Source organism: Telopea speciosissima, chromosome 3 (assembly GCF_018873765.1).
Source record: "Telopea speciosissima isolate NSW1024214 ecotype Mountain lineage chromosome 3, Tspe_v1, whole genome shotgun sequence".
Classification (NCBI taxonomy): domain Eukaryota; kingdom Viridiplantae; phylum Streptophyta; class Magnoliopsida; order Proteales; family Proteaceae; genus Telopea; species Telopea speciosissima.
Genome location: NC_057918.1, coordinates 48,769,961 through 48,914,139, shown reverse-complemented (window position 1 = coordinate 48,914,139; position 144,179 = coordinate 48,769,961). Strand labels below are relative to the sequence as shown.

General features: G+C 40.9%; 3 non-coding genes and 1 pseudogene across 3 annotated transcripts; 1 reads left to right on the top strand and 3 right to left on the bottom strand.

Annotated features, from left to right (window-relative positions):
• The first annotated feature begins 21,068 nt into the window (after positions 1-21,068).
• On the top strand, positions 21,069-21,175 carry LOC122657183. Its single transcript, XR_006332253.1, has one exon. It is a non-coding gene; the product is annotated as a small nucleolar RNA R71 (small nucleolar RNA).
• A 10,858-nt stretch (positions 21,176-32,033) lies between these two features.
• Positions 32,034-32,140, bottom strand: LOC122657202. The gene has a single exon (XR_006332270.1). It is a non-coding gene; the product is annotated as a small nucleolar RNA R71 (small nucleolar RNA).
• Positions 32,141-46,564: 14,424 nt separating this feature from the next.
• On the bottom strand, positions 46,565-46,671 carry LOC122657182. Its single transcript, XR_006332252.1, has one exon. It is a non-coding gene; the product is annotated as a small nucleolar RNA R71 (small nucleolar RNA).
• A 32,725-nt stretch (positions 46,672-79,396) lies between these two features.
• LOC122655238 lies at positions 79,397-112,023 on the bottom strand (annotated as a pseudogene).
• Positions 112,024-144,179: the final 32,156 nt, after the last annotated feature.

Here is a 144,179-nt window from a genome sequence, read left to right as displayed (position 1 = left end):
TCTATCGCTCTTGTTATCTCTCTCCATCATTGTATCTGTATCTCTCTCTCTCTCTCTCTCTCTCTCTCTCTCTCTCTCTTCTCACCTTCTCTATCTTTGGTTTTGTATACCTAGAGTTTAACCCTAGTAGGTTCTGAGTTATGAATGTGGAAATTGCAGGTTGTGAATTCACCTAGAGGAGGGGTGAATAGGTGAAAGTAGTGGAATATAAAAACTTATGCGGAAATAAAAAAGTTATCAATAAGAGAGAATTAAAATTACAAAGATAACACAATAATTTATAGTGGTTTGGTCAAAACTTACCTACGTCCACTCCTCTCACCTTAGAGAGAATTCCACTAAAACAAATCTTGATTTCGAGCAAGAGGACTCAACCAATCTTGATTCCGAGCAAGATGACTCAAACTACTCTTGATTCCGAGCAAGAGGACTCAAACAAATATATAAAATAAAAAATACTAAAGATTAGGATTACCTCAACCTTAGTAGAGTTTGCTATCTTTCAACTTTGAAGCTTAATGCTAAGTGAAGGAGCTTGTGAGAGAGTGTCCTTTGAATGAATGCTTGAATTCTCACATGAAAGTCACTTGTATTGGAAACTCTTAATTATGATTAGCAATGGTGTTTAGAGCTTTAAACAAGTGGGTATTTATAGGCTAGATAGCTTAATTTACATAGGAATCTAAATTAAGATCGGATTCTAAAAGCCATATATAATCCGGTATGTCGGATCACCTAATTTTCTTATTCAATAAAGGAATAACGGTCAAATTATAATAGCCTTTTATTGATCCGGTATGCCGGTTCATGATTTGGTATGCTGGATTACAATCCGGCGTGGGCTGGAAGGCTACTGCAGGTAATTTTTTGAGATTGCAACATTGATCCGGTATGCCGTTTCATGATCCGGTATACCGGTTCACCTGATCCGGTATGCCTTTTCCTGATCCGGTATACCTTTTCACCCAATTTATGCTGAAATTTGTTAAGTCCTTTATTGGACTTACTTGGATGATTCTAAATGGGTTTGGTCACATGGATTGGGTTTAATTTAAACCTCCTAAAGTCCTTCTAAATGAATGCATGCATGTGTGTGCATTACATCAATTGTGACTTTAATTATTATACAACATGATATAAGAATAAACAAGTTCTTTGAGGTCTTGTATCTCAATGAGTTGCTTGAATAGAAGTCTTGAAAGTAGTCCTTCACTTCACAACATTCTTTGAAATCTTTGTCTTGGTGCATCAAGCTTTTACATGCTCCCCCTTACTTGATGCTCATCTCTTATGAAGTCTTTCTATACAATATAACACAGGTTAGTACAACTAACTTATTTGTTATCATCAAAACCATAATGGGTGATGTGTAGAATTTACCCCAACAATCTCCCCCTTTTTGATGATGACAAATAAATAGTATCAAATGATATAAAGAGATAATATCAAGACAATTTATGTTCAAAAGATAAACTACAACTTTCTCTCCCCCTTTGGCATTATCAAAAAAGCGGGGATAAAAAGGAAAATAATAAACGTAATTATTTAAATGGGTTACACATGCCCAATTCTCTTCTGAACATAAACCAAGTTGCTCTTTTGCAAAAACAAAAATACTTAATAAGATTTTGGTCCCCATTGTGTGTTGGGTCCGTCAATGTCAGTATCATATATTTCTCTTGGTCTCCAAACCATTTGGTTTTCATTTACCCTTTAGTTACCATACCAATTTAGGTATGATTGGGGGTTCCAAGGTCTTGGTTTTGAGGTACCTAATATGATCTTTGCATTTTGGGAGGGTCTTTCCGATATTAACCATAATAAGGTCTTCTAGGTTTATAATACGCTTGATTTTTTATTCTTTGATCTCATGTATTGATTTCTCCATCGAGTATCATGGCAATCCCAAATTGAGTGTCCATTTTTGTTACAATTATTGTATACAATAATTTGAGGGGTATTTGGACTTTGAGTCTTCCCTTTGGGATTGGGATTCTTGACTTGAGGACTTTTCTTCTTGGAATAGCATTCTTCAAGAGAATGTCACTTCTTTCTGCAGTAGTTACAATATTTATTTTTCTTAGCTCCCTTGCTTGCTATCTTACTTGAACTTGACTTTTGGGTTTGTTTTGAACTCATGTTCACATTCCTTGTTGAAAGGTGCTTTAGATGAAAATCCAAGTAAAATATCAAGATTTCTTTTACCATTAGTAAAAGATTCTAAGTCTTTACACAATTTCTCTTTTTCTTCTTCTAAGTTGTTAACTTGAGAAGTTAGAGTTGTGTTTTGGTCTTTGAGGGTATTTATCTCTTTTAAGAGATTCTTTTTAGTAGTAGCTAACTCCATGCTATTTTTGTAGAGGTCTTCAAAAGCTTCTTCTAATTCTAGAAAGTCTTTATGAGATGGAGAAGTGGGGGTTACCTCATTTTCACTTTCTTCATCTTCAATAGCCACAAAGGTAAGGTTGGTTTGCTCTTCTCTTTGAGATTCTTCGTCGTCCTCTTCTTCATCTCTTGAATCAAATGAGTGTTCGACTTTATTTACTTTTTTGTATTTCTTTATCTTCGGACAATCTTCTCTATAGTGTCCTGGTTTCCTACACTCATAGCAAACAATGTCTTTTAACGTGGAGTCAGTATTTTCTTTAGAAGTACCCTTACCTTTTTGGTCTCTTGAGAGTCTCCTCTTGTTGAATGAGGTTTTAACTTTGTTCTTCAGGAACTTTGAGAACTTCTTTGAGAGATATTCGATCTCATCATCGGATAGTTCTTCTTCATCATCACTAATTTCATATGATTTGAATGCTACAGCCTTCTTCTTCGGTTCTTTTGGTTCAACCTCCTTGGTGTCCAATTTTAGTTCCATCTCGTGGGTTTGGAGTGATCCCAACAGCTTGTTTAGACTTAGCTTGTCAATGTCTTTAGATTCTTTGATTGCAGTAGTCTTGGGTCTCCATTCTTTTGAGAGAGACCTCAAAATCTTTTGCATATTTTCACCATTGGAATAAACTTTTCCTAAACCTTTCAGCTTGTTCACAATGTTAGTAAATCGAGTAAACATAGCATATATGTCTTCATCATTTTTCATTTTAAATAGCTCATACTCATTTACTAGCATATCAATCTTAGATTGCTTGACTTCAGAAGTATCTTCATAGGTAACAATAAGTTTATCAAACATCTCCTTAGCGGAGTCACACATGCAAGTTCTATAGTACTCCTTTTCTCCTAGAGCACACTGAATGTAACTTATAGCTACATAATTAAGTTGGATTTTTGCTTTGTCAGCTGGAATCCACTCTTCTTTGGGTTTGTCTATAGTGTTTGACCCATTTTTAATAACTTTCCATGCGTCAATGTTATTGGCACAAACATAATTCTTGAAGCGATTCTTTCAATAGGAGAATCCATCACCTTCAAAGAAATGTGGTCTAGTGATAGTGTATCCCTCAATCTTACGATTGGCACAGGATACCATGGTCATATACTCTTAATCTCTTAATTGGATTATAAAAATCATGGTCTTGAGCTCCCACTCTGATACCAAATGTGAATTCACCTAGAGGGGGGGTGAATAGGTGAAAGTAGTGGAATATAAAAACTTATGCGAAAATAAAAAAGTTATCAATAAGAGACAATTAAAATTGTAAAGATAACACAATAATTTATAGTGGTTCGGCCAAAAATGGCCTATGTCCACTCCTCTCACCTTAGAGAGAATTCCACTAAAACAAATCTTGAGTATGAGCAAGAAAACTCGTATAAATCTTGATTAAGAGCAAGAGGACTCAACACTACTCTTGATTCCGAGCAAGAGGACTCAACCAATCTTGATTCCGAGCAAGAGGACTCAAACTACTCTTGATTCCAAGCAAGAGGACTCAAATAAATATATAAAATAAAAAATACTAAAGATTAGGATTACCTTAACCTTAGTAGAGTTTACTACCTTTCAACTTTGAAGCTTAATGCTAAGTGAAGGAGATTGTGAGAGAGTGTCCTTTGAATGAATGCTTGAATTCTCACATGAAAGTCACTTGTATTGGAAGCTCCTAATTATGATTAGCAATGGTGTTTAGAGCTTTAAACAAGTGGGTATTTATAGGCTAGATAGCTTAATTTAATTAGGAATCTAAATTAAGATCGGATTCCAAAAGCCATATATAATCCGATATACTGGATACCAATCCGATATGCCGGATCACCTAATTTCCTTATTCAATAAAGGAATAATGGTCAAATTATAATAGCCTTTTATTGATCCGGTATGCTGGATTATGATCCGGTATGCTGGATTACAATCCGGCGTGGGCTGGAAGGCTACTACAGGCAATTTCCTGAGATTGCAACACTGATCCAGTATGCCGTTTCATGATCCGGTATGCTGGTTCACCTGATCCGGTATACCTTTTCCTGATCCAGTATACCTTTTCACCCAATTTCTGCTGAAATTTGTTAAGTCCTTTATTGGACTTACTTGGATGATTCCAAATGGGTTTGGTCACATGGATTGGGTTTAATTTAAACCTCCTAAAGTCCATCTAAATGAATTCATGCATGTGTGTGCATTACATCAATTGTGACTTTAATTATGATACAACATGATATAAGAATAAACAAGTTCTTTGAGGTCTTGTATCTCAATGAGTTGCTTGAATAGAAGTCTTGAAAGTAGTCCTTCACTTCACAACATTTTTTGAAATCTTTGTCTTGGTGCATCAAGCTTTTACATGCTCCCCCTTGATGCTCATCTCTTATGAAGTCTCTCTATACAATATAACACAGGTTAGTACAACTAACTTATTTGTTATCATCAAAATCATAATGGGTGATGTGTGAAATTTACCCCAACACAGGTTAGGGTTTTTTTGAAAAAAAATAAAAATTGGATTGTACGCTTTTGGTTCTGATTGCTAACCAAATTTTTTTTCCATTTCAGGTTTTAGGAAATTCAATTAGGCTCGATTCTTCTCTTATTGAACATCTCCACTAGAAGATTCATCTTGGATTAACGCAGGTATGGCATATCGTCTTATTATTTTTTGTATTATGTATTATTTGCTTCTTAATCTGTCTTATTATTTTTGTATTATTTGCTTTGTGGAATTATTTACATCTGATATTTTAACCTTCTTCTAATGGTACATCTGATATGTGCAACCTTCTTCTATTTCTTAATTTTTCCTTTTTGGGTTGCTTTTTTTGTGGTTGTGACTCGGAGAATCTAAAACTGAGAAATTCTGTTTAAGTGGTTCCAATAAGTTGGGTTTCTGTCCATTGCTTTTATCTACCACGGCAACTTTCAAATTCCTTATGAGGAATTTTGAAAAGGGCAGTTTTGATTCTTCTGTAGAGTTGCATTTTATTGCTTTCGATCCTCATTCTTCTATTATAATGTAGGTTTTGGCACTTAGAACTTTTACTATTCTTAGTTTTAAAGTTTGGTACAATTCTTTTTGGTTATGATTAGGCTCCTGTACTGTGAGAGGTCTTACTTTATTTGAGCTAGTTATTCATTCACTCATCTTTTCTTGTTCCAGAGTAACTACTGTTATTACCAAAAAAAAAGAGTAACTACTGTCTGCCGGCCTATGAATCACTGTGTCTCCAATTGGAATATGGAAGGTGATCTCCTCCCTGTGGGACAGCAAAGGAAATCCATGGGGTGAGTGGCAACGCACTTTGTGTGTATTGTGTGTGTGTTTTTCTTGTTTATATTAAATCAAAAACCATATCTCATTACTGATGAGTTCAAATAAGTTCAAAAGACTGATCAATCAATGCTCAAGGGACCAGTAGGGTGGCCGTATAATAGGTCAAGCATGGTGTAGAAGATACGAACCTAGGCTGTTACTATGATAAAGCCAAGATGGGAAGAATGGAGAATGCATTCCATTGGATGATATATACAAGTATACTTTCTATTCTAATATCCTACAACTATGGTATGTTCATGTATGAGAATAATTACATTCTGATAAACCCAAAATCACACCAACCAATCAGAGGCCGCCACGTGTCTCGGCCCAAGTAGAAAGACCATCCCAAAGCCAGCCACCTTACATTTCACTTGATTGGCCCGTACGGGCTACTACCATCAAGGACCAAGTCTGGGTACTACGGTCTACTACCATCAACAAGGAAGTCCAGGTACTATGGGCTACTACTGCCAACAACAAGATATACATCATCTCATGGGTATAGGGCACTACCTACCAGCAACATAGTCCCAGATGGACTCAAGCACCAGGGATCTTATCCAACACACTAAGACGTTTAAATGTCTGTCCACCAGGAACATCTACCTTACCAGGACTCTATCTCTCGTAGGGGAACAACCAACCAAGAGAAGAATCTGTTGGGAGTGACCCAAAATGCCCTGCCCAGATCCCGGCTCGGGCTAGGGAGTGATGCGCGCTGGCTGGTGTGCAATAAGAAATTAAAGTTGCACCTTCCCTCACAAGGCGTCTTTTGGGGGATTGGCAAGCGCTTGGTTCTACAATTGGTATCAGAGCAGGTGGTCGCGAGTTCGAGTCTCCTCGGTGCCATGGGTGCTCTGTTATTGGGCGTGCATTTGGGGGGGATTGTTGGGAGTGACCCAAAATGCCCTGCCCAGATCCCGGCTCGGGCGAGGGAGCGATGCGCGCTGGCTGGTATGCAATAAGGAATTAAAGTTGCACCTTCCCTCACAAGGCGTCTTTTCGGGGATTGGCAAGCGCTTGGTTCTACAGAATCCTACTACCTAGGAACTCTATCTACGACGAGGGTTACTCGTCATCAACTAGGACTCTCCACATTACCACACTCCACTATAAAAGGGAAGGTACTCTACCCCATCAACCCATCTTGAATTCTAACTATTCATCTATTTGTTCAGAGAGATCTAACTTAGGCATCGGATAGTCCTAGGCCGAAACCACACCGGTTCTCCTTTGTCACTTTGGTCCTTTTGCAGGTTACGACACTCGAAGGGACCACCGGACGATTTCTTAACGCAACAGATTGGCGTCATCTGTGGGATGACGCTAGCCATCGTACCTACTAGCTCGATTCCCTAACTACTCAATGGCATCACGGGGTAAGAAGACTGCTCCCTCCACCAACAATGCTACGAGGGAGGGGAACGGGTTACCTCCTCTAGAGAGCTCGTGTCGCAGAGCCAATGACCATGTCTCTCAGGGGAAGGAGGTCCCAGAGATTGAACAGGTTGAGGTAGCTGACCTCAACCCCGAAGCAGCCATGGAGCCAGTACCTGACCCTAATGCACCAGCGACTTTGGGTCATATCAATGACTTGCAGCGGCGGATCCTCAATGACCAATGACTTTTTTGAGACTACCTGAGGCAGTGTGCGACGTCCCACCGCCATAGAGCGTTGCCGCCACTAAGGACGAAACCTGTCCCCCGACAAGAGCAGAACCCTAGGAGGTCAACTCCCAGGGGTGAATGGTCAGAGAGCTTCACTAGGCGTGCAAGTCCCACTCACCAGCAAGGGGATCCTTCACAGCATCCTAGGAGAACGGCGGACCTCCCAGTACATTCAGGACGTGGGAGGACACCAACACACATGTCCGTGGTACCTAGCCTAGAAGGCTCAATCAGGAGGTCGGTGTTCCAAGGTCAACTAGGAGGAAGTCACACACCAAGGCAGAGCCGGACCTACAGAGAAGAGAGTCCCTCATGTTCAGGCCAAGGTTCGTCGCGCCGTGACCACACACCATCCCATCAAAACTCACGACGGGAGGGAACTTCAAGGAGAGGTCGAGAGCGAGGTCCCAGCGAACACCCTACCAGGCGTGAAGGGCAATCACGGGAAGAGAAGCTAGACAAAAGACTTCGAGAAGCTGGAAGGACTGAAGAAGCAGACCAAGAGCGAGACACACTCGATCCCCGGACAGCATCCATTCTCAGAAGAGATCATGTCCGCCTCACTCCCATCCAGGTTCAGGTTACCCACCTTTGAACTCTACAATGGAACCATGGACCCTAATGATCACATCAACTACTTCAATGGGATGATGACCTTATATGGGGGATAAGACGTGGTCTCCTATCGAGCGTTCCCTTCATCCCTCAAGGGTGTAGCTACATCATGGTTCTCCAGACTATGATCGAGGTCGATAGGTTCGTTCACAGAATTATGCAAGCAGTTCGTCACCCGCTTCCAGAGCAGTGTCAAGCAGAAGAAGACCACGGTCAATCTACTGAACATGATACAGAACCCTGGGGAGTCCCTTAGGGAGTATGTCAGCAGGTTCACTAAGGAGTCCCTGGAGGTCCAAGACTTAGACGACCAGACCCAGCATGCAGCCTTGGCTGGGGGTATCAGGGACCTTGACTTAATCAAAGACCTGGCACGTCATGAGACCAGGATCATGAAAGAGCTTTTGGAGCGGTGTAACGAGTTCTCCAACATAGCCGAGGTACTACAAGCTCGAAAGAAGTTGATCGAAGCCAAGCCACAGGATAATAAGAGGTCAGCGCCGGATGACCGCAAAGAAAGCAAGAGGTCGAGGACCGAGCGTCGATAGGAGAAGGGTGACCGCCCATCGGGGAGGACCGACCGTCACCCAGAATGGAGTGAGAGAGCGAGCAGCCCAGAGTTCACACCCCTGAATACCACAAGGCCCAAAGATCAACCAAATCCGAGAATCATTAAAGCTCTAGGTCACCGAGATCAAATAACTACTAAGGTCGATAAACCATACACATCCACCACAAGGAACAGTGCGCGAAGAAGATAAGAATTTAAATGCACACGATAAGAGAAGAAGGTCGCAAGAATCCACAATTTTGACATGCCATATATACAAAAAGTCAAGAAACCTCCGCTAAGGGAGTGACATCCTAAAACAAAAAAAAAAAGAAAGAGAAGAAAGAGAAGAGAATGAGCCCATACCAGCCGCGGATCGCGTCGAATGGGAGCTGATCGAATGGGCGCAGATCGAAGGGGCGCTGATTGAAAGGGAGCTGATCAAAGGGGCGCAGATCGAAAGGGCACTGATCAAAGTTGCGCTGAATGAAGGGGTGCTGATCGAATGGGTGCAGATTGAAGGGGCGCTGATCGAATGGGGGCTGATCGAAGGGAAGGGGAGCTGATCAAAGGGAAGGGGCGCTGATCGAATGGGTGCAGATTGAAGGGGCGCTGATCGAATGGGGGCAGATCGAAGGGGCGCTGATCGAAGGGGCGCTGAACGAATGGGCGCAGATCGAAGGGGCGCTGATCTAAGGGGCACTAATCGAATGGGCGCAAATCGACTCGAACGAGTGTCATCGATCCAACGAACGTCTTCGGGTGCGGATCGATCAAACGAGCGTCAAGGGCGTGAATCGAATGGGTGCCACTAGGCCGTACGAACGACGGTCGATGAATTGAATGGGCATCACCAGCCATGGATCGAACGATGGGCACAAATCAAACGACGGGCACAAATCGAGTGCACGGGAGGCAACCCTCTATGGGGCGTGGATCGAGGACCACAGGAGCTGATTGCTTGCGGTCCGGATAAAACAGGAGCCAAGAAGTGTGGAAGTAAGCACAAAGCTAGGCCACCAAACCCAATACTAATGGCTAAGCTAGATCAAGAAAGCAAACAAAACACTACTGTTCATCGCAACCCAGGAACAAACACTTGGGGGGCACCAAAAAAGCAACTGCCAATGCAAAGAAGGGAGAAGATTCCAAGAAAGAAAAGTGAAAAAGCAAGAGAGAGAGGAGCAAAAAAAAAAAGGAAGGCCACAGCTAAGGCTCGTAGGCGACAGGCCATGGGCATGGATGAGGTTTGAGGTTCAAGGTCGAGGTCCAAGGATGAGGTTCGAGGTCCGAGGTCTGAGGTAGAAGTTCGCGAGGGTCCGAGGTCAAGGTTCGAGCAAGGATGTGTCTGTGGCCAATGATCAAATCGAGTCACCAAAAAAAAAAAAAAGGAAAAAAGAAAAAAGGGGCCACGGCCAAGGACCGTAGGCGACAGGCCATGGACTAGGTTTAAGGTTCGAGGTTGAGGATCGAGGTCCGAGGTTGGAGTTTGCGAAGGTTCGAGGTTGAGGTTCGAGCAAAGATGTGTCTGTGGCCAAAGACCAATTCGAGTCAATAAAAAAAAAAGGGAAGTACGAGATGTCAAATTTGTCGCGAGTTTGAGGTTTAGAGGCAAAGTCTAAAAAGTTCATGGAGTTCGAGATGGTTCGAATACCAAGGATCAAGTACTAAGGGTCGGGATTGAGGAGGGGCCAAGCTGGATGGACCCTATACTCAACTACCTACAGAACGACGTCCTATCAGAGGACAAGGTTGAGGCAAGAAAGGTAAGGATGAGAACTGCAAAGTACACGATCGTGGATGGGGTACTATACAAGAGAGGAGTCATTGCACCACTACTCAGATTCCTAGGACTCAAGGGAGCCAAGTATGCCCTGGCAGAGATCTATGAGGGGACATGGGGAAGCCATATGGGAAGGCGAGTGCTAGCCTACAAAGTCCTCTGCCAAGGTTCTACTAGCCACGGATGCAAGAAGAAGCCATACAGTATGCCAAGACTTGCGAGCAATGTCAATTGTTCGCCCCAGTACCCCATCTACCCATCACCAAATTGACATCCAAAGTTCAAGTCTTTTTGCTAACTCTACAACATTGACTATCGACTTGTATCAGTAACCTACCCATAGGCCAATGGTCAGGTGGAGGTGACAAACAGAACACTGCTAGAAAAAGTTAAGGAAAGCTAGAGCCTCACAGCCAAGGAAGGAGGGCAAGCTGACAACAAACTGGGAAGGACCCTACATAATTTCGAAGCAAATATGCCCAGGGACTTACCGCTTGAAAATTTCGGGGGGCAAGAAGGTAGACCGTGCCTGAAACTCAGAGCACCTGAAGAAGTACTACCAGTAAGGGTAGCAGCACTAAGGAAGCACCGCTAGTAAGAGTAGTAGTAGCAATAGTAATAGCAGTAGCATTGTTGGCAGACAGCCATGGCACACAGTAGAATTCCAGTTTTCAAGGATAATTTGAAATTTTATTTGAAATGATTTGAAGTAAATAGTTTGTTCGGGGCTACATCTGTTTGCTTTTTTCGTCTACTTCAGCACTTTCAAGTACCAAAGTTCGTAGACCACCAAGCCACAATGCCACCAAGGTTCGTAAACCACCAAGGCTTAATGCCACCAAGGTCCGTAGACCACCAAGGCTCAATGCCACCAAGGTCCGTAGACCACAAAGGCGTAATGCCACCAAGGTCCGTAGACCACCAAGGTGCAATGCCACCAAGGTCCGTAGACCACCAAGGCTCAATGCCACCAAGGTCCGTAGACCACCAAGGCGCAATGCCACCAAGGTTCGACGACCACCAAGGCGCAATGCCACCAAGGTCCGCAGACCACCAAGGCGTAATGCCACCAAGGTCCGACGACCACCAAGGCGCAATGCCACCAAGGTCCGCAGACCACCAAGGCGCAATGCCACCAAGGTCCGTAGACCACCAAGGCGCAATGCCACCAAGGTCCGTAGACCACCAAGGCACAATGCCACCAAGTTCCGTAGACCACCAAGGCGCAATGCCACCAAGGTTTGTAAACCACCAAGGTGCAATGCCACCAAGGTCCGTAGACCACCAAGGCGCAATGCCACCAAGGTCAGTAGACCACCGAGGCGTAAGGCCACCAAGGTCCATAGACCACTAAGGCGCAATGCCACTAAGGTCCATAGACCACCAAGGCGCAATGCCACCAAGGTCCGTAGACCACCAAGGAGCGATGACACCAAGGTCCGTAGACCACCAAGGTCCACAGACCACCAAGGCACAAGGCCCCCAAGGTCCACGGACCACAGAAGCGTAAGGCCACCAAGGTCCACAGACCACCAAGGTTCAGGAACCGTCAAGGCATAAACCCCCCAAAGTCCACGGATCACCGAGGCGTAAGGCCACCAAGGTGCAAAGCCACCAAGGTCCACAGACCACCAAGGTCCAGGAACCGTCAAGGCACAAGGCCCCCAAGGTCCACAGACCACCGAGGCATAAGGCCACCAAAGTCCACAGACCACCAAGGCGCAATGCTACCAAGGTCCGTAGACCACCAAGGTACAGAGCCACCAAGGTCCATAGACCACCAAGGTCCAGGAACCATCAAGGCACAAGGCCCCCAAGGTCCACGGACCACCGAGGCGTAAAGCCACCGAGGTCCATAGACCCACAAGGCTTAAGGCCACTAAGGTTGATGACTACCAAGGCCTATCTGCCACATACGAAGGACGAGGAACAACAACACCCAGAAGGGAGGCAAGAATTCAACCATAAACATCAAAAGTAGGAAGCGACACTAAGTAGGCCAAGGCTAGACAAGCCATCAGGAAGGCCAAGGGCCAATAGCCAAGAAAGGAAGAGACTAGAGGAGAGCAAGGGAGACAATGCTTCAAAGCAAAAATGTAAAGTCTACTCTCTTGGACATTCTGATCCAAGAGAGTGGGGGGCAAATGATAAACCCAAAATCACACCAATCAATCAAATGCGGCCAAGTGTCCTGGCTCAAGTAGGAAGACCATCCCAAAGCCGGCCACCATATATTTCACTCGATTGGCCCGTACGGGCTACTACCATCAAGGACCAAGTCCAGGTACTACGGGCTACTACCATCAACAAGGAAGTCTAGGTACTAGGGCTACTACCGCCAACAACAAGATATACATCATCTCATGGGTACAGGGCACTGCCTACCAGCAACATAGTCCCAGATGGACTCAAGCACCAAGGATCTTATCCAACACACTAAGACGTTTAAATGTCTGTCCACCAGGAACATCTACCCTACCGGGACTCTATCTCCCGTAGGGGAACAACCAACCAAGAGAAGAATCCTACTACCTAGGAACTCTATCTACTACGAGGGTTACTCGTCATCAACTGGGACTCTCCACACCGCCACACTCCACTATAAAAGGGATGGTACTCTACCCCATCAACCCATCTTGAATTCTAACTATTCATCTATTTACTCAGAGAGATCTAACTTAGGCATTGGAGAGTCCTAGGCCGGAACCACACCGGTTCTCCTTTGTCACTCTGGTCCTTTTGCAGGTTATGACACTCGAAGGGACCACCAGACGATTTCTTGACGCAACACATTCTAAAACTACAAATGGAGATAAGATTGACACCATCGCATGATGTGTCATGCTAAGACACTACCTAAATGCACAAAAAGAAAAAAATGAATTTCTATGGTGGTATCTCTTGAGAGAGAGAGAGAGAGAGAGAGAGAGAGAGAGAGAGAGAGAGAGAGAGAGAGAGAGAGATTTCACAATAATCCTCTCCATACCCCATTCCTAGCATAAGAAAATAAAAATAAAATCCAGTGATATATAGATTGAGCTGAAACACAGACAATGAATAAATAAGAGAAATTACAGGTTCCTCACTAATGTGATTCCATCAAAAAAATTTCACACGAACACCTCAATGCACCACATAATATATGGAAATCTCTCCTCTACTATGTCCTAGCCTAGTCCCTAACCCCTAAGGCAATAAGGCAACCCCAAGTAGGCCAAGGAAAAGAATAAACACTATAACAACCCTACGTATAGAAGACCGAACATTCTAGCTTTGAGCATGAGAAAGAAGCAGCCATGTCCTTTACTCAAAAGTCCAAATGCAGATCGCCAGGCTCTTAAACCATTAGAAAAACCATTAGCATTTGATAATATGGAGGTGTTGCATCAAGAAACTCGCTGGAGCGCGCTCTGCCTACAAAACAAGATTAGCAGAGTACCGGGCGTCGTTGGTGATCTCACTCTGATGCTTAAGTTAGATTTCTGAGCAACAGGTAATCAAAGTTGAATTCAGATGATGTGATGAGTGTTACCTCCCTTAATTAAGGTGGGCGATGGGCAGAATCGTGCCCTAATAGGAAATCTAGATTCTCGGAGTGGAGTGAGAACGTTTTTGAGTGATACGTGGGATTGTGTTTATCCATAACTTCCCACGCGCCTGGTTAGGTGTAATGTGGGCTAGAATCTCAGGCCATATTAGCTCATGGCAAGTTGTGTGTTATTTCCGTGAAGTATGGAGGTCGCTCCTCCTACAGGCTGGGTGATGAGCACATTTATGTGTGAAATCTTAGGGCATAAAACATACATTTTACCACATTGGACAGAGTTACTTGGTGCTTTCTTGTGCTTTTCAGGGTTTAGGTGAATTATTGTGAAAATGGAGGAGATGATGCTAAGGAGATGTTTTTAAGCTTTTTAGAGGTGTTAATAGTATGGATGCTTAGCCCATCGAGTCAGCTTCTCAACGGTTCAAACGGCACTTGATTCTGAGTTGAAACGAAGAAGTTATGGCCGTTTTCGTAACGACGCGCGAAAGTGGTCTGTAGGGGTTTATTTATAATTATTAACAGTCAGATGGGGATAAAGTGAAGTGGAAGTTCGGATTTCAGGGGCCTTAATGCAATTATCAGAAGTTACTTTACTGTAGCCGAAAGATTCCATTTGGAAGGCTCTGGACAGTCCAACTTCAACTTGAGATATCTTGGGCTCCCCAACTCCGAATTGTATGAAATTTGGGTCTATTTTGGGTGATTTTTTGCAAGGAACACAATGGTGAGGCCTATATAAGCACCCCATGCTCCACGTTTTCTGAAGGACAGAATGAGTATTTCATTTATTCTTAAAGGAATCCTAGTCATCACCCTTACTCTCTCTCTCTCCTCCAACTTCTCAAGGGCAGTTCTGGAATTCTACTTGGGATAGATTTATATTTTCTCATCTATGGAAGGTTGAAAAATCAAAGATGCTTTGATTTTATTGCTTGGAGAAGATATCTACAAAGAAAAGGAAGCACTTGTTAGAATTGGAAGTTTATTTTTCTAGAAATAAAAGGTCTATGTAAACAATCTTCTCTTCTTCTTCTTTCTTTTTTTTTCTTTTTTTCTTAGGATTCAAGGCATTGTAAAAGAGGAAAGAGAAGAGAATATTTTCTTTTCTTAGGGAATATTTCTCCTACACTTCTATCTTCTCTCTTCTCCTCTCTTCCACCTATAAATACTCCCTACCTCTCTTGTAGAAATTGCTCATTCACTTAGTGAAATTTCTTCTCTTCTTCTCCTTCTAATTTGTGATTTTTGGCTTTTCTAAGTTCTAGTTTGCTTTTATGATTTTTAGTTAATGGTTATAATAGGTTTAGTTTATGCTTTAATTTCAATTTAAGTCTTCAATTGGGTTGTAATTTCTTAATTCTAGTTTAGGTTTTAAGCCTTCTAGTCTAAGTTCTTAAGTTGATGACAAGACTTGAAGATTTAGAAGAGGAGGCCATGGTAAGTTTATGCAAGTATTCAAGCTTTTCATTTACATATCAATTCAAGTAACAAGCATGCATCAAGGTCAAGGGATCTCCTCATATTTTCTGAACACTACTCACCTTCAAGTAAACCACTCATAGCATCGATGGAACCAAAGACTTAGGCTTTGAGTATTTTTTACCATACTTTTTTTTCAGGCATTAAGGCAAAAGCTTTTTTTTTCTTTCTCAACCACAAACTCTATTTCTACTCCACTATTGTTCTCTGAATGACATGGTGGAGCATACACCAGATACCCAAATACTTGGTAGCTTCGCTTTTTGCATATATCCATAAGACATTGAGACATTGATGCAAGAGTTTTTTTGAGTTTCCTTCCAAGGCATTTTGATCAAGTCACCTTGCTTCATGAGGCACAGTGCCTTGTCTAGTCCCAAGGAATTCCACTTTTCTTTCTGTTTCTCTCTTTTTTTCTTTTTTTTTTTTCCTTTCTCTCATTCACTTTCATGCCTTGCCTTGCCATAAACAAATTGGTCTCAACTACTAGCTAAAAGATCAAAGGGTCCATAAAACACATAGAGGAATCTAGCTATCAAATAAAATAACGCTCATATTTTCCAACTCAATCCCTCTCACCGGATACAAACCAACTACCGTCCTTGAAAAGGGATTTTTTTTATTATTTCGCATGCTAGGGCACCTAATTCCCTCTTTCTCTCGTTTTGCAATCAAAGAAACTTATGCACACAACCAATACTACCGTCATAATCAAAATTCACAAAATTCACCATTCAAGTCCAACACACCCCCCCACACTTAATGCATGCAATGTCCCCAATGCATGCAGAAAAGAAGGAATAAGAACAAGAGAGGGGATACATACCAGGAGATTAGTGGTCAAGGTAAAGAGGCTCATGGAGATCCATGACCTCTTCTACAAGTGGAGTGGGCATCTCTATGTATGGCTTCAATCTTTGGCCATTTACCTTGAAAGTAGCACCTATACTAGGATTGGCAACCTCAACTGCCCCATAAGGATAAACAGATTGAACAATATAGGGGCCATCCCATCTAGAGTGCAGCTTACCTAGAAAGATGTGCAAACAAAAATTATACAACAAAACTTTCTGACCTACCTCAAAAGATTTTCTCAAAATGTGCCTATCATGGAAAGCCTTGGTTTTTGTCTTGTAAATCCGGGCATTCTCATATGCCTCATTCCTAAGCTCTTCCAACTCAGATAGTTGGAGTTTCCTATGGACACCTGCAGTGGGTAGGTCAAGGTTAAGCTTCTTAATAGCCCAAAAGGCCTTGTGCTCAAGCTCAACAAGTAAGTGACATGCCTTTCCATACACCAGACGGTACGGAGATTGACCAAGATCGGTCTTAAAGGAGGTCCTATGGGCCCACAAAGCATCTACCAACCGGTTAGACCAATCCTTGCGGTGCGGGTTGATGGTTTTCTCAAGAATTTGCTTTATCTACCTATTTGAAACCTCAACCTGGCCACTAGTCTGGGGATGGTAAGGTGTGGCCAACTTGTGGATGACACCATATTTCCTCATGAGGGCCTCAAAAGGCCGGTTGCAAAAGTGCTTGCCCCGATCACTAATGATAGCACGGGGAGTACCAATACGGGAGAAGATGTTCTCCTTTAGAAATTCCACAACTACCTTATGGTCATTGGTCTTACAAGCAACTGCCTCAATCCATTTGGATACATAGTCCACAACAAGTAATATGTACATGTTACCAAAAGAATTAGGGAAAGGCCCTATAAAATCTATGCCCCATACATGAAACACCTCAACCATCAGAATTGGGTTGAGGGGCATCATATTCCTCCTTGTGAGAAGCCCTAAAGATTGGCATGAGGGACATGCCTTGCAATAAGTAAAAGCGTCTCTAAAAAGAGTAGGCCAATAAAATCCACACTGTAAAACCTTGGCCATGTCTTATTGGGCCCAAAGTGGCCTCCACAAGCTTGATCATGGCAAAAAGATAAGACAGATTGTTGCTCATGATTAGGAACACACCTCTGGATTACTTGATTCGGACAAGTCTTAAAAAGATAAGGATCATCCCAAAAGAAATATTTCACCTGTGAAAAGAAATGATTCTTATCTTGGGTGGACCAATGTGCAGGTGTCACACTCGTAACCAGATAATTAACAATGTCAGCAAACTAAGGTTCACTAGACACTGCCATCAGATACTCATCAGGAAAGTTCTCATTGACTGGAGAATCAACAGTCAAAGAATTAGGCAGCCGGGATAGATGGTCTGCAATCAAATTTTCACACCCTTTCTTATCCCTAATTTCAAGGTCAAATTCCTACAACAAAAGGACCCACCTAATGAGGCGAGCCTTAGCATCTTTTTTCTGCACAAGATATTTGATAGCTGCATGGTCAGTATAAACAAACACATGTGATCCAACCAAGTAGGGCCTAAACTTCTCTAAAGCAAATACAACAACTAAAAATTCTTTCTCAGTGGTAGTATAATTAAGTTGTGCATCATCAAGAGTCCTACTTACATAATAAATCACATGGGGTAATTTGTTGATTCTTTGCCCAAGAATAGCCCCTATAGCAAAATCAGAGGCATCACACATAAGCTCAAATGGAACTGTCCAATTTGGAGCTTGAATAATGGGGGCTGAGGTCAATGCTCTTTTCAATTGCTCAAAACTCTTATGACACTCAGGAGAGATATCAAATGGGCAGTCCTTTGCCAAAAGAGAGGTGAGAGGTCTAGCTATCTGGCTAAAATCCTTGATGAACCTTCTATAAAAGCCTGCATGGCCAAGAAAAGATCTAATGTCCTTCACACTCTTGGGTGGTGATAAATTGATAATGAGGTCCACCTTAGATCTATCAACCTTGATCCCTTCTTTGGACACAATGTGACCAAGAACTATGCCTTGCCTCACCATGAAGTGGCACTTCTCCCAATTCAAGACTAAGTTTTTTTCTATGCATCTTTTAAGAACCAAAGAAAGGTGATGCAAGCAATTAGAAAAGGTAGACCCGTGAATAGAAAAATCATCTATAAACACCTCTAGGAAGTGCTCTATCATATCAGAAAAGATACTCATCATGCACCTTTGGAACGTAGCAGGGGCATTGCAAAGTCCAAAAGGCATACGTCGGTAAGCAAAGGTTCCATAAGGGCATGTGAATGTGGCCTTGTATTGGTCCTCTAAAGCAATAGGGATTTAGTTATAGCCTGCATAACCATCAAGAAGGCAATAATATTCATGGCATGCTAGTCTCTCTAACATTTGATCAATAAAAGGCAAGGAAAAGTGGTCCTTCCACGTTGCCGCATTCAATTTCCTGTAATCAATGCACACTCTCCATCCCGTTTGGATATGGGTTGGAATCAATTTATTATTGGCATTCTCAGTTACAATGACTCCTCCTTTCTTAGGCATAACCTGCACAGGACTCACCCATTGGCTATCAAAAATAAGATAAATAATGCCATGATCTAAGCACTTTAGGATCTCTTTCTTGATTGCCTCTTTCATCATAAGGTTAGCCCTTCTTTGGGGTTCCCTAGAAGGATTGAAACTCTCCATCAGATGAATACGATGTTGAACAATGGATGGGCTAATACCTTTGATGTCAGACATGGTCCAACCTATGACTTCCTTATGGTCCTTTAGAAGATTAATCAACTCTTCTTCCTGAATAGAAGTCAAATCAAAAGCAATAATAACAGGGAGAGTATGATCATGTCTTAGGAAGGCATACTTGAGATTGGAGAGCAATGCCTTCAACTCTAATGTGGGGGGCTCAATAGTGGAGGGTTTGGGAATGGAGGTGGATAGGGGTCCAAGGGGCTCTAAAGGTGGTTGGATGCTCCAGATCTCAGATAAGGGGGTATCATCAACACCCTCCAATTCCTGCATACATTCCTGAAATCCCGAATCAAAATCAATCTCAAAGAAAGTGTCAACATCATCGGAAAATCCCTGAAGCATATGCACCTCTTCATCCATATCAGGCTACTTGCCCAACCTAAACACATTGAAGTCAACAGAAGTATTGCCAAAAGATAATTTCATGAGACTATTCCTGCAATTGATTAAAGCATTACTGGTAGTTAGGAATGGCCTACCCGAGATGATAGGGATTTGGTCCTTGAAGTTGGCAGTAGGTTGGGTATCTAAAACAATAAAATCCACCGAAAAAATAAATTCTCCAACCTTCAACAGGACATCCTCAATCATTCCCTTAGGAACTTTAACCGACCGATCTGTAAGCTGAAGAGTGATTTTGGTGGGTTTCAGTTCTCCTAATCCCAGTTGTTGGTAGATATGAAAGGGTAAGAGGTTCACACTTGCACCAAGGTCCAACAAAGCATAATCGATAGAAGTATTGCCTATAGTGCAAGAGATGGTGGGGCTTTCAGGATCCTTATGCTTGGCTGCTACTGGCTGTGAGATGAGAGAACTAATGTTAGTAGCCAAGAATGCCTTTTTGGGCACATTGGTGGTCCGCTTTTGGGTGCATAAGTCTTTGAGGACTTTAGCATAAGCGGGGATCTGGGTAATGGCATCCAACAAGGGAATATTCACCTGAACCTGTTTGAACACATCCAATATCTTCTCCACAGACGGAGACTTCTTGCTAACCAACCTATTTGGGAAAGGGGCAGGTGGGGTAGAAATTCTTTCAAGGTTGGTCTTTTTAACTTCCTCAATAGAATCATCTTTGGTTTCCTCAATAAAATCATCTAGAATTTCTTCAGGTTCATCAGACGAACCTAGAACAGTAGGCACTACAATGGCCTCTTCAGAATGGGGAGAGTCAACAGGAGTATGAGATGGTAAAGACAGAGTGTACTAAGCAGTTGATACTCACGGCCACTCCTTAAAACATATACAACGTTAACTTGGCTGGAGGGCCCTTGAAGTTGTTGGCCTTGTACTGGGTTGAGTGGAGGAGCTTGGGTACCTTGCTGAATATGAACCTGATGCCTAGGATTTGGCTCAAGTTGGCTAGGTAACTTCCCTGTTTCCGTCTCATGCAAGATTGTGATAATTTGGGTGAGTTGCTTCTCTATAAGGGAAATCCTTTTCTCTATCTCACCATTTCTTGGTGCTTCTCCTGTATTGGTAAACCCTGGGGGTTGCTGATAAGGTGCAAGGAGAGGAGGCCTAGCAGAATTTATAGAAGGTCCTAGAGGAGGATGAGGGGGAAAAGGGTTAGGAGACATCCCTTGGTTTTGTGATGCAAAGTTGGGCCTTTGGACACCAAGCTGGCCTTGATGGTTAAAGTTGGATGGGCCTACTTGGTTCCCTTGATTCTAGGAGAAATTGGGGTGATTTCTCCATCCTAGATTGTAAGTATTGTTATATGGGTTATTTTGGTAGAGATCACTTGCATTCTCAGCGTTAGAATTACCCACAAAGGTGTTGGGACATTCCTCCAAAAGATGTCCAGGGGTTTGGCACCAACTGCATATTGACACATGGTTAACCTGGTTAACCGGTATAGACTCTGTAAGAACTATGGACTCCAACATTTTTATGAGGCTGTCAAGTTTGGCCTCTTTCACTATCGTACCCTCAATGAGGTACCCCTTAGTGGTCCTTTCAGCCTCTTGGGAAGATTCTCACTCCCTAGTTTTTTCAGCCAAGTTGGTTAAGAATGTCCAGGCATCATTCTCCTCTAAAAAGTGGTAAAGCCTGCAGGACACATAGACTCTATAAGTTGCTTAGTTTGAAAGTCAATGCTCTCATAAATAATTTGGCATAGTTGTCACAAGTCAAAACCATGGTGAGGGCATTCTAAGAGGAGGTCCTTGAATCTTTCCATGAATTTAAAGAAGGACTCTTGTGGTTTCTGCCTAAACTGGAGTATGTCACTCTTGAGTTTATTGGTCTTGTAAAGAGGGAAAAATTTTCTCAAGAAGGCAATGGTGAACTCATCCCATGTATTAGTGGAATTTGTTGGCAGTCCATAGAGCCACTTCTTGGCCTGGTCTTTCAGGGCAAAGGGTATAAACCTAAGCCTAACTGCATTATTAGTCAAATTCTGGACCTTAATTAGAACACAGACCTCCACAAATTCCCTAAAGAAGAGATATGCATCTTCATTAGCCATCCCATAGAAATGGGGTAGCATGCTGATGAAGTTGGTCTTGAGTTCATAATTGTTTCCTGTAATAGGTGGTAAGTTGATGCAAGAACGCTGTACAACCCTAGTAGGGTAGAACCTATCCTTAAGAGTCTTGGGTTGTTGGTCACCCATGATCAAAGGTGGATTCAGAGGTAGTGGAGAAGGTGGTATTCTAATAAGATGGTTACTTGAATCACAAGTCTACACCGAAACCACCTAAATAGATATGAGGTCTCCTTTAGAAATTTTAAAGAAAAAATAAAAGACTTAGAAAAAAAAATCACCAAAAACAAGAGGGAGTCCAAGGTAGATAGTGCATCTATCCCTCAAGAATCGAAACAATGGTTCCAAAGCTATAAGGATGCCATATAGGTTGACAGCAAGGGAACCCCTATAGTCTTCTATAGCCACCTACGTGCGACTCCAAGTGGATTCTAATGTAGGGTGGAGGACTACTATACATTTTTGTCTCCAAAATCTCTCACTATGTCGCTTTCCTGTTATCAAGAGTGGTCACCTCCAAAGATAAATCACATGCCAATCCACCCAACTAAGTCAAGATGTAGCGTCATAGGTAACTTAATCCTATGAGAGACACCAGAAGATGGAGGGTTGGAGCATATGAAGGACTTTAGATTGGGCGCACACTATTTGAAATAGAAGAGAAACAAGATGAGGTTTTCAAAAACTGATTTTTTTTTTTTTAGAAGAAAAGGAAAAGAGAATAAAAACTAAGCACTCCGAATTACTTAAAAATCAAAAAAAATAAAGTGGACAAGAGTCTCCCCGGCAACGGCGCCAAAAACTTATTTGAGTTAAAATAATACCGCAAGCGTACGGGTCAATCGTAGCTACGGGTCGAACACGAGGAGATATACGCCACCCTATTTTACTCACTTTAAAGTAATGCAAAGTGAACCACATTAAAGTGTTAAATTAAACTAATTAAACTAATAAACTAACGTATCCTAACCATAGTTAGCAAAAGCGGGAATGGTAATAAAATGGAGTTTTACGGTACGGGTTTTAAACGGTAAAAAATTGCAAACGAACTGTCAAATAAAACGGTTAAAAAAATAGAGAACGGTAAAAAATGGAAAACGGACTGTACGGGTTTTAAACATTTATATTTCAAAAAAAGGGAACCAAAAAAATGCCACTATTCTCATATAAATTGAGGAATTTTTATTTAAAATACATGCTTCTATTTCCGGTATCCATGCATTGACTTTGAGTTGAAGGTGATATCATGAAAAATGTAGCCCTTCGAGTAATCTTTACGTCGGTGAAAGAATCAAGCCGATCAGATTTCGGGAGAGAGAGATATGGTCACTTAAGTCCAAGGTCTTAAAAAATGCCAAAAAAAAGGGGAACGTGTTTTAAATGTGTTTTAAACGCTTTTAAAATAGGAATGCTTTCCGTTTGCCATTTTTTACCGTATGTTTGGGAAGCATACTGCCAAACGTGTTTAAAACGGTAAAAAACGGAAACGTGTTTAAAACGGAGTTTTAAACGCGTTTTTGCTAACAGTGATCCTAACTCACAAGCATCTAATGAATTGAATTGGCATGAATTAAATTGGCGTCCTAACACATCCATCTAACCTATCAAACTAACTCGGATTGGAAGGGATAAATTACAGCCACACACCACAACCACATAAAAAAAATAAAAGAAGAAGAAGGAGAATGAGATAGAAGAAAGGGATAATGAGATTAAGGGTTTAGAGAATAAAAACCTGGATGTGCTTGAACCGGATTGAACTTGCTTGCATGAATTAATTAAGCCTTGCATGGACACTTGAATAGACTTACCATGGCTTTCTCGTCTAAATCTCCAAGTCTTGTCATCAATATAGGAACTTAGACTAGAAAGCTTTAAACCTAAACTAGAATTAAATTATTACAACCAAATTGAAGACATGAATTGAAAGCATGAATCAAAAGCATTACAACCATGAAATAAAAATCATAAAAGCAAACTAGAACTTAGAAAACCAAAAATCACAAATTAGAAGGAGAAGAAGAGAAGAAATTTCACTAAGTGAATGAACAATATTACAAAGGAGAGGGTAGGGGTATTTATAGGGGGAAGAGAGGAAAAGAGAGAAGAGGAAAGTGGTAGGAGAAATATTTCCTAAGAAAAGAGAATATTCTCTTCTCCTTCCTCCTTTACAATGCCTTGAATCCTAAGAAAAATGAAAAAAATAGAAACTAAGAGAGATAAAAATCCTAGCTACATAAACCTTCTATTTATTAAAAAGTAACTTTCTAGTTCTAACTTGTGCTTCCTTTTCCTTGTAGATGTCTTCTCCAAGCAATGAGATCAAGGCATCTTTGACTTTTCAACCTTCCATGGATAAAAAAATATTTTTCAAAAGAAATTTATCCATAGTACAATTCCAAAAGTGCCCTTGAAAAGTTGGAGGAGAGAGAATGATGACTAGGACTCCACTCAAAGAATAAACAAAATACCCATTCTGTCCTTCAAAAAAAGTGGAGCATGGGGTGCTTATATAGGCCTCACTATTGCATTCCTTGTGAAAAATCATCCAAAATAGACCCAAATCTCGTCCAATTTGGAATTCGGGAGCCCAAGATAGTATGGATCGTACATGGACGGTAGTTGGAGTCGGCGGCTCTCCTAGGGTTCCCTCATCTGGGATCCCTGGGGAAGAGGATCAAGTTGGCCCTTGCGAACTCTCAAGTTGAATTTGGATTGCTCCAGAACCTTCCAAATGGAATCTTTCGGCTGACAGAAAGATAACTTCTAATAATTGCGCTAAGGCCCCTAGAATCCGAACTTCTGCTTTACTTTGTCCCCGGCCAACTATCAATAATTACAAAAAAACCCCTATCCACGAAAACGACCTTAACTTCTTCGTTTCAACTCGGAATCAAGTGTCGTTTGAACCGTTGCGAAGTTGACTCGACGGGCTACGCATCCATATTATTAACACCTCAAAATTAGGCTAAGGGGCCCACTATACTCACATTTGAATTTGACTGATTGGCTTGATTCTTTTAGTGCTCAATCCAAACTTTATTTTCTCGACTCCTGGGTGCTTCCGGCTATTCTTAGCATCTTTTGCTCCATTTTCACAAGAATTCACCTAAAACCTGAAAAGCACAAGAAAGTTCCGAAGTAACTCGGTCCAATGTGGTAAAATGTATGCTTTATGCCCTAAGATTTCACACATAAATGTGCTCATCAGCCGGCACGAAAGACCAACCTTGGGGGTTGGCACGAAGGACTAAACCTCAAAGGTTAGCACAAAAGCCCAACTCCAAAGGTTGGCATGAAAGACCAACCTCAAGGGTTGACACGAAAGACTAACCTCAAAGGTTAGCGCAAAAGAGCAACCTCGAAGAGTTGGCACAAGAGACCACACCCTAAGAGAATGACCTCGGGAGATGGCACAAACTAGTATTGTATGCAGAAGTATCAAGTTCGCGACCTAAGAGAATTCAAAAGAAAAGAGCATGCTCAAGCTAACACAGAAGAAACGAACTCCAACACTTGCAAAAAAGAAAATATATGTTCCATTGATGGCGACAGTATTTACATTTAAAAAAAAAAAAAAAAAGAAAAGAAGAAAGAAAAATATAACATATTCATTCCTTCACGGGAGGAGGATCTGAGGCAAAGACCATGTCGGTCGAGGACGATTCGAGGGCAGGAGGGTCAGAGGTCGAGGGCAAGAGGGTCAGAGGTAGCAGTCGTGTCAGTAGCAAGAGGATCAGCTGGAGCGGGAAGCTTGCCCTCGATAGCACGGTCTTCGGGTGCAGGAGGGGGCACGTCAGAAGTCGCGAGCGTGGGAGGAACATAGTACTTGAAACCTAAGAAGTCATAGCTTGGGGTCCCCTCAAGAACGAAGTGAACAGTGTCGTTCACTCCGCCCCTGTAGCCCGCGGTCACCTGCTTTTTCACGAAGGTGCGTAGCTCCTTCGAGACTTTGAACTCCTCGGTGGCCTTTTTGACAGCCTCTTCGATGAGCTTGGGCTGTCGTGCCTCCAGAGCGAGCAGGTCCTGCTGGATGGTCCCAGTCTTCCTCCTCTCCAGGTTAAGCTCCTGCTCCAGCTGCCCTACACGATCCGTCAGAGACTTGACTGTCTCACCATGATCCTTGGCCGCGGTCTCCAACTTTGAGATTTTGGTCGCGGTGCTGAAAACTTGCTCTTCCACGACCTCCCTCTTCTTCTTCTCATCCTCGTAAGTCGAGGCCAGGCTCTCCATTCAACGGCGGATCTCACTCACCCCACGGGTGGCCTGGAAAGACAATGTGATGTCAGAAAATGCCCCAGAATACAAAGAAAAGAACATAAAGAAGCAAGGATCAAAGCTTACCCTGGCAAAATCCAACACGAACGAGTCCACCAACTCGTCGTCAGAGAGGGCGTGGACGGCGGCCACGTCCTGAGGGGGGGCCATGGTCCATTAACTCCTTGGCCACCCCAGGAAGCGCGAAGCCCGAGTCGCCCTCATAGACTTCCCATTGGTAGCTAAGGAGCTTCTTCCCCTTTGGAGGGGCTTGACCTTTGCCTCCATCAGCACCCCCCTGTGTAGCGCCCAGGGGGGCTTTCTCTAAAGTCCCCTTCCCCAGCGCTGCCTTCTTTGGGAGCGCCTTGAGGTCCACCACCTCGTCCTGAGCCCCTTCATCTCGGGCCCTCTTCTCCTTGGGAGGGACCTTCGGTGGCAAAGACTTGGAGGTTTTCTCCTTACCCTTCGAGGAGGGCGCCGGCTTCTCCTTCGTGGAGGCCGCACATGAGCCCCAAATGGAAATACCCATGGAAGAACGGGTCTGCCTCTAAGATTGCTTCTCCAGGGCCTTCTTCTGGTCCCCTGTCGCATCTTCCTGGAGCTCATCGAGGTCCAGCTAGTAGTCCACTGAAAAGAAAACAAGCCCAAGTCAGGAACTCAGCTCGCGAATGCACGATAAAAAGGAAAATAAAACTACAAGGGAAGGAACTCACCCCGCGCTGAGCTCAGCCTGTGCTGGACCAACAAAGCCTCATTCTTCAGCTTGCGCACATCAAAGGCCACGCCCTACATGCACAAGTTGAGAGATCGCTGGTCATACTGGCTCAGCATGGGGACCGAATTCATGATCTTCAGCCGTACCCTCTCCCATTCTGCCTTGAAGGGGTTGTTAGGGATGCTCGAGTAGAAGAAATGATCCTTCCACTTCTTTGCGAACTGGGGCATGTGGCTTATAAAATCCACAGACGTCAACGACCCCCTCATGCCATGCTGGGCCACGTAAAACTACTCATCTGTGGTCTTCTTCAATTGGAAAAAATAAACAAAGAGTGCCCACGAGGGCCTACGATCGAGCTGGGCGAAGAACAGATAGAAGCTGAAGAGCTGCTTCTAGAAATTTGCCACCAACTAGCCGGGGAGATGGTATAGTGGCAAAGCACATCCACAACAAACTGGTGGACGGGGAATTGGAGGCCGCATTAGAACGCGACCTCATACAAACACACAGTGTTAGGTCGGGGAGTATTTGCTCTCTCCTCCTTAGTGGGCACCCAGGTCTGCACCTCCGGAGGGAACCTGTATCGGACCCTCAGGGTAGCCAGAGAGCACTAGGTCATAGTGCTCTCCCAGGCAGCCACGCTAGTGGCCCTCACTGGGGGCTCTCCCTCCTCCTCCTCATCGAGAGCTACACCGCCTTTGGCGATTCGCTCCTCTAGGCCCTCGGCCGGGGCTTATATGTCCCCACTAGGGTGGGCAGAAGAAGTCTGGGCCAGATGGCCATAACGGGATGCAAATTTTTTGGACCCGAAGAGTGCAGATCACTCCTCTTGGGTCCGTTCTGAACTCACCTCGGGGTCAGAACCCCCACTCATTCCAGCAACACCACCAGAAGCCCTATCAGGCTTTGCCTGAGACGAAGAAGAAGACATGATCAAAGGGAACTTATTGATTAGGAAATAAGCTAAGGCAGAGGATGAAGCCCGTAGGGAAAAGGAGAACAAGGCTCGAGCGAAAGAGCACTATGCAAGCTCGCGGCACTAGAGATTGATGGAAACGCCGGAGAGAATGTCAGGGCACCGGAGCAAGAAATGGCAGCAAGAAGAAAGGAGAAGGCAAGGGAATTTGAAATAGCAAAGTTTCAGTAAAGGGCGCAGTGGGACAAGAAGCCCAAATTTATAGGCTGAAAAGGGAAGAAGAAGCGCCCAGATCCAACGGTCAGGGTTAAAACCCATCGTAGAGCCAAGAACGGTAGACGTTGGGCATGCCTGGGCTGTAATAAAGGCTCGAGACACATGTCCAAGACGCAGTGGCAAAAAGCCTATGTCCACGTGGCCGTAGGATCAACCTAGGCTTCATAATGCCTACGTCCACGTGGCAGAAAGCGGATGGGACGTCAAACGTCGTCTAAGCGAAGCGGCGGCTATTGGGATCGAGGTGCCATTATGGTGAAGCCACGCGTCAACTGATGATTGGGGTGTCAGGTCAGCCCCAGCTGCCAAAATGTCACCTCTGTACGCACGAAGATAGACACTGGAGGGTTTGAATCTATTCAACTCCCATGAGCAAAAATGCTCAAAGGAGTGGGGGGCTCGTGATAGGTCAAAAGACCACCCCCGCGAGCACGAGCTCATTGGTGCACGCATTAGCGAGATGGTCACCCAGTGAGAAGGAATGACCACTTGTGCACGAGACTAAAGGTGCAAGACATGCACTAACTGCGATCCGAGGGTGCAGCTCGTCCCCATATCGGGCTTAGCCACAGCGCACCCAGGTCGTAATGGCTTAACCCCAGTGTTGGACTTTAATTGTGAATTTAGTGAATTTTGATTGTGGTGATAGTTTTTGGTTATGTGTATAAGTCTCTTCGATTTGAAAAGTGAGAGTGAGAGGGAATTAGGTGCCCTCCTAGCATGCAAAATAATAAAAAAATCCCTTTTCAAGGATGGTAGTTGGTTTGTATCCGATGATGGGGATTGAGTTTGAAAATATGAGTGCTACTTCATGTGATGGTTAGATTCCTCTATGTGTTTATGGACCCCTTTGATCTTTTGGCTAGTAGTTGAGACCAATTTGTTTGTGGCAAGGCATGAAAGTGAAAGTGAATGAAAAAGAAAAAAAGAAAAAAGAGAGAGAAACAGAAAGAAAAGTGGAATTCCTTGGGACTAGACAGGGCACTGTGCCTCATGAAGCAGGGTGACTTGATCGAAATTCCTTGGAAGGAAACTCAAAAAAAAAAAAAAAAAACTCTTGCATCAATGTCTCAATGTCTTATGGATACATGCAAAAAGCAAAGCTACCAAGTATTTGGGTGTCTGGTGTATGCTCCACCATGTCATTCAGAGAACAGTAGTAGAGTAGAAAAAGAGTTTGTTGTTGAGAAAGAAAAAAAAAAAAGCTTTTGCCTTAATGCCTGGAAAAGAAAGTAAGGTAAAAAATACTCAATGCCTAAGTCTTTGGTTCCATCAGTGCTATGAGTGGTTTACTTGAAGGTGAGTAGTGTTTAGAAAATATGAGGAGATCCCTTGACCTTGATGCATGCTTGTTACTTGAATTGCTGTGGGGTGATAAAATTCAAGTGTGGGGGAACCTTTGGCTCCTTAATCTTTAGTTGAGTATTTCTTTGAGATTGTGTGCCCTATCTTACTTATGCTATGAGAAAAATTTACATCATTCTTTTTTATTTATTGAATTTTTGGTGTATATTCACTGCAAACACCCACGAGACACAACTCGTCCACTAGGGGTAACCTAGGGGTCGAAAGGCTTGTTGCACATGCTAAGTGCGACCGTGATTCCTACGAAAGTGAGTTAGGATTTTTTTTGCATTCTACGTTAGTTTATCTTTTTCTTTACTTGAGGCCAAGTAACGTTCAAGTGTGGAGGAATCTGATGAGTACATTTATGTGTGAAATCTTAGGGCATAAAGCATACATTTTACCACATTGGACAGAGTTACTCGGTGCTTTCTTGTGCTTTTCAGGGTTTAGGTGAATTATTGTGAAAATGGAGGAGATGATGCTAAGGAGATGTTTTTAAGCTTTTTATAGGTGTTAATAGTATGGATGCTTAGCCCATCGAGTCAGCTTCGCAACGGTTCAAACGGCACTTGATTCCGAGTTGAAACGAAGAAGTTATGGTCGTTTTCGTAACGACGCGCGAAAGTGGTCTGTAGGGGTTTATTTATAATTATTAACAGTCAGATGGGGATAAAGTGCAGTGGAAGTTTAGATTTCAGGGGCCTTAATGAAATTATCAGAAGTTACTTTACTGTATCCGAAAGATTCCATTTGGAAGGGTCTGGACAGTCCAACTTCAGCTTGAGATATCTTGGGCTCCCCAACTCCGAATTGGACAAAATTTGGGTCTATTTTGGGTGATTTTTTGCAAGGAACACAATGGTGAGGCCTATATAAGCACCCCATGCTCCACGTTTTCTGAAGGACATAATGGGTATTTTATTTATTCTTAAAGGAATCCTAGTCATCACCCTTACTCTCTCTCTCTCCTCCAACTTCTCAAGGGCAGTTCTGGAATTCTACTTGGGATAGATTTATATTTTCTCATCTATGGAAGGTTGAAAAATCAAAGATGCTTTGATTTTATTGCTTGGAGAAGATATCTACAAAGAAAATGAAGCACTTGTTAGAATTGGAATTTATTTTTCTAGAAATAGAAGGTCTATGTAAACAATCTTCTCTTCTTCTTCTTTCTTTTTTTTTTCTTTTTTTCTTAGGATTCAAGGCATTGTAAAAGAGCAAAGAGAAGAGAATATTCTCTTTTCTTAGGGAATATTTCTCCTACACTTTTATCTTCTCTCTTCTCCTCTCTTCCACCTATAAATACCCCCCACCTCTCTTGTAGAAATTGCTCATTCACTTAGTGAAATTTCTTCTCTTCTTCTCCTTCTAATTTGTGATTTTTGGCTTTTCTAAGTTCTAGTTTGCTTTTATGATTTTTAGTTAATGGTTATAATAGGTTTAGTTTATGCTTTAATTTCAATTTAAGTCTTCAATTGGGTTGCAATTTCTTAATTCTAGTTTAGGTTTTAAGCCTTCTAGTCTAAGTTCTTAAGTTGATGACAAGACTTGAAGATTTAGAAGAGGAGGCCATGGTAAGTTTATGCAAGTATTCAAGCTTTTCATTTACATTCATGCAAGCACATCCAGGTTTTACTATCTAAACTCTTAATCTCATTCTCCATCTCCTCTATCTCTCTCTATCTTCTTCTTCTTCCCCTTCTATTTCTTTTCTTTTAATTTTATATGGTTGTGGTTTATGGATGCATTTTTATTCCCTTATTTCTTTTTATGTGGTTAGTATGTGTGGCTGCATTTTTATTCCTTTCAATTCGCTTTAGTTTGATAGGTTAGATGCTCATGTGTTAGGACGCCGATTTAATCCCTTAATTTTGTTAGATGCTTATGAGTTAGGATGCATTGATTTTCGTTAGTTTAATTAGTTTAATTTAACACTTTAATTTGATTCATTTTGCATTACTTTTAAGTTAGTTAAATAGAGTGGCGTATATCTCCTCGTGTTCGACCCGTAGCTACGATTGACCTGTACGCTTGCGGTTTTATTTTAACTCAAATAAGTTTTTGGCGCCGTTGCCGGGGAGATTATTGTCCATTTTATTTATCTGATTTTTAAGTAGTTCGAAGTGTTTTAGTTTATTATTTTCTCTTCTTTTTTTTTTTGAAAAAAAAAAAAAAACCAGTTTTTGAAAACCTCTTCTTATTTCTCTTCTGTTTCAAATAGTGTGCGCCCAATCTAAAGTCCTTCATATGCTTCAACCCTCCATCTTTTGGTGTCCCTCATAGGATTAAGTTATCTATGACGCTACATCTTGACTTGGTTGGGTGGATTGACATGTGACTTATCTTTGGAGGTGACCACTCTTGATAACAGGAAAGCGACATAGTGAGAGTGTTGGAAACATAAACGTATAGTAGACCTCCATTCTACATCAGAATCCATATTGGAGTCGCACGTAGGTGGCTATAGAAGACTATACGGGTTCCCTTGCTGTCAACCTATTTGCCATCCTTACAGCTTTTGAACCATTGTTTCGATTTTTGAGGGATAAAGATGCACTATCTACCCTGGGGTCCCTCTTGTTTCTAGTTTTTTTTTTTTAAGTGTTTCATTTTTCTTTAATTTTTCTAAAGGAGACCTCATATCTATTTAGGTGGCTAAGGTGTGGACTCGTGATTCAAGTAATCGTCTTATTAGAAGATCACCTTCTCTACCACCTTTGACTATGGGTGACCAACAACCCAAGACTCTTAAGGATAGGTTTTACCCCACCAGGGCTGCACAGCCCTCATGCATTAGTCTGCCTATTGTTACAGGGAATAACTATGAACTCAAGACCAACTTCATCAGCATGCTACCCCATTTCCATGGGATGGCTAATGAGGATGCATATCTCTTCCTTAGGGAATTTGAGGAGGTCTGTGTTCTAATTAAGGTCCAGAATTTGACTGATGATGCAGTTAGGCTTAGGTTTATACCCTTTGCCCTGAAAGACCAGGCCAAGAAGTGGCTCTATGGACTGCCAATAAACTCCATTAATTCATGGGATGAGTTCACCATTGTCTTTTTGAGAAAATTCTTCCCTCTTCACAAGACCAATAAGCTTAAAAGTGACATCCTCCAGTTCAAGCAGAAACCACATGAGTCCTTTTCTAAATTCATGGAAAGATTCAAGGACCTCCTCTTAGAATGCCCTCACCATGGTTTTGACTTGTGGCAGCTATGCCAAATTATTTATGAGGGTATTGATTATCAGACCAAGCAACTTGTAGAGTCTATGTGTCCAACAGGCTTTACTTCTTTTTCTGAGGAGAATGATGCATGGACATTCTTAACCAACTTGGCTGATAAGACTAGGGAATGTGAATCTTCCCAAGAGGCTGAAAGGACCACTAAGGGGTATCTCATTGAGGGTATGCCAGCCAAGGAGGCCAAACTTGATAGCTTCATAAAATGGTTGGAGTCCATAGTTCTTAAAGAGTCTATACCAGTTAATCCGATCAACCAGGTCAACCATGTGTCGGTATGCAGTTGGTGCCAAACCCCTGGACACCTTTCTGAGGAATGCCCCAACACCTTGGTGGGCAATTCCAGCACTGAGAATGTAAGTGCTCTCTACCAAAATAACTCATATAGCAATACTTACAATCCAGGATGGAGAAATCAGCCCAATTTCTCATGGAATCAAAGGAACCAAGCAGGCCCATCCAACTTTAACCATCAAGGCCAGGTTGGTGCCCAAAGGCCCAACTATGCACCACAAAGCCAAGGAATGTCTCCTAACCCCTTTCCCCCTCGTCCTCATCCAGGACCTTCTATTAATTCTGCTAGGCCTCCTCTCCTTGCACCTTATCAGTAACCCCCAGGGTTTACCAATACAGGAGAGGCAACAAGACTGAATGAGATGGACAACAAGATAGCTCTTCTCATGACAAGCCACAATAACATGAAAAAACAACTCACCCAGCTTGTCACAATCCTGCATGAGAGGGAAACAGGGAAGTTACCTAGCCAGCCTGAGCCAAATCCTAGGCATCAGGTTCATATTCAGCAAGGTACCAAGCTCCTCTAACCAATGTTGCACAAGGCCAACAACACCAAGGGCCCTCCAGACAGGTAAATGTTGTTTATGCTTTAAGGAGTGGCCGTGAGTATCAACAGGCTAGTGCACCTCAGTCTTTACCATCTCATACTACTGTTGACTCTCCCCTTTCTGAAGAGGCCATTAAAGTGCCTACTGTTCCAGGTTCGTCTGATGAACCTAAAGATATACCAGATGATTTGGTTGAGAAAACCAAAGAGGATTCTGTTGAGAAAGTTAAAAAGACCAACCTTGAAAGAATTTATACCCCACCTGCCCCTTTCCCAAATAGGTTGGTTAGCAAGAAGTCTCCTTCTGTGGAGAAGATATTGGATGTGTTCAAACAGGTTCAGGTGAATATCCCCTTGTTGGATGCTATTGCCCAGATCCCTGCTTATGCTAAAGTCCTCAAAGACTTATGCACCCAAAAGCGGACCACCAATGTGCCCAAAAAGGCATTCTTGGCTGCTAACATTAGTTCTCTAATCTCACAGCCAGTAGCAGCCAAGCATAAGGATCCTGGAAGCCCCACCATCTCTTGCACTATAGGTCATACCACTATTGATCATGCCTTATTGGACCTTGGTGCAAGTGTGAACCTCTTACCCTTTCATGTCTACCAACAACTGGGATTGGGAGAATTGAAACCGACCAAAATTACTCTTCCACTTGTAGATCGGTCGGTTAAAGCTCCTAAGGGAATGATTGAGGATGTCCTATTGAAGGTTGGGGAATTTATTTTTCCTGTGGATTTTATTATTTTAGATACCCAACCCACTGCCAACTTCAAGGACCAAATCCCAATCATATTGGGTAGACCATTCCTAGCTACCAGTAATGCTTTAATCAATTGCAGGAATGGTCTCATGAAATTATCTTTTGGCAATACTTCTATTGACTTCAATGTGTTTAGGTTGGGCAAGCAGCCTGACATGGATGAAGAGGTGCATATGCTTCAAGGATTTTTCGATGATATTGATACGTTCTTTGAGATTGATTTTGATTCGGGATTTCAAGAATGTATGCAGGAATTGGAGGGTGTTGATGATACTCCCTTATCTAAGGTCTGGAGCATCCAACCACCTTTGGAGCCCCTTGGACCCCTATCCACTTCCATTCCCAAATCCTCTATTATTGAGCCCCCCACATTAGAGTTGAAGGCATTGCCCTCCAACCTCAAGTATGCCTTCTTAGGACATGATCATACTCTTCCTGTTATTATTGCTTCTGATTTGACTTCTATTCAGGAAGAAGAGTTGATTAAGCTTCTAAAGGATCATAAGGAAGCCATAGGTTGGACCATGTCTGACACCAAAGGTATTAGCCCCTCCATTGTTCAACATCATATACATTTGATGGAGAGTTCCAAACCTTCTAGGGACCCCCAAATGAGGGCTAATCCTGTGATAAAAGTGGCAATCAAGAAAGAGATACTAAAATGCTTGGATCATGGCATCATTTATCCTATTTTTGATAGCCAATAGGTGAGTCCTGTGCAGGTTGTGCCTAAGAAAGGAGGAGTCACTATAGTTGAGAATGCCAATAATGAGTTGATTCCAACCCGTATCCAAACGGGATGGAGAGTATGCATTGACTATAGAAAATTGAATGCGGCAACTTGGAAGGACCACTTCCCCTTGCCTTTTATTGATCAGATGTTAGAGAGACTAGCTGGCCATGAATATTATTGTTTTCTTGATGGTTATGCAGGCTATAACCAAATTCCTATTGCTCTAGAGGACCAACACAAGATCACTTTCACATGCCCTTATGGAACCTTTGCTTACCGACGTATGCCTTTTGGGCTTTGCAATGCCCCTGCTACATTCCAAAGGTGCATGATGAGTATCTTTTCTGATATGGTAGAGCACTTCCTGGAGGTGTTTATGGATGATTTTTCTATTCACGGCTCTACTTTTTCTAATTGCTTGCATCATCTCTCTTTGGTTCTTAAAAGATGCATAGAAAAGAACTTGGTCCTAAATTGGGAGAAGTGCCACTTCATGATAAAGCAAGGTATAGTTCTTGATCACATTGTGTCCAAAGAAGGGATCAAGGTTGATAGATCTAAGGTGGACCTTATTGCCAATTTAGAACCACCCAAGAGTGTGAAGGACATTAGATCTTTTCTTGGCCATGCAGGTTTTTACAGGAGATTCATCAAGGACTTTAGCCAGATAGCTAGACCTCTCACTTCTCTTTTGGCAAAGGACTGACCATTTGATTTCTCTTCTGAGTGTCATGATAGTTTTGAGCAATTGAAAAGAGCTTTGACCTCAGCCCCCATTATTCAAGCTCCAACTTGGACAGTTTCATTTGAGCTTATGTGTGATGCCTCTGATTTTGCTATAGGGGTTGTTCTTGGGCAAAGAATCAACAAATTGCCCCATATGATTTATTATGCAAGTAGGACTCTTAATGATGCACATCTTAATTATACCACCACTGAGAAAGAATTTTTAGCTGTTGTGTTTGCTTTAGAGAAATTTAGGCCTTACCTGGTTGGATCACATGTGATTGTTTATACTGACCATGCAGCTATCAAATATCTTGTGCAGAAGAAGGATGCCAAGGCTCGCCTCATTAGGTGGGTTCTTTTGTTACAAGAATTTGATCTTGAAATTAGGGATAAGAAAGGGTGTGAAAATTTGGTTGCAGACCATCTATCCCGGCTGCCTAATTCCTTGACTGTTGATTCTCCAGTCAACGAGAATTTTCCTGATGAGTATCTGATGGCAGTGTCTAGTGAACCTTGGTTTGCTGACATTGTTAATTATCTGGTTACGGGTGTGACACTTGCACATTGGTCCACCCAAGATAAGAATCATTTCTTTTCACAAGTTAAGTATTTCTTTTGGGATGATCCTTATCTTTTTAAGACCTGCCCGGATCAAGTAATCCGGAGATGTGTCCCTGATCATGAGCAACAATCTGTCTTATCTTTTTGCCATGATCAGGCTTGTGGAGGCCATTTTGGGCCTAATAAGACTGCGGCCAAAGTTTTATAGTGTGGATTTTATTGGCCTAGTCTGTTTAAAGACGCTTTTACTTATTGCAGGGCATGTTCTTCATGCCAATCCTTAGGGCGTCTTACTAAGAGAAATATGATGCCCCTCAACCCAATTCTGGTGGTTGAGGTGTTTGATGTATGGGGTATTGATTTCTTGAGGCCTTTCCCTAACTCTTTTGGTAACCTGTACATATTACTTGCTGTGGACTATGTGTCCAAATGGATTGAGGCAGTTGCTTGTAAGACCAATGACCACAAGGTGGTTGTGAAATTTCTGAAGGAGAACATCTTCTCCCGTTTTGGTACTCCCCGGACTATCATTAGTGATAGGGGCAAGCATTTTTGTAATCGACCTTTTGAGGCCCTCATGAAAAAGTATGGTGTCGTCCATAAGTTGGCCACACCCTACCATCCCCAGACCAGTGGCCAGGTTGAGGTTTCAAATAGGTAGATCAAGCAAATTCTTGAGAAAACCATCAACCCAAACCGCAAGGATTGGTCTAACCGGTTGGTAGATGCGTTGTGGGCCCATAGGACAGCCTTCAAGACCGATCTTGGTCAATCTCCGTACCGTCTGGTGTATGGAAAGGCATGTCACTTACCTGTAGAGATTGAGCATAAGGCCTTTTGGCTATCAAGAAGCTTAACTTTGACCTACGCACTGCAGGTGCCCATAGAAAACTCCAACTATCTGAGTTGGAAGAGCTTAGGAGTGAGGCATATGAGAATGCCCGGATTTACAAGACAAAAACTGCATGTCACTTACCATTGTGATGAGCACATTTATGTGTGAAATCTTAGGGCAACGGCGCCAAAAACTTGTTTGAGTTAAAATAAAACCGCAAGCGTACAGGTCAATCGTAGCTACGGGTCGAACACGAGGAGATATACGCCACTCTATTTAACTAACTTAAAAGTAATGCAAAATGAATCAAATTAAAGTGTTAAATTAAACTAATTAAACTAACGAAAATCAATGCATCCTAACTCATAAGCATCTAACAAAATTAAGGGATTAAATCGACGTCCTAACACATAAGCATCTAACCTATCAAACTAAAGCGAATTGAAAGGAATAAAAATGCAGCCACACATACTAACCACATAAAAAGAAATAAGGGAATAAAAATGCATCCATAAACCACAACCATATAAAATTAAAAGAAAAGAAATAGAGGGAGAAGAAGAAGAAGATAGAGAGAGATAGAGGAGATGGAGAATGAGATTAAGAGTTTAGATAGTAAAACCTGGATGTGCTTGCATGAATGTAAATGAAAAGCTTGAATACTTGCATAAACTTACCATGGCCTCCTCTTCTAAATCTTCAAGTCTTGTCATCAACTTAAGAACTTAGACTAGAAGGCTTAAAACCTAAACTAGAATTAAGAAATTGCAACCCAATTGAAGACTTAAATTGAAATTAAAGCATAAACTAAACCTATTATAACCATTAACTAAAAATCATAAAAGCAAACTAGAACTTAGAAAAGCCAAAAATCACAAATTAGAAGGAGAAGAAGAGAAGAAATTTCACTAAGTGAATGAGCAATTTCTACAAGAGAGGTGGGGGGTATTTATAGGTGGAAGAGAGGAGAAGAGAGAAGATAAAAGTGTAGGAGAAATATTCCCTAAGAAAAGAGAATATTCTCTTCTCTTTCCTCTTTTACAATGCCTTGAATCCTAAGAAAAAAAAAAAAAAAAAAAGAAAGAAGAAGAAGAGAAGATTGTTTACATAGACCTTCTATTTCTAGAAAAATAAATTCCAATTCTAACAAGTGCTTCCTTTTCTTTGTAGATATCTTCTCCAAGCAATAAAATCAAAGCATCTTTGATTTTTCAACCTTCCATAGATGAGAAAATATAAATCTATCCCAAGTAGAATTCCAGAACTGCCCTTGAGAAGTTGGAGGAGAGAGAGAGAGTAAGGGTGATGACTAGGATTCCTTTAAGAATAAATAAAATACCCATTATGTCCTTCAGAAAACGTGGAGCATGGGGTGCTTATATAGGCCTCACCATTGTGTTCCTTGCAAAAAATCACCCAAAATAGACCCAAATTTTGTCCAATTCGGAGTTGGGGAGCCCAAGATATCTCAAGTTGAAGTTGGACTGTCCAGAGCCTTCCAAATGGAATCTTTCGGATACAGTAAAGTAACTTCTGATAATTTCATTAAGGCCCCTGAAATCTAAACTTCCACTGCACTTTATCCCCATCTGACTGTTAATAATTATAAATAAACCCCTACAGACCACTTTCGCGCGTCGTTACGAAAACGACCATAACTTCTTCGTTTCAACTCGGAATCAAGTGTCGTTTGAACCGTTGCGAAGCTGACTCAATGGGCTAAGCATCCATACTATTAACATCTCTAAAAAGCTTAAAAACATCTCCTTAGCATCATCTCCTCCATTTTCACAATAATTCACCTAAACCCTGAAAAGCACAAGAAAGCACCGAGTAACTCTGTCCAATGTAGTAAAATGTATGCTTTATGCCCTAAGATTTCACACATAAATGTGCTCATCAGATTCTCCCACACTTGAACGTTACTTAGCCTCAAGTAAAGAAAAATATAAACTAACGTTGAATGCAAAAAAATCCTAACTCACTTTCGTAGGAATCACGGTTGCACTTAGCATGTGCAACAAGCCTTTCGACCCCTAGGTTACCCCTAGTGGACGAGTTGTGTCTCGTGGGTGTTTGCAGTGAATATACACCAAAAATTCAATAAATAAAAAAGAATGATGTAAATTTTTCTCATAGCATAAGTAAGATAGGGCACACAATCTCAAAGAAATACTCAACTAAAGATTAAGGAGCCAAAGGTTCCCCCACACTTGAATTTTATCACCCCACATCAATTCAAGTAACAAGCATGCATCAAGGTCAAGGGATCTCCTCATATTTTCTAAACACTACTCACCTTCAAGTAAACCACTCATAGCACTAATGGAACCAAAGACTTAGGCATTGAGTATTTTTTACCATACTTTCTTTTCCAGGCATTAAGGCAAAAGCTTTTTTTTTCTTTCTCAACAACAAACTCTTTTTCTACTCTACTACGTTCTCTGAATGACATGGTGGAGCATACACCGACACCCAAATACTTGGTAGCTTTGCTTTTTGCATGTATCCATAAGACATTGAGACATTGATGCAAGAGTTTTTTTTTTTTTTTTTGTGAGTTTCCTTCCAAGGAATTTCGATCAAGTCACCCTGCTTCATGAGGCACAGTGCCCTGTCTAGTCCCAAGGAATTCCACTTTTCTTTCTGTTTCTCTCTCTTTTTTCTTTTTTTCTTTTTCATTCACTTTCACTTTCATGCCTTGCCACAAACAAATTGGTCTCAACTACTAGCCAAAAGATCAAAGGGGTCCATAAACACATAGAGGAATCTAACCATCACATGAAGTAGCACTCATATTTTCAAACTCAATCCCCATCACCGGATACAAACCAACTACCATCCTTGAAAAGGGATTTTTTTATTATTTTGCATGCTAGGAGGGCACCTAATTCCCTCTCACTCTCACTTTTCAAATCGAAGAGACTTATACACATAACCAAAAACTATCGCCACAATCAAAATTCACTAAATTCACAATTAAAGTCCAACACTGGGGTTAAGCCATTACGACCTGGGTGCGCCGTGGCTAAGCCCGATATGGGGACGAGCTGCACCCTCGGATCGCAGTTAGTGCATGTCTTGCACCTTTAGTCTCGTACCTGAAGTGGTCATTCCTTCTCACTGGGTGACCGTCTCGCTAATGCGTGCACCAATGAGCTCGTGCTCGCTGGGGGTGGTCTTTTGACCTATCACGAGCCCCCCACTCCTTTGAGCGTTTTTGCTCATGGGAGTTGAATAGATTCGAACCCTCCAGTGTCTATCTTCGTGCGTACAGAGGTGACATTTTGGCAGCTGGGGCTGACCTGACACCCCAATCATCAGTTGACGCGTGGCTTCACCATAATGGCACCTCGATCCCAATAGCCGCCGCTTCGCTTAGACGACATTTGACGTCCCGTCCGCTTTCTGCCACGTGGACGTAGGCATTATGAAGCCTAGGTTGATCCTACGGCCACGTGGACATAGGCTTTTTGCCACTGCATCTCGGACATGTGTCTCGAGCCTTTATTACAGCCCAGGCATGCCCAACGTCTACCATTCTTGGCTCTACGATGGGTTTTAACCCTGACCATTGGATCTGGGCGCTTCTTCTTCCCTTTTCAGCCTATAAATTTGGGCTTCTTGTCCCACTGCGCCCTTTACTGAAACTTTGCTATTTCAAATTCCCTTGCCTTCTCCTTTCTTCTTGCTGCCATTTCTTGCTCCGGTGCCCTGACATTCTCTCCGGCGTTTCCATCAATCTCTAGTGCCGCGAGCTTGCGTAGTGCTCTTTCGCTCGAGCCTTGTTCTCCTTTTCCCTACGGGCTTCATCCTCTGCCTTAGCTTATTTCCTAATCAGTAAGTTCCCTTTGATCATGTCTTCTTCTTCGTCTCAGGCAAAGCCTGATAGGGCTTCTGGTGGTGTTGCTGGAATGAGTGGGGGTTCTGACCCCGAGGTGAGTTCAGAACGGACCCAAGAGGAGTGATCTGCACTCTTCGGGTCCAAAAAATTTGCATCCCGTTATGGCCATCTGGCCCAGACTTCTTCTGCCCACCCTAGTGGGGACATATAAGCCCCAGCCGAGGGCCTAGAGGAGCGAATCGCCAAAGGCGGTGTAGCTCTTGATGAGGAGGAGGAGGGAGAGCCCCCAGTGAGGGCCACTAGCGTGGCTGCCTGGGAGAGCACTATGACCTAGTGCTCTCTGGCTACCTTGAGGGTCCGATACAGGTTCCCTCCGGAGGTGCAGACCTGGGTGCCCACTAAGGAGGAGAGAGCAAATACTCCCCGACCTAACACCGTGTGTTTGTATGAGGTCACGTTCTAATGCGGCCTCCAATTCCCCGTCCACCAGTTTGTTGTGGACGTGCTTTGCCACTATACCATCTCCCCGGGCTAGTTGGTGGCAAATTTCTAGAAGCAGCTCTTCAGCTTCTATCTGTTCTTCGCCCAGCTCGACCGTAGGCCCTCGTGGGCACTCATTGTTTATTTTTTCCAATTGAAGAAGACCACAGATCAGTGGTTTTATGTGGCCCAGCATGGCATGAGGGGGTCGTTGACGTCTGTGGATTTTATAAGCCACATGCCCCAGTCCGCAAAGAAGTGGAAGGATCGTTTCTTCTACTCGAGCATCCCTAACAACCCCTTTAAGGCGGAATGGGAGAGGGTACGGCTGAAGATCATGAATTCGGTCCCCATGCTGAGCCAGTATGACCAGCGATCTCTCAACTTGTGCATGTAGGGCGTGGCCTTTGATGTGCGCAAGCTGAAGAATGAGGCTTTGTTGGTCCAGCACAGGCTGAGCTCAGCGCGGGGTGAGTTCCTTCCCTTGTAGTTTTATTTTCCTTTTTACCGTGCATTCGTGAGCTGAGTTCCTGACTTGGGCTTGTTTTCTTTTCAGTGGACTACTAGCTGGACCTCGATGAGCTCCAGGAAGACGCGACAGCGGACCAGAAGAAGGCCCTGGAGAAGTAATCTTAGAGGCAGACCAGTTCTTCCACGGGTATTTCCATTTGGGGCTCATGTGCGGCCTCCACGAAGGAGAAGCCGGCACCCTCCTTGAAGGGTAAGGAGAAAACCTCCAAGTCTTTGCCACCGAAGGTCCCTCCCAAGGAGAAGAGGGCCCGAGATGAAGGGGCTCAGGACAAGGTGGTGGACCTCAAGGCGCTCCCAAAGAAGGCCGCGCTGGGGAAGGGGACTTTAGAGAAAGCCCCCCTAGGCGCTACACAGGGGGGTGCTGATGGAGGCAAAGGTCAAGCCCCTCCAAAGGGGAAGAAGCTCCTTAGCTACCAATGGGAAGTCTATGAGGGCGACTCGGGCTTCGCGCTTCCTGGGGTGGCCAAGGAGTTAATGGACCATGGCCCCCCCTCAGGACGTGGCCGTCGTCCACGCCCTCTCTGACGACGAGTTGGTGGACTCATTCGTGTTGGATTTTGCCAGGGTAAGCTTTGATCCTTGCTTCTTTATGTTCTTTTCTTTGTATTCTGGGGCATTTTCTGACATCACATTGTCTTTCCAGGCCACCCGTGGGGTGAGTGAGATCCGCCGTTGAATGGAGAGCCTGGCCTCGACTTACGAGGATGAGAAGAAGAAGAGGGAGGTCGCGGAAGAGCAGGTTTTCAGCACCGCGACCAAAATCTCAAAGTTGGAGACCGCGGCCAAGGATCATGGTGAGACAGTCAAGTCTCTGACGGATCGTGTAGGGCAGCTGGAGCAGGAGCTTAACCTGGAGAGGAGGAAGACTGGGACCATCCAGCAGGACCTGCTCGCTCTGGAGGCACGACAGCCCAAGCTCATCGAAGAGGCTGTCAAAAAGGCCACCGAGGAGTTCAAAGTCTCGAAGGAGCTACGCACCTTCGTGAAAAAGCAGGTGACCGCGGGCTACAGGGGCGGAGTGAATGACACTGTTCGCTTCGTTCTTGAGGGGACCCCGAGCTATGACTTCTTAGGTTTCAAGTACTATGTTCCTCCCACACTCGCGACTTCTGACGTGCCCCCTCCTGCGCCCGAAGACCGTGCTATCGAGGGCAAGCTTCCCTCTCCAGCTGATCCTCTTGCTACTGACACGACTGCTACCTCTGACCCTCTTGCCCTCGACCTCTGACCCTCCTGCCCTCGAATCGTCCTCGACCGACATGGTCTTTGCCTCAGATCCTCCTCCCGTGAAGGAATGAATATGTTATATTTTTCTTTCTTCTTTTCTTTTTTTTTTTTTTTTTTTTTAAATGTAAATACTGTCGCCATCAATGGAACATATATTTTCTTTTTTGCAAGTGTTGGAGTTCGTTTCTTCTGTGTTAGCTTGAGCATGCTCTTTTCTTTTGAATTCTCTTAGGTCGCGAACTTGATACTTCTGCATACAATACTAGTTTGTGCCATCTCCCGAGGTCATTCTCTTAGGGTGTGGTCTCTTGTGCCAACTCTTCGAGGTTGCTCTTTTGCGCTAACCTTTGAGGTTAGTCTTTCGTGTCAACCCTTGAGGTTGGTCTTTCATGCCAACCTTTGGAGTTGGGCTTTTGTGCTAACCTTTGAGGTTTAGTCCTTCGTGCCAACCCCCAAGGTTGGTCTTTCGTGCCGGCTGATGAGCACATTTATGTGTGAAATCTTAGGGCATAAAGCATACATTTTACCACATTGGACCGAGTTACTTCGGAACTTTCTTGTGCTTTTCAGGTTTTAGGTGAATTCTTGTGAAAATGGAGCAAAAGATGCTAAGAATAGCCGGAAGCACCCAGGAGTCGAGAAAATAAAGTTTGGATTGAGCACTGAAAGAATCAAGCCAATCAGTCAAATTCAAACGTGAGTATAGTGGGCCCCTTAGCCTAATTTTGAGGTGTTAATAATATGGATGCGTAGCCCGTCGAGTCAACTTCGCAACGGTTCAAACGACACTTCATTCCGAGTTGAAACGAGGAAGTTAAGGTCGTTTTCATGGATAGGGGTTTTTTTGTAATTATTGACAGTCGGCCGGGGACAAAGTAAAGCAGAAGTTCAGATTTCAGGGGCCTTAGCGCAATTATTAGAAGTTATCTTTCTGTCAGCCGAAAGATTCCATTTGGAAGGTTCTGGAGCAATCCAAATTCAACTTGAGATATCTTGGGCTCCCGAATTCCAAATTGGACGAGATTTGGGTCTATTTTGGGTGATTTTTCACAAGGAATGCAATAGTGAGGCCTATATAAGCACCCCATGCTCCAATTTTTTTGAAGGACAGAATGGGTATTTTGTTTATTCTTTGAGTGGAGTCCTAGTCATCATTCTCTCTCCTCCAACTTTTCAAGGGCACTTTTGGAATTGTACTATGGATAAATTTCTTTTGAAAAATATTTTTTTATCCATGGAAAGTTGAAAAGTCAAAGATGCCTTGATCTCATTGCTTGGAGAAGACATCTACAAGGAAAAGGAAGCACAAGTTAGAACTAGAAAGTTACTTTTTAATAAATAGAAGGTTTATGTAGCTAGGATTTTTATCTCTCTTAGTTTCTATTTTTTTCATTTTTCTTAGGATTCAAGGCATTGTAAAGGAGGAAGGAGAAGAGAATATTCTCTTTTCTTAGGAAATATTTCTCCTACCACTTTCCTCTTCTCTCTTTTCCTCTCTGCCCCCTATAAATACCCCTACCCTCTCCTTTGTAATATTGTTCATTCACTTAGTGAAATTTCTTCTCTTCTTCTCCTTCTAATTTGTGATTTTTGGTTTTCTAAGTTCTAGTTTGCTTTTATGATTTTTATTTCATGGTTGTAATGCTTTTGATTCATGCTTTCAATTCATGTCTTCAATTTTGTTGTAATAATTTAATTCTAGTTTAGGTTTAAAGCTTTCTAGTCTAAGTTCCTATATTGATGACAAGACTTGGAGATTTAGACGAGAAAGCCATGGTAAGTCTATTCAAGTGTCCATGCAAGGCTTAATTAATTCATGCAAGCAAGTTCAATCCGGTTCAAGCACATCTAGGTTTTTATTCTCTAAACCCTTAATCTCATTATCCCTTTCTTCTATCTCATTCTCCTTCTTCTTCTTTTATTTTTTTTATGTGGTTGTGGTGTGTGGCTGTAATTTATCCCTTCCAATCCGAGTTAGTTTGATAGGTTAGATGGATGTGTTAGGACGCCAATTTAATTCATGCCAATTCAATTCATTAGATGCTTGTGAGTTAGGATCACTGTTAGCAAAAACGCGTTTAAAACTCCGTTTTAAACACGTTTCCGTTTTTTACCGTTTTAAACACGTTTGGCAGTATGCTTCCCAAACATACGGTAAAAAATGGCAAACGGCAAGCATTCTATTTTAAAAGCGTTTAAAACACATTTAAAACACGTTCCCCTTTTTTTTGGCATTTTTTAAGACCTTGGACTTAAGTGACCATATCTCTCTCTCCCGAAATCTGATCGGCTTGATTCTTTCACCGACGTAAAGATTACTCGAAGGGCTACATTTTTCATGATATCACCTTCAACTCAAAGTCAATGCATGGATACCGGAAATAGAAGCATGTATTTTAAATAAAAATTCCTCAATTTATATGAGAATAGTGGCGTTTTTTTGGTTCCCTTTTTTTGAAATATAAATGTTTAAAACCCGTACAGTCCGTTTTCCATTTTTTACCGTTCTCTATTTTTTTAACCGTTTTATTTGACAGTTCGTTTGCAATTTTTTACCGTTTAAAACCCATACCGTAAAACTCCATTTTATTACCATTCCCGCTTTTGCTAACTATGGTTAGGATACGTTAGTTTATTAGTTTAATTAGTTTAATTTAACACTTTAATGTGGTTCACTTTGCATTACTTTAAAGTGAGTAAAATAGGGTGGCGTATATCTCCTCGTGTTCGACCCGTAGCTACGATTGACCCGTACGCTTGCGGTATTATTTTAACTCAAATAAGTTTGTAGCGCCGTTGCCGGGGAAACTCTTGTCCACTTTATTTTTTTTGATTTTTAAGTAATTCGGAGTGCTTAGTTTTTATTCTCTTTTCCTTTTCTTCTAAAAAAAAAAAAAATCAGTTTTTGAAAACCTCATCTTGTTTCTCTTCTATTTCAAATAGTGTGCGCCCAATCTAAAGTCCTTCATATGCTCCAACCCTCCATCTTCTGGTGTCTCTCATAGGATTAAGTTACCTATGACACTACATCTTGACTTAGTTGGGTGGATTGGCATGTGACTTATCTTTGGAGGTGACCACTCTTGATAACAGGAAAGCGACATAGTGAGAGATTTTGGAGACAAAAATGTATAGTAGTCCTCCACCCTACATTAGAATCCACTTGGAGTCGCACGTAGGTGGCTATAGAAGACTATAGGGGTTCCCTTGCTGTCAACCTATATGGCATCCTTACAGCTTTGGAACCATTGTTTCGATTCTTGAGGGATAGATGCACTATCTACCTTGGACTCCCTCTTGTTTTTGGTGATTTTTTTTTCTAAGTCTTTTATTTTTTCTTTAAAATTTCTAAAGGAGACCTCATATCTATTTAGGTGGTTTCGGTGTAGACTTGTGATTCAAGTAACCATCTTATTAGAATACCACCTTCTCCACTACCTCTGAATCCACCTTTGATCATGGGTGACCAACAACCCAAGACTCTTAAGGATAGGTTCTACCCTACTAGGGTTGTACAGCGTTCTTGCATCAACTTACCACCTATTACAGGAAACAATTATGAACTCAAGACCAACTTCATCAGCATGCTACCCCATTTCTATGGGATGGCTAATGAAGATGCATATCTCTTCTTTAGGGAATTTGTGGAGGTCTGTGTTCTAATTAAGGTCCAGAATTTGACTAATAATGCAGTTAGGCTTAGGTTTATATCCTTTGCCCTGAAAGACCAGGCCAAGAAGTGGCTCTATGGACTGCCAACAAATTCCACTAATACATGGGATGAGTTCACCATTGCCTTCTTGAGAAAATTTTTCCCTCTTTACAAGACCAATAAACTCAAGAGTGACATACTCCAGTTTAGGCAGAAACCACAAGAGTCCTTCTTTAAATTCATGGAAAGATTCAAGGACCTCCTCTTAGAATGCCCTCACCATGGTTTTGACTTGTGACAACTATGCCAAATTATTTATGAGGGCATTGACTTTCAAACTAAGCAACTTATAGAGTCTATGTGTCCTGCAGGCTTTACCTCTTTTCAGAGGAGAATGATGCCTGGACATTCTTAACCAACTTGGCTGAAAAAACTAGGGAGTGAGAATCTTCCCAAGAGGCTGAAAGGACCACTAAGGGGTACCTCATTGAGGGTACGATAGCGAAAGAGGCCAAACTTGACAGCCTCATAAAAAGGTTGGAGTCCATAGTTCTTACAGAGTCTATACCGGTTAACCAGGTTAACCATGTGTCAATATGCAGTTGGTGCCAAACCCCTGGACATCTTTTGGAGGAATGTCCCAACACCTTTGTGGGTAATTCTAATGCTGAGAATGCAAGTGATCTCTACCAAAATAACCCATATAACAATACTTACAATCTAGGATGGAGAAATCACCCCAATTTCTCCTAGAATCAAGGGAACCAAGTAGGCCCATCCAACTTTAACCATCAAGGCCAGCTTGGTGTCCAAAGGCCCAACTTTGCATCACAAAACCAAGGGATGTCTCCTAACCCTTTTCCCCCTCATCCTCCTCTAGGACCTTCTATAAATTCTGCTAGGCCTCCTCTCCTTGCACATTATCAGCAACCCCCAGGGTTTACCAATACAGGAGAAGCACCAAGAAATGGTGAGATAGAGAAAAGGATTTCCCTTATAGAGAAGCAACTCACCCAAATTGTCACAATCTTGCATGAGACGGAAACAGGGAAGTTACCTAGCCAACTTGAGCCAAATCCTAGGCATCAGGTTCATATTCAGCAAGGTACCCAAGCTCCTCCACTCAACCCGGTACAAGGCCAACAACTTCAAGGGCCCTCCAGCCAAGTTAATGTTGTATATGTTTTAAGGAGTGGCCGTGAGTATCAACTGCTTAGTACACTTCAGTCTTTACCATCTCATACTCCTGTTGACTCTCCCCATTCTGAAGAGGCCATTGTAGTGCCTACTGTTCTAGGTTCGTCTGATGAACCTGAAGAAATTCTAGATGATTTTATTGAGGAAACCAAAGATGATTCTATTGAGGAAGTTAAAAAGACCAACCTTGAAAGAATTTCTACCCCACCTGCCCCTTTCCCAAATAGGTTGGTTAGCAAGAAGTCTCCGTCTGTGGAGAAGATATTGGATGTGTTCAAACAGGTTCAGGTGAATATTCCCTTGTTGGATGCCATTGCCCAGATCCCCGCTTATGCTAAAGTCCTCAAAGACTTATGCACCCAAAAGCGGACCACCAATGTGCCCAAAAAGGCATTCTTGGCTACTAACATTAGTTCTCTCATCTCACAGCCAGTAGCAGCCAAGCATAAGGATCCTGAAAGCCCCACCATCTCTTGCACTATAGGCAATACTTCTATCGATTATGCCTTGTTGGACCTTGGTGCAAGTGTGAACCTCTTACCCTTTCATATCTACCAACAACTGGGATTGGGAGAACTGAAACCCACCAAAATCACTCTTCAGCTTACAGATCGGTCGGTTAAAGTTCCTAAGGGAATGATTGAGGATGTCCTGTTGAAGGTTGGAGAATTTATTTTTTCGGTGGATTTTATTGTTTTAGATACCCAACCTACTGCCAACTTCAAGGACCAAATCCCTATCATCTCGGGTAGGCCATTCCTAACTACCAGTAATGCTTTAATCAATTGCAGGAATAGTCTCATGAAATTATCTTTTGGCAATACTTCTGTTGACTTCAATGTGTTTAGGTTGGGCAAGTAGCCTGATATGGATGAAGAGGTGCATATGCTTCAGGGATTTTCCGATGATGTTGACACTTTCTTTGAGATTGATTTTGATTCGGGATTTCAGGAATGTATGCAGGAATTGGAGGGTGTTGATGATACCCCCTTATCTGAGGTCTGGAGCATCCAACCACCTTTAGAGCCCCTTGGACCCCTATCCACCTCCATTCCCAAACCCTCCACTATTGAGCCCCCCACATTAGAGTTGAAGGCATTGCTCTCCAATCTCAAGTATGCCTTCCTAGGACATGATCATACTCTCCCTGTTATTATTGCTTTTGATTTGACTTCTATTCAGGAAGAAGAGTTGATTAAGCTTCTAAAGGACCATAAGGAAGTCATAGGTTGGACCATGTCTGACATCAAAGGTATTAGCCCATCCATTGTTCAACATCGTATTCATCTGATGGAGAGTTCCAATCCTTCTAGGGAACCCCAAAGAAGGGCTAATCTTATGATGAAAGAGGCAATCAAGAAAGAGATCCTAAAGTGCTTAGATCATGGCATTATTTATCTTATTTTTGATAGCCAATGGGTGAGTCCTGTGCAGGTTATGCCTAAGAAAGGAGGAGTCATTGTAACTGAGAATGCCAATAATAAATTGATTCCAACCCATATCCAAACGGGATGGAGAGTGTGCATTGATTACAGGAAATTGAATGCGGCAACGTGGAAGGACCACTTTCCCTTGCCTTTTATTGATCAAATGTTAGAGAGACTAGCATGCCATGAATATTATTGCTTTCTTGATGGTTATGCAGGCTACAACTAAATCCCTATTGCTTTAGAGGACCAATACAAGGCCACATTCACATGCCCTTATGGAACCTTTGCTTACCGACGTATGCCTTTTGGACTTTGCAATGCCCCTGCTACGTTCCAAAGGTGCATGATGAGTATCTTTTCTGATATGATAGAGCACTTCCTAGAGGTATTTATGGATGATTTTTCTATTCACGGGTCTACCTTTTCTAATTGCTTGCATCACTTTTCTTTGGTTCTTAAAAGATGCATAGAAAAAAACTTAGTCTTGAATTGGGAGAAGTGCCACTTCATGGTGAGGCAAGGCATAGTTCTTGGTCACATTGTGTCCAAAGAAGGGATCAAGGTTGATAGATCTAAGGTGGACCTCATTATCAATTTATCACCACCCAAGAGTGTGAAGGACATTAGACCTTTTCTTGGCCATGCAGGGTTTTATAGAAGGTTCATCAAGGATTTTAGCCAGATAGCTAGACCTCTCACCTCTCTTTTGGCAAAGGACTGCCCATTTGATATCTCTCCTGAGTGTCATAAGAGTTTTGAGCAATTGAAAAGAGCATTGACCTCAGCCCCCATTATTCAAGCTCCAAATTGGACAGTTCCATTTGAGCTTATGTGTGATGCCTCTGATTTTGCTATAGGGGCTATTCTTGGGCAAAGAATCAACAAATTACCCCATGTGATTTATTATGTAAGTAGGACTCTTGATGATGCACAACTTAATTATACTACCACTGAGAAAGAATTTTTAGTTGTTGTATTTGCTTTAGAGAAGTTTAGGCCCTACTTGGTTGGATCACATGTGTTTGTTTATACTGACCATGCAGCTATCAAATATCTTGTGCAGAAAAAAGATGCTAAGGCTCACCTCATTAGGTGGGTCCTTTTGTTGTAGGAATTTGACCTTGAAATTAGGGATAAGAAAGGGTGTGAAAATTTGGTTGCAGACCATCTATCCCGGCTGCCTAATTCTTTGACTGTTGATTCTCCAGTCAATGAGAACTTTCCTGATGAGTATCTGATGGCAATGTCTAGTGAACCTTAGTTTGCTGACATTGTTAATTATCTGGTTACGAGTGTGACACCTGCACATTGGTCCACCCAAGATAAGAATCATTTCTTTTCACAGGTGAAATATTTCTTTTGGGATGATCCTTATCTTTTTAAGACTTGTCCGGATCAAGTAATCCAGAGGTGTGTTCCTAATCATGAGCAACAATCTGTCTTATCTTTTTGCCATGATCAAGCTTGTGGAGGCCACTTTGGGCCCAATAAGACATGACCAAGGTTTTACAGTGTGGATTTTATTGGCCTACTTTTTTTAGAGACGCTTTTACTTATTGCAAGGCATGTCCCTCATGCCAATCTTTAGGGCTTCTCACAAGGAGGAATATGATGCCCCTCAACCCAATTCTGATGGTTGAGGTGTTTCATGTATGGGGCATAGATTTTATAGGGCCTTTCCCTAATTCTTTTGGTAACATGTACATATTACTTGCTGTGGACTATGTATCCAAATGGATTGAGGCAGTTGCTTGTAAGACCAATGACCATAAGGTAGTTGTGGAATTTCTAAAGGAGAACATCTTCTCCCGTATTGGTACTCCCCGTGCTATCATTAGTGATCGGGGCAAGCACTTTTGCAACCGGCCTTTTGAGGCCCTCATGAGGAAATATGGTGTCATCCACAAGTTGGCCACACCTTACCATCCCCAGACTAGTGGCCAGGTTGAGGTTTCAAATAGGTAGATAAAGCAAATTCTTGAGAAAACCATCAACCCGCACCGCAAGGATTGGTCTAACCGGTTGGTAGATGCTTTGTGGGCCCATAGGACCTCCTTTAAGACCAATCTTGGTCAATCTCCGTACCGTCTGGTGTATGGAAAGGCATGTCACTTACTTGTTGAGCTTGAGCACAAGGCCTTTTGGGCTATTAAGAAGCTTAACCTTGACCTACCCACTGCAGGTGTCCATAGGAAACTCCAACTATCTGAGTTGGAAGAGCTTAGGAATGAGGCATATGAGAATGCCCGGATTCACAAGACAAAAACCAAGGCTTTCCATGATAGGCACATTTTGAGAAAATCTTTTGAGGTAGGTCAGAAAGTTTTGTTGTATAATTTTCGTTTGCACATCTTTCTAGGTAAGCTGCACTCTAGATGGGATGGCCCCTATATTGTTCAATCTGTTTATCCTTATGGGGCAGTTGAGGTTGCCAATCCTAGTATAGGTGCTACTTTCAAGGTAAATGGCCAAAGATTGAAGCCATACATAGAGATGCCCACTCCACTTGTAGAAGAGGTCATGGATCTCCATGAGCCTCTTTACCTTGACCACTAATCTCCTGGTATGTATCCCCTCTCTTGTTCTTATTCCTTCTTTTCTGCATGCATTGGGGACATTACATGAATTAAGTGTGGGGGGGTGTGTTGGACTTGAATGGTGAATTTTGTGAATTTTGATTATGACGGTAGTATTGGTTGTGTGCATAAGTTTCTTTGATTGCAAAACGAGAGAAAGAGGGAATTAGGTGCCCTAGCATGCGAAATAATAAAAAAAATCCCTTTTCAAGGACGGTAGTTGATTTGTATCCGGTGAGAGGGATTGAGTTGGAAAATATGAGCGTTATTTTATTTGATAGCTAGATTCCTCTATGTGTTTTATGGACCCTTTGATCTTTTAGCTAGTAGTTGAGACCAATTTGTTTATGGCAAGGCAAGGCATGAAAGTGAATGAGAGAAAGGAAAAAAAAAAAGAAAAAAAGAGAGAAACAGAAAGAAAAGTGGAATTCCTTGGGACTAGACAAGGCACTGTGCCTCATGAAGCAAGGTGACTTGATCAAAATGCCTTGGAAGGAAACTCAAAAAAACTCTTGCATCAATGTCTCAATGTCTTATGGATATATGCAAAAAGCGAAGCTACCAAGTATTTGGGTATCTGGTGTATGCTCCACCATGTCATTCAGAGAACAATAGTGGAGTAGAAATAGAGTTTGTGGTTGAGAAAGAAAAAAAAAGCTTTTGCCTTAATGCCTGAAAAAAAAGTATGGTAAAAAATACTCAAAGCCTAAGTCTTTGGTTCCATCGATGCTATGAGTGGTTTACTTGAAGGTGAGTAGTGTTCAGAAAATATGAGGAGATCCCTTGACCTTGATGCATGCTTGTTACTTGAATTGACGTGGGGTGATAAAATTCAAGTGTGGGGGAACCTTTGGCTCCTTGATCTTTAGTTGAGCACTCTTTGAGATTGTGTGCACTATCTTATTTATGCCATGAGAAAAATTTACATCATTCTTTTTGATTTATTGAATTTTGGGTGTATATTCACTGCAAACACCCGACAGTTTCTAGTCCGTCTTCTAGTAAGACAGTGTCTATACCAGGCCTACCGACTGTTTCTGGTGCTACAGCTGGTACTTGAGCTGCTACTTCAACTGGTATTACAATGAGAAAGAGGAAAAGAACTTCTACAGTTTGGAAAGAGTTTATTCGAATTCCTAAAGAAAGAATCTTGATGGGAGACAGAGGGCAAAATGTAAGGCTTGTGGGAATATATATTTGGCTGACTCAGATATCAATGGCACTGGCAGTTTGAGGAGACACCTTAAGAATTGCACCAAACGTAAACACAAAGATATTGCCCAAATGATATTAAGTGGAGGTGATGGGAATCTGACATGTAAAAGCAAGAAGATTGATGCAGAAATGGTGCGAGATATGATTACCATGCTTATTGTTAGAAGAGAACTACCCTTGGTGTTTGTTGAATATCAAGAGTTTAGGGATTTGATTACCTATCTTTACCCACAATTCAGCCCAATTAGTAGGAATACCCAATTGGCTGATATCTTGAGGTGGCACAATAGGGAGAGTAAGAGGATTAAGGAATTTTTGAATTCCTTCAATGGTAGGATGTCATTGACTACTGATTTGTGGTCCTCCATCACGACTGACTCTTATATTTCTCTCACTTGTCATTACATTGACACAGAATGGATATTACATAAGAAATTACTAAAATTTTGCATCATGCCACCACCACACATAGGAGTTAGCATAAGTCAAATTGCATCAGAGATGTTATTGTATTGGGGGATTGAGAAGAAACTGTTTTCTATTACTCTAGATAATGCTTCTGCAAATCTCTCTTTTATTGATCACCTGAAAAGAAATTTGGTGTTGAAGAAGGCTTTAATGTGTGATGGTGATTTTTTTCATAACTGATGTTGTGCCCATATATTGAACCTAATTGTACAAGATGGTTTGAAGGTAATTGATAATTGTGTACAATTGGTTCGATCCAGCGTAGCATATGTGAAGGCATCTCAGGCAAGGAAAGTGAAATTCCTAGAATGCTGCAAGCAGGTGGGTTTACCAAATAAGAAAGGATTGTATGGAGATGTTACCACGAGGTGGAACTCCACTTATCACATGCTTGATTCTGCTATATTCTATAAGAGTGCATTTCATGAACTTCAGTTGGTGGATAAAAATTATAGAGTGTCCAAGTACTGAGGAATGGTCCAAGGTTGAGCAATTAATGCATTTTTTGAAGCCTTTCAATGACATCACAGAGGTGTTATCTGGGTCCAAGTACCCAACGACAAATTTGTATTTTCATAACGTATGGAATATACATAAGTCTTTGTTGGAAGTGATAGTACATGGAGATGACCATATGAAGAAGATGGCACAAGAAATGAAAAAGAAGTTTGACAAGTATTGGGACTCATATAGCATTATTTTATCTATTGCAGTTGTATTTGACCCTCGATACAAGTTATCCTCTGTTTCATGGGCTTTTGATAAGATATATAATCTTGACTCTAGATCAAGGGAGAAATTTAGACTTGTAAAAACAAGTTTAGAACGACTCTTTGAAGAGTACCGAAGCATGGATGTGACCATGGAAGAGGGGGCATTACACTCAGATGATATTGAGACTGATACGGTTGGAAATGCATCAGACTGGCAGGTATAAATCATTTTGTTTTTTATTTCTATTGTATATTCATTTCAATATGTTGCATTTTTTATATTGATTTTTTTATTTTATAGGAGCTAAACGCATATGAGAGTAGCAATAATACAACAAGATCAGATAAATCTGAATTGTATTTGTATTTGGAAGAGCCAAGGATCAAAGATACGACGAAGCAATATGATGTATTGGCCTATTGGAAGTCGCAAGGAACTAAATATCGTGATCTTTCTCGGATGGCACGGGATGTATTAGCTATTTCGGTATCAACAGTTGCTTCTAAATCTGCTTTTAGTGCTGGAGGTAGAGTTATTGACAAATATAGAAGTAAGCTACTACCAATAAATGCTGAAGCACTGATTTGCCTCCGAGATTGGATGTTTGGAGTAGACTTTAGAGGTAGTTTTTAAAAATTTGTGTACATTTTATTAAATTGATATTATTCTCTCTTTTTTTGGTCATATTCTTATTATCTTATATGTACTATTGTTTTTTTTTTTTTCTTTAAAGCTGAACTGGGTGATGATGCCAATGATTTGGCTGATGCTTTAAAAGATGTGTTGTCCGTGAATGAGAGTGGTGTAACTACTGAGGCTCCAGTAGGACCAATACCTACACAAGGATCTTCAATTGCTTCTACTGCAGGTTGTAAATAACATTTAGTCTATTAGATGACTTTCTACAGGTATTGTCATTTTTCTTCTTATGTTTTTTATTTGCCTTGTCTTTTATTACAATCACGTTTTGACTTGTACTATCTTTCCACAGGGACCACAGGTATTGTCATTCGATCTTCAAATGTCATTTAATCTTCTAGTTCTTCTAGCTCAATCTTCAGGTAAGTTTTCATCTCTTTGAACATTGCACACAATTGGTTCAAACTTGAGACTTAAGTTTCTCTATTTTTCTAGTTTTGCTAAGATGACATGAATAGATAGATAAGATCTAGCGTTGTTGCTCTATTTTCTGCTAGATATATTGTTCTTCTATTTATTCTAAATATCTTTTGTTTCATGTAGGTCTCTTCTACTTATTTTGCTTAATCGAACAAAGGCAACAATCGTTGGACTCCGAGAGGCCAACCATTTTGTTTGGGTTACCGAGATCCGAGAATGCTTGTGAAATGTGATGTTACAAGCTGATGTTTCTTTTTGATTCTTATGTCTGTACTTTGTGGACATGGGACATGGGACTGATATTACTTTATATTTTGTTACTTTTGACGTTATAGTTTGTGGACATGGGACATGGAAAATGGGACATGAGACTTTCCTATATTACTTTTATATTTTGTTACCTTTTTTTTTTTAAATAGGACATGGGACATGAGACGTTATAGTTTGTGGACATGGGAAATGGGACTGATATTACTTTCCACACCGTTTAGTGCCCGTTTAGAGTTAAATAGGCCATTAGCCCGAACGAGGCCCGTTTAAGACCCGTTTACCTTGAATAAGGCTGTCCCGATTAAAGACCGTACACTGATCGACCAAAATTAAACAGTACCATGTCCACCCAATGCAAGCCCGAACACCTAAACGGTCGGACACAGTGCAGTCTATAAAATTGGTGAGGCCCGTCTAGGCCCGACCGAGACCAACCGAACCAGACCGGCTGACACCCCTAACTAGGGGTAACTTAGGGGTTCAAAGGCTTGTTGCACATGCTAAGTGCAACTGTGATTCCTACGAAAGTGAGTTAGGATTTTTTGCATTCTAGATTAGTTTTTCTTTTGCTTTACTTGAGGACAAGTAACGTTCAAGTGTGGGGGAATCTGATGAGCACATTTATGTGTGAAATCTTAGGGCATAAAGCATACATTTTACCACATGGGACAGAGTTACTTCGGTGCTTTCTTGCGCTTTTCAGGTTTTAGGTGAATTCTTGTGAAAATGGAGCAAAAGATGCTAAGAATAGCCGGAAGCGCCCAGGAGTCGAGAAAATCAAGTTTGGATTAAGCACTGAAAGAATCAAGCCAATCAGTCAAATTTGAATGTGAGTACAGTAGGCCCCTTAGCATAATTTTGAGGTGTTAATAGTATGGATACGTAGCCCGTCGAGTCAGCTTCGCAACGGTTCAAACGACACTTGATTCCGAGTTGAAACGAAGAAGTTAAGGCCGTTTTCGTGGATAGGGGTTTATTTATAATTATTGATAGTCGGCTGGAGACTAAGTAAAGCTGAAGTTCAGATTCCAGGGGCCTTAGCGAATTATCAAAAGTTATCTTTCTGTCAGCAGAAAGATTCTATTTGGAAGGCTCTGGAGCAGTCCAAATTCAACTTAAGATATCTTGGGCTCCCAAATTCCAAATTGGACGAAATTTGGGTCTATTTTGGGTGATTTTTCACAAGGAATGCAATAGTGAGGCCTATATAAGCACCCCATGCTCCACGTTTTTTTGAAGGACAGAATGGGTATTTTGTTTATTTTTTGAGTGGAGTCCTAGTCATCATTCTCCCTCCTCCAACTTTCCAAGGGCACTTTTGGAATTGTACTATGGATAGATTTCTTTTGAAAAATATTCTCTTATCCATGGAAGGTTGAAAAGTCAAAGATGCCTTGATCTCATTGCTTGGAGAAGACACCTACAAGGAAAAGGAAGCACAATTTAGAATTAGAAAGTTACTTTTTAATAAATAGAAGGTTTATGTAGCTAGGATTTTTATCTCTCTTAGTTTCTATTTTTTTCCTTTTTCTTAGGATTCAAGGAATTGTAAAGGAGGAAGGAGAAGAGAATATTCTCTTTTCGTAGGGAATATTTCTCCTACCACTTCCCTCTTCTCTCTTCTCCTCTCTTCCCCCTATAAATACCCCTACCCTCTCCTTTGTAATATTGTTCATTCACTTAGTGAAATTTCTTCTCTTCTTCTCCTTCTAATTTGTGATTTTTGGCTTTCTAAGTTCTAGTTTACTTTTATGATTTTTATTTCATGGTTGTAATGCTTTCAATTCACGTCTTCAATTTGGTTGTAATAATTTAATTCTAGTTTAGGTTTAAAGCTTTCTAGTGTAAGTTCCTATGCTGATGACAAGACTTGGAGATTTAGAAGAGGAAGCCATGGTAAGTCTATTCAAGTGTTCATGTAAGGCTTAATTAATTCATGCAAGCAAGTTCAATCCGGTTCAAGCACATCCAGGTTTTTATTCTCTAAACCCTTAATCTATTCTCCCTCTCTTCTATCTCATTCTCCTTCTTCTTTTATTTTTTTTATGTGGTTGCGGTGTGTGGCTGCAATTTATCCCTTCCAATCTGCGTTAGTTTGATAGGTTAGATGGATATGTGTTAGGACGCCAATTTAATTCGTTAGATGCTTGTGAGTTAGGATCCATTAGTTTATTAGTTTAATTAGTTTAATTTAATACTTTAATTTGGTTCACTTTGCATTACTTTAAAGTTAGTAAAATAGGGTGGCGTATATCTCTTTGTGTTCGACCCGTTGCTACGATTGACCCGTACGCTTGCGGTATTATTTTAACTCAAACACCGGCCTTATAGGTCGGTTTTTTATGCTAGCTCTACGGGCTGGTCTTTTATGCCAGCCCTATGGGCTGGTCTTTTTAGATTGATTACTCTAGGTAAACACAAAGTCTTGAGCACGAACTGAGATTTCATTAATCGTGAACAACTTTTTACAACGGCCTTATTGGTAAAAAAATTTTAGGTTCTCTGAATTCCAGGGTCGCGGTATCTTGTTGCCCCCCGGGGTCTTCAAGCGATAAGTGCCTGGCCTGATCTGCTTGGAGACCACATAAGGTCCTTCCCAATTTGCATCCAGTTTCCCCTGATGTTGAGGTTAGGAGGCTCTCACCTTGCGCAGCACCAAGTCTCCAGCTCGGAACGTCCTTTCTTTGACCTTAGAGTTGTAGTAGCGAGCTGTTCTTTGCTGTTAGGCCATGTTTCTCATTAAAGCGTCCTCTCTGACTTCATCAAGAAGTCTAGGTTTGCCCTCAGCCCATCTTGGTATGTCCTTTCATTGAAGTTTAGGCTTCTCAGCGAACCCTTGAGTACTTCTACTGGGGCCAAAGCTTCAGTTCCGTAGGCTAGCCGAAATGAGCTCTCCCCCGTGGGAGTTCAAACTGTGGTTCAATACCACCATAATACATTGGGTAGCTCGTCTACCCATCTTGCTTTCGCCTTGGTCGGTCTTTTCGTTATCCCGGCCAGTAGGGTGCGATTTGTAACTTCTGCTTGGCCATTTGCTTGAGGGTAGGCCACAGACGTTGTCCTCAGTTCAATGTCATACTGGGCACAAAACACCCTGAATTATGGGTTGTTAAACTGAAGGCCATTGTCTATTATCAGTACTTTTGGTAACCCGAACCGGTAGATGACTTTGTCTCTGAAAAATCTCTCCATCTGTTGCCGTGTTATTGTGGCCAGTGGTTCCGCTTCCACCCATTTGGTGAAGTAGTCTACTGTGACAACGAGGTATTTCCTTCCTCCAGAGGCTGGGGTGACGTTGCCCAGGATGTCCATTCCCCACATGGCAAAGGGGATAGGGCTGAGAATCGAGGCCAGCTTCGTGGCGTGCTGGTGCGGGATGGATGTGGATTTCTGGCACTGCTCGCACCTCTTCACGTATTGGATGGCGTCCTTTTGCATATTGGGCCAATAGAAGCTTGATCTCAACACCTTGTAAACTAGATGGCGCCCTCCCATATGGCTACCGCATATCCCCCTGTGCACCTCTATCAGGGTGTTCAAGGCATGAGTGGGCGTTAGGCACTTTAGCAACGGAGCAGATACTGATCTTTTATACAGCTCCCCCTCTACTAGAGTATATTGCGCTGCGCGACCACGAACCTTGCGCACCTCATTCCTATCTTCGGGGAGGATATTATCCCTCAAATAAGCGACAATGGGGTCCATCCAGCTTGGTTCCACTACGACTGGTGTGACCTCTTTAACTTGGTGAGAGGGTTCTGACAAATCCTCAATATAAACTGACCCGTCTAGCTGGGGTAGCGTCTCCGTTGATAGGTGCGAGAGCACATCTACCTTTTCATTCTCATTCCTAGGTATCCTTCTCATCTCGAATGCCTCGAACGAGCTGGCCAATGCCTTTGCTATGGTCAAGTAGGCTGCCATGCGTTCATCTTTCGCTTCATAGTCCCCGTTCATTTGATTCACGACCAGTTGTGAATCAACTCAGACCGCCAATCGTTTGACTTGGAAGGCTTTGGCCATTCTTAGGCCTGCTATCAGCGCCTCGTACTCTACCTCATTGTTAGATGCCTGGAACTTGAAGCGCAGCGCGAACTGAATTTTGAAACCTTCCGGACTAGTAAGAATGAAGCCCGCTCCACAGCCTTCTAAGTTGCTCGACCCGTCCACGAACATAGTCCAGGATGGTTATGGATCGGTCTCTACTTCCATCTGGTCGCCCCAGTCTGATACATTCTCGCCCTGAGTATACTCGACCACGAAATCAGCCAAAGCTTGGCCTTTTATGGCCATCCTGGGCCTGTACTCGATTTGGTACTCACTCAGCTCTACTGCCCACGGGATCAACCTCCCAGATACATCAGGCTTGTGGAGTACTTTCTTTAGCGGTTGATCATTCATGACCGCTACTGGGTAGGCCTGAAAGTACGGCCTTAGTTTTTTTACTGCCTTCACCAGAGAAAATGCAACCTTCTCTATCTGGGGATAGCGGGTTTTGGTGTCTAGCAGCACGTGGCTGACGTAGTACACCGACTTCTATACTCTATCTTCTTCTTGCACTAGGGTCGCGCTTACTACTATGGGCGATGTAGCTAAGTATAACAACAACTCCCTCTTGGGAATTGGTCGCGCCAGTAGAGGTGGATTGGCCAGATATGCCTTCAGATCGTCAAAGGCCTTCTGGCATTCTTCGGTCCATACAAAGCCCTTGACGTCCTTCAGATTCTTCAGAGTCTTGAAGAACGGCAGGTATTTATCCCCCGAACGCGACATGAACCGTGCTAGTGCCGCTATCCTCCCATTCAGCCTCTGCACCTCGCGAACCGTCCTGGGTGGGCTCATCTCTTGGATAGCCTTTATCTTGGCTGGGTTGGCCTCAATTCCTCTTTGAGACACCATGTAACCCAAGAATTTCCCTGAGCTAACTCTAAAGGCGCACTTAGTTGGGTTTAGCTTCATTTGGTGAGCTCGCAGCACTTGGAACGCCTCATCCAGGTGAGCCAGATGGTTTTCAATGCTTATGCTTTTTACCAGTATATCGTCCACATATACCTCCATGTTCCTGTCGATCTGGGTTTTGAACAGCTTGTTCACCATTCTCTGGTAGGTCGCTCCAGCACTCTTCAGGCCGAAGGGCATCACCAGGTAGCAGAAATTCTCCTGATCTGAGCCGAATGCTGTGAACTTTTCATCCCCTTCTTTCATCAAGATCTGGTTGTATCCTGAGTACGCGTCCATGAAGCTTAGCCTCTTGTGCCTAGCAGTCATGTCTATTAGGAGATCTATTCTTGGCAATGGGTACTCGTCCTTGGGGCACGCTTTATTGAGGTCGGTGTAGTCCACATACATCCTCCATTTCCCATTTGGCTTGGGGACCATGACCACGTTGGTGAGCCAGGTGGGGAACTGCTCTTCCTTGATGAAGCTGGATGCTTTCAGTTTCTCTATTTCTTCTTTCATCGCGGTCTGCCTCTTCGGGGCAAATGTTCTCCTCTTCTGTTGAACTGGCTTCCTTGTTGGGTCCACGTGCAGGGCGTGCTCTGCGATGTGGCGTGGTATGCCTGGCATGTCGACCGCTGACCAGGCGAACACGTCCTTATTCTTTCGGAGGAACGAGGTGAGCTCCCTCGTTTCCTCCCCGTTCAGCAGGGACCTAATTTTCACAGTCTTCGCAGGGTCCTGGTCATCCAGCGTGACCTCAACGAGCTCTTCAACCTGCTCGCCTGGCTGGTAGCGCTTATCACCTTCGCGGTTATCTGCGACCTCCACAGTGTAGGCTGTTCCCCTGCAGTTGCCCTTGATTTATTTGAGGAAGGCCGCGTGGCACTCCCAAGCTTTGTTCTACTTTGTCTGACACTCCCCTATGCCGTTAGGGGTGGAGAACTTGACTTTCAAGTGTTTTATGGAGACCACAGCTCCCAGCTCATTCAAGCTTGGCCTGCCCAGGATGACGTTGTAGGCAGTCGTGACCCGAACTACCATAAATTTCACTTTTATGGTTTTCTGACAAGGGGCGGGCGCTCCTAAGAACCCATACAATGGTGCGGCCTCAGGTTTTAGCATGCCTGGTTTGAACCCAAACTACAAGTAGGCGTCATATGACAGCATGTCACCTGATGCCCCCGTGTCCACCAGAATTCTGTGAACTGGCCGATTGGCTATAACTGCCAGAACCATGATAGCATCGTCATGTGGCCAGCTTAGCCCCTCCATGTCTTCTCCGGAGAACGTGATCACGGGCTCGGTTTGCGCTTTCTTTTCAAGCATCTCGGCCACTGCCACGAACCGTGCCTTCACCTTGGCTTTGCGTGATAACTCCTGCCTTGGTACTCCCAAGATGGTGAGGATAGCGGGAGCAGTGGAGGTGTTGGCTTCATTATTGCTCCTCCTAGCTTCCCTGCGATCGTCGTGCCTCTCTCCTCTTCTTATTCTGTCATCTCTCCTTAGGTCATTTCTTATGGTTTCACGACCTCTGGAGTTGTCCTTTCCATCCTCCTTGACATAGCGCCTCAGATGGCCCTTCTGTATCACGTCCTTAATTTCCCTCTTCAGCTGTCTGTAGTCCTCGGTGTCGTGACCGACGTCCTTGTGGAACTTGCAGTATTTGTTCTTGTTTCTATCCTCAAGCCTGGAGAACATTGGCTTGGGCCATTATAGAAAACCTTGATCGTACACCTCCATCAAGATCTTTGTTATGCTGTTGTTGAGGGGTGTATAATCTGGGCTCTGGTCTCGGTCTGACCTAGCCCTCTTGGTGTCCTTCTTCCTCTCTTCCTTCTTGCTCGCTCTTTTCTTCTCTGGTGCTTTGGGATCTGCTATCTTTCGTGCCTTCATGATATCGAACATGTTGGCGTACTGGTAGCAGCGATCCAGCAACTGTGGCATGGTAGTGACTGGGTCAAGGGCGAGCGACTTTACTAAATCGTGGTTGGTCAGCCCGTTGTTCAGGGCATTGAACGCCATGGCATCATCTAAATCCTTGATCTCCAGAGCCTCGCCATTCAAGCACATGATGTAGTCTCTGATGGACTCATCAGGTCGCTGCTTTACGGCCAGTAGGTTGGCAGCGGTCTTCTTTTGCTTAACGCTGCTCTGGAATCAGCTCACGAACGCTTTCGCCAACTCGGTGAAGTTTTTGATTGAGTTGGGCTTCAGTTTGGCAAACTAGAGTGCCGCTGGTCCCTTTAGGGAGGTTGGGAAAGAACGGCATGACATGACGTCTGACCCATCGTAGACTATCATCATGGCGTTAAAGTAACTGATGTGGTCATTAAGGTCGCCCTTCCCATCATACACCTCGAAGGTGGGAGGCTTAAAGCCTCGGGGGAGCTCAGCCCTCATGATCTCGATCGTGAAGGGGTGTTGGCCGGGCTTGAAACTCTCTTCGAGGGTGCTCCCCCTTTCCAGGGCCTCCAGCTTGGTGTTTATCTCCCTGAACTTACGGTCAAGTTCAATCTCAGCGACCTGATTGGTGACAGGTTCCAAGCGTGCATGGCACGCGTTCAGCTCGTCGCGGAGGTCATGCCCGAGCAATCTCTGCTGGCTGACTTGTTCTGTACGTGCATCAGAGGCCTTGGAGCGACCTCACTCTATTTTACTGTGTGACCTCCGGCTGGTGGATAGCGATTATTCCACCACGCGCGAGGGCCTACTCCTCATGGGCAGGTTTCCGGTATGCACGATCTCTGGTGGGGGTAAATTTCTCCTAGAGGGGTGTGAGGATCCTGCCCTGCTCCCAGTCGCTCGCGCTTCATCTCTTGAGGGCCTTGGGTTCTCCCACGTAGGCCTGAGGAGTATCGGCATTGGGGGTAGGACTGGTGCTGGAGGCAGGGTTGCTGCAGCAGTGGACACCAAGTTAGCTGCCCTCAGGGCTTGCAACCCCCTGACTACTTCCTTGAGGAACTCGTTCTGGTGGAGGACTTGCTGTTGCAGGTCTTGGATCTGACCCACGGACGTCGGCGCACTCGGATCCATGGTCGTCAAGATAAATCCCTCTGGCAATGGAGGTGGGGGTGGCAGTGCCCTTGGGCCTCGGTTGGATTGCCCCTGCTCTTGGACCGTGTTTGGGCCAACTGTCTTGGTTTCTGATGGTTGGGATCCTATCGTGACTCCTACCGCCGGTAGCTGGGATCCGATTGGTGCGGTGTTTGTTCACCACAGGGTCTGCTTTCTAGTCTGCCCCCCTATTTGAGTTAACATAAAACCGCAAGCGTACGGGTCAATCGTAGCTACGGGTCGAACATGGGGAGATATACGCCACTCTATTTAACTAACTTAAAAGTAATGCAAAATGAACCAATTAAAGTGTTAAATTAAACTAATTAAACTAACGAAAATCAATGCGTCCTAACTCATAAGCATCTAACAAAATTAAGGGATTAAATCGGCATCCTAACACATAAGCATCTAACCTATCAAACTAAAGCGAATTGAAAGGAATAAAAATGCAGCCACACATACTAACCACATAAAAAGAAATAAGGGAATAAAAATGCATCCATAAACCACAACCATATAAAATTAAAATAAAAGAAATAGAGGGGGAAGAAGAAGAAGATAGAGAGAGATAGAGGAGATGGAGAATGAGATTGAGAGTTTAGATAATAAAACCTGGATGTGCTTGCATGAATGTAAATGAAAAGCTTGAATACTTGCATAAACTTACCATGGCCTCCTCTTCTAAATCTTCAAGTCTTGTCATCAACTTAAGAACTTAGACTAGAAGGCTTAAAACCTAAACTAGAATTAAGAAATTACAACCCAATTGAAGACTTAAATTGAAATTAAAGCATAAACTAAACCTATTATAACCATTAACTAAAAATTATAAAAGCAAACTAGAACTTAGAGAAGTCAAAAATCACAAATTAGAAGGAGAAGAAGAGAAGAAATTTCACTAAGTAAATGAGCAATTTCTACAAGAGAGGTAGGGGGTATTTATAGGTGGAAGAGAGGAGAAGAGAGAAGATAGAAGTGTAGGAGAAATATTCCCTAAGAAAAGAGAATATTCTCTTCTCTTTCCTCTTTTACAATGCCTTGAATCCTAAGAAAAAAAGAAAAAAAAAGAAAAAAGAAGAAGAGAAGATTGTTTACATAGACCTTCTATTTCTAGAAAAATAAACTTCCAATTCTAACAAGTGCTTCCTTTTCTTTGTAGATATCTTCTCCAAGCAATAAAATCAAAGCATCTTTGATTTTTCAACCTTCCATAGATGAGAAAATATAAATCTATCCCAAGTAGAATTTCAGAACTGCCCTTGAGAAGTTGGAGGAGAGAGAGAGAGTAAGGGTGATGACTAGGATTCCTTTAAGAATAAATAAAATACCCATTCTGTCCTTCAGAAAACGTGGAGCATGGGGTGCTTATATAGGCCTCACCATTGTGTTCCTTACAAAAAATCACCCAAAATAGACCCAGATTTCGTCCAATTCGGAGTTGGGGAGCCCAAGATATCTCAAGTTGAAGTTGGACTGTCCAGAGCCTTCCAAATGGAATCTTTCGGGTACAGTAAAGTAACTTCTGATAATTAGATTAAGGCCCCTGAAATCCGAACTTCAACTTCACTTTATCCCCATCTGACTGTTAATAATTATAAATAAACCCCTACAGACCACTTTCGCGCGTCGTTACGAAAACGGCCATAACTTCTTCGTTTCAACTCGGAATCAAGTACCGTTTGAACCGTTGCGAAGCTGACTCGATGGGCTAAGCATCCATACTATTAGCACCTCTAAAAATCTTAAAAACATCTCCTTAGCATCATCTCCTCCATTTTCACAATAATTCACCTAAACCCTGAAAAGCACAAGAAAGCACCGAGTAACTCTGTCCAATGTGGTAAAATGTATGCTTTATGCCCTAAGATTTCACACATAAATGTGCTCATCAGATTCCCCCACAGTTGAACGTTACTTGTCCTCAAGTAAAGAAAAAGATAAACTAACCTAGAATGCAAAAAAAATCCTAACTCACTTTCGTAGGAATCACGATTGCACTTAGCATGTGCAACAAGCCTTTCAACCCCTAGGTTACCCCTAGTGGACGAGTTGTGTCTCGTGCGTGTTTGCAGTGAATAAATAAAAGAATGATGTAAATTTTTCTCATGGCATAAGTAAGATAGGGCACACAATCTCAAAGAAATACTCAACTAAAGATTAAGGAGCCAAAGGTTCCCCCACACTTGAATTTTATCACCCCACGTCAATTCAAGTAACAAGCATGCATCAAGGTCAAGGGATCTCCTCATATTTTCTAAACACTACTCACCTTCAAGTAAACCACTCATAGCACTGATGCATCCAAAGACTTAGGCATTGAGTATTTTTTACCATACTTTCTTTTCCAGGCATTAAGGCAAAAGCTTTTTTTTTTTTTCTTTCTCAACAACAAACTCTTTTTCTACTCTACTACTGTTCTCTGAATGACATGGTGGAGCATACACCAGACACCCAAATACTTGGTAGCTTTGCTTTTTGCATGTATCCATAAGACATTGAGACATTGATGCAAGAGTTTTTTTTTTTTTTTTTTTTGAGTTTCCTTCCAAGGAATTTCGATCAAGTCACCCTGTTTCATGAGGCAAAGTGCCCTGTCTAGTCCCAAGGAATTCCACTTTTCTTTCTGTTTCTCTCTCTTTTTTGTTTTTTTCTTTTTCATTTACTTTCACTTTCATGCCTTGCCACAAACAAATTGGTCTCAACTACTAGCCAAAAGATCAAAGGGGTCCATAAACACATAGAGGAATCTAACCATCACATGAAGTAGCACTCATATTTTCAAACTCAATCCCCATCACCGGATACAAACCAACTACCATCCTTGAAAAGGGATTTTTTTATTATTTCGCATGCTAGGAGGGCACCTAATTCCCTCTCACTCTCGCTTTGTAAATCGAAGAGACTTATGCACATAACCAAAAACTATCGTCACAATCAAAATTCACTAAATTCACAATTAAAGTCCAACACACCCCCCCACACTTAATTCATGCAGTGTCCTTGATGCATCCAGAATAGAAAGAATAAGGACAAGGGAGGGGATACATACCAGGATATCAGGGGTCAAGGTAAAGAGGCTCATGGAGATCCATGACCTCTTCTTCAACTGGAGTAGGCATCTCTATGTACGGCTTCAATCTTTGGCCATTAACCTTGAAAGTTGCTGCTGTACTTGGATTGAGGACTTCAATAGCCCCATGAGGATAAACTTTTTGAATAATATAGGGGCCATCCCATCTAGAACGTAGCTTACCTGGAAAGATATGCAAACGAGAATTGTACAACAAAACATTCTGGCCTACCTCAAAAGATTTTCTCAAAATGTGCCTATCATGGAAAGCCTTGGTTTTTTCCTTGTAAATTCGGGCATTCTCATATGCCTCATTCCTAAGCTCTTTCAACTCAGATAGTTGGAGTTTTCTATGGGCACCTGTAGTGCGTAGGTCAAAGTTAAGCTTCTTGATAGCCCAAAAGGCCTTGTGCTCAATCTCTACAGATAAGTGACATGCCTTTCCATACACCAGACGGTACAGAGATTGACTAAGATCGGTCTTGAAGGCTGTCCTATGGGCCCACAACGCATCTTCCAACCGGTTAGACCAATCCTTGCGGTTCGGGTTGATGGTTTTCTCAAGAATTTGCTTGATCTGCCTATTTGAAACCTCAACCTGGCCACTGGTCTGGGGATGGTAGGGTGTGGCCAACTTATGGACGACACCATACTTTTTTATAAGGGCCCCAAAAGGTCGATTATAAAAATGCTTGCCCTGATGACTAATGATAGCCCGGGGAGTACCAAAACAGGAGAAGATGTTCTCCTTCAGAAATTTCACAACCACCTTGTGGTCATTGGTCTTACAAGCAACTGCCTCAATCCATTTGGACACATAATCCACAGCAAGTAATATGTACAAGTTACCAAAAGAGTTAGGGAAAGGCCCCATGAAATCAATACCCCATACATCAAACACCTCAACCACCAGAATTGGGTTGAGGGGCATCATATTTCTCTTAGTAAGACGCCCTAAGGATTGGCATGAAGAACATGCCCTGCAATAAGTAAAAACGTCTTTAAACAGACTAGGCCAATAAAATCCACACTGTAAAACTTTGGCCGCAGTCTTATTAGGCCCAAAATGGCCTCCACAAGCCTGACCATGGCAAAAAGATAAGATAGATTGTTGCTCATGATCAAGGACACATCTCCGGATTACTTGATCCGGGCAGGTCTTAAAAAGATAAGGATCATCCCAAAAGAAATACTTAACTTGTGAAAAGAAACGATTCTTATCTTGGGTGGACCAATGTGCAGGTGTCACACCCGTAACCAAATAATTAGCAATGTCAGCAAACCAAGGTTCACTAGACACTGCCATCAGATACTCATCAGGAAAATTCTCGTTGACTGGAGAATCAACAATCAAGGAATTAGGCAGCCGGGATAGATGGTCTGCAACCAAATTTTCACACCCTTTCTTATCCCTAATTTCAAGATCAAATTCTTGTAACAAAAGAACCCACCTAATGAGGCGAGCCTTGGCATCTTTCTTCTGCACAAGATATTTGATAGCTGCATGGTCAGTATAAACAATCACATGTGATCCAACCAGGTAGGGCCTAAATTTCTCTAAAGCAAATACAACAGCTAAAAATTCTTTCTCAGTGGTGGTATAATTAAGCTGTGCATCATTAAGAGTCCTACTTGCATAATAAATCACATGGGGTAATTTGTTGATTCTTTGCCCAAGAACAGCCCCTATAGCAAAATCAGAGGCATCACACATAAGCTCAAATGAAACTGTCCAAGTTGGAGCTTGAATAATGGGGGCTGAGGTCAAAGCTCTTTTCAATTGCTCAAAACTATCATGACACTCAGAAGAAAAATCAAATGGGCAGTCCTTTGCCAAAAGAGAAGTGAGAGGTCTAGCTATCTGGCTAAAGTCCTTGATGAATCTCCTATAAAAACCTACATGGCCAAGAAAAGATCTAATGTCCTTCACACTCTTGGGTGGTTGTAAATTGGCAATAAGGTCCACCTTAGATCTATCAACCTTGATCCCTTCTTTGGACACAATGTGACCAAGAACTATACCTTGCTCTACCATGAAGTGGCACTTCTCCCAATTTAGGACCAAGTTCTTTTCTATGCATCTTTTAAGAACCAAAGAGAGATGATGCAAGCAATTAGAAAAAGTAAAGCCATGAATAGAAAAATCATTCATAAACACCTCTAGGAAGTGCTCTACCATATCAAAAAAGATACTCATCATGCACCTTTGGAATGTAGCAGGGGCATTACAAAGCCCAAAAGGCATACGTCGGTAAGCAAAGGTTCCATAAGGGCATGTGAAAGTGGTCTTGTGTTGGTCCTCTAGAGCAATAGGAATTTGGTTATAGCCTGCATAACCATCAAGAAAATAATAATATTCATGGCCAGCTAGTCTCTCTAACATCTGATCAATAAAAGGCAAGGGGACGTGATCCTTCCAAGTTGCCGCATTCAATTTCCTATAGTCAATGCATACTCTCCATCCCGTTTGGATACGGGTTGGAATCAACTCATTTTTGGCATTCTCAACTACAGTGACTCCTCCTTTCTTAGGCACAACCTGCACAGGACTCACCCATTGGCTATCTTTAAGAATAAATAAAATACCCATTCTGTCCTTTAGAAAACGTGGAGCATGGGGTGCTTATATAGCCCTCACCATTGTGTTCCTTACAAAAAATCACCCAAAATAGACCCAAATTTCGTCCAATTCGGAGTTGGGGAGCCCAAGATATCTCAAGTTGAAGTTGGACTGTCCAGAGCCTTCCAAATGGAATCTTTCGGGTACAGTAAAGTAACTTTTGATAATTGCATTAAGGCCCCTGAAATCCGAAACTTCCACTTCACTTTATCCCCATCTGACTGTTAATAATTATAAATAAACCCCTGTAGACCACTTTCGCGCGTCGTTACGAAAACGGCCATAACTTCTTCGTTTCAACTCGGAATCAAGTGCCGTTTGAACCGTTGCGAAGCTGACTCGATGGGCTAATCATCCATACTATTAACACCTCTAAAAATCTTAAAAACATCTCCTTAGCATCATCTCCTCCATTTTCACAATAATTCACCTAAACCCTAAAAAGCACAAGAAAGCACCGAGTAACTCTGTCCAATGTGGTAAAATGTATACTTTATGCCCTAAGATTTCACACATAAATGTGCTCATCAGATTCCCCCACACTTGAACGTTGCTTGTCCTCAAGTAAAGAAAAAGATAAACTAACCTAGAATGCAAAAAAAATCCTAACTCACTTTCGTAGGAATCACGGTTGCACTTAGCATGTGCAACAAGCCTTTCAACCCCTAGGTTACCCCTAGTGGATGAGTTGTGTCTCGTGGGTGTTTGCAGTGAATATACACCCAAAATTCAATAAATAAATAAAAGAATGATGTAAATTTTTCTCATGGCATAAGTAAGATAGGACACACAATCTCAAAGAAATACTCAACTAAAGATTAAGGAGCCAAAGGTTCCCCCACACTTGAATTTTATCACCCCACATCAATTCAAGTAACAAGCATGCATCAAAGTCAAGGGATCTCCTCATATTTTCTAAACACTACTCACCTTCAAGTAAACCACTCATAGCACTGATGGAACCAAAGACTTAGGCATTGAGTACTTTCTACCATACTTTCTTTTCCAGGCATTAAGGCAAAAGCGTTTTTTTTTTTTCTTTCTCAACAACAAACTCTTTTTCTACTCTACTACTGTTCTCCGAATGACATGGTGGAGCATACAACAGACACCCAAATACTTGGTAGCTTTGCTTTTTGCATGTATCCATAAGACATTGAGACATTGATGCAAGAGTTTTTTTTTTTTTTTTTTTTTTTTTTTTTGAGTTTGCTTCCAAGGAATTTCGATCAAGTCACCCTGTTTCATGAGGCACAGTGCCCTGTCTAGTCCCAAGGAATTCCACTTTTCTTTCTGTTTCTCTCTCTTTTTTGTTTTTTTCTTTTTCATTCACTTTCACTTTCATGCCTTGCCACAAACAAATTGGTCTCAACTACTAGCCAAAAGATCAAAGGGGTCCATAAACACATAGAGGAATCTAACCATCACATGAAGTAGCACTCATATTTTCAAACTCAATCCCCATCATCGGATACAAACCAACTACCATCCTTGAAAAGAGATTTTTTTATTATTTCGCATGCTAGGAGGGCACCTAATTCCCTCTCACTCTCGCTTTGCAAATCGAAGAGACTTATGCACATAACCAAAAACTATCGCTACAATCAAAATTCACTAAATTCACAATTAAAGTCCAACACACCACCCCACACTTAATTCATGCAGTGTCCTCGATGCATGCAGAATAGAAAGAATAAGGACAAGGGAGGGGATACATACCAGGATATCAGGGGTCAAGGTAAAGAGGCTCATGGAGATCCATGACCTCTTCTTCAACTGGAGTAGGCATCTCTATGTACGGCTTCAATCTTTGGCCATTGACCTTGAAAGTAGCTCCTGTACTTAGATTGAGGACTTCAACAGCCCCATGAGGATAAACTTTTTGAACAATATAGGGGCCATCCCATCTAGAACGCAGCTTACCTGGAAAGATATGTAAACGAGAATTGTACAACAAAACATTCTGGCCTACCTCAAAAGATTTTCTCAAAATGTGCCTATCATGGAAAGCCTTGGTTTTTTCCTTGTAAATCCGGGCATTCTCATATGCCTCATTCCTAAGCTCTTCCAACTCAGATAGTTGGAGTTTTCTATGGGCACCTGCAGTGTGTAGGTCAAAGTTAAGCTTCTTGATAGTCCAAAAGGCCTTGTGCTCAATCTCTACAGGTAAGTGACTTGCCTTTCCATACACCAGACTGTACAGAGATTGACCAAGATCGGTCTTGAAGGCTGTCCTATGGGCCCACAACGCATCTACCAACCGGTTAGACCAATCCTTGCGGTTTGGGTTGATGGTTTTCTCAAGAATTTGCTTGATCTGCCTATTTGAAACCTCAACCTGGCCACAGGTCTGGGGATGGTAAGGTGTGGCCAACTTATAGACGACACCATACTTTTTCATGAGGGCCTCAAAAGGTCGATTACAAAAATGCTTGCCCCGATCACTAATGATAGCCCGGGGAGTACCAAAACGGGAGAAGATGTTCTCCTTCAGAAATTTCACAACCACCTTGTGGTCATTGGTCTTACAAGCAACTGCCTCAATCCATTTGGACACATAGTCCACAGCAAGTAATATGTACAGGTTACCAAAAGAGTTAGGGAAAGGCCCCATGAAATCAATACCCCATACATCAAACACCTCAACCACCAGAATTGGGTTGAGAGGCATCATATTTCTCTTAGTAGGACGCCCTAAGGATTGGCATGAAGAACATGCCCTGCAATAAGTAAAAGCGTCTTTTTATAGACTAGGCCAATAAAATCCACACTGTAAAACTTTGGCCGCAGTCTTATTAGGCCCAAAATGGCCTCCACAAGCCTGATCATGGCAAAAAGATAAGACAGATTGTTGCTCATGATCAGGGACACATCTCCGGATTACTTGATCCGGGCAGGTCTTAAAAAGATAAGGATCATCCCAAAAGAAATACTTAACTTGTGAAAAGAAACGATTCTTATCTTGGGTGGACCAATGTGCGGTGTCACACCGTAACGGATAATTAACAATGTCAAGAAACCAAGGTTCACTAGACACCGCCATCGATACTCATCGGAAAATTCTCATTGACTGGAGAATCAACATCAAGGAATTAGGCAGCCGGGATAGATGGTCTGCAACCAAATTTTCACACCCTTTCTTATCCCTAATTTCAAGATCAAATTCTTGTAACAAAAGAACCCACCTAATGAGGCGAGCCTTGGCATCTTTCTTCTGCACAAGATATTTGATAGCTGCATGGTCAGTATAAACAATCACATGTGATCCAACCAGGTAGGGCCTAAATTTCTCTAAAGCAAACACAACAGCTAAAAATTCTTTCTCAGTGGTGGTATAATTAAGCTGTGCATCATTAAGAGTCCTACTTGCATAATAAATCACATGGGGCAATTTGTTGATTCTTTACCCAAGAACAGCCCCTATAGCAAAATCAGAGGCATCACACATAAGCTCAAATGAAACTGTCCAAGTTGGAGCTTGAATAATGGGGGCTGAGGTCAAAGCTCTTTTCAATTGCTCAAAACTATCATGACACTCAGAAGAGAAATCAAATGGGCAGTCCTTTGCCAAAAGAGAAGTGAGAGGTCTAGCTATCTGGCTAAAGTCCTTGATGAATCTCCTGTAAAAACCTGCATGGCCAAGAAAAGATCTAATGTCCTTCACACTCTTGGGTGATTGTAAATTGACAATAAGGTCCACCTTAGATCTATCAACCTTGATCCCTTCTTTGGACACAATGTGACCAAGAACTATACCTTGCTTTACCATGAAGTGGCACTTCTCCCAATTTAGGACCAAGTTCTTTTCTATGCATCTTTTAAGAACCAAAGAGAGATGATGCAAGCAATTAGAAAAAGTAGAGCCATGAATAGAAAAATCATCCATAAACACCTCTAGGAAGTGCTCTACCATATCAGAAAAGATACTCATCATGCACCTTTGGAATGTAGCAGGGGCATTGCAAAGCCCAAAAGGCATACGTCGGTAAGCAAAGGTTCCATAAGGGCATGTGAAAGTGGTCTTGTGTTGGTCCTCTAGAGCAATAGGAATTTGGTTATAACCTACATAACCATCAAGAAAACAATAATATTCATGGCCAGCTAGTCTCTCTAACATCTGATCAATAAAAGGCAAGGGGAAGTGGTCCTTCCAAGTTGCCACATTCAATTTCCTATAGTCAATGCATACTCTCTATCCCGTTTGGATACGGGTTGGAATCAACTCATTATTGGCATTCTCAACTACAGTGACTCCTCCTTTCTTAGGCACAACCTGCACAGGACTCACCCATTGGCTATCAAAAATAGGATAAATGATGCCATGATCCAAGCATTTTAGGATCTCTTTCTTGATTGCCTCTTTCATCACAGGATTAGCCCTCCTTTGGGGTTCCCTAGAAGGTTTGGAACTCTCCATCAAATGTATATGATGTTGAACAATGGAGGGGCTAATACCTTTGATGTCAGACATGGTCCGACCTATGGCTTCCTTATAGTCCTTTAGAAGCTTAATCAACTCTTCTTCCTGAATAGAAGTCAAATCAGAAGCAATAATAACAGGAAGAGTATGATCATGTCCTAAGAAGGCATACTTGAGGTTGGAGGGAAATGCCTTCAACTCTAATGTGGGGGGCTCAATAATAGAGGATTTGGGAATGAAAGTGGATAGGGGTCAAAGGGGCTCCAAAGGTGGTTGGATGCTCCAGACCTCAGATAAGGGAGTATCATCAACACCCTCCAATTCCTGCATACATTTTTGAAATCCTGAATCAAAATCAATCTCAAAGAACGTATCAATATCATTGGAAAATCCTTGAAGCATATGCACCTCTTCATCCATGTCAGGCTGCTTGCCCAACCTAAACACATTGAAGTCAATAGAAGTATTACCAAAAGATAATTTCATGAGACCATTCCTGCAATTGATTAAAGCATTACTGGTAGCTAGGAATGATCTACCCAATATGATTGGGATTTGGTCCTTGAAGTTGGCAGTGGGTTGGGTATCTAAAATAATAAAATCCATAGGAAAAATAAATTTCTCAACCTTCAATAGGACATCCTCAATCATTCCCTTAGGAACTTTAACCGACCGATCTACAACTTGAAGAGTAATTTTGGTCAATTTCAGTTCTCCCAATCCCAGTTGTTGGTAGACATGAAAGGGTAAGAGGTTCACACTTGCACCAAGGTCCAATAAGGCATGATCAATAGTAGTATGGCCTATAGTGCAAGAGATGGTGGGGCTTCCCGGATCGTTATACTTGGCTGCTACTGGCTGTGAGATTAGAGAATTAATGTTAGCAGCCAAGAATGTCTTTTTGGGCACATTGGTGGTCCACTTTTGGGTGCATAAGTCTTTGAGGACTTTAGCATAAGCGGGGATCTGGGCAATAGCATCCAACAAGGGGATATTCACCTGAACCTGTTTGAACACATCCAATATCTTCTCCACAGAAGGAGACTTCTTGCTAACCAACCTATTTGGGAAAGGGGCAGGTGGGGTATAAATTCTTTTAGGGTTGGTCTTTTTAACTTTCTCAACAGAATCCTCTTTGGTTTCCTCAACCAAATCATCTGGTATATCTTTAGGTTCATCAGACGAACCTAAAATAGTAGGCACTTCAATGGCCTCTTCAGAAGGGGGAGAGTCAACAGGAGTATGAGATGATAAAGATTGAGGTGCACTAGCCTGTTGATACTCACGGCTACTCCTTAAAGCATAAACAACATTTATCTGTCTGGAGGGCCCTTGGTGTTGTTGGCCTTATGCAACATTGGTTGGAGGAGCTTGGGTACCTTGCTGAATATGAACCTGATGCCTAGGATTTGGCTCAGGCTGGCTAGGTAACTTCTCTGTTTCCCTCTCATGCAGGATTGTGACAAGCTGGGTGAATTGTTTTTTCATGTTATTGTGGTTTGTCATGAGAAGAGCTATCTTGTTGTCCATCTCATTCAGTCTTGTTGCCTCTCCTATATTGGTAAACCCTGGGGGTTGCTGATAAGGTGCAAGGAGAGGAGGCCTAGCAGAATTAATAGAAGGTCCTGGATGAAGACGAGGGCGAAAGGGGTTAGGAGACATTCCTTGGCTTTGTGGTGCATAGTTGGTCCTTTGGGCACCAACCTGGCCTTGATGGTTAAAGTTGGATGGGCCTGCTTGGTTCCCTTGATTCCAGGAGAAATTGGGGTGATTTCTCCATCCTGGATTGTAAGTATTGCTATATAGGTTATTTTGGTAGAGAGCACTTACATTCTTAGTGCTGGAATTGCCCACCAAGGTGTTGGGGCATTCCTCAGAAAGGTGTCCAGGGGTTTGACATCAACTGCATACCGACACATGGTTGACCTGGTTGACCGGATTAACTGGTATAGACTCTTTAAGAACTATGGACTCCAACCGTTTTATGAGGCTATCAAGTTTGGCCTCCTTGGCTGGCATACCCTCAATGAGATACCCCTTAGTGGTCCTTTCAGCCTCTTGGGAAGATTCCCATTCCCTAGTCTTATCAGCCAAGTTGATTAAGAATGTCCATGCATCATTCTCCTCAGAAAAAGAAGTAAAGTCTGCTGGACTCATAGACTCTACAAGTTGCTTGGTCTGATAATCAATACCCTCATAAATAATTTGGCATAGCTGCCACAAGTCAAAACCATGGTGAGGGCATTCTAAGAGGAGGTCCTTGAATCTTTCCATGAATTTAGAAAAGGACTCATGTGGTTTCTGCCTGAACTGGAGGATGTCACTTTTAAGCTTATTGGTCTTGTGAAGAGGGAAGAATTTTCTCAAAAAGACAATGGTGAACTAATCCCATGTATTAATGGAGTTTGTTGGCAGTCCATAGAGCCACTTCTTGGCCTGGTCTTTCAGGGCAAAGGGTATAAACCTAAGCCTAACTGCATCATCAGTCAAATTCTGGACCTTAATTAGAACACGAACCTCCTCAAATTCTTTAAGGAAGAGATATGCAACCTCATTAGCCATCCCATGGAAATGGGGTAGCATGCTGATGAAGTTGGTCTTGAGTTCATAGTTATTCCCCGTAGCAACAGGCAGACTAATGCATGAGGGCTGTGCAGCCCTGGTGGGGTAAAACCTTTCCTTAAGAGTCTTGGGTTGTTGGTCACCCATGGTCAAAGGTGGTAGAGAAGGTGGTCTTCTAATAAGACGATTACTTGAATCACGAGTCCGCACCTTAGCCACCTAAACAGATATGAGGTCTCCTTTAGAAAAATTAAAGAAAAATAAAACACTTAAAAAAAAAAAAAAAAAACTAGAAACAAGAGGGAGCCCAAGGTAGATAGTGCATCTCTATCCCTCAAAAAGTGAAACAATGGTTCAAAAGCTGTAAGGATGCCATTTAGGTTGACAACAAGGGAACCCATATAGTCTTCTATAGCCACCTACGTGCGACTCCAATATGGATTCTGATGTAGAATGGAGGTCTACTATACGTTTATGTTTCCAACACTCTCACTATGTCGCTTTCCTGTTATCAAGAGTGGTCACCTCCAAAGATAAGTCACATGTCAATCCACCCAACCAAGTCAAGATGTAGCGTCATAGGTAACTTAATCCTATGAGGGACACCAAAAAATGGAGGGTTGAAGCATATGAAGGACTTTCGATTGGGCGCACACTATTTGAAACAGAAGAGAAACAAGAAGAGATTTTCAAAAATTGATTTTTTTTTTTTTTTTTCAAAAAGTAAGAAGAGAAAATAATAAACTAAAACACTTCGAACTACTTAAAAATCAGATAAATAAAATGGACAATAATCTTCCCGGCAACGGCGCCAAAAACTTGTTTGAGTTAAAATAAAACCGCAAGTGTACAGGTCAATCGTAGCTACGGGTCGAACACGAGGAAATATACGCCACTCTATTTAACTAACTTAAAAGTAATGCAAAATGAACCAAATTAAAATGTTAAATTAAACTAATTAAACTAACGAAAATCAATGCATCCTAACTCATAAGCATCTAACAAAATTAAGGGATTAAATCGGCGTCCTAACACATGAGCATCTAACCTATCAAACTAAAGCGAATTGAAAGGAATAAAAATGCAGCCACACATACTAACCACATAAAAAGAAATAAGGGAATAAAAATGCATCCATAAACCACAACCATATAAAATTAAAATAAAAGAAATAGAGGGGGAAGAAGAAGAAGATAGAGAGAGATAGAGGAGATGGAGAATGAGATTGAGAGTTTAGATAGTAAAACCTGGATGTGCTTGCATGAATGTAAATGAAAAGCTTGAATACTTGCATAAACTTACCATGGCCTCCTCTTCTAAATCTTCAAGTCTTGTCATCAACTTAAGAACTTAGACTAGAAGGCTTAAAACCTAAACTAGAATTAAGAAATTACAACCCAGTTGAAGACTTAAATTGAAATTAAAGCATAACTAAACCTATTATAACCATTAACTAAAAATTATAAAAGCAAACTAGAACTTAGAAAAGTCAAAAATCACAAATTAGAAGGAGAAGAAGAGAAGAAATTTCACTAAGTGAATGAGCAATTTCTACAAGAGAGGTAGAGGGTATTTATAGGTGGAAGAGAGGAGAAGAGAGAAGATAGAAGTGTAGGAGAAATATTCCCTAAGAAAAGAGAATATTCTCTTCTCTTTCCTCTTTTACAATGCCTTGAATCCTAAGAAAAAAAGAAAAAAAAAAGAAAGAAGAAGAAGAGAAAATTGTTTACATAGACCTTCTATTTCTAGAAAAATAAACTTCCAATTCTAACAAGTGCTTCCTTTTCTTTGTAGATATCTTCTCCAAGCAATAAAATCAAAGCATCTTTGATTTTTCAACCTTTCATATATGAGAAAATATAAATCTATCCCAAGTAGAATTCCAGAACTGCCCTTGAGAAGTTGGAGGAGAGAGAGAGAGTAAGGGTGATGACTAGGATTCCTTTAAGAATAAATAAAATACCCATTCTGTCCTTCAGAAAACGTGGAGCATGGGGTGCTTATATAAGCCTCACCATTGTGTTCCTTACAAAAAATCACCCAAAATAGACCCAAATTTCGTCCAATTCGGAGTTGGGGAGCCCAAGATATCTCAAGTTGAAGTTGGACTGTCCAGAGCCTTCCAAATGGAATCTTTCGGGTACAGTAAAGTAACTTCTGATAATTGCATTAAGGCCCCTGAAATCCGAAACTTCCACTTCACTTTATCCCCATCTGACTGTTAATAATTATAAATAAACCCCTACAGACCACTTTCGCGCGTCGTTACGAAAACGGCCATAACTTCTTCGTTTCAACTCGGAATCAAGTGCCATTTGAACCGTTGCGAAGCTGACTCGATGGGCTAAGCATCCATACTATTAACACCTCTAAAAAGCTTAAAAACATCTCCTTAGCATCATCTCCTTCATTTTCACAATAATTCACCTAAACCCTGAAAAGCACAAGAAAGCACCGAGTAACTCTGTCCAATGTGGTAAAATGTATGCTTTATGCCCTAAGATTTCACACATAAATGTGCTCATCACCCCCCACCGCGGGTGTTCTTTGTCACCCTGCGTGTTACTGGGTTTTCCACGGCTATGGAACTTCAGTGTTGGGAACCACGTTCTGTTCGCCTGCCATGATCCTAGATTGATTGTCTGGTAGAGGTTTTAGAGGCTTGTGATAATCATTCCCACAGACCGCGCCAATCTGTTGCGTCAAGAAACTAGCCAAAGCGCGCTCTACCTGTAAAACAAGATTAGCAGAGTACCGGGCGTCGCCGGTGATCTCACTCTGATGCTTAAGTTAGATTTCTGAGCAACAGGTAATCAAATTTGAATTCAGATGATGTGATGAGTGTTACCTCCCTTACGTAAGGTGGGCGATGGGCAGAATCGTGCCCTAATAGGAAAGCTAGATTCCCAGAGTGGAGTGAGAATGTTTTTAATGATAAGTGGGATAGTGTTTATCCATAACTTCCCATGCGCCTGGTTAGGCGCAATGTGGGCGAGAATCTCGGGCCATGTTAGCTCATGGCAAGTTGTGCGTTATTTACCTGAAGTATGGAGGTCGCTCCTCCTACAGGCTGGGGTTAAGGCATTACGACCTGGGTGCGCTGTGGCTAAGCCCGACATGGGGATGAGCTGTACCCTCGGATCGCAGTCAGTGCGTATCTTGCTCCTTCAGTCTCGTACCTGACATGGTCGTTCCTTCTCGCTGGGTGACCGTCTCGCTAATGCGTGCACCAATGAGCTTGTGCTCGCTGGAGGTGGTCTTTTGACCTATCAGGAGGCAAAAAAATTTCAGTCCCTTCTTCTTCTTCTTATTCCATGATAACAAACATCTTCAGGAGTTGGCGGATCCTTCAAATCAAATGCTTTTCAGTCTTTCTAATAATTTAAGGGCCAACGATCTGCAATTGGGAATTTTTGAGAAAATTGCATGGCCTGCTTTTATCTCATGCTGTTCAAGTATCTCTTTGCCTTTGCCTTTTTCATTTCAGACTGGATATCACTTAGAAAAGAATATAAATATTAAGCCTTGAAGGGGAGAAATATGATTATAACTTAATTTAGAAATACAAAATAAGTTACCTTTTGATTTGGATTCAGGCAACACAAAGCCACCATCAAGAACCAATTCGTTGTTCTTGAATTCCTGCAAAAAAAGAGCCAACCTCACTATGAAAAGATTCAAAACCACAACGCCTTTGTTCTACCTTAACAACGACGATCCGAATCATAAGAAAGACAGAAAATCTAATCACGAATTGAGAGAAAAAAAAAACACAAAAGAGAAACACAAAAACCGCAAGGAAACAAGAGAACTTTGATAGAAAGTTGATATTGGTACGGAAGAAGCGATCGATATATGGAAGGTTGTTAACAAGTTTAGCTGTAGTAACCAACTTGCGCGTCAAGTTTTGATCCACTTTTGGATCCTCTCCAGCCCACGTACATCCAATGGAGCCGCGCCCTTTGGGTGAGAACCAAGTCAGAGTGACGTGGAATATTCATCGCAGTCAAAACGTCGCTTTAGACCTCTCCTCAGTTGTGCCCAGTGGAACTAGAAAAATATCACCTCAATTTGCCTGCCCGTCAATTTCCTCAATTCCCTCTAATAGAGTGAGGTGGACCCCACTCCGGGCAGTGTATTCGGGCAGGGGTAGGGTGGTCATTTCCACCCTCCTATTAGATGGAATTGAGGAAATTGAGGGGCAGACAAATTGAGGGGATAAAGATCCGAATCGGCTGTCTACCTCTCTTCTCCCTCCTGTGAAATGACATAACTGCCCCCTATTGACTATTGTGGTGGGAGAGAGAGAGACATGGGAGGTGCTAGCATACGCTACACAGCCGGACAAGGAACTGAAGTCTCTTTTTTAAATGGGCGAGAGAATGCTGCCTGGGCCTCTAGACCCTCTGTACACGCGCTAGCTAATGGGAACACAGTCGCAAGAACTGACTTGAGAAGGATTTATGCATTTCCATGTGAGTAGGGTGGTATTTTCCATGGGAACAGAACCATACTGTATCTAGGTGTAAGAGCCATGTTAGCCACTCGACCAAGGGGTTCTCTAGCACCTTCTTTGTCTATCTTTCTCCTCCTCATATAAAATGACCTTATTGTCAGGTATTTAGTTCTTGGGTATTGGTTATAGTATTGCTCATGCTAACTAATACATATGATCCATATCAATACCAATTGGATCAAAACAACATTTTTCATAAAAAGAAACTACACATGTATAGTATCAGCCATTCCGTATTGGTCAATAAACGATACCAGTATGAATTGGTCAATAAGTCCAATCCAATATTGATTTCTAAAATCGTGCTTGCTTCCCTTCGATGTACAATAATATTTTGTCACACCTCATTGGTGCGCTTCCTTACGCCGCTTACTCAAATAACCCTCTCTCTAAAATATATATATAAAAAATGGAATCGAACTAAATCAAAATGATAACAGACCGCTATTATTAAACGAAACCAATAAAAGCGGACAAGAAACTATCGAAACCAAAATTTACCTTACCTATTGTTTGGACCCTAATTCGGTCAAAGGAAGAAAGGCTATTTGGATTTTGGATCAGGGCGGTCATAGTTGGTTCTTATTTGACCGGAACAAAATATGTGGGGCGTATATGACTGATATGTTACATCTTCACTCGAGAAGTTTTGATCGGTTAGTAAGAAAAAGTTTGATCCACCCATTATGGAACGTGGGAAGGTGGTTCTAAGAACCATTTAAATATAATTAGTGCGGCAAAAGGAAGACAGAGGCATCATCAACAAAATCAACAAAACTCACCAATTCGACTCCTTCACTTCCGCCTACTCCTACCACCATGTGTGTCCCACACACAAGTAAGGCAGAATGTACCACCTTACCCTTGACCGAGCACCTTGCCCAAGCAAGGGTAAGGCGGTACTTTCCGCCGTGTTTATGTGTGGGATCGCACGGTAGTACTGGGCAGACAAAAGTAGAGGATTTGGATCCCAAAACTCACACTTTACATTTTATAGGAGGAGTAACTTAACATTAGTGTAGTTTCTCAAGTGTAATCTCTCTCGAGAGGTTCTAGTGTCTTTAACTGATATGAGCACGAAGCAAGGGATTAAATAGTTGCATAATGGTCACTAAACCTATGCAAGAATTTGTATGATATCATGTTAGAAGCATCCCATATATAAACGATATTGTCATTGCCACCATTTCCCAAAAGATTGCACTCCCTTGACCATTTTAGACCACATATTTATACGGTATGCACATGCAAACAAGAAGTTGAACTGGTTCTCACTCTAACTACCAGAGATATACTCGGGATCAAAGGTAATTTTGAAGCACCAGAAGAAATCCAAAGTGATATGTACGATCGTAATTACCATCGTGTTGATGATAGATCCGTCTCATCCTCACATGTTGAATCTTAGTCAAGTGATGCTGTCTCATCCTCACATGATGAAGCTGTTTCCCCCAAATTTCTTCGGTCTGGAGACCATTGTTGGATGAGAAAACTATTCCATAAAGTGAATTGAATCAAAGAGTGGGTTCCACCAGTGCCTTGGTAATCCAAGGACTTTTCAAAATGCATAGATTGCAATGCCAAGAAGAAGAAGATGAAATCAAATTACTTACTTCATAGAACACATTTGTTGAAGTCATTACAACTCCGCCAAATCTGAAACTGATGAGGCTTACAACTTGGTATTTACACTACCACTACTCTACGACCAAATTGCAAACAACATAGAAACAAATTTTTTGAAGTCTTCACCACTCCCCCAGCCATGAACTGTTGAAACTTGCAACTTGATGATAAAGGATGTCTTTTGAAGCAAGCCAAAAGACATGTTGATGAGTGGAAATCTACATTGCACTACTCCTAAGACAAAAAAAATAATAATAATAGATAAAAGATAAAAGACTTGTTTGGTTGATTTGTGGATGCCTTCCTTTGTTTTGAATTTCTCCTTTTATAGGCATCCTCAGGTGGTTTCTGTAGTTACCAGGTAGTTTCATAACTACCCACTTCTTTGAGAGGTAGTTTCACAACTACCCACTTCTTTGAGAGCTTGTTGTAACCACCTTGCTGACCGTTCGTCAGTCGCTGACTGTTTTGGGTCCTTGACCTTTTTCTGATCATTTTCGATCATTGATCGATTTCTGACCGTTTTTGGTTATTGACAGTTTCTGACCAAACTGACCATTTTCGGTCATTGATCGTTTTTTGGTCACTTACTGACAAGTCAGTCTTGATATAAATAGATTTTGGTCTATTTGTCTATTGACCGAAATAGACCAAAAATAGGGTGTAAACAATGCCCCCTACAACCATTATGGACAATGCTATAAAGTCCTATGTGGTTGCATAAGACTCTCTGTCCCTATGTGCTCGGTATCCTTTTGACGATTTCGGCTTCAAACAACATCACCATTCATTCACACACTATCACCATTGCGGGATATACCCCTAATTGAAGCACCTGCATTGCCCTTGGTTGGTGATGAGTTCCTTCAAAAGATTCTCCACATTTGCCCCTTGCATCAGGCAAAATTAAAATAAAGTTGCCCCTGGTCATTTCTAGACTACATATCAAGATGACATGTGTCCCATTAATACATATCATAAAAATTAAGGTTAACTTTGAAACCACTATATGGTTTCAAATAAAACCGGTTTGGTTTATCTCCACCACATATCAAGGTGACATGTGTCCCATTATGTCATAAAGGAAAGCTATCCTTAAAACTACCACACAATTGGTTTTAAGATTCAAACAACCGTAGCGGTGTATCATTTATCTCTTGTGTACATATGTCGCAACCATGTAAACCATCAAATTAGGAATGATGAAGGAATATTCCCTTCTCTTCAACCTTCACATACTAGCAGAGAATGGAAACGATTGAAACCGAGAGTAAACTTTCACTACCAACCGCTATTGCAGCTATTACCTATAAGGCTGGTACATAAGACGTGCCCCTTGCCGATGGATTCCAGCTTCATGGTGCTCATTTACAATGGGTTTGCCCCCAATTGAGAACCTTTCAGTGCCTGATTCGGGATTGGATCCCCTTCATCGGCAATTCTTCTTCTTGGCAATAAGATTCAATTCTAACTGGGGTCCCACTGGGCGTGCCAAATTGTTTCCCCCAATTTTTTTTGGTCTAGAGACCGTTGTTGGATGAGGAAACTATTCCATAAAGTGAATTGAATCAAAGAGTGGGTTCCACCAGTGCCTTAGTAATCCAAGGACTTTTCAAAATGCATAGATTGCAATGCCAAGAAGAAGAAGATGAAATCAAATTACTTACTTCATAGAGCACATTTGTTGAAGTCATTTCAACTTTGCCATATCCAAAACTGATGAGGTTTACAACTTGGTATTTACATTACCACTACTCTACGACTAAATTGCGAACAACACAGAAACAAATCTGTTGAAGTCTTCACAACTCTCCCAGCCATTAACTGTTGAAGCTTACATCTTGATGATAATGAATGTCTTTTGAAGCAAGCCAAAAGACATGTTGATGGGTGGAAATCTACATTACACTATTCCTAAGATAAAAGAAAATAACAGATAAAAGATGAAAGACTTGTTTAATTGATTTGTGGATCCCTTCCTTTGTTTTGAATTTCTCTTTTTATAGGCATCCTCAGGTGGTTTCTGTAGTTACCAGGTAGTTTCATAACTACCCACTTCTTTGAGTGACTTCTTTGAGAGCTTGTTGTAACCACCTTGCTGACCATTCACTAGTCACTGACCGTTCGTCAGTCGCTAACCGTTTTGGGTCCTTGACCTTTTTCTGACTATTTTCAGTCATTGACCATTTTCTGACCCTTTTTTGTCATTGACCGTTTCTGACAGAACTAACCATTTTCGGGTCACTAACTAACAAGTTAGTCTTGATATAGATAGTTTTCGGTCTATTTGTCTATTGACCGAAATAGACCGAAAATAGGGTGTAAACAGAAGCCCAGTCGACTCATGTTGTCTCATCCTCACATAATTGAAGAAATAGTTGAAGACAAAATTAAAGATGCTTTTTAATTGAGCGGTTTCTTATAACCCTGTGGCCCCCATAGCCCTCGTTCTTGGTTGAGTGGTTCCTTATTACCTTCTCGAGTGGCCCCCCATAACCCTCGTTCTTGGTTGAGTGGTTCCTTATAACCTTCTCGAGTGGCCCCCCATAGCCCTAGTTCTTGGTTGAGTTGTTCCTTATAACCCTCACGAGTGGCCCCCCATAGCCCCCGTTTTTGGTTGAGCCCTCACTGATAATGGTTAAATGGTAAGTTTTTATCGAATTTGGTTTTTACCATCGGTTTTGCCGAACATAGCTCTATTATCAATTTTTCTAATAAAGATTTTACCGATTGATTTATCGAAGAATGGTTTTATTGTTCAACGTCATCCATGAGCAAAGCGACGACAATACATACTCTTGGTGACAAAATCAAGTGATCTTTTATCTTCGCCCTTCAGTTGTTAGCATATACCTCGACCAAAGAAGGGTAAACTGTAGACATTGAATTTTGTCACCCCATCGGCAATGATGACAAATAGACATAGATGATCAACAATATCCTTCGAAAGACACCTTGCAGACTATGAAAACTCTCTGAATGACCAAAAATTCCCAGCACTGGAGGCAGCCGCGGAAGCCATGGCGCTGCTGACCAAATTTTGGCCACAGAGCCGCCATGGAGTTGCTTGGGACCTGTTTGATAAGAATAACAACAGCAAGCGCATAGTATCAACTGTAGCTAAGGGTCAAACTTAGGGAGGTCGGGTTGCTTAAATCTTTACTCTCAATATAGGCAAAGTGTACTCAACAAGCAATTTATATCCCTAAAATTAAACTAAGAAAAATACCATGATCAATTATCAAATTAAGAAACTAAGCTGACCAGGGTAAACAAAATTAACACAAAAAGTAAGAGAATAAGAATGGTAGATTCAGATTGAGATGGGCTCTTAGGGATGAAATCCACCACAAGGTTAGGGTAAGTCAATGATCACACATCAAAGCATTGTATATATCATAGTCTAGGTCTATAGGAGATACGGCGAAAAGGGCTAACATATCCTATGAGTAGTACGTATTCAATACACAGTTAAATCTTAAAATCATGAACATGAATGGTGTCACAATGGCTACGACAGCAATATTGCATATCGTCTAATAGGATGACATGCACAATGCGGCGGTCAACAATTGTAAGCCCAAACAATGAATATGTCTATTAAAACACAAGCATGCAAATCATCAACCCATCCTTCCTTCATGGCTTCATCCTACCCCAAACAAAGAAGGAGAGGGGGTTGATGAAGAGAACATTAAAACTAAATTATAAAAAAAATAAAATTAAAAGATCTTGAACTATTGAAGAAAAATTAACTACCTTGAACTTGAATCAACAACTTGAAGTACATCAATGGAAGAAGGGGATGGGAATTAAAAAGACTAAATTACATTAAAATTCTAAGAATGAAAAGACAAAATTATATTGAAATTCTAAGCTTAGACAAAGAAACTAGAAAAAGAAAGCTAAAAAGACTAAGAAGAATGAACCCCTTTTTTTAAAAGGGAGAAGAGAGAATGAAAGAATGAGAGAATAATAGAAGAATATAGAATAATAAATGAGAGAAGAATGAGAGGGCTGACCCTTTTTATAGAAGAGGGAGAAGCCAAAATCGTTGGAGGGAGGGGGTGAGGTGGCATGAGGAAAAAAAAAAGAAAAAGAATTTGGAGAGAAAGAAAGAAGGAAGAGAAAATCTAAAAAACAAAAGAAGTATCTCCCCCCCCTTTCCACGTTTTCTTTTTGCTTCCTTTAATGTTATTTTTTATTTATTTTTTTTAAAGCCAGAGAGATGGGAGAGACAGAAAACATGGGAAGGAGGAAAGATTTTAGGAAAGGGATTTGGGAAAAGGGAGAGAAATTATGAAGGAAAGAGAGAGAGAGATTTTGAAAGAGAGAGATTCACTCCAAGATTTCTTTCCATTATTCAGTTGCTAGCTTTGACTTGGGCTTCACTCCAAAATTTGAAATTTTAGATGTCACCAACAAATAGACCTTGGTCAAAAATACCCTCTGAAAAATTGATCGAAATATGGACTGCACTTTGGTCTTCAAAACTTGGTTCAAGATGGGGTTGGTTCTGACCCACAAAGGTCTAGCTCTCTTGATCTTGGCCCTGGATTGGTGTCTTTCATATTTTTAAGCTCGAATTCTCCAATTTTGACCAAAATAAATCTAATACCTGAAAACACAAAAAAATACCTCGAGTAGCACTGTTCTAATAATTAAAATACAATAAATAAAAGCAATAAATTCACATATATATATGCTCATCAAATACCCCCATACTTAAACTTTGCTAGTCCTCGAGCAAACAAAAAGAAGACTAACCTAATGAAAACAAAGAGAAATGAAAAGAAAATCCTAACTCACTTTCGTAGGAATCATGGTTGCACTTAGCATGTGCAACAAGCCTTTTAAACCCCTAGGTTACCCTAGTGGACGAGTTGTGTCTCGTGAGTGTTTGCAGTGAATGTACTCATAAAATTCAAACCATGAAATAGTTGTAATCTTGACAAGGGCAAAGGAAAAGTCCATCTCCACTCAAAATTGGAAAAAGAAAAGCGATGATAAAAACTCATGAAATTGAGATTCCTAAGGACCCCCATACTTGAACTTTATTATCCGCTCCAATCCATGGAACTAACACACATCTAAATTAAGGGATCTCCTCATATTTTTCACACTATCAACTCTAGATCAAATCAAAGTATGCCCTCAAGGATACAAAAGAATCAGGTCGGAGCTTAAATAGAGAACAGAGACAAATGCACAAATTCAAATGTTCTTCTGTTTTCTTTCTTTAGAGTTGAACTCAGTTATCCCTCCACTGTTATTGGCTCGAACGACATGCAGGGCTTACACCAAACACCCAAGTTACTAAGCAATGTCAGAATTCTCTTGTTGCATATATCTATGACTCAGACATTGATGCAGTTTGAGTTCAAACTTTAATCATTTTCTTCTTTCTAATCCATGGTTGAAAGGTGTTTCGAGCCTAGGAACCTCGCTTCATGAGGCGGAGCACCCAGTCTATTACAACCAATAAATCAGAACTTTTTTGTTATTTTTTTTCTTTTTTATTTATTTTTTTTTTGAAGAATTTCTTTCAGGAATAATAACACTTTAATCTCAAATCTCTCTCTCAGCTCTTAACTAAAACTCAAGTAGACAAGAAAAACTCATAAGATTGACCTTTTCAGAAAAAACAGTGCTATGCTTCTGATTTGGCCCCTACCTTGAGATATATATCAATTCCACTTCTTGAAACCAGAGCTTTATTACTTCAAAACATAGGTTACCAAAGTCACCTCAATCAAAAATAAAAAGAAAATAAAAACATTCCAAAAAATTTTAAGATGGCTATAAACTCTCCTATGCCTAAGTCAGGATCACAACACAATTCAGCCTCAATGCATGAAAGAAAGTAAAAACAAAGACAAAGGAGAGGGAAATTACTAGAGGCAATCAATCATCAGGGTAAAGAGGCTCATGGAGATCCATTACCTCTTCCATAGTTACAGTAGGCAACTCAATGAATGGCTTTAGGCGTTAACCGTTGACCTTGAAAATGTCACCATTCCCTGGATTCAAAATTTCTATTGCACCATGGTAAAAAATGTTATGTACAACATAAGGACCATCCCAACGGGATCTCAACTTACTATGAAAAAGGTGTAATCGGGAATTGTAAAGCAAGACTTTATCACCTACTTGAAATGATTTCCGGAGAATATGTTTCTCATGGTAGGCTTTGGTCTTCGCCTTGTAAATCCGAGCATTGTCATAGGCATCATTTCTAAGTTCCCCCAACTCAGATAGTTGGAGTCTGCGATGTATACCTACATTAGACAGATCAAAATTCAATTTTTGGATGGCCCAAAATGCTTGGTGTTCCAATTTAATAGGTAGATGACATGCTTTCCCATACACTAGACAGTAGGGAGATTGACCAAGATCGGTCTCGTAAACGGTCTAATGTGCCCACAAGGCATGTACCAATTGGTTAGACCAATCCTTGTGGTTGCGGTTAATGGTTTTTTCTAAGTTCTGCTTAATTTGCCTATTAGACACTTCCACTTGGCCACTAGTTTGGGGGTGATAAGGGGTAGCCAACTTATGGGTGATCCCATTTTTCTTCATGAGGGCCTCGAAGGGTCTATTGCAAAAATGTTTACCCCTATCACCAATCAAAGCACACGGTATACCAAAGTGGGAAAAGATGTATTCTTTAAGAAACTTGACAACCACTTTATGGTCATTGGATTTACATGCTATGGCCTCTATCCACTTGGAAACGTAATCTACGGCCAACAAGATATACAAATTCCCAAAAGAATTAGGGAATGATCCCACAAAGTCGATGCCCCACACATCAAAATTTTCAACTACCAAAATTGGGTTGAGGGGCATCATGTCCCTTTTGGTCACACAACGTAAAGACTGACATGCTGTACAAGCCTTACAATAGGCAAAGGCATCTTGAAAAAGAGTCGGCCACTAGAAACCGCATTGAAGAACTATGGCAACGGTTTTCTTTAGACTGAAATGGCCTCCACATGCTTGATCATGGCAAAAAGATAAGATAGAAAGCTGCTCATGATCAGGAACACAAAGCCGAATAATCTGATCCGGACATGTCTTAAATAAGTAAGGGTCATCCTAGAAAAAATGCTTGACTTGGGAATGGAACCTATACTTGTCCTAGGTGGACCAATGATTAGGTGTCACACCTGTAGCTAAATAATTGGCAATATCAGCGAACCATGGTTCACTAGAGACCGCCAAAAGCTGTTCATCAGGGAAGCTCTCGTTCACTGGGGAATCAACAGTCAAAGAATTGGGCAATTGGGATAAAAAATGGTCGGCAACTAGATTTTTAGTGCCTTTCTTATCCCGTATCTCGAGATCAAACTCTTGAAGCAACAAGACCCACCGAATGAGATGGGCCTTAGCGTCCTTCTTTTGTACGAGATATCTAATAGCTGCATGGTCCAGGTAACTAATGGCATGAGAACCAATCAAGTAGGACCAGAATTTCTCTAAAGCGAATACAACAACTAAAAACTCCTTTTCGGTAGTGGTGTAGTTAAGTTGTGCATCATTAAGAGTCCTACTGGCATAATAAATGACAAAGGGTAGCTTATTAATCCTTTGTCCTAAGACAGCCCCTATAGCAAAATCGGATGCATCACACATTAACTCAAAGGGCTCATTTCACATAGGTGGCTGGATAATGGGTGTAGTGGTCAACTCCTTCTTCAAATGCTTGAAATTCTCGAGGCAGTCTTTGGAAAACTCAAAGGGCTGATCCTTAACCAGTAAAGTTGTCAAAGGTCTTGCAACCTTGCTAAAATCTATGATGAAACGTCAATAAAAGCCCGCGTGCCCCCGAAAGGAACCAATGTCCTTGACAGATCTGGGGGGTGGAAGATCTACAATCAAATTTACCTTGGCTTTATCAACTCTAATCCCATCCTTGGAAATCACATGTCCAAGAACAATGCCCTCTTTCGCCATTAAATGACATTTCTCCCAATTGAGGACCAAGTTCTTCTAGCTACATCTCTCCAAAATGGGTCGGAGATGATGAAGACACTCAAAGTAGGTGGATCCATAAATAGAAAATTCGTCCATAAAGACTTCAAGGAATTTTTCCACCATATCTGAAAGATGCTCATCATGCATCATTGGAAAGTGGCAGGGGTATTGCATAGCCCAAAGGGCATGCGTTAGTAAGCAAAAATTCCAAACGGACACGTGAATGTAGTTTTATGTTGATCCTCAGGGGCAATGGGGATTTGATTGTAACTAGAGTATCCATCTAAAAAGCAATAATATTCATGGTCGGCTAGACGCTCTAACATCTGATCAATAAAAGATAGGGGAAAGTGGTCCTTCCAAGTGGCCGCATTTAGCTTACGGTAGTCAATGCAAACTCTCCATCCCGTTTGAACACGAGTCAGAATTAATTCGTTGTTAGCAGATTGAACTACCATTATACCAGATTTCTTTGGCACAACCTGGACTGGACTTACCCATTGGCTATCAGAGATGGGATAAATGATCCCATTAGCCAGCCATTTCAAAATCTCTTTTTGCATGGCTTCTTTCATTATAAGATTAGCCCTTCTTTGAGGATCCCTAGAAGTTTTTGAACCCTCAATAAGATGAATATGATGTTGAACATAGAAGGGCTAATTCCTTTAATGTCAACCATCGCCTATCCTATAGCTTCCTTATTTTCCATTAAGAGCTCGATCAATTCATCTTCCTGACTTGCAGTCAAATCAGAAGCAATGATTACTGGAGAGTTTGATCCTTACCTAGGAAGGCATATCTCAGATTGGCAGGCAACTCCTTTAACTCAAGCTTAGGGGGCTCAATAATAGAAGGTTTGGGCATTGAGGTAGATAGAGGTCTAATGGGCTCAACAGGTGGCTGGAGACTCCAAACCTCAGATAAAATTCCCTCATCAAAATCGCCCAGTTTTCCAAACACTCTTCAAATCCAAAATCAAAATAATCTCAGAGTCTGTCTGAATGCATTCTGGGATCTCTTGGAGCATATGTACTTCTTCTTCATGTAGGTTTGGTTGCTTACCCAACCTAAAGACATTAAAGTCCACAGAGGTGCAACCAAAGGAAAGTTTCATAATACCGTTCCTGCAATTGATAATGGCATTGCTAGTGGAAAGGAACGGTCTACTAAGAATGATTGGGATCTGGTCCCGAATGTTGGCAACTGGTTGGGTGTCTAAAATGATGAAATCTACAAGGAATAAAAATTCCCCAACTTTAAGTAAGACATCCTCAACCATGCCAGTTGGAGTCTTGACTGATCTATCTGCTAGCTGAAGCTTGACATTAGTTGGTTTCAGCTTGGCTAAGCCTAACTACTGGTAGACAGAGAAAGGCAAGAGATTAACACTCGCTCTAAGATCAAGAAGAGTATGGTCAATCTTCGTGTTACCAATTACACAAGATACGGTTCGGTAGCCCAGGTCTTTATATTTAGCTACCATCTGGTGAGACAGAATGGAGCTAACATTTATGGTTAAGAAGACTTTCCTAGGCACATTGGTTGTTTGCTTTTGAGTGCATAAGTCTTTGAGGACTTTAGCATAAGCGGGGACCTGAGAGATTGCATCCAATAAAGGATTGTTGACCTGCACATTCTTGAAGACATTTAGGATTTTGTCTATGGAAGCAGTTTTCTTGTCATTCACAAATCTCTTTGGGAAAGGACCAGTAGGCACATAGACTCATTCAGGCTGCCCATCAGTAATGGTTTCAGGTTCCTCAAATGAACCTGGCAGAGGAGATGGAGTGCTGACCTTAATAGGACCTTAATAGAAGGGTCCTTGGGATTTTCAGGTGATATAGGAATAGCATCCCATGTGTACTCACGGCCACTCCTTAATGTGTAGATAGCATTACAATGATTGGATGGCTCTCCATGTTGTGAATTCTCTTGAACTAAATTCAACAAATTAGGTTGTCCTTGCTGAGTCAAATTCAAGTTCCTAGGATTCAGATCAGGTTGACTTGGCATCTTCCCTTTTTCCCGTTCATGTAAAGTCGTAGCTAGTTGGGAGATTTGCTTCTCTATATTATGTTGGCTTGTCATAAATGTACTCATGAGAAGTTCCATACTTTTCTCTAAAGAACTGAACCCAGCCTAGTCACCTACTTTTGGAAACCCAGGGGGTTGCGAATTTGGAATTGGGGGTAGTGGCCTAACAAAGTTAGAAGGGGGATGGACCTTTGGGGAACAAACTGACTTTGATTTTGAAAATTGGAGGGTCCGGCTTGGTTATTCCCCTGGTTCCAGGAAAATTTTGGATGATTCGTCCATCCAAGATTGTAAGTATTACTATATGGATTGTTTAGGTACACTGCACTTACATTCTCATTGCCATTGTTCAACCCAAAAAGATTGGGGCATTCCTCTATAACATGGGTAGGAGCTTGGCAGTAGTTGCACATAGGGACACTCTGGTTTATCTGATGTACTGGAACTGGTCCCTTGACAATTATGGCTTCTAGTCTTTTAAGGAGACTATCTGATTGGGCTTTTTCACCACAAAACTGTCAACAAAGAATCCTTTGGCAGTTATGGCTCTTTCACTCTCCTGAGTTGACTCCCACTCATGAGTCTTTTCGGCCATGTTGACCAAAAAGGTCCAAGCTTCGTTGTCATCCGTAAAAGATGTGAATCCTTTTGGGCACATAGATTCCAACATTTGCTTGGTGTGGTAATCAATGCCCTCATAGATGATTTGGTACAAATGCCATTGGTCAAGGCCATGGTGAGGGCACTCTTGGAGAAGATCTATGAATCTTTCCATGAGCTTGGAAAAGGATTCACTGGGTTTTTGCCTAAACTGTAGGATGTTATTCCTAATTTTAGTGGTCTTATGTATTGGAAAAAATTTCTTCAAGAATTCAATGGTGAATTCCTCCCATGTGGTGATAGAATTAGTGGGCAACCCATACAACCATTTCTTCGCTCCATCTTTGAGCGAGAAGGTGATGAATCTCAGTTTCACAACATCATCCGTAAGTTGCTGCATCTTGATGAGAGCGCACACTTCCTCAAATTCCCTAAGGAAGAGGTAGGCATCCTCAAAAGGCAGTCCATGGAAATGGGATAACATGGTGATGAACTGAGATTTGAGTTCAAAGTTATTCCCCGTGGCATCTGGCAAACGTATGCATGAAGGTTATGTCATCTGGGCGGGATAAAACCTATCCCTAAGAGTCTTAGCCATGATTGGTAATTCTATTCGCTCTAAACAGTTTTTAGAGTAACGAGTCCAACCAACCATACACAGTCCACAATACCAAACAAAAATAAAAGAAACAAGATGGCAATAATATTAGAAGCAATAATAAAATTAAAAGAAGCAAGATAACAGTAATATCAATTCTTTCTTTTTCCTCTAAATTCGATGCGAATTGCTGGATTCATTTCAAATCGGGGTCAATGCAAAACCTCCTGACAATCAATGGCTTATAGATCGGTCATACCTAGAACCAACTTAGGAGACAATGCCATTACTGCCGTAGCTATTGGTCATTATTCCCTTGGTGATTAGGTAGCCAGCATCCCTTATCACTACATCATGATCAGGATTGGACCGTCAATTGTACTGCCCCAACAAAAAAAAATTGGAGGTGCAAAGAAAGAAGTTCACGATCCACAAATATAGATGAGACAACTAGCTCAAGGTGAATCAAGATCTAACAATAAAAATTAAAATTAAAATAAGCAACTAAACTAACAATGTAAAGAATTTCAATTTATTTTTTTTTGGTTTTTTGGAATTAATAAAAGTAAATGAAAAACACTTCGAATCAATTGAAAGTGAAAACTAAACAAACGTCGTCCTCCCCGGCAACGGCACTAAAAACTTGTTTGATAAGAAAAATAACTGCAAGAGCACAATATCAGCTGTAGCTACGGGTCGAACTCAGGGAGGTCGGGTTGCTTAAATATTTACTCTCAATATAGGCAAAGTGTACTCAATAAGCAATTTATGTCTCTAAAATTAAACTAAGAAAAATGCCAAGATCAATTATCAAATTAAGAAACTAAGCTAACTAGGGTAAACAAAATTAACACAAAAAGTAAGAGAATGAGAATGGTAGGTTCAGATTGAGATGGGCTCTTGGGGATGAAATCCATCACAAGGTTAGGGTAAGTCAATGATCACACATCAAAGCATTACATATATCATAGTCTAGGTCTATAGGAGATGTGGCAAAAAGGGCTAACATATCCTATGAGTAGTACGTATTCAATACACAGTTAAATCTTAAAATCGTGAACATGAATGGTGTCACAATGGCTACGGCAGGAATATTGCATATAGTCCAATAGGATGACATGCACAATGCGGCGGTCAACAATTGTAAGCCCAAACAATGAAAATGTCCATTAAAACACAAGCATGCAAATCATCAACCCATCCTTCTCTCATGGCTTCATCGTACCCCAAGAGTTAAGGGTTTAGTTGGCCATGGGAAAAACGATCGAAGGAGAGGGAGTTGATGAAGAGAACATTAAATCTAAATTATAAAAAATAAATAAAATTAAAAGATCTGGAACTATTGAAGAAAAATTAACTACCTTAAACTTGAATCGACAACTTGAAGTACATCAATGGAAGAAGGGGATGGGAATTAAAAAGACAAAATTACATTAAAATTCTAAGAATGAAAAAGACAAAATTACATTGAAATTCTAAGCTTAGACAAAGAAACTAGAAAAGAGAAAAAATAAGAAAAAGAAAGCTAAAAAGACTAAGAAGAATGAATCCCTTTTTTTAAAAGGCAGAAGAGAGAATGAGAGAATAATAGAAGAATATAGAATAATGAATGAGAGAAGAATGAGAGGGCTGACCCTTTTTATAGAAGAGGGAGAAGCCAAAATCGTTGGAGGGATGGGGTGAGGTGGCTTTAGGAAAAAAAAAAAGGAAAAGAATTTGGAGAGAAAGAAAGAAGCAAGAGAAAATCTTAAAAAAGAAAAAAAAGAAATATCTCCCCCCCCCTTTCCACCTTTTCTTTTTTGCTTCCTTTGTTGTTTTTTTTTTTTTTAAAGCAAGAGAGAAGAGAGAGACAAAAAACATGGGACGGAGGAGAGGTTCTAGGAAAGGGATTTGGGAAAAGGGAGAGAAAATATGAAGGAAAGAGAGAGAGAGAGAGATATTTTGAAAGAGAGAGATTTACTCCAAGATTTCTTCCCATGATTTGGTTGCTAGCTTTGACTTGGGCTTCACTCCAAAATTTGGAATTTCAGATATCACCAACAAATAGACCTTGGTGAAAAATATCCTCTGAAAATTTGATGGAAATATGGGCTGCACTTTGGTCTCCAAAACTTGGTTCAAGATGGGACTGGTTCTGACCCACAAAGGTCTGGCTCTCTTGATCTTGGCCCTGGATTGGTGTCTTTCATCTTTTTAAGTTCGAATTCTCCAATTTCAGCCAAAATAAATCTAATACCTAAAAACATAGAAAACTACCTCGAGTAACACTGTTCTAATAATTAAAATACAATAAATAAAGGCAATAAATTCACATATAAATATGCTCATCAGGAACCTTATAAATAGGGGTCCCCTCCCTCATTTGAAGGAGAGCGGATTTTTCTAGAGAATCGCACCCCAGAACCCAGTTTCACCTATTTTTCTATCCAGAGTCTGTTTCACATGTCCTGGTTTCCACCCCATCCCCATCTTCTAAACCTTGAGTCTCGTTACCCTGTCCGTGGTCCAGATCATCCGAACCCAACTTTCCCAACCCATTTTCATGCATTATTTACTTGAAGGCTTTAAATTCTATGTAGCATGGTGGTTCTTCTCGAAGATCGAGCATTTAGCTCCCAAATCTTCTGCTACGCCATTATTTTATTTGAGGATCGAAGATCTGACTCCCAAGCCCTTATGGCGCTGTTACTATGCCCGAAGTTTATGTTGGTCCACTAAAGTGTGTGGAGTATTGTTGTCATTGTTGACAACGTATTCAGTCATATTGGTATTGTGGCAGTAGCTATTGGTGGTTTGGTAGAGCTGGAATGGTCAAACGGGCTTTTACATAGTATCAAGGGTAGTTTGGTCATTTAGTAGAATACAGCGACATCCGAGCATGGAGGATGACTATTGGAAGTATATATGGTCCCTAAGAAGTGGTTGGCAAAGGTCCGAAGCAGCAGGTGAAGGTTTCATATATCAAAAGTTGTGATTTCATAGAACTGCACAGTGGGATCCGCTTTGAAGCTATTTTTGGAAGTGAGAATGGTAGAACTAGGAAAAACACTCTTCATAAGAAATGTATATCATTGAATTATGGTTACAACGCAATTTGTTTTACCTCTTTTCGAAGTCAGATGAGGAATTTATAGAGTTTTTCGTGTCATTGCATGAAAATAGAGCAAATCTGGAGAAGGACGTTTTCTCTCATACTTAACCAAATTTTTTGGTTCAAATTTAATGACCATTCTATAGACAGATGTGTCCCTTTAATTTGATAAAGTTTCAGAATCTCCACAAGCGTCGAATCAGCTTCAAGTGCTTAGATCCCTCTTGGACGTCGTAGATTGATGCAAGATTCTTTTTCAAAAAGAAGGAAGAAAGAAAGGAAATAAGTGATTCGGTAGTGGAGTATGACATCAGCATGAGATCACCTATTATTCTAACGTAGATGGCCTTGTGAAATTCTCTAACATGTGTCCTCGTTACACATGGTTTTGTCATGAAGAATCTAGTTATGAACAATTCTGCCGCTGGTTACCAGTTTTAGAGCATCCAACTTTGGAAGGTCGTATCTTGGCCATCCGGAGTCCAAATGGGACGAATTATTTTTTGAAATTGGGTTATTTTTTTAGAGTAAGCCATAGGAAGTAGTTGCAGCATCGTCTAAGTACAAAAAGTTGGTGATATCACTATTTTATGCTCGATGACTCCATATTGAAGATGGTTTTGAGCAGTGGAGCGTACACAGACACGATTTCTTTGCATTATTAGAGGCTTCATGATTGATGGACTACCCGGAAAGAGGAAATTCTTGATTGTAAATCCCCATTGTGAGTTTCTAGGTTGCATGTTTAGTTGAAAAAATCTAGTTTGATTGTAAGCCAATATGGGCCATTGTATTGGGGGATTTGGTTCTGTTATTTGCAATTAATTATTGTAACTCTGTCAAGTGAGGGCTTGTACAGAGATTGGGGTAGTTGCCCTTGTTTGTGATTGCATAAACTGGAGCAGAGATTGGGAGTTCCTGGGGTGGCTATAGCCATCAAAATTTGAGTAGTGTATTGAGGGAATACGAAACCCTATACGGGTATTCCTCTATGGACGTAAGCACTCTGGCCAAACTAGGATATCTAGTGTTCTGTCTCGCACTTATTTTCAACATATATTTAAAGTATGTGTTGTATAGAGTGAAGGGACACTGTCTGGTAGACCCAACCACGTTGTGGTCTGTGGTGGACGTCTCTGTGTGTGATTGGTAATTATAGGACTGCCCCTGCCAATCTTGAATTGTAATTGAGAAAACATCACCATTGCCGTATCTGTTAGAGATTGGAAGAAAGTTTTTGGTGACCCTGATTCACCCCCTCTCAGTGTCAACCTTAGTTTATCAATTGGCATCAGAGCAAGGTTCCTTAGGAAGGAAACTTAACAGTTTTGGATTCGATCTAAGTTTAGTTGACAATGGCATCCAGTGAAGGAAGAAGCGTTCATTGAAAAATTCCAATTTTTGATTGGTCAAATTATAATTTTTGGAAGATTAGAATGGAGGCTTATCTGAAGTCTTTAGGTTATGGAGTCTGGCTAGCAGTGAAGAACGGTTACACGCCCCCTACTACAGACATCACAGCGGCAGCAGAGATGAAGAAGTGTGAAAATAATGCTAAAGCAGTAAATGCACTGCTAGGCTCCCTTGCGAACAATGAATTTGCTAGAGTGGTCGGTTGCACAACATCAAAGGAGATTTGGGACAAACTTAAAAATGTCCATGTGGGAGATGATAAAATTAGAGAGGCAAAGCTGCAACACCGTAGGACCTTGTTTGAAGGGTTGGAGATGTTTGAGGCAGGGACAGTTGAACAGTTCATGAGCAGGGTAAACGAAATCATCAACTCCATTAGAGGGTTAGGTGAAGAATTGAAGGATGCAGTAATAGTGAAGAAAATATTGAGATCTTTACCTGAATTATACAACCCGAAGGTGTCTGCCATAGAAGAGTCAAAAAATTTGAACACCTTAAGTATGGATGAGTTACATGAAATTTTGACGGCTTATGAGATAAAAATGGTCAAGTCCAAACCAACAGAGAAGGAACTGCATTTAAAGCCATGAAGAAACAAAAAATCGAGGAAGATAGTGAAGATGAGGATTCTAATGATGAGTTAATAGCCTACTTAGCTAAAAAACTCAAGAGAGGTGGAGGCAAATACAAGGGAAAACTTCCCTTGAAACGTTTTGACTATGGTAGAATTGGACACTTTGCTTCAAAGTGTCCCAAGAAAGGCCAGGTTATAGATTCTGATGATGAGGATACTCAAGAGAGCAAGTACAAGAAAGGGAAAAAGAAGTTCATCCCTAGAAAAGGGAATTTCAAGAAGAAAAGTCTCATCTCAAAGAAGTGCAAGTCTTCTTCTGACGAGTCATCAGAAGATGATGATGAGTCAGATGATGAGTCATTTGAGACTTTATTTATGACGCTTGAAGACAAGGTGCAACACAAGACTACTGAAGAGTATGAAGAAGAGGAAGAATAAGAAGCTGAGTATGACCTGCAAGCTGAGTTGTATTCTACTTAACTAATCTCAAGGGTGCCAAAAAGAAGATAAAAAAAACCCCTACAGAGTCAGCTTATGGAGAAGGAGGAACAGGTTAGCCAATTAAACATTACTGTTGAAGAGATGACCAAGATCACTGATGAGCTGAGTATCAGTTTATCATCCAAGGCAGAGGAATGCACTATCCTTGAAGAGAAGTTGAGGATATTGAAGATTGAATTGGAAGAGATATAGAAGATGAACTTACAAGAAGAAATTACATCATCTCCCCCAGTTAACATTTTGAAATCCAAGGGCAGGGAAGTTGTGTCTCAACCAACTGGAGTGGACATTTCATTATCTAGCAAGTCAAATAAAAATGTGTTAGATGAGATCCTTAGTCTTCAGAGACCTTTACATTTGAAGACTGGCTTAGGATATGTGAAAGAAGGATCTTATGGAGCAGTGGAGACCAAAGGCACAGGAATTGTAAGAAACCCGATAAGATTTGTTAAGAAGAAACAGAGGGGCTCACAAGTTAAAAAGATTGCTAAGAAGACAATCGACAAAGATGGGTTTACTTCAGTCAGTTATTAGAAGACAAGGGACTCTTGGCAGAGATATAGCTTCAAAGGATGCTGCTATGGGTGCAACAGTTATGGGAAGAGAGTAACAGATTGTACAAGATAGTCCAAGCCTACAGGGTTCACAAGTAGGAAAAGGTTTGCTTCCTTAGCAGAATAGAGGATGGAGTGTTACAAATGTCACAGGATGGGACACATTGCCAGGAACTACAAAACCATACTTTCCTCACAGAGGCAATCTAGAAGAAACCTGAAGAAGAACACTCCAAAGAAGCAAGGTCAAAAATAGAAAGAGGATGTTGAAGAGAAAAGAAGGAAACACATCACAGTGGTAGAGAAGGCAATCTGGGTTGAGAAAAAGAAGAAAGGGGACAGTGACAGTTCTCTTATTGTTCAAACAGCTTTCCAAGCACATAGTAATCGTGGATTTGTAACAGTGGTTGCGCCACTCATATGACAGGTGATAAAGGTAAATTTCTGACTCTGGAACATGTTGGAAAAGGCTCGGTTAGATTTGGAAATAATGATGGCACTAGAGTTGAAGGAAAAGGCACAATCAGATTATACAAAGGATAAATTTCTTCAAATAATGCCTTGTATGTTAGTGAACTGAAACACCACATGTTAGTCAGATATGTGATTGTGGCAATGAAGTTCTATTTACCAAAGATGGGTGTGTGATCAAGAAGATAAAGATTGGAAAGATTGTGGCACAAGGATCAAGGAAAACTCGTAATCTATATGCACTTTTTGAAGGTCTTGAAGAGAGGTGCATGATAAGCAAGAAAGAGATACTTCCTAACGACAACGTTGAAGCACTCAAAGATAAACCTAAAGTTGTTAATCCACAGGCACAGTAGGTGGTACAGGTGCAGGGGGAGTGTGTGTGTATGGGCATAGGGGGAGATGCCAGACAGGGGGAGTCTCCATGCAAGGGGAGAATTCCTTTGTACTTGTTGTCAAAGGGGGGAGAGAAGTGCTATAACTGTTGATGGAAGTTGCCAACAATTCCAAAGGGGGAGATTGTTGGTCCACTGAAGTATGTGGAGTGTTGTTGACATTGTTAGCAACATATTCAGTCATATTGGTATTGTGGCAGTAGCTATTGGTGGTTTGGTAGAGCTGGAATGGTCAAACGGGCTCCTACACAGTATCAAGGGTAGTTTGGTCATTTGGTAGATTTACAGAGACATCCGAGCATGGAGGATGAATATTGGCAGTATATATGGTCCTTAAGAAGTGGTTGGTCAAGTGCAAAGCAGCAGGTGAAGGTTTCATACATCTAAAGCTATAATTTCATAGGATCGTGTAGGTGTCCACTTTGAAGCTATTTTTGGAAGTGATAATGGTAGAACTGGGCAAAACACTCTTCTTAAGAAATGTATATTGTTGAATCATGGTTACAAAACAATTTGTTTCACCTCTTTTAGATGTCAGACGAGAGAGTTATGGACTTTTTCGTGTCATGGCACGAAATGGAGCGAATCTAGAGAAGGACGTTTTCTCTTATACTTAGCCAATTTTTTTGGCTTAAATTTAGTGACCATTTTGTAGACAGACATGTCCCTTTAATTTGATAAAGTTCCAAAATCTCCACGAGCGTTGGATCAGCTCCAAGTGCTTAGATCCCTCTTGGACATCGCAGACTGATGCAAGACTCTTTTTCAAAAAGAAGAAAGAAAGGAAATAAGTGATTCGGTAGTGGAGTGTGACATCAGCATGACATCACATATTATTCTAACGTAGATGGCCTTATGAAATTCTCTGACACATGTCCTCGTTACACATGGTTTTGTCACGAAGAATCTAGTTATTTATGATTCTGCCACTAGTTACTAGTTTTGGAGCATCCAACTTTGGAAGGCCGTATCTTGGCCATCCAGAGTCCAAATGGGACAAATATTTTTTTGAAATTGGGTATTTTTTCAAGAGGAAGCCATTGGAAGTAGTTTCAGCATCGTCCGAGCATAGAAATTCAATGATAGCACTATTTTATGCTTGATGACTCCGTATTGAAGATGGTTTTGAGCAGTAGAGCGTACACACACGATTTCTATGCATTATTAGAGGCTTCATGATTGCTGGACTACCCGAAAAGAGGTAATCCTTGATTTTAAATCTCCATTGTGAGTTTCTAGGTTGCATGTTTAGTTGAAAAAACCTAGTATTGATTGTAAGCCAATATGGGCCATTGTATTGGGGGATTTGGTTCTATTATTTTCAATTAATTATTGTAACTCTGTCAAGTGGGGGCTTGTATAGAGATTGGGGTAGTTGCCCTTATTTGTATGGTTACACAAACTAAAGCAGGGATTGGGAGTTCCTGGGTGATTGTTGCCACCAAAATTTAAGTAGTATATTGAGGGAATACGAAATCCTATATCGGATACCTCCGTGGACATAGGCACTCTGGCCGAACCACGTATCTGGTGTTATGCCTCACACTTATTTTCAACATATATTTAAAGTGTGTGTTGTGCAGAGTGGAGGGACACTGTTTGGTAGACCCAGCCACATTGTGGTGTGTGATGGACATATCTGTGTGTGATTGGTAACTACGGGACTGCCCCTGCGAATATTGAATTGTAATTGAGAAAACATCACCAGTGCGGTATCTGTTAGAGATTGAAAAAAAGTTTTTGGTGACTCTGATTCACCCCCCTCTTAGTGTCAACCTGAGTTTATCAGTTTGAATACCAAAGCTAGCCTTTGCAAGCCATTACTCTATCCGACATAGGATAAATTAATCATATGTCTCGACCTGAGTCGGAGGACGATTTCCATCTTGCATTCTTCATAATCACATTGATTTATCATGCAAGTATATATTTCTACCATCAACTTTAATTTCGGCATAATGTAGACTCTTAAGTGCTCCCGTGTAGTCTACATAGCACTTAGCATGATGTAGTTTAGTTTCTTTTGAACATTTTATGTATAATGATTTAGTAGGGCCGCAAGTTTGGCCTTGTTGGGCCGAACCTACCTTGAGCTCGAACAGGGCCTGGGCTAAAGATTTCTGGCCTGAGGGGGGGTTAGGGCCATAAATTTTTGACCCTGAGTCAGGGTCGGGTCGGGTCAGGGTTGAGACATCGGACTTAGCCCGACCCTGATTTTAACCCTAATTTTGGCCCTAAAAAAATTTTTTATTTATTAAAAAATAGAAGTTATGGTACATATAATAACCCATTGCTACTGGGAGGTCTTGGGTTCAAGCCTCTTCTTTCACATCTTCCTTCCACTTGCTATTTTAATTTCCTTATTACAGGGTCAGGGACAAGGTCAGGGCCAATAGGCCTAGCCCGACCCAATCAGGGCCAATCAGGGCAGGCTTGGGCTGGCCTTGACCCGTCAGGGTCAGGGTTTTTAGGCCCTGAATCAGGGTCAAGGCGGGCCTAGACCCAGCTAAGGGGACTCAGGGTTGGGCTAGGATTTTAAAAAGCCCGGCTCAACCCGACCCTATTGCAGCCCTATGATTTGGCCATGCATGTTGGTATATGGCATGTCATTATGGGAGAACATTCAAAATCAAGGATCTAGTAGAAAGACCGGTTCAACCAGGCAAGGTGGCTACCTAACACCTTCCCATTCTCGTAACATGACCACTTACTCAGAACCTCTGACCAGACCATATGAAATCATATAGCCCCTTATAGGGCTACACCAATCGGGTCCTAGGGCCCTAGGTGGAGACTCCATTTCACATGTTGTATGACTCCAATCCCCTGATAATTGCACAAATAGAGAACATGACACCTCATTTTTTTTCACGGCCCTTAGAAGGGAGGACCGTCATCCATGGGAGGAATCCCGCGATGAATCTTCATAGGTTGATATGGAGATCATCATATTTTTTTCCGTAGGCATCCCATCAATCTTCCTAGCTTCATTTCTAGCATAATTATACCTCTTTTTATCTTCTATATGCTTAGTCCTTTGCCACTTCTTAAACAATCTTTCTTGGACTTAATGGCTACTTGGACCTCATCATTCCACCACCAAGTCTCCCTAGGGGCCTGTCCTCTACCCTTGGCTCTCCCTAGCACATATTTGGAAACCATCCTAAAACAAGTCATCATCTTGTTCCACAATGTATTGGTGTCTCCCTTAAAGTCCCACTTTCCTTGTTTAACCAACCTATCAAAAAATCTCTTTTTGGCTCCCCTTTTAATCTTCACTACTTCATCTTAGGGAACATAGGTTCCCTCCACTTACTCCTCTATGTACTAAGACCCATGTCTAGGACCACCAATCTATGTTAAGTGGTTAGTCTCTCTCTAGGGATAACCTTACAGTCCTTACTGTTGGGAATAAACCCGATGCTCAGCGGAATTTGGATCGGGTCAATACTTGTAGTTCATGATCAAGAGTAGGGAAGAAACAATTTCAAAAATCATGGTTACCTTAGAGTCACAAGTGTAACTCCTCCTATAGATAATAGATCTTCCAACTTGTGCAAACTTGGAGATTGAAAAATTGTTCAACACTTTGAAGCTTGATCAATCCTTGCAACCTTTTAGAAGAACACAAAAATCACCAAAGCTTCTTGAATTCTCTAACTCAAGTCTCACACACACCACTACAAGAGAGGGGAGAGAGAGAAATCGTGGGAGGGGGAGAGAGCACAACTAAAATCATGGGAGGCTCCTCCCTCTCCCTCTTTTATAGTTTTAGAGATCCTTGGATCTTAAGCAATCCCCTTCCATCTTGGCTTTGGCTCAATATTCTATTTTGGTGTTTTGTGAATCTTCTAATTTTTGCAACTCTAATTTGCTACTAAAGTAAGACATAGAATCTCAAAAGGGATACAATCTTTCTAAATTATAGTCCCTAAGATATTCTCATAATATCTCTTGCCATAATATAAAAAGATATTTAACCATAAATAATTTGTTCTCTCATATAATGCCATGTGTCCAATAAACTCTTTTATTACACATAAGCCCTTTCACTTTCCTAATATCCCATAATGAATTATGGGGTATGTACTTTAATGCTACTAATCCCAATTCATCACGTACATTGATCGAGAGAATATGTGATTGTGATCGGACGGCCGAAAAACTTCAAAATCAATTCTCAATATAATTTATATAGCAATTTTATATTAAAAATAAATTAATAAAACATTTCGAATAAACATTGGATCCAGATTTAGTTCCGACCAATCACTTTCTCTCTCTTGGATATTCCCCACTTACGGGCAGTGGATTCCATGTTAAGAATCCTCTTTGTTTACAATGTGGGATCACGAATCCAGTGTACCAGTTTATAGTCCGATTGGACATCAACCATTGGTTTACCAAAATCCGTAATGCCACAATGTAACAAATGGAATCTTTCAGGTCAAAGGGCCATCGAGTGGCGGGTAAGTATATCACACACACAACCAGTAGCAATACATAAGATATACATACCAGATTCTCATCTATACACGTTCTCGACTTGTACCCACATCCATGCTCTGAAATCACAATTTCTCGTCACATGCGATATGGAAACTGTATAAATAGGATGTCTAGTCTCATTCCTAGTTCAGACTAGTTTTAGGTAAAGACTTATGGAACATTCTTATAAGCCCAAATAAAAAAAAATACCAAAATTAAATTCAATAATTTAATAAATCGGGTTTGATAGACACATTTCCAACAATCTCCCACTTGTACATTAAAGCCAATTACCAACAAAAGTAACACTTATGCTCTCAATATGTTTTTCAAACACTATAGGAGCTAATCCTTTTGTCATCTCATCTGACACATTGTCAGCAGTGCCAACTTTGGAAACAGCTACATCAACTTATTGGATTATCTCTATAATCAGGTGATACTTCCGCTGCACATGTTTGTTCCTCTGATGAGCCCTAAGCTCTTTAGACTGTACAATCGTCCCCATGTTATCATACAATAAAGGTATAGGATTCTTGACTAACTCTGGAACAACCTCCAAGTCGGTAATAAACTTCTTGAGCAAGATACCTTCCTTGGCTACATCACCAGCTGCCAGGTGCTCTGCCTCGGTAGTAGAATCGATTGTAGATTTCTGTTTGGCGCTTCTCCACACAATTGCTCCACCACCCATAAGGTAAACCATACTGGGTGTAGACTTTTTATCATCATTTTCAGTTTGGAAATCCGAATCCGCATATCCAACTACTGACAACTCATCATGCCCATACACCAGAAAATAGTCTTTGGTCTTCCTCAAATAATTTGAGGATGTTCTTGACCGCAGTCCAATGCTCTTTTCCTGGATTAGATTGAAACCGGCTCACTATCCCTACAGCATAGTAGACATCTGGCCTTGTACACAACATAGCGTACATTAGACTTCCCACTGCAGAAGCATAGGGAACTCTCTGCATTTCTTCAATGTCCTCTGGCGTCTTGGGGCATCGAGATATTGAAAGTAAAATTCCATGGCAGAAAAAAACATTTTCTTTCTTGGAATTTTTCATGTTAAACCTTGCTAGTATCTTTTCTAAGTATGTGGATTGTAATAGGCCTAGCATCCTTTTCTGGCGATCTCTGATAAGCTTGCCCAAGGATATAGCTAGCTTCACCCAAGTCCATCGAAAAAGTGGTGGACAACACACCTTTACGGATGAAAGAAACCTAACATCATTCCCTATCAGTAAAATGTCATCTACGTACAATACGAGAAAACAAACCGTACTCCCATTGAACTTCTTATAAATGCAGGGTTCATCCATGTTCTGTTTAAAGCCAAATGATTTGACTACTTGATCAAAATGGATTTTCCAACTCCTGGAAGCTTGCTTGAGTCCATAAATGGATCTCAACAACTTGCACACTTTATTCTCTTCACCTTTTGAAGTGAACCCCTCTGGCTATTGCATGTAGATTTCTTCATCAAGAAATCCATTTAGAAATGCAGTTTGCACATCCATCTGCCAAATTTTCATAATTATAGTGTGAGGCTATCGCCAACAAAATCCTGATGGATTTCATCATAGCCACTGGTGAAAAGCTTTCCTCATAGTCTATACCTTCTTGTTGAGTATACCCTTTTGCTACCAGTCTTGCCTGGAATCTCTCAACCTTTCCATCTACGCCTCTCTTCCTCTTGAAGATCCACTTACATCCAATGGGCTTTACGCCTTCTGGTGGATCCTCCAGAGTCCAGACATTATTAGAATACATTGAGTCAATTTTAGAGCAAATGGCCTCCACCCATTTGGGTGCATCTGCATCTGGAAGAGCTTGTTTATATGTATACGGATCATCATCCGATTCAGTGGTAGCCATGTAGAATTCTTCTACGGTCTTAGCTTCTTCAGTAAGAAGTGTATAACGTGTAGGTGGTCTTATGATCCTCCCACTACGTCGCGGCTCCTGAACTATATCAGGTTCGATCGGGTCGACAGTTGGTTCAATTGATGGATTAGGCATTTCAGGTATAGAAGACATCTCTTCTATAACAATAGGGTCTCTTCTCTTGGCAATCAAATCTTCTTCAATGAAAGTAACATACTTACTAACAATGACTTTCTTATTTGCGGCGTCATAGAAATTGTAACCTATCGTGCCTTTTGGATATCCCAAGAATAAGCATCCAAAAGAACGGGGCTCCAACGTACTATCTATTTGTTGCTTGCGTACATACGTAAGATAACCCCAAACCCTGAAGTGTTTTACTCTGGGCTTGCGCCCATACCATAATTCAAAAAGGGTTTTGGGTACAGTTTTAGTAGGAATCCTATTCAATATATAAATCGCAGTCTCTAGGGCATACCCCCAGAAGGATAAAGGTAACTCACTAAAGGTGAGCATGGTTCGAACCATGTCTAACAAAGTCCGGTTGCATCTCTCAAATACACCATTCTATTGAGGTGTACCGGGATTTCATAGTTGTGACACAATCCCCTCGGTTGTGAGATGTGCTTTGAATTCGTTTGATAAGTATTCCCCTCCTCAATCTGATCGAATGAACTTGATGCGTTTATCTAACTGTTTTTCAACCTCAGTCTGAAGCTCCTTGAACTTTTCAAAAATTTCTGACTTCTTACACATTAAGCAGAGACTACCGTATCTAGAATAGTCATCGGTGAATGTCACAAAGTACTCATAACCATACCTAGCTTGGATGCTAATGGGCCCACACACATTGGTGTGAATTAATTCCAACAAATCATCGGCTCTCCTGCCTTTATTGGGAAAGAGCTTGTTTGAGTTAAAATAAAATCGCAAGTATACGGGTCAATCATAGCTACGGGTCAAACACGAGGAAATATACGCCACTCTATTTAACTAACTTAAAAGTAATGCAAAGTGAACCAAATTAAAGTGTTAAATTAAACTAACGAAAATCAATGCATCCTAACTCATAAGCATCTAACAAAATTAAGGGATTAAATCGGCGTCCTAACACATGAGCATCTAACCTATCAAACTAAAGCAAATTGAAAGGAATAAAAATGCAGCCACACATACTAACCACATAAAAAGAAATAAGGGAATAAAAATGCATCCACAAACCACAATCATATAAAATTAAAATAAAAGAAATAGAGGGAGAAGAAGAAGAAGATAGAGAGAGATAGAGGAGATGGAGAATGAGATTGAGAGTTTAGATAGTAAAACCTGGATGTGCTTGCATGAATGTAATTGAAAAGCTTGAATACTTGCATAAACTTACCATGGCCTCCTCTTCTAAATCTTCAAGTCTTGTCATCAACTTAAGAACTTAGACTAGAAGGCTTAAAACCTAAACTAGAATTAAGAAATTACAACCCAATTAAAGACTTAAATTGAAATTAAAGCATAAACTAAACCTATTATAATCATTAAATGAAAATCAAAAAAGCAAACTAGAACTTAGAAAATCCAAAAATCACAAATTAGAAGGAGAAGAAGAGAAGAAATTTCACTAAGTGAATGAGCAAAATTTACAAGAGAGGTAGGGGGTATTTATAGGGGAAAGGGGAGAAGAGAGAAGAGGGAAGTGTAGGAGAAATATTCCTTAAGAAAAGAGAATATTCTCTTCTCCTTCCTCCTTTACATTGCCTTGAATCCCAAGAAAAAAGAAAAAAAAATAGAAAGAGGGAGAGAAAAGAATATTGTTTACATAAACCTTCTATTTCTAGAAAAGTAAATTTCTAATTCTAACTTGTGCTTCCTTTTCTTTGTAGATATCTTCTCCAAACAATAAAATCAAAGCATCTTTGATTTTTCAACTTTCCATAGATGAGAAAATATCTTACAAAATAATTCTATCCCAAGTGAAATTCTAGGAATGCCCTTGAAAAGTTGGAGGAGAGAGAGAGAGTGATGACTAGGATAGTGATGACTAGGATTCCACTCAACCAAATAACAAAATCCCCAATGTGTCCTCTAAAAATCGTGGGCATTAAATGCAGCCCAATAAAAATCGTGGACAGTAGTGGGCCTTCAAAAATAATGGAATCTAGTGGCAGTGTGGGTTCCTCCATGTGGGTAGCAGTCCTTCTCTCTCTTCAAGAATGCAAAATTGCCAAAACGGCCCTGTACTTGCAGTAGATCTCCACCATTGCTTAGAAATATCTTCTACAATGTCAAAAATGTCCTTGGGCAGTGGTAGAATGACTATGGGCTTGCACTACAACTCCTTGCTGACCCATTATCCTTTCTTGGGCTGAAAAGAATAATCAATTGTATGGTGGGCTAGACGAATGCGTACTTGCGTTCCGTCACGTCCAACTTGCTCCAAATTTAGTCCTCTTTACAGCCATGGAAGGAAAAATGATAACTTTACGTGTAACTTGGGACATGCAGCTCCCGATAGTCCAGAATAGCCCAAAACCTGAAAAACACAAGAAGGCACCAAAGTAACTCTGTCCAATGTGGTAAAATGTATGCTTTATGCCCTAAGATTTCACACATAAATGTGTTCATCAGATTTCCCCACACTTGAACGTTACTTGTCCTTAAGTAAAGCAAAAGAAAAACTAACCTAGAATGCAGAAAATCCTAACTCATTTTCGTAGGAATCACGGTTGCACTTAGCATGTGCAACAAGCCTTTAAACCCCTAGGTTACCCCTAGTGGACGAGTTGTGTCTCGTGGGTGTTTACAGTGAATATACACCCAAAATTCAATAAATCAAAAAGAATGATGTAAATTTTTCTCATGGCACAAGTAAGATAGTGCACACAATCTCAAAGAAATACTCAACTAAAGATCAAGGAGCCAAAGGGTTCCCCCACACTTGAATTTTATCACCCCACATCAATTTAAGTAACAAGCATGCATCAAGGTCAAGGGATCTCCTTATATTTTCTGAACACTACTCACCTTCAAGTAAACCACTCATAATATCAATGGAACCAAAGACTTAGGCATTGAGTATTTTTGACCATACTCTTTTTTTTTTCAGGCATTAAGGCAAAAGCTTTTTTTTTCAACAACAAACTCTATTTCTACTCCACTACTGTTCTCTGAATGATATGGTGGAGCATACACCAGACACCCAAATACTTGGTAGCTTCGCTTTTTGCATATATCCATAAGATATTGAGACATTGATGCAAGAGTTTTTTTTTTTTGAGTTTCCTTCCAAGGAGTTTCAATCAAGTCACCCTGCTTCATGAGGCACAGTGCCCTATCTAGTCCCAAGGAATTCCACTTTCCTTTCTGTTTCTTTTTTTTTCTTTTTTTTCACTTTCACTTTCATGCCTTGCCTTGCCACAAATAAGTTGGTCTCAACTACTAGCCAAAAGATCACGGGGTCCATAAAACACATAGAGAAATCTAGCCATCAAATGAAATAACGCTCATATTTTCCAACTCAATCCCTCTAACCGGATACAAACCAACTACCGTTCTTGAAAAGAGATTTTTTATTATTTCGCATGCTAGGGAACCTAATTCCCTCTTTCTCTTGCTTTGCAATCAAAGAGACTTATACACAAAACCAAAACTACCGCCACAATCAAAATTCACAAATAAAGTCCAACACACCCCCCCCACACTTAATTTATGCAATGTCCTCAATGCATGCAGAAAAGAAAGAGTAAGGACTAGGGAGGAGAAATATACCAGGAGGTCATTCTTCAAGGTAAAGAGGCTCATGGAGATCCATGACCTCTTCTACAAGTGGAGTGGGCATCTCAATGTATGGCTTTAATCTTTGGCCATTGACCTTAAATGTAGCACCCGTACTTGGATTGAGGACTTCAACAGCCCCATGAGGATAAACTTTTTGAACAATACAGGGGCCATCCCATCTAGAACGCAGCTTACCTGAAAAGATATGCAAACGAGAATTGTACAACAAAATTTTCTGGCCTACCTCAAAAGATTTTCTCAAAATGTGCCTATCATGGAAAGCCTTGGTTTTTGCCTTGTAAATCCGGGCATTCTCATATGCTTCATTCCTAAGTTTTTCCAACTCAGATAGTTGGAGTTTCCTATGGGCACCTACAGTGGGTAGGTCAAAGTTAAGCTTCTTGATAGCCCAAAAGGCCTTATGCTCAATCTCTACAGGTAAGTGACATGCCTTTCCATACACCAGACGGTACGGAGATTGACCAAGATCGGTCTTGAAGGCTGTCCTATGGGCCCACAAAGCATCTACCAATCGGTTAGACCAATCCTTGCGGTTTGGGTTGATGGTTTTCTCAAGAATTTGCTTTATCTGCCAATTTAAAACCTCAACCTGGCCACTAGTCTGGGGATGGTAGGGTGTGGCCAACTTATGGACGACACCATACTTTCTCATGAGGGCCTCAAAAGGCCGATTACAAAAATGCTTGGCCCGATCACTAATGATAGCCCAGGGAGTACCAAAACGGGAGAAGATGTTCTCCCTTATAAATTTCACAACCACCTTGTGGTCATTGGTCTTACAAGCAATAGACTCAATCCATTTGGACACATAGTCCACAACAAGTAATATGTACAGGTTACCAAAAGAGTTAGGGAAAGGCCCCATGAAATCAATAGCCCATACATCAAACACCTCAACCACCAAAATTGGGTTGAGGGGCATCATATTCCTCCTAGAAAGACGTCCTAAAGATTGGCATGAAGAACATGCCTTGCAATAAGTAAAAGCATCTTTAAACAGACTAGGCCAATAAAATCCACACTGTAAAACCTTGATCGCCGTCTTATTGGGCCCAAAATGGCCTCCACAAGCCTGATCATGGCAAAAAGATAAGACAAATTGTTGCTCATAATCAGGAACACATCTCCGGATTACCTAATCCGGACAAGTCTTAAAAAGATAAGGATCATCCCAAAAGAAATATTTAACCTGTGAAAAGAAACGATTCTTATCTTGGGTGGACCAATGTGCAGGTGTCACACCCGTAACCAGATAATTGACAATGTCAGCCAACCAAGGTTTTCACTAGACACTGCCATCAGATATTCATCAGGAAAATTCTCGTTGACTGGAGAATCAACAGTCAAGGAATTAGGCAGCCGGGATAGATGGTCTGCAACCAAATTTTCACACCCTTTCACATCCCTAATTTCAAGATCAAATTCTTACAACAAAAGGACCCACCTAATGAGGCGAGCCTTGGCATCTTTCTTCTGCACAAGATATTTGATAGCTGCATGGTCAGTATAAACAATCACATGTGATCCAACCAAGTAGGGCCTAAACTTCTCTAAAGCAAACACAACAGCTAAAAATTCTTTCTCAGTGGTGGTATAATTAAGTTGCACATCATTAAGAGTCCTACTTGCATAATAAATCACATGGGACAATTTATTGATTCTTTGCCTAAGAACAGTCCCTGTAGCAAAATCAGAGGCATCACACATAAGCTCAAATGAAACTCTCTAATTTGGAGCTTGAATAATGGGGGCTGAGGTCAATGCTCTTTTCAATTACTCAAAACTCTTATGACACTTAGGAAAAAAATCAAATGGGCAGTCCTTTACCAAAAGGGAGGTGAGAGGTCTAGCTATCTGGCTAAAATCCTTGATGAACCTTCTATAAAAACCTGCATGGCCAAAAAAGGATCTAATGTCCTTCACACTCTTGGGTGGTGGTAAATTGACAATAAGGTCCACCTTAGATATATCAACTTTAATCCCCTCTTTGGACACAATGTGACCAAGAACTATGCATTGCTTCACCATGAAGTGGTACTTCCCCCAATTCAAGACTAAGTTCTTTTCTATGCATCGTTTAAGAACCAAAGAAAGATGATGCAAGCAATTTGAAAAGGTAGAGCCGTGAATAAAAAAAATCATCCATAAACACCTCTAGGAAGGGCTCTACCATATCAAAAAAGATACTCATCATGCACCTTTGGAATGTAGCAGGGACATTGCAAAGCCCAAAAGGCATACGCCGGTAAGCAAAAGTTTCATAAGTGCATGTGAATGTGGTCTTATGTTGGTCCTCTAAAGCAATAGGAATTTGGTTATAGCCTGCATAGCCATCAAGAAAACAATAATATTCATGGCCAGCTAGTCTCTCTAACATTTGATCAATAAAAGGCAAGGGGAAGTGGTCCTTCCATGTTGCCGCATTCAATTTTATGTAGTCAATGCACACTCTCCACCCCGTTTGGATACGGGTTGGAATCAATTCATTATTGGCATTCTCAACTACAGTGACTCCTCCTTTCTTAGGCACAACCTACACAGGACTCACCCATTGGCTATCAGAAATAGGATAAATGATGCCATGATCCAAGCACTTTAGGATCTCTTTCTTGATTGCCTCTTTCATCACAGGATTAGCTCTCCTTTGGAGTTCCCTAGAAGGTTTGGAACTCTCTATCAGATGAATATGATATTGAATAATGGAGGGGCTAATACCTTTGATGTCAGACATGGTCCAACCTATGGCTTTCTTATGGTCCTTTAAAAGCTTAATCAACTCTTCTTCCTGAATAGAAGTCAAATCAGAAGCAATAATAACAGGAAGAGTGTGATCTTGCCCTAGGAAGGCATACTTGAGGTTGGAGGGCAATGCCTTCAACTCTAATATGGGGGGCTCAATAATAGAGGGTTTGGGAATGGAGGTGGATAGGGATCCAAGGGACTCCAAAGGTGGTTGGATGCTCCAGACCTCAGATAAGGGGGTATCATCAACACCCTCCAATTCCTGCATACATTCTTGAAATCCAAAATCAAAATCAATTTCAAAGAACGTATCAATATCATCGAGAAATCCTTGAACCATATGCACCTCTTCATCCATATCAGGCTGCTTGCCCAACCTAAACACTTTGAAGTCAATAGAAGTATTGCCAAAAGATAATTTCATGAGACAATTTCTGCAATTGATTAAAGCATTACTGGTAGCTAGGAATGGCCTACCCAAGATGATAGGGATTTGGTCCTTGAAGTTGGCAGTAGGTTGCGTATCTAAAATAATAAAATCCACAGGAAAAATAAATTCCCCAACCTTCAACAGGACATCCTCAATCATTCCCTTAGAAACTTTAACCGACTGATCTGCAAGTTGAAGAGTAATTTTAGTCCAAGTTGAAGAGTAATTTTGGTCGATTTCAATTTTTCCAATCCCAGTTGTTGGTAGACATGAAAGGGCAAGAGGTTCACACTAGCACCAAGGTCCAATAAGGCATGATCAATAGTAGTATTGCCTATAGTGCAAGAGATGGTGGGACTTCCAAGATCCTTATGCTTGGCTGCTACTGGCTGTGAGATGAGAGAACTAATGTTAGCAGCCAAGAATGCCTTTTTGAGCACATTGGTGGTCCATTTTTGGGTGCATAAGTCTTTGAAGACTTTAGCATAAGCGGGGATCTGGGCAATAGCATCCAACAAGGGGATATTCACCTGAACCTGTTTAAAAACATCCAAATTTTTCTCCACAGAAGGTGACTTCTTGCTAACCAACCTATTTGGGAAAGGGGCAGGTGGGGTATAAACTCTTTCTTTCTCAATAGAATCATCTTTGGTTTCCTTAACCAAATCATCTGGGATCTCTTTAGGTTCATCAGACGAACCAGGAACAGTAGGCACTTCAATGGCCTCTTCAGAAGGGGGAGAGTCAATAAGAGTATGAGATGGTAAAGACTGAGGTATACTAGCCTGTTGATACTCACGGCCACTCCTTAAAGCATAGACAACATTAACCTGGCTGGAGGGCCCTTGAAGCTGTTGGCCTTATACCGGGTTGAGTGGAGGAGCTTGGGGTACCTTGTTGAATATAAACCTAATGCCTAGGATTTGGTTCAGGTTGGCTAGGTAACTTTCCTGTTTCCCTCTCATGCAAAATTGTGACAAGTTGGGTGAGTTGCTTTTCCATAAGGGTCATTCTTTTCTCAATCTCACCTATTCTTGGTGCCTCTCCTGTATTGATGAACCCTGGGGGTGGTTGACAGGGTGCAAGGAGAAGAGGCCTAGCAGAATTCACAGAAGGTCCTAGATGACGATGAGGGGGAAAGCGGTTAGGAGACATTCTTTGGCTTTGTGGTGCATAGTTGGGCCTTTGGCACCAAGCTGGCCTTGATGGTTAAAGTTGGATGGGCCTGCTTGGTTCCCTTGATTCCAAGAGAAATTGGGGTGATTTCTCCATTCTGGATTGTAAATATTGCTATATGGGTTATTTTGGTAGAGAACACTTACATTCTCAGTGCTGGAATTGCCCACCAAGGTGTTGGGGCATTCCTCCAAAATATGTCCAGGTGTTTGGCATCAACTGCATATTATCACTTGGTTGACCTGGTTAACCGGTATAGACTCTTTAAGAACTATGGACTCCAACCTTTTTATGAGGCTATCAAGTTTGGCCTCCTTGGCTGGCATACCCTCAATGAGATACCCCTTAGTAGTCCTTTCAGCCTCTTGGGAAGATTCCCATTCCCTAGTCTTATCAACCAAGTTGGTTAAGAATGTCCATGCATCATTTTCCTCAGAAAAAGAAGTTAAGCCTGCAGGATGCATGGACTCTACAAGTTGCTTGGTCTGATAATCAATACCCTCATAAATAATTTGGCATAGCTGCCACAAGTCAAAACCATGAAGGCATTCTAAGAGGAGGTCCTTGAATCTTTCCATGAATTTAGAAAAAGACTCATGTGGTTTCTGCCTGAATTGGAGGATGTCACTCTTAAGCTTATTGGTCTTGTGAAGAGGGAAGAATTTTCTCAAAAAGATAATGGTGAACTCATCCCATGTATTAATGAAATTTGTTGACAGTCCATAGAACCACTTCTTGGCCTGGTCTTTCAAGGCAAAGGATATAAACCTAAGCCTAACTGCATCATCAGTCAAATTCTAGACCTTAATTAGAACACAGACCTCCTCGAATTCCCTAAGGAAGAGATATGCATCTTCATTGGCCATCCCATGGAAGTGGGGTAGCATGCTAATGAAGTTGGTCTTGAGTTCATAATTGTTTCCTGTAACAGGTGGTAAGTTGATGCAAGAAGGATGTGCAGCCCTAGTAGGGTAAAACCTATCCTTAAGAGTCTTGGGTTATTGGTCACCCATGGTCAAAGGTGGGGTTAAGGGCAATAGAGAAGGTGGTATTCTAATAAGACGATTAGATGAATCACGAGTCCACACTGTAGCCACCTAAACAGATATGAGGTCTCCTTTAGAAAAATTAAAGAAAAATAAAAGACTTAAGAAAAAGTACTAAAAACAAGAGGGAGCCCAAGGTAGATAGTGCATCTATCCCTCAAAAATCGAAACAATGGTTCAAAAGCTGTAAGGATGCCATATAGGTTGACAGCAAGGGAACCCGTATAGTCTTCTATACGTTTATGTTTCCAACGCTCTCACTATATCGCTTTCCTGTTATCAAGAGTGGTCGCCTCCAAAGATAAGTCACATGCCAATCCACCCAACCAAGTCAAAATGTAGCATCATAGGTAACTTAATCCTATGAGGGACACCAAAAGATGGAGGGTTGAAGCATATGAAGGACTTTAGATTGGGCGCACACTATTTGAAACAAAAGAGAAACAAGAAGAGGTTTTCAAAACCTGATTTTTTTTTTTCAGAAAAAGAAGAGAAAATACTAAACTAAAACACTTGAACTACCTAAAAATCAGATAAATAAAATGGACAATAATCTCCTCGGCAACGGTGCCAAAAACTTATTTGAGTTAAAATAAAACCGCAAGCGTACGGGTCAATCGTAGCTACAGGTCGAACATGAGGAGATATACGCCACTCTATTTAACTAACTTAAAAGTAATGCAAAGTGAACCAAATTAAAGTGTTAAATTAAACTAACGAAAATCAATGCATCCTAACTCATAAGCATCTAACAAAATTAAGGGATTAAATCGGCATCCTAACATATGAGCATCTAACCTATCAAACTAAAGCGAATTGAAAGGAATAAAAATGCAACCACACATACTAACCACATAAAAAGAAATAAGGGAATAAAAATGCATCCACAAACCACAACCATATAAAATTAAAATAAAAGAAATAGAGGGAGAAGAAGAAGAAGATAGAGAGAGATAGAGGAGATGGAGAATGAGAATGAGAGTTTAGATAGTAAAACCTGGATGTGCTTGCATGAATGTAATTGAAAAGCTTGAATACTTGCATAAACTTACTATGGCCTCCTCTTCTAAATCTTCAAGTCTTGTCATCAACTTAAGAACTTAGACTAGAAGGCTTAAAACCTAAACTAGAATTAAGAAATTACAACCCAATTGAAGACTTAAATTGAAATTAAATCATAAACTAAATTTATTATAACCATTAAATGAAAATCAAAAAAGCAAACTAGAACTTAGAAAAGCCAAAAATCATAAATTAGAAAGAGAAGAAGAGAAGAAATTTCACGAATTGAATGAGCAAAATTTACAAGAGAGGTAGGGGGTATTTATAGGGGAAAGGGGAGAAGAGAGAAGAAGGAAGTGTAGGAGAAATATTCCCTAAGAAAAGAGAATATTCTCTTCTCCTTCCTCCTTTACATTGCCTTGAATCCCAAGAAAAAAGAAAAAAAATTGAAAGAGGGAGAGAAAAGAATATTGTTTACATAAACCTTCTATTTCTAGAAAAGTAAATTTCTAATTCTAACTTGTGCTTCCTTTTCTTTGTAGATATCTTCTCCAAGCAATAAAATCAAAGCATCTTTGATTTTTCAACCTTCCATAGATGAGAAAATATCTTTCAAAATAAATCTATCCCAGGTGACATTCCAGGAATGCCCTTGAAAAGTTGGAGGAGAGAGAGAGAGGGATGACTAGGATAGTGATGACTAGGATTCCACTCAACCAAATAACAAAATCCCCAATGTGTCCTCTAAAAATCGTGGGCATTAAATGCAGCCCAATAAAAATCGTGGGCAGTAGTGGGCCTTCAAAAATAATGGAATCTAGTGGCAGTGTGGGTTCTTCCATGTGGGTAGTAGTCCTTCTCTCTCTTTAAGAATGCAAAATTACCGAAATGGCCCTGTACTTGCAGTAGATCTCCACCATTGCTTAGAAATTTCTTCTACAATGTCAAAAATGTCCTTGGGCAGTGGTAGAATGACTATGGGCTTGCACTGCAACTCCTTTCTGACCCATTATCCTTTTTTGGGCTGAAAAAAATAATCAACTGTACGGTGGGCTAGACGAATGCGTACTTGCGTTCTTGCTCCAAATTTAGTCCTCTTTATAGCCATGGAAGGAAAAATGGCAACTTTATGTGTAACTTGGGACATGCAGCTCCCGATAGTCTAGAATAGCCCAAAACCTGAAAAACACAAGAAGGCACCAAAGTAACTCTATCCAATGTGGTAAAATATATGCTTTATGCCCTAAGATTTCACACATAAATGTGCTCATCAAGGCTTCTTGGTCATCTTCCCTTGTAGGCATGATTCACAGGTTGGGAATGGTTCGACCTTTAGACATTCTAATGGTCCGTCCTTTACTAGCCTGTTAATCCTGTCTACATTGATGTGACCTAATCTGAGATGCCATAGGTAAGTAGGACTCATTGGAGCTCTCTTTCATTTCAAATCGATATTTCAAACCCCATTCGTTATCAAGGGTTGTTTTAGAAAATACAAATCATTTTGTAAAAATCCAGAAGCAACAAAAATATTATTATAACCGATGAGCACATTTATGTGTGAAATCTTAGGGCATAAAGCATACATTTTACCACATTGGACAGAGTTACTCGGTGCTTTCTTGTGCTTTTCAGGTTTTTGGGCTATTTATTGCCATTCTGGACTATCGGGGGCTACATCTCCAAATTTACACGTAAAGCTGCCCAATGTTTTTGCATGACTGTCTTCAGAGCTAAATTTTGAGCAAGATGGACGTGACGGAATTTAGTTATGCATCCGTTTAGGCCTCCTTGCAGTTGATTATTCTTTTCAGTCCAAGAAAGGATAATGGGTCAGAAATGAGCTGTAATGCAAGCCCATAGCCGTTCTGCCACTTCCCAAGGATATTTTTGGCATCAAAGGAGGTATTTCTAATCAATGGTGGAGATCTACTGCAAGTACAGGACACTTTTGGCAATTTTCCAGTCTTGAAGAGAGAGAAGAACTACTACCCACATGGGGGGACCCACACTGCCACAAGATTCCATGATTTTTGAAGGCCCACATGCCCTCCACGATTTTTAGAAGGAGAAATAGTAGGAGAGATAGGAGGAAAAAGAAATTAAAAAAAAAAGAAAAGAAAAAAAAAGAGAGATAATCCATCCCACTCACAGTTCTCTTTCCCTCTTTCCTAAACTTCCTAAACTCTCTCCCACTCACGGCCTCTCTCTCTCTCACCTTTCCACCACTCACATTCCATCTCTTCCTTTCCACCACTCATGTTTCTTTCTCCCTCCTTCCTAATTTCACTTACAATCCATCTCTTTCTTTCAATCTCTCCTCCTATTCTCTCTTTCATACACACCACCACTCACGGCTCTCACCACCCTATTTTATCTCCCCCCTCCCACGTTATCTCTCTCTCCCATATCTTTATTCTATCTTATTTTATTTCATTTTTTTTCCTATTTATCTCTTTCTCTTTTTCTTCCCTCTCTCCTAAAATCTCTCCTCTCACACAAGGCTCCACAATTTTTGGAGGACATGATGGGTATTGTATTATTTATTGAGTGAAAGTCTAGTCATCACTTTCTCTCTCCTTTAACTTTCCAAGGGTACTTTTGGAATTTTACTATGGATAGATTGGTTTTGGAGAAGATTCCCTCATCCTTGGAAGATTAAAAAGTCAAAGATGCCTTGATCTCATTGCTTGGAGAAGATTCCTACAAAGAAAAGGAAGCACCAGTTTAGAATTAGAAAGTTACTTTTTGAAAAATAGAAGGTTTATGTAGCTAGGATTCTTATCTCTCTTAGTTTCTATTTTTTCTTGGGGATCAAATCCTATTGTAAAGGAAGGAGAAGGGAATATTCCCTTATTTTTGGGTACTCTCTCCTTACTCTCTCCTTCTCTCTCACCTCCACATTTTTTAGAAGGAGAGAGGCCCCAAAACCATGGAGCCCCTCTCCTTCTTCCCTATTCTCTCTTCTTCTCTCCCCTTCTCCCTATAAATACCCATAATCTTGGGCTTGTAAACATGTTCAATTAATTAGTAAAATTTCTTCTTTTCTTCTTCTAGTTTTTGGCTTTCTAAGTTCTAGTTTGATTTTATGATTTCAATTCCATGGTTGTAATGCTTTTGATTCATGCTTTAATTTCATGTCTTCAATTTGGTTGTAATAATTTAATTCTAGTTTAGTTTTAAAGCTTTCTAGTCTAGGCTTCTAATTCTAGTGAGAAGAGTTAGAGACTTGGAAGAGAAAGTCATGCAATGATTAATCAAGTGTTCAAGCTTCATCAAATTACATTCATGCAAAGCCTAATTAGTTCATGTACTTTCAACTTTGGTAGAAGGGAGTATCAATTTCTTATTTTTATTTTTATGTTCTTCTTCTTCTTAACCTCTTAATTCTTAGTTTCTAATTTCTTCTTCTTATTCTCTACCTCTTTCTTCTTCTATTAGTTTTATTTTATTAGTATTCTCATCTCCATTAATCCTTCCATTCTATTAGGAATTTTCATTCTCCATTATTTTTATTTTCATTCTCACTCTCTACCTCTCTAATTCAATCATGCTTTTAGGGTTTTATTTTTTAGCTACTAATTTCATCATGCATTATGATAGAATTTTAATTTAATTAATTTTGTTTTAATTTCAGATTTGGTAGCGTCATTTCAAGTGTGAGAAGCAAGCAATTTCAATCCGGTTCAAGCACCTTCAGATTTTACATCTCTAATCTCTTAGTCTCATTCTCCCTCTCTAATCTCTTCTTTGTTTTTTTTATGTGGTTATGATGTATGACTGCAATTTATTCCTTCATATCTGCTTTAGTATTGATAGGTTAGATGCTTGTGTGTTAGGACGCCAATTCAACTCGCTAAATGCTTGTGAGTTAGGATGCGTTAATTTTTGTTAGTTTAATTAGTTAGATTTAATTAATACTTTAATTTGGTTCACTTTGCATTGCTTTAAAGTGAGTAAAATAGAGTGGCTTACATCTCCTTGAGTTCGACCCATAGCTACGATTGATCCGTACGCTTGCGGTTATTATTTTGTGCAAACAAGTTTTTGGCGCCGTTGCCGGGGAGATTATTAACCACTTTATTTTTCTGATTTTTAAGTAATTCGAAGTGCTTTAATTTATTTTTCTTCTCCTCTTCTTTTTCAATAAAAAAAAATTATTTTAGGGAGACCTCAATTTTGGATAGGTGGTTAGTTTATGAATGTCTGGAATAATAGGAGGTATACCTCCACCTATGACTTTGGGGGAAAGGTTTAAACAGGCTAGGGCGGCCAAGAGTAGTGAGTTAAAGAATCACTTTGCACTACCCCAGTACAATTTTGTTCCCCGACCCAACTTTGGGCTTTCAGGAAAATTTGATTGGTCACATCCCCAGACTATCCGTGTTATGAAAGGATGCTCTAATCTTTATGGGGGTAGCTATGGTGATGAGAATGTGAGTCCTCTATTTCAGTACAATTCTTTTTGCACTGATAATCAAGGGTGGAGTGATCATCCCAATTTCTCGTGGGATCAATGGAATAACCAAGCTGACTACCCAATTTCCAATATCATGGTCAGTTCGGTCCTCCAATGCCCAACCCTCCACCTCTCCTTGCACCGTATCAACAACCCCCTGATAGAATAAGTGAGCTTGAGAAGACTGTTGACCTTTTCATAGAAAATAGTAATAACATGGAGAAGCAACTCTCTCAACTGATCACCATGATGCAGGAGGAGGAAACGGGTAAATTACCTAGTCAGCCTGAACCTAATCTATGTTACCAGATTCCAATTCAGAATAAACCGCCCATCCCCAGTTTAATGATGTTGAAAGTCCACTACCCCAGTTTGAAGTTAATGAGAATCACCCCCAACAAGATGATTTTCAAGATGATTTATTTGTTGAGATTGAGTTTCCTGAAAATGTTAGTGAAGCGAAGTTTGATGAGCCACCTAGGGAAAGTCTTAATCTTAGTGAGCCTAGTGTTTTTACTGATTTAGATTCAGATTTTTATGATAGAATAGAAACCCTGGAAATTCGATCTCCATCTCTCTTTTTGGAAAACCCAGATAATTGTCATTTTGAGGATTCACTTGTCCCGTATGTTGATTGGTCCAAACCTCCTAGGTTTGATGATTTTATTGAGGAGAAAAATGTTAGTCATGATGCTCTTCAAGCATATTATCGTGATCTTTATTTGGCAAACCAAGTTATGCAAAGGGCGAATAGTTTTATTGCTAGGATTGATTTGAGTACACCCCCCATTTTTTATGATTATCTTGATGAGGTTACTGATATTCAGGATCCTTTTGATGCTTACTGCGATCCATTCTTGGTTGGTTTTTGCGATAATGGCATGCATTCTGTATTGACCTTAGGAGAGAATGGAAGGATTTATGGTCTGAGTTTTAATGCTTTCATTTTCTATTTTCCCATGAGGACAGATTTTCCTGTTGGGTATTTCTCATTTGTGCTTAACTTCCATGTTATTTCTCGCTTTACTAAAATTCATGGTCGAGTATTTTCTGGTTCTAAAGTTCTTTTTACATGTATCGGCCATGGATTGAGGTTTCTGTTGCTGCCCCTAGTACTTTTTGTAGAGCTCAGGACTCTTTATGATCCTCCTTGTTGATTATATCTGGTAGGCCCCCTCATCTCATCCCTTGTCCTTATTCTTTCTTTTCTGCATGCATTTAGGACATTGCATGAATTAAGTGTGGGGGGGTGTGTTGGATTGAATTGGTGAATTTTATGAATTTTGATTGTGGCGGTAGTTTTGGTTTTGTGCATACATTCTTTGATTGCGAAGCGAGAGAAAGAGGGAATTAGGTGCCCTAGCATGCGAAATAATAAAAAAAATCCCTTTTTAAGGACGGTAATTGGTTTGTATCCGGTGAGAGGGACTGAATTGGAAAATATGAGCGTTATTTCATTTGATGGCTAGATTCCTCTATGTGTTTTATGGACCCTTTGATCTTTTGGCTAGTAGTTGAGACCAATTTGTTTGTGGCAAGGCAAGGCATGAAAGTGAAAGTGAAAAAAAAAAAAGAAAAGGAAAGTGGAATTCCTTGGGACTAGACAAGGCATTGTTGCCTCAGGAAGCAGGGTGACTTGTTCGAAATTTCTTGGAAGGAAACTCAAAAAAAACTCTTGCATCAATGTCTCAATGTCTTTATGGATATATACAAAAAGCGAAGCTACCAAGTATTTGGGTGTCTGGTGTATGCTCCACCATGTCATTCAGAGAAGAGTAGTGGAGTAGAAATAGAGTTTATTGTTGTGAAAGAAAAGCTATTACCTTAATGCCTGGAAAGAAAGTATGGTAAAAACTACTCAATGCCTAAGTCTTTGGTTCCATTGATGCTATAAGTGGTTTACTTGAAGGTGAGTAGTGTTCAGAAAATATGAGGAGATCCCTTGACCTTGATGCATGCTTGTTACTTGAATTGATGTGGGGTGATAAAATTCAAGTGTGGGGGAATCTTTGGCTCCTTGATCTTTAGTTGAGAATTTTTAGAGCTTGTGTGCACTTTCCTTCTTATGCCATGATTAAAATTTGCAATATATTTTTGACTTATTGAATTTTGGGTGTACATTCACTGCAAACACCCACGAGACAAAACTCGTCCACTAAGGGTAACCTAGGGGTTAAAAGGCTTGTTGCACATGCTAAGTGCAACCGTGATTCCTACGACAGTGAGTTAGGATTTTTGCATTCTAGGTTAGTTTTTCTTTTTGTTTACTTCAGGACAAGTAACGTTCAAGTGTGGGGGAATCTGATGAGCACATTTATGTGTGAAATCTTAGGGCATAAAACATATATTTTACCACATTGGACAGAGTTACTCGGTGCTTTCTTATGCTTTTCAGGTTTTTGGGGTTATTTATTGCTATTCTGGACTATCGGGGGCTACATCTCCAAATTTACACGTAAAGCTACCCAATGTTTTTGCATGACTGTGTTCAGAGCCAAATTTTGATCAAGATGGACGTAACGGAATTTAGTTACGCATCCGTTCAGGCCTCCATGCAGTTGATTATTCTTTTCAGCCCAAGAAAGGATAATGGGTCAGAAATGAGCTGTAATGCAAGCCCATAGCCGTTCTGCCAATTCCCAAGGATATTTTTGGCATCAAAGGAGGTATTTCTAATCAATGGTGGAGATCTACTGCAAGTACAGGACCATTTTGGCAATTTTCCAGTCTTGAAGAGAGAGAAGAACTGCTACCCACATGGGGGACCCACACTGCCACAAGATTCCATGATTTTTGAAGGCCCACATGCCCTCCACGATTTTTAGAAGGAAAAATAGTAGGAGAGATAGGAGGAAAAAGAGATTAAAAAAAAAAAAAAAAGAAGAGATAATCCATCCCACTCACGACAGTTCTCTTTCCCTCTTTCCTAAACTTCCTAAACTCTCTCCCACTCACGGCCTCTCTCTCTCTAATTTTACTATGGATAGATTGGTTTTGGAGAAGATTCCCTCATCCTTGGAAGATTAAAAAGTCAAAGATGCCTTGATCTCATTGCTTGGAGAAGATTCCTACAAAGAAAAGGAAGCACCAGTTTAGAATTAGAAAGTTACTTTTTGAAAAATAGAAGGTTTATGTAGCTAGGATTCTTATCTCTCTTAGTTTCTATTTTTTCTTGGGGATCAAATCCTATTGTAAAGGAAGGAGAAGGGAATATTCCCTTATTTTTGGGTACTCTCTCCTTACTCTCTCCTTCTCTCTCACCTCCACATTTTTTAGAAGGAGAGAGGCCCCAAAACCATGGAGCCCCTCTCCTTCTTCCCTATTCTCTCTTCTTCTCTCCCCTTCTCCCTATAAATACCCATAATCTTGGGCTTGTAAACATGTTCAATTAATTAGTAAAATTTCTTCTTTTCTTCTTCTAGTTTTTGGCTTTCTAAGTTCTAGTTTGATTTTATGATTTCAATTCCATGGTTGTAATGCTTTTGATTCATGCTTTAATTTCATGTCTTCAATTTGGTTGTAATAATTTAATTCTAGTTTAGTTTTAAAGCTTTCTAGTCTAGGCTTCTAATTCTAATGAGAAGAGTTAGAGACTTGGAAGAAAAAATCATGCAAGGATTAATCAAGTGTTCAAGCTTCATCAAATTACATTCATGCAAAGCCTAATTAGTTCATGCATTTTCAACTTTGGTAGAAGGGAGTATCAATTTCTTATTTTTATTTTTATGTTCTTCTTCTTTTTAACCTCTTAATTCTTAGTTTCTAATTTCTTCTTCTTGTTCTCTACCTCTTTCTTCTTCTATTAGTTTTATTTTATTAATATTCTCATCTCCATTAATCCTTCCATTCTATTAGAAATTTTCATTCTCCATTATTTTTATTTTCATTCTCACTCTCTACCTCTCTAATTCAATCATGCTTTTAGGGTTTTATTTTTTAGTTACTAATTTCATCATGTATTATGGTAGAATTTTAATTTAATTAATTTTGTTTTAATTTTGGATTTGGTAGCGCCATTTCAAGAGTGAGAAGAAAGTAATTTCAATCCGGTTCAAGCACCTTCGGGTTTTACATCTCTAATCTCTTAGTCTCTTTCTCCCTCTCTAATCTCTTCTTTATTTTTTTTATGTGGTTGTGATGTGTGGCTGCAATTCAACTCGCTAGATGCTTGTGAGTTAGGATGTATTAATTTTTGTTAGTTTAATTAGTTTGATTTAATACTTTAATTTGATTCACTTTGCATTGCTTTAAAATGAGTAAAATAAAGTGGCTTACATCTCCTTGAATTCGACCCGTAGCTACGATTGATCCATATGTTTGCGGTTATTATTTTGTGCAAACAATAACAAATTGAAAGTCTAGTACCAAAACTAAATATATAACCGTCTGAAACTAACTTTGAAATGGAAATAATATTCCTTTTAAAAGAAGGAACATAGTAGCAATTCTTTAAAACTAAAGATGCAGAATCAAATTCTACACTATAGGTTCCAACTGCCAACGCCTTGGCCTCTGCTCTAGTGCACATCTTGAGACACACTTCATTCTTGTCCAGTCTTTTTTTGTCTCCTTGAACCCCTACATCGCAGACATGGACTATAGATCCGGTATCCACAAGCCATGAGTTAGATGGTCCAATAGACATATTAGTTTTAAAAAGGACAAAAACATTTAAATTACCTTCTGAAGAGGTATCCTTGTCATCCGACTTCTTTTTCAAGGAAGCCAAGTATGCACGGCAGTTATGTTTCCAATGCCCCTTTTTCCCACAAAAGAAACAGTTTCCTTCCTTGAGAGATTTCTTTTTTTGAATTTTTCCGCTTTTTCCTTGATGGGTCTTACCCTTCTTTTTCTTTCCTTTGTTCTTGGAAGAACTTTGTTTCACCTCGGTGAGGTACACTTCTGCCTTTTCCTTTTTAATCGCTCTCTCAGCTTCTTGTAACATATTACCCAGCTCGGACAACTGAACATCTAACTTGTTCATGTTGAAGTTAAAAATAAAGGAGCTGAATGAGCTGGGGAGAGATTTAACAATGATGTTCCTCTTATACTTTAAGGAAAACTTTTCAGAACCTAAACCCTCCAATTGTTCGAACAAGTTTTGAATTCTCATCACGTGGTCCAAGATCGGAGTTCCAGGTTCCATCTCGAGACTATGGACTTATCCACCAGTTCATACTCTATATGGGTGTCTTATTGGCTATACAACTCTTTGATCTTAGCCATCATGTCACCCGCAAAAGATATTTCTTTGATAGACTCGACAATCGATTTGTCAATGGAATTCAAAATGCACAGTTAAGTCTTTGAATCCCTTTGATGGTAGGATTTGAAGATGCCCACCCTTTCCTTTAGTTTTTCTACGGCAAATTCAGTAATACCCTCAATTCCATCCTTGTCAATGGACGATATAGTGGGAGACTCTTCTGTTAGGACAGAGTCAAGTCCCTCAACCTTTAGAAGGAACATAATGTTATGATGTCAATCCTCATAATTTGGTCCGATCAATTTTGATAGGGTGATAAGTGACATAAGGGTGTTGTTGATTGGGGCAGCCATGTCGAAAAGATCTACACATGTACAAGTAAAAACACAATAAATATCGTGACCATTTAATTTTGATTTTGGACTAATTAAAACAATGGTCCTTCATCTTTTTCATATTCCTCCATAATGAAAAAAAAAATGTATTGGAACTCACCAATCCTTGCATTTAAAACTTACCCTATCGGGGATCATCCCACATACGGTGATTAGGTGGACTATTTTGTCCGTCTCCTAGGCTTCCAATGTAATTGGCCACTTGAGTGTCATGTCCATATCCTATCGGCTGATACACACTCAAGTTATGTGTATTCCTAATGATTCGAAATGAATCGTGGCATCATGAGAGATGACCCACTAACGCAGTGCCCCCCACAACGTACATCACATTCTACATTCCATAATTAAATGCTATCATCTACATAGATTTACAAATTAAATCCATTCTCATAATTATCAAAACAAAATAAAATAAAAAATCTCCATGATCTAGTCCAATAAGGTAATGATACATGTGACCCCACATCAACATGTGGTAAAATTGGGTGAATGCAAATCACCTATTTAACCATTTAAGTGTGAGTGCATCCCAAAAAAAAAATTGAACTAAAAAAAGTCCAATAAGATACCCATAAAAAATTTCCAAATTAAAAAAGAAATAAAAAAATTTTTTTTCATTTAAATATGAAAAAAAATTAACTATTTTATTTTTTCTTCCCTTTTCATATCAATCATACTGTGATCAAATCAAAACATACATCCTCTTATTGGAAAAAATAACAACTTTATTCTAAGAACATGGAGAACCCAATTTTATCAAAATCATACTCCAAACATGAACGTACAAGCAATGCTCTGATACCAATTGTTGGGAATAAACCCAATGAACAGCAGAATTTATATCGGGTCAATACTTGTAGTTTATGATCAAGAGTAGAAAGAAACAATTTCAAAAATCATGGTTACCTTAAAGTCGTAAGTGTAACTCCTCCTATAGATAATAAGTCTTCCAACTTGTGCAAACTTGGAGATTGAGAAATTGTTCAACAATTTGAAGTTTGATCAATCCTTGCAACCTTTAAGAATAACACAAAAATCACCAAATCCTCTTGAGTTCTCTAACTCAAGTCTCACACAAACCACTACAAGAAAAGGGAGAGAGAGAAACCGTGGGAGGGGGAGAGAGCACTACTAAAATCATGGGAGGCTCCTCCCTCTCCCTCTTTTATAGTTTTGGAGATCCTTGGATTTTAAGCAATCCCCTTCCATCTTGGCTTTGCCTCAATATTCTATTTTTGGTGTTTTGTGAATCTTCCAATTTTTGCAACTCCAATTTGCTACTAAATTGAAGACATAGAATCTCAAAAGAGATACAATCTTTCTAAATTATGGTCCATGAGATATTCTCATAATATCTCTTGCCATAATATAAAAAGATATTTAACTATAAATAATTTATTCTCCCATATAATGCCATGTGTCCAATAAACTCTTTTATTACACATAAGCCCTTTCACTTTTCTAATATCCCATAATGAATTATAGGGTATGTACTTTAATGCTACTAATCCCCAATTCAGCATGTACGTTGATCGAGAGAATATGTGATTGTGATCGGACTGTCGAAAAACATCGAATTCAATTCTCAATATAATTTATATAGTAATTTTATATTGAAAATAAACTAATAAAACATTTTGAATAAACACTGGATCCAGATTTAGTTCCGACCAATCACTTTCTCTCTCTTGGATATCCCCCGCGTACAGGGCAGTGGATTCCATGTTGAGAATCCTCTTTGTTTACAATGCGGGATCATGAATCTAGTGTACCTGTTTATAGTCCGATTGGACATCAACCATTGGTTTACCAAAATCCGTAATGCCACACTGCAACAAATGGAATCTTTCAGGTCAAAGGGCCATCGAGTAGTGGGTAAGTATATCACACACACAACCAGTAGCAATACATAAGATATACGTACCAGATTCTCATCTATACACATTCTCGACGTGTACCCACATCCATGCATCGAAATCTCCATTTCTCGTTACATGCGATATGGAAATCGTATAAACAGGATGTCCAGTCCAATTCCTAGTTCAGACTAGTTTTAGGTAAAGACCTATGGAACATTCTTATAAGCCTAAATAAAAAAAAATGACAAAATTAAATTCAATAATTTAATAATTCGGGTTTGATGGACACACATTTCCAACACTTACACACCAAATTGTCTGCCCTTCTTATAAGCAAGAAGTCTATTTGGTTAAAATGATTCCCACTTTAATAGGTAACTAAGTGCTCCTCTCTTTTTTCAAAGAAAGTGTTCACAATGGCAAGATCATAAGTTACTGCAAAGTCTAGGATTGAGAACCTCTCCTCGTTCCTCTCACCAATCCCGTAACTGTCGTGCACACCTTTATATCCTCTACATTCACTCCCAACATGTCCATTTAGGTCACCTCTAATAATAATCGATTCATCCTGGCAGAAACCCTGCATTAAATCATCCATTTGTCCCCAAAATAGCCGCTTACTACTTTCATCCAATCCTACTTGGGGTGCATAGGCGCAAACAATATTTACAACCTCTTTCTCCAAAACTAGTTTGATGGACATAATCCTGCCTCCTATTATTTTGACCTCTACAACATCCTTCTTTAGGTCTTTGTCCACAATTATGCCCATTCCGCTTCTATTACTATACTCTCCCGAATACCAAAGTTTGAAGTCATCAAACACCTTAGCTTTGCTACCCTTCCATCTAGTCTGTTGGATGCATACGATATTTACCCTTCGTCTCCTAATAACATCTACCAACTCCAGGCTCTTACCCGTAAAGGATCCAATGTTCCAGGATGCTAATATAATCCTACGCTTCTGAGCTAAAAATTTCCTCAGTTTCCCTTGTCTAGTTATCATTGTGTTCTGGCATTGGCATGCGTGTTGCTTACTGGGGATGCCCTAGTAAAAGGAGGACGGAAAGACATGAAACAAGATAAAAGAAATCAAAACACGAAAGGATCCACGTAAAAAGTGATTAGCCGAACATATTAAAGTGTCGGCTGCCGACCTGACACACAACTATAAAAAAATAAATATATGTTATAGGAACATAAAACAAAGAGGTAGAGAGGAGATTTCACACTTGCTGTGTCACACCCCGAAACCACCCCCTGGGAGGATTCGACGGCTGACCCGAATACCCGACGTATTCGGAGACCACCAGGATCCAGATGCAGTAAATTCACATCACAAGCACAACACAATTTCAAGATAACACGTGTTACATTGATCAGAGTGCAGGGAAAGTAAAGTGCTATAAGTGTTATACATATTATTTACATTGAAAGTTCCAATAGCTCGATGTTCCCAGGTTCACGACCATCAATCCAAACAGTGGAAATTCATCAGTAGAAATTCATCCACAAAAAAGGATAGTATTTAAACAAAGAAAATAAAAAGGTAAAGTCACATCATCAGTTCCTGTTCTCCAAGTAATCCTTTGGCCACAAACGCATTTACCTGCAGGATCATCTAAAAAGAGAAATTTCCACAGGGGTGAGCTCCACTAAGCCCAGCAAGTAAAGGATAGACCACACACACACAAGCATGCAACCTAAATGCATGGGTTCAATTTTAATATTAAATCCACCTAACAAATAAATGCCTAAGTCGGGTCTGTACTACGACAACAACTCGGGAGACGTTCTCGGTTCCTTCTTAACTGCCCCGAGACATAACCTCAATTATTGTATGGAGCCCACAGTGGTTGTTGGTATTTTATACGTTCCCATGGGTAGACCCCGATAATCATAGCCAGGACCCCATCCCGGCGTCCTTCACACTCCTCAGTGACAGGGAGCTATGATCTCCCAACACCTAAACCCCTGCTGGTAAGGGTTGTAGCACTAAGGAATGACATTCCTAGTCATATGCGCTAAATGGTATAGTATGAGGTGTACAGTGCCCCCGCATCCCATACTACGGCACACCATGCCTCTCATTTCCAAGTCGACTACGGCATCTAATCTATCACAAGCATTCACATTGCCAACCATTCCACATCATATCATTCACAACCATAAGTTATAAACAATGAAATATAAATAAACATGAATTTAAATATGCAAATGATTCCTGAAAAATACAACTAAGAATGAAATAAACACTCTTAAAAGAAATCAAAGCCTACCCCCACTTACCTTGTTACAATTGCGATGGTGATGTCGGGTTATGTTCCGTGTAGGTGGTCGGTACGATTTGATGAGTGAACGGTAAAGTCCTACGAATGTTTAACCACATCCGGTGTTAAAAAGCGTCAAGAACTCGTGTGGAGTCCTAGGGTTACCTCATGGTAAAGTTGGACAGGGTCTAGGGTGTGTTCATAAGTGAAACAGCATCTCAGGTTGATGAGGCAGTCAACCGAGACATCAACCTGAGATGACAGTGTTCTAAAAATTGAAATAATTATTCTCTGGTTGGTGAACCAGTCAACTGGGACACCAACCTGAGATGGTAGTGTTTTAAAAACTGAATTTGCATTCTCTAGTTGATGACCCAGTCGACTAGGACATCGACCAGAGATGCACAACAGCCCCAAAAATGCAGAAAATGGAATCTTTAATGGGTTTTGGGCTGAATCCTCATTCAAATGATCGCGGGCTTTGTTTGAGTGGTCATTACCATGAATTGAAATCACACCATCATCAATTTGCATGGGAAAATTGGGGTTGTGGAAGTGGGTACAGCTATGAATGGATTTCATAAATTAGCTTTGGATAAAACAGTTTTTGTATGGCTGGAACATGAATCAATCACCTTAATTCAACATCAGAGCTGCGATAAGGCTAACATCGGGTTAGAGTTTTGGATTTGAACATGTATGTGGGTTTTAGGTTTCAATTCTATAAATTAAAAACCCAGCTTCATAAGAAACATGAACTGAAATAGAGCGTGGTTTATCCCAAGATTTTGAAAATCAACATGGGTTCCCTAGGGTTTTCTATGGCAAAATCGATTAAGTTAAGAGGAGATGAAGAGGTGAAGATTCATACCCAAGGTCAGCAGACCAAATTAGTCCAGCCCCTTCTTCTTCCTTTCTTCTTCTTCTCCTTCTTTTCTCTACTTCTCTGTTCTCTTTGTTTTCCAAATGGTTCGAATAAGTGGAGTAGTGAATTAGAATTGTATTCATTAATCTTTTTTTTTTTTATTAGACAACACATGAGGCGGTTAGATTAGAAGGAGGAACGTGTTAGATAAGTTCAAGTTTTTCTTTTAATCAATCCTAACATGTGTCACTTAGATTTTAAATGGATTCTTTTATTATTAAATTCTCTTCTTCTTATCCATTTTTAGTCGGTTTAGTGGAACGTAGTGTTCCTCTTTAATTGTTTAGATTAGTTATATGATGGTAGTGGATAAGTTTAAGTATTTCTTTATTAAACTAACCTAAATCAGTTCATAAATTGATAGGTGTCTTTAATCTAGTGCTCACATAATCCAAAATTTTAATTCTAATTCCAATTTGTATTTTTTTGTAAGATTTGGTTTGTTTAAACAAAAAGCCGACCCCTGCACGGGTAATTGGATTTTGTGGGCCCCGTGGGTCCTAGAATGTTAAAAAAAACATCCCAAACCATTAATCAGGATGCGGCGACGAGATCCCCTACTCAAAACACTGGGCCCCACGCCTCTAGAGCAAAATCCACGATGGTACGATTCTCTGGTTGATGCAGCAATCAACTAGTACATCAACCTGAGAATTCTGTTTTTGTTTTCTCCGTGTCAGAACATCCAAAAATCAATGCGTTCCGCAAGCGAACCCACATGGACATATTGATAATACCAGAAACACCTAATACGAGGTTAGGGTCCCTTACCACGAGTTGTACATCCGTGTGTGGATCCCGCAACCGCACAGGGGAGGTATCTATCATTTTGCCGACAAGCGGCGGGTTACTATCGGGATTCCTTCTTTATCTTCTACCCGTTCAAACATCAAATCAATACTCCATAACGTACATGGTGCTATGACCTCGGGTTTCGGATCTACATTCGGATTCAGGTTAGGGTTAGGGTTCCGGTCAAATTTTTTTCCAAGCCGTAACATTCTCCCCACCTTACAAAAATTTTGTCCTCAAAATTTGGCATGTCTAGGGTCTAAGGGAAAATGAACTCGATCATATATATCAAGAAAACACTATCTCTGCATATTTTGCCAAATAATCTATACTTCAATGGCTTTGGTTTGTGTGGCATAATAATTTTTTTTTTGTTACATCACCCCGATTACATGACTTCTCCTATGAAGACATTCACTTCAGGTTCTTCAATTCCCAACTCAACTTTAGAATGAATAGGGTATTGATGGGATCACTACTGTTCACTCCTAATGATGGAGGGGACGTTCGGTGACCCATTACTCCACTCATACCTATTGTTGAGTAAGGTTTCATCAAAAGTCCTTCAGTTTTGGTTTCTTTTCGTTCTCGGCTGTTCTTGGCCATCCTTAACACCCACCACTTAATTTCTAGACTTTGTTATTTACCATCAACTATTTGGTCCACTTTAAACTTACTTGAATCCAGCCAGAATTATTCTATTCATTTGGTTCGCGATTGTATATCCTTATCGAGACTTAATTGCGCATCTTTGTCTCTCATCGATCCTCTAGAATCAAGATATGAATCAAAGATTTTCTAATGGTTAAGAGTCATACACTTCGTTTAGATTCACAACATACCCAGCAGGAGTGCTAATCACAAATTTTTGTCCTAAGTTCTTCTAGGACACGTTCATCTTATCGCAAAATAGTGGAACGAAAGTGTGATGTACCAGAATTAATTAATACTCGATCAGATGAAAATGATATGGATAAAGTACTTGTTATCACAACCGGATTTATCTCAATTCCTTCCGTGGTCAAGGCACAGTCTTGCTCTTGAACTTTGTTGTTTTGGGGCTAGTAAGGTCGAGAAGTAGGTGGAACTCACCGTGGTGCATGAAATCTGCGATGGGGACAATCTCTAGACATGTGTTCAGGCAGTTTGCACGTATAGCAGTGACTAGGTCCAGGAAGCGGATAGACAGGTGTAGTCGGTTGAGGGGATGGAATAGTTGTTGTAGTTTGGCTTGAGGCAGGGCAGTTTATGGACATGTGTCCGATTTGATTGCATTCATAACATCGGATCGGACCAAAGGGTCGTGGATTATATGCAGACCTAATGGGCTGAGAACTTTCTTGAATTGTAGTTGGTCGAAGGGGCTGAAAAGTTTGATCCATTTCTGGCCTACTGTCCTGTTGTGGCTACTCGAGATGGGGGATGGATACTGGTGACACGTGCTTGGCTTTACAATACGAGCAAGCCTGGACATATGCCCCAACTGGTTGCAGTCGAAACAATAAATGTTTGCACTAGACGGTTGTGATGTAGCTATGAACCTTGCCGATTGACTGAGTCAATTTTCATCCTTTCCGTCAGGGCATACTAGAGTCAAATCAGGATGGGGTTCTTTGGGAGCCTTACTAGGTGTTCCAAACTCTCATGAAGTCATAGGTCTCTTCGTAGACCCTTGTCATGTTATGCCTTCAACTACTTGTTCTTCTCCCACAGATTGGTCGGGCACAGGCGATGTGTCATATACAAGAGAATTTCCCAGTACGGCCTGCGCCTGTTGCACAACTTGAATTTGTCCACTTATGCAAATCATAAACTGTTGCTGTAGTCACCGCATCACAGCAATTGTATTGCTCATGAACAATCCCTATTGTTGTTGGAAATCTTTCATCATGTCTCCTATGATTGCAATAGCATCTTGAGCTGTATGCACTGATAGAGCTGTGGGGGTTATAAACATGGTAGGATTAGGTGTCCCGATTATTTTCTTATCTCGCATTACTTCTTGAAATTGGGCACTTATGGTTTGCATAAAGGCTCGTTGTTCTTGTTGTATAAACTGCATCTCATTGGCTACAATGGCAACTACCTCACTAGCGGTTAGAGCAGGGAAAGTTGCAGGTGCATGAGCTGGAGGGGCCTCAGGTACAGGTGTAGGAGGATTCTCAGGTATTCTTGGAGAGGAGGCAGAAATTTCTATGTTCTGAGCAATGGGTTCATCAAGATGTCGAAGTGGATGAATGATAGGAGGACACGCTTCACAAGGAACATTTCTGTCAGCTCGAGTTTGAATCTTCTTACTTGGATGTAATAAGAAGATTCGATATACTTCATATATTGGGACAATATTTGTACTCTCCAAATATTTGAATGGAATCAATCAGGGATACCTGCGTCATAAAAGTGTGCTTTAAGATCTGAATTTTATAGTCAAAATGTTTAGATAGAAGGATTATGAGGCAGGGTTAAGCAGGAATGTTTTCTTATGTATCCTAACTTAAACTCTGGATTTGATTTGACCATGGATGGAGTAAGGTTTTGATACGGGTTGTTTGAGTCTGGAGGTATTCTATTTCCCTTTCGATTACTCAAAAATCACTGGCTGTTAGGGTTTGATTACGGTACAGCTAGGTCTGTAGATATCTATGATTTATTGGTTATCATTTCGAGCTATCATTCAGCTCATGAATGTCATCATAACGGTATTTTTTTTTTAATTTCCCACCATACATGTATTTATTTATTTCTTTTTTTTTTGTAAAACTTCTAACTTTTTTTATTTTATTTTATTGTTTTATCTCCTATTGTTTTCTTGTAGCCATGTTTTCAAGTAGAGCCAGTGGGGTTTCAAGAAAGACCTTGGCTAGTAAATGCCAATGGTAAGAACCACCAACAGTCTTCATCATCATCAGAAAGAGGGGAGGAAGAAGAAATGGGTGAATATGACGATGATCGATTTTGGATTACTTGAATTCCCAAAATGGGGTGCCTAACGTATGAAGAAGGTGGAGAATGGTAAGGTGATTAATACTGAGCATCTCAGGAAAAAGTTTGAGCATTTCAATGCTCTGAGTTAATTTTACTGATGAGGCGACAGGTGGAGAGGGAACAGAGCCAATCAACATTGTAACCCTTAAAAGAATGCAATTATTTGACAAGGTCGGTAGTGATGAGGAGGAAGGACCGCTTTGGGGAATACTGTTAGAGGTCGTGCTGGGGCCTCGTCATCATAGTGACCTATGCCGACTGGGGATTATGGTTGGCAGGATATGATGGACTGTTTTGACATTTTGGGCACTAGGCTTACTGAGACATCCTCTAAGATGAAGCAGGGCTTTACAGGCCTGAATGGCGGAATGGGTACCATGGAGCGAAGGTTGGATTTTTTTTTTTTTTTTTTTGGAATGCTCGCTTTAAGGTCAACTCGTATCTGCATCAGCCTCCGCAGGACACAGTTCAGACTAGATCTAGGTTATGGGGATTTTTTTTATTTTTTTTTTTGTGTTTTATCCTCTTTCGAGTTTTATTTGTAATTAATTTTATTTTTCTTTTATTGTATACAAGAAAATCTAAATGTAAAAGTTTATGATCTTGGATTATAATATATTGTCGGCTTCTGCACCTAACTAGTCTCCTATGGTGTTCTTCTATTCCCATCTATATTTATGTTATTTATTTATTTATTTATTTATTTTATTTCTTTGGCTCTAGATCATATTACTTTCACTTCTCACTTGTGAGTGTAAATAGAGCATCTCGCTCTGATACCATCTTTGTCACACCTCGAAACCACCCCCTGGGAGGATTCGACGGCTGACCCGAATACCCGACGTATTCGGAGACCACCAGGATCCAGATGCAGTAAATACACGTCACAAGCACAACACAATTCAAGATAACACGTGTTACATTGATCAGAGTGCAGGGAAAGTAAAGTGCTATAAGTATTATACATATTATTTACATTGAAAGTTCCAACAGTTCGAGGTTCCCAAGTTCACGACCATCGAGCAAACACACCACTATTCTAAAATACAAACAATGGAAATTCATCCACCAAAAAGGATAGTATTTAAACAAAGAAAATAAAAAGGTAACGTCACATCATCAGTTCCTGTCCTCCAAGTAATCCTTTTGGCCACAAACGCATTTACCTGTAGGATCATCTAAAAAGAGAAATTTCCACAGGGGTGAGCTCCACTGAGCCCAGCAAATAAAGGATAGACCACACACACACAAGCATGCAACCTAAATGCATGGGTTCAATTTTAATATTAAATCCACCTAACAAACAAATGCCTAAGTCGGGTCTGTGCTACGACAATAACTCGGGAGACGTTCTCGGTTCCTTCTTAACCACCCCGAGACGTAACCTCAACTGTTGTATGGAGTCCACAGTGGTCATTGGTATTTTATACCTTCCCATGGGTAGACCCCGATAATCATAACCAGGATCCCATCCCAGCGTCCTTCACACTCCTCAGTGACAGGGAGCTATGATCACCCAATACCTGAACCCCTGCTGGTAAGGGTTGTAGCACTAAGGAATGACATTCCTAGCCATATGCGCTAAATGGCATAGTACGAGGTGTACAGTGCTCCCGCATCCCATACTACGGCACACCATACCTCTAGTTTCCAAGCCGACTACGGCATCTAATCTATCACAAGCATTCACATTGCCAACCATTCCACATCATATCATTCACAATCATAAGTTATAAACAATGAAATATAAATAAACATGAATTTAAATATGCAAATGATTCCTGAAAAATACATCTAAGAATGAAATAAACACTCTTAAAAGAAATCAAAGCCTACCCCCACTTACCTTGTTACAATTGCGATGGTGATGTCGGGTTATGTTCCGTGTCGGTGGTCGACGCAATTTGATGAGCGAACGGTAAAGTCCTATGAATGTTTAATCACATCCGATGTTAGAAAGCGTCAAGAACTCGTGTGGAGTCCTAGGGTTACCTCGTGGTAAAGTTGGACAGGGTCTAGGGTGTGTTCACAAGTGAAACAGCATCTCAGGTTGATGAGGCAGTCAACCGGGACATCAACCTGAGATGACACTGTTCTAAAAATTGAAATAATTATTCTTTGGTTGGTGAACCAGTCAACTAGGACACCAACCTGAGATGGTAGTATTTTAAAAACTGAATTTGCATTCTCTGGTTGATGACCCAGTCGACTAGGACATCGACCAGAGATGCACAGCAGCCCCAAAAATGCAGAAAATAGAATCTTTAATGGGTTTTGGGCTGAATCCTCATTCAATTGATCACGGATATTGTTTGAGTGGTCATTACCATGAATTGGAATCACACTATGATCAATTTGCATGGGAAAATTGGGGTTTTGGAAGTGGGTACAGCTATGAATGGATTTCATGAATTAGCTTTGGATAAAACAGTTTTTGTATGGCTGGAACATGAATCAATTACCTTAACTCAACATCAGAGATGTGATAAGGCTAACATAGGGTTAGAGTTTTGGATTTGAACATGTATGTGGGTTTTAGGATTCAATTCTATAAATTAAAAACCTAGCTTCATAAGAGGCATGAACTGAAATAGAGTGTGGTTTATCCCAAGATTTTGAAAATCAGCATGGGTTCCCTTGGGTTTACTATGGCAAAATCGATTAAGTTGAAGAGGAGATGAAGAGGTGAAGATTCATACCTTAGGTCAGCAGACCAAATTAGTCCAGCTCCTTCTTCTTCCTTTCTTCTTCTTCTCCTTCTTTTCTCTATTTCTCTGTTCTCTTTGTTTTCCAAATGGTTCGAATAAGTGGAGTAGTGAATTAAAATTGTTTTCATTAATCTCTTTTTTTTTTTATTAGACAACACATGAGGCGGTAAAATTAGAAGAAGGAACGTGTTAGATAAGTTCAAGTTTTTTTTTTTATCAATCCTAACATGTGTCACTTAGATTTTAAATGGATTCTTTTATTATTAAATTCTCTTCTTCTTATCCATTTTTAGTCGGTTTAGTGGAACGTAGTGTTCCTCTTTAATTGTTTAGATTAGTTATATGATGGTAGTGGATAAGTTTAAGTATTTTCTTTATTAAACTAACCTAAATCAGTTTGTAAATTGATAGGTGTCAAATTTGTTTTTGATAGGTGTCTTTAATCTAGTGCTCACATAATCCAAAATTTTAATTCTAATTCCAATTTGTATTTTTTTGTAAGATTTGGTTTGTTTAAACAAAAAGTCGACCCGTACGCGGGTAATTGGATTTTGTGGGTCCCATAAGTCCTAGAATGTTGTGAAAAACATCCCAAACCATTAATCGGGATGCGGCGACGAGATCCCTGACTCAAAACACTGAGCCCCGCGCCTCTAGAGCAAAATCCGCAATGGTACGATTCTCTGGTTGATGCAGCAATCAACTAGTACATCAACCTGAGAATTCTGTTTTTGTTTTCTCCGTGTCGGAACATCCAAAAGTCAATGCATTCCGCAAGCGGACCCACACGGATATATTGATAATACCAGAAACACCTAATACGAGGTTAGGGTCCCTTACCACGAGTTGTACATCCGTGTGTGGATCCCGCAACCACACAGGGGAGGTATCTGTCATTTTGCCGACAAACGGCGGGTTACTACCGGGATTCCTTCTTTATCTTCTACCCGTTCAAACATCAAATCAATACTCCATAACGTACATGGTGCTATGACCTTGGGTTCCAGATCTACATTCAGATTCGGGTTAGGGTTCGGGTCAAATTTTTTTCCAGGCCATAACATGCTGCATTCAAAGACTGCTTACACTCTCAAAAGGAAAAAAATGGTGCATAATCAAGCTAAGTAAGGCACACAGATGGTAAAACAATGCTTACAACTAAACGAATAATTATGGTAAAGTAAACAAGTAGTTCAATCTGTGGGGTAAGTACTACAACATGATAGATAAAAAAAATATGATGGATTCGATTAGTGAATGGCAAAATATCATGCAAAAATTAATTACCAAATAATCACTTGCACATGAAAATAGGAAATCAAATATCAGGACAACCAATAGAAACACCACATATAGGTGAACGATACATACAAGAAACGGTTTCATGATTTTAACACTACACTAACAGAGTAAGTAGGAGAAACAAGAGCCAATATCAGATTGAATAAAGCAACAAATATCTGAAACAGTACAGTAACAGAGAAATATATAGCAAGAGAGAAAGCGTTGGCAAATTATAGCAAACAAAAATCTAGACAAGGAAGCTGGTGCACAAGGGAAAGATAAGGATATCTCTTACAGAGTGGAGATCAATGATCCCTAACCAAAAACGATGGACCCTTCTCTTGAAGATGAAGCACTGGGAAAGAACCTCGAACAACACCACCCGTCCTACACGAGACCGACGAATGCCTCACCAGGGAAAGCCCCTTTACCTCCAAATCTGCAACCGAGCAATTCTTGTTGGGTTGGGATAGTAGTTCTGGTTTTGTACCCTAGGGTGGCAGGGATAGGAATGGGGAGAGGGTAACGGCGGGGTAGGCCATACATTTATGTGTAGTTACATTTATGTCCTGAAAACAACTTTTCTAGTGACATACAATGTAACGACCATGTGAACAGCAATGCCCGATCCTATCCCTAGTTGACAACTGTTTCGGGTAAAAACTCAAGGAACAAACTTTTAAGCTCGTAAATGAATTCATGCAATAATAATAAAATTAAATTTATTTATTACAAAATTATCTGGGTTTTACGGACACAATCCAACATGGACTGCTTTGGGTCGGGGAGAAAATTATCAATTTTACATAGAGACAATATATTTTGTTATAATATAACTATTATATCACTTATTATCTTAATTTATAATATATTATATAACAAAATGTGTGTAACATTTAAAGTTTATAATATATACATTATATTATATATATTTCATAGTATAACTAAAAATAGGGCAGGGATGGGTCAAGCCGAGCTTAGCCCGAGGCCTCAACCCTAGCCCGGCCTGACCCTAACTCAGGGTCAGAAATTTCCAGCCCGACCGCCCTCATGGCCAGGGTATCTAAGCCCAGGCATGTTTGGGCTCAGGGCGGGTTCAGGCCGACAAGACCAAACTTGCACCCTTAATCTCTTCAAATGTTCACTTGAAGACTGGAACCTCACACAACAAAGGCAAATAGAGGGAGAGGGAGCGGGAGCTAGGATGAGATAGAAAGAGGAAAGAATGAGAGTAGAAAGAAAGAAAATAAGACAAGCGGGAAAAGTAGAAGACCAAATATGCTTCAAGTAGGCACGATTAATCGATTTCTATTTCAATTGTCAACATGTAATGCACGCAAAAGCAAACCATTCCCATGTCAAAAACAGAATCAAGTCAAAAGAAATAGGAATCCTACTATGTCAGCACTCAATACCATGCAGAGGAGAGAATAAAACACAAGAGCAATAAGTGATTTTGTTAGCAAAATGGCAAAACCCAAAAAAAACACCCAAACCCATGCTTGACACGTGGAGCGACTTTGATTACAAGTAACTACCCCACGACCAAAAAAGGTGAGACCATAAACGAAATGGTTACACTGGTCTAGACACGTCAGCAAGATCAGTTGAGAACTTCCAAGTGCGTGAAGGCTGATAACCATAATTCAAGTGTGAGAAGATCCAGGATCTCAAGATCTGAGGAGAGGATCCCTCTTCTTAGAAGGGTTTCCTAATTCGAGCACAAGGGGACAACCTTATCAGGAAGTAAAGCCCTCTGGCGAATCCAAGGGGAATGGGAAGAAACTTGTATAAATAAGGGTCTATGCACCCATGTAATCTCATTCTTTGATCAATAGAGAAATCAAGAAACACTAAAGAGTAGTCTTCGTTCTCCCTAATCCCTTCTAGCCCAGGCTAGCTTGAAAGTTGTAGTGTTTGAGGATCTTTCCTCAAGCATCATTCTTTGTGCAACATTCTTTGGCGCCGTCTATGGGAACGAAGAATAGAAACCTATGAGGATTCCACCATGATAAACACCCAGAATCAATCAAAGATTTCTAGGGTCGTTGCCTCCGCTATGCCAGCCGTTGCTCCTATTGTCGCTCAAGGAGGAGCTCTGAACAGACCTACAGGCTCTCACCATGAAGCAGATGATCCAATCTTAGAGGTGAATGAATCCCAGCAAGAGGAGTCTCAACCAAGACTCCCCGGAGACCCGTTGCGGTACGTGATGGTAGAGCAATTTGATGCACTACAGGCTCGGTGATAGGACAAGACGGATCAGATGGTAGAACTACAACGCGATTCCTTACAAGGGATCCAGATACCACCACGTCCACCATAGGCAAGGGAAGGAACCCCTTCCCTTGAGCACACTGAGAACCACAGCAAAGCGAATAATGCTCGGCGGAAGGATAAAGAAGTCTAAGGGAACAGTAAGCACCAAGGTTCCCAAATGACCAAGGTTGAACAAGCTTTAAACGAAAAAGTACTGGAATTGCAAGATCAAATTTAGGAGGTCATGAAGAAAAGAAACTAGCCCTAAATCACGACTTCCACTTCACTACCGATCTGGCCTTTACTAACAAGATCCGGGCAGAACCTCTGTCGAAGGGATTCAAGATCCATGCGGTTAAGCAGTATGCGGGCACGGCGGATCTAGAAGATCACCTGGAAACTTTTAAGTCATTGATGTTCTTTCAGGGCGCCTCCGACGCCATAATGTGTAGAGCATTTCCCTCCACCCTAAAGGGGGTGGCGAGATAATGGTTCTCGCGCCTCCGGCCATAATCCCTGACCAACTTCGTGGAGCTTGGGCGGGCTTTTCTTGCCCACTTCGTGAGTAGTAGAGTCCGCAAGAAGATAGCCGCCAATCTTTTGGCTATAAAGTAGCGCCCTGATGAGTCTATCAGAGACTTTCTCATGAGATTCAACAAGGAGGCATTGGAGGTGCGAAACTTAGATCAGATCGAGAAGTTCCAGGCTTTGTACAGCGGCATTAGGGATGCTGAGTTAAAGAGGTCCCTGATCATGGACGAACCAGCGGACATGTATGAACTCTTCTCACGTTGTAAAAAGCACATCAACCTGGCCAAAGTTCTTGCAGCTAAATAAGGAAAAGGAGACAAACCCGAGAAGAAAAATCAAGAAAAGAAAGATGCTTAGGTTGGGGAGAATGGCCCAAAGCACGGTAGGGAACAAAAAGAGGGGAAGAGAAAGAGAGAGGACAAAGCCTGGGTTACAAAGAATGATGCAGGCCCAGAGCTGGTTTACACTGCCCTCACACATAACCGGGCATATATCTTGAATAAGATAAAGGACCAGGTGACCTTATGTTGGCCTACCAAGATGGTCAAACCCGCGCACCAATGTAATAAAAGAAAATACTATAGATTTCATCAAGACCATGGTCACGATACCAAGGACTATAGGAAATTGAAGGACTAGATCGAAGCCCTCATTCAGAGGAGCCATTTGAGCCAATTTGTCAAGAAAGGTAGTAATGAAAGAAGGCAGGAGTACCATCCCCGGGAGTTCGAGGAGAAGGCCAAATCACCTGCTCGGTTGGATAGGGAAGACTGGGCAAGGGGGAAACGACATACCGAGAATCCCACACTAAAAAATTACCACAATATATGGGGGCCCAGGGCTGGGAGGTGAATCCTCCAACTCTAAAAAGAATCATGCTCGGTGTGTGTTCCAAACAGAAGTGCCCGATAAGAGAAGAAGGACCGAGCATCAGATCACATTCTCGGATGAAGATTTATCCGACCTACAATCTCCCCATGATGATGCCTTGGTAATCAAAATGACTATTTCCAACTGTACGGTGGCCAGGGTCCTTGTGGATAATGGAAGCTCGGTTGACATCTTGTACTATAATGCATTTGAGAAAATACACCCAAAATCTGAGATGCTGAAAAGGGTTGAATCCCCTTTGTATGGATTCAATGGAGCCCCGATGCACGTAGAAGGGTCAATTGAATTGTTGGTGATGGTAGGAACAGAACCCAAACTCTCTACAGTGATGATGAACTTGTTGGTGGTGAAGGTGAACTCTACCCACAACAGGATACTAGGACGACCAGGGCTCAAAGCTCTGCAGTCTGTGGTCTCTACCCCCCACCTGGTGATGAAGTTCCCTACCGATCAGAGAATCGGGGAATGCCAAGGAAGCCAGATAACCTCTTGAAAATGCTATGATGGTTACTTTAGGGCCAAGGGTAAGGAACCCCTGATGCTCTTAATTAACCTAGAAGATGATTAGGACAATCTCACGCATGAAAGAACGAAACCAGTGGAGGATTTAGTCCCCACAGAAATTAGTGAAGGAGATGGGAACCATATGTACCGATT